The sequence below is a fragment of the Mixophyes fleayi genome, chromosome 1 (genome assembly GCF_038048845.1).
Source record: "Mixophyes fleayi isolate aMixFle1 chromosome 1, aMixFle1.hap1, whole genome shotgun sequence".
Taxonomy (NCBI): domain Eukaryota; kingdom Metazoa; phylum Chordata; class Amphibia; order Anura; family Limnodynastidae; genus Mixophyes; species Mixophyes fleayi.
Window position 1 is genome coordinate 188,716,710 of NC_134402.1, and position 144,179 is coordinate 188,860,888.

Consider the following 144,179-nt stretch of genomic DNA (forward strand, 5'->3'; position numbering starts at 1 on the left):
CTTAATTAATAAGCTAATTGTATAAATGTTAGTGATATCTATTCTATTGTAAGAATATTAACTGTTTGTATGCTAGTCAGGTGTGCTGCTATTTTAATTAGGCCTTTTGGCTTCAATTTGTATTAAACTATTTTTACAGTTGAGTCAGCGCTATCCTCTATCCTTTTTTATATATGACTTATAACCAGTTAGTATCAGATATCTAACTAGAGACAGCAGCGACCAACTGTAACTAATACGTATTTATATAGATTACCTAGCGCCCATCTATTTGATTTTATTGTGGTTTACAACAATTGGCTGTTAAACAATCCTTTGCAAGAGGAAGCAAGTACGGCAGCTGTCACCCAGTCGCACAGTGGATCATAGGTGCCATATCGACTATACTAGTATTAGATCTGCTTCCAAAATCCACCATTAATGCAGCAGGAATAAGACAGCTAAATAAGATCCTGTGTCCGCGTTACCAAATTCCATCTGAACACCATTTTACTAGACAATCAATTACTCACCTGTACCAGGTACAAAATAGAAAATTATTGGGCTACAAAATTCCATTCTACCCACTGTACACTTGACCACAGATATGTGGACAAGCAGAACTGGAAAAACTAAAGATTATATGACTGTGACAGCCCACTGGGTTGGTAAATCGCCTTCAGCAGCAGGAACAGCAGCAGCATCTAACAACAATGAAAGATATTTCAGAGGCAGGCTACTCGATGTATCATCTGCTTCACTAAGAGACATACCGCTGACAACCTGTTTGAAAAACTAAGGGATGTCATTGCAACATGGCTTATCCTTCTTGGACTCTCCTGAGGATATGTGATTTCTGATAACGCCACCAATATTGTTAGAGCATTACAGTGGCGAGAATTCCATCACATTCCCTGTTTTGCTCACACAATCAACTTGGTGGTACGGAACGTTTTAAAAAATGACAGTGACATACAAGAGATGCTGTCTGTGTCCCGAAATATATTGGATCACTTTCGGCATTCTGCAACAGCATGTAGGAGAATGCAGCAGCTGCAAGAAGAATCGAATTTGAGGGGGAATGTACTTTAGTCCAGCGCAGTGGAGAATACTTTCCGTGTTGTGCAAGGTGCTGAAACCACTCTGTCACGGGCACTAGGAGTCTTTACCCAGGTATCACCAGATGATGGACTTACCAGAGCAGTATAGTTGGTAATATGGTACTCTGGTAGCGGGGTGACCACGGAACAGGAGACAGCAGATGGTAAGAGAATGCTCGAGAAAAGTCTATGACTAGCAGCACTGGTAATAAGTAGATAACTGTACACGAGGAACTAGATGGACAAGGAAACGTGAGGGTAGTCAGTGGTCTGCGGATAGCAAGTTGTACCACTGCTATAGTGAGGAATGTCCAGGAGTAACGAGGAGGTGGTGAGAGTCAGCGGTCTGCGTATAGCAAGTTGTACCACTGCTAAGTGAGGATACTTGAAACTGGTGTCACAGGGAACAGGAGACAGTGGTCTGCATCTAGCAAGTTGTACCACTGCAATATATATGTGAGGAGGAGCACGAGGAGATGAATGCAATGCAGAGTATACACGGGCACACCGAACTTGATCCCACGATGATATGCACAATATAATAATAACTGAGCAGCACTGCACAAATATACAGAGTCACAATAACTAGCCAGGCAAATAGGAAACACAGTCAAATGATAGCAACAGTCTCAGTGGATAGGAACTCCGGAGGAGAACAAACTCAGTCCAGCTAAATATGCAATACACAAACACAGTCAATGAGAAGTATGCATACCGCGGTTCAGGAGAGCAGGCTGTCAGAGAGACGTGCAGAGATACCTGAGCGGCTGAAGGCCGGCAGGAGGAGAGACCACTGGAAGATGGAAGCGGTAACCAAGTTGGTGCAGCGCACGGTAGGTAGACCAGCAAGAACAAGGCAATACTCAGGAAGCAGTAGTATATGGAACTGGACACCTGGAGAACACGGGAGAGTTGAGGCGGTCTGGTAACCAGTAGCTGAGATGAAAGCAGCGGAGCGCTGACCCGATGAAGACAGGCGAGTTGAAATGAGCAGGAACACTGTAGAAGCACGGAGACAGCGGATAGGAATCAGCTGGCTGCAGACACGATGAACACTGGAGAGTTGAAGTGAGCAGGATACGGTAGAAGCACGGAGGCAGCGGATAGGAATCAGCTGGTGCAGTCACGATGAACACAGGAGAGTTGAAGAGAGCAGGATACTGTAGAAGCACGGAGGCAGCGGATAGGAATCAGCTGGTGCAGTCACGATGAACACAGTAGAGTTGAAGTGAGCAGGATACTGTAGAAGCACGGAGGCAGCGGATAGGAATCAGCTGGTGCAGTCACGATGAACACAGGAGAGTTGAAGTGAGCAGGATACTGTAGAAGCACGGAGGCAGCGGATAGGAATCAGCTGGTGCAGTCACGATGAACACAGGAGAGTTGAAGTGAGCAGGATACTGTAGAAGCACGGAGGCAGCGGATAGGAATCAGCTGGTGCAGTCACGATGAACACAGGAGAGTTGAAGTGAGCAGGATACTGTAGAAGCACGGAGGCAGCGGATAGGAATCAGCTGGTGCAGTCACAATGAACACAGGAGAGTTGAAGTGGTCTGGAAACCACAAACGAACAACAGTAATCAGGCAGGAGCTGAATACACGAGGAAACACAGGAACACCTTCAGAGGCTCATGGGGAATGAGACTCCAAGATCAAGCAACAAGGTATTGACCACAGGTGCTTTAAATAGGGAGTGTTGCCTGATCAGCCAATTAACTAAAAGCAACAGGTACTGAAGGTTTGAAAGGGCTGCACATGCGCAGACCCTAAGGATGGTGGACGGCCACGGTTCCTAAACACACGAGAAGCGGCACTCACAGTCCGGTGAGTGACACACTCTAAATAGTCACCTGTAAAGTGAGTTCAAACTCAGTTAGCTTGAGTCAAGTGATTACCCTAATTAGACTTTTTGTAAAGCTGCTAGAGAAATTGAAGGAGAAAATGAAACAAAGCAATTCCGCTAACTATGTTGAACTTGTAGAATAAGTACTTTATTCGCTTTGCCAGGATCCAAGAGTTATCAACATCTTGAAATCGGATCACTACATTTTGGCAACTGTGCTTGATCCTAGGTTTAAGAGCTATGTCTTCTCTTTCTTTCCAACTGACCCAGGTCTCAAGAGATGCAATGAGCTCCTGGTCAGCAAGATGACAGCTCAAGTGGTACATGACTCAACGTCGTCTTCAGTTTCTCTGGCAACTGCTGCTAGGAAAAAAGCTTTCCCAAGATACCCATACTCCACTTGGTGCAGGAGACGGACGCCTGTACCTTCTTGTCAGCCGCATCCCGTTGCCTAACAGTGGGATGCACCTTGTTCCTTGTACGCAATGCGTGCGCATGCTCTGTTCAGGCAGCGGGACGCTATCTCTGCTCACCTGTCAGCGGTCAGCGTGTCTGACCGCCAAATCTATATCACACAATCAGGATGCACCTTATGGTATATAGAACATCCTCTGACACATGTTGGGTGCCAGAGCATTGGTTCACTCCTGCTCCAGCGCTTCCTGAACTTCTGATCCAGTGTTCTTCGGTTCTGACTCGGCTTCCTGTTTCTATTCTCCTCTGTTTCATTTTGGTACCTCGCTGCCCGGCTGGTTTGACTCGGCTTCATCTGACTTCTCTCTGGAACCTCCCTGTGTACCGCACCGCTCGTTTGGCTTTGACCTGAACTGCCTGACTACATCTGTCTACTATTGTCACTACACCAGTGACTGTCTTGGAGAACCGCGACCTGCGTGCCCTCTGCTGCTAAGCCCAAAGCCCAAATTCCCTTGCAGGGGTCCCTGGTGAATAACGGGGTTACATTAGACTCTGCACCTCCCTGTTCAGTTGCGCTAATACCGGTTAGCGGCCATCTCTGAAATTATGTGACAATCCAGTGGTGATGCAGATGAGTCAGCACAACATTTTGACATTTGGTCTGGTTTAAAAGAATTACCCAAAAATCATGACAGCTCTGCCGCTAAATGAACTACAAATTCCATGAGGAAGGCCATTACCGGCAATTACATCAAAGTACACAGACTTCTGTGACAGTGGATTCCAGCGGGGATGAATTAGTATTGTGTGAGGATGTACACACTGATGAGAGTGAGGAGGATGACAGTGTAGATTGCAGGTGCTGGGATTTAGCTGAGAGAAGGGAGCTAGCTGATGCTGGTATGCTTGGTAATATTTTGGGTTGAATGGCATGTTGGCAATTTTATGTTTTTCTACAGTAAACTTTCACCTTATTTTAGAGAGGTGTTTTTTCTTTAAAAAGGTACAAGTTTTTATTTACATTTCTGTTTCCATGACTTAAAACCACTATGTACTTAAACATAGGCTTTAGCACATGAGGTAGAGGGATTAGTATTATGCCATGTCATGCAAATGTCTTGTTGTTTCACGCAAGTGTGGTGGTCGAGACTGAAGGGACTTCCTTTCCATTACCTTGTCCTCCAGACACGAGTCAGGTTCTTTTTTATTCGGACATCCGGTGGTCAGGAGATAAATACTTCAATGAGAGGGACAAGGATTGGTCAAATAACTTGGGTTTATTAATAATGCGGTAAAGATAATTTTGGTTATTTGGTTATTTGGCCACCGCGCCACTGACCCCTTCAACTCAATGGTAATGACAAAATATTAATTTGATCAACATAGAGCACAATAGCATTTAACATATAATAATAATAAATCAATTTTCAGGTAAATCACTTAACATTAATATTCCACTAAAACATTTGGTAACGTTACCATATTTACACTCAGTCCTGGGTTGAACTGTGCACAGGAATTTAGTAGAAGTGCTGCACGTGGTTGGGGCCCATAAATTACTTTTTCACGCCAAATAAGCTGATGATCTTTTGTATTACACAGTCTCTTTTGTGTGTATTCACAGACCTCTCTATTTTCTCTCCTCTCACACTGTTCTCAGTACATAGCTCAGTCTGTTTAGTGTGATGTCACAGATCTCTATACTGCTTATAGGTCACTTTGTCCGATTTTCATTCTGTCCCTATTTTTCTCTCTCAGTCTATGCAGACACAGGAATCTCTCTTCCTCAGAAGTCTAGAACTTTCCTCTCCCCACTGCCTTCTGGGAGTTCACAGTTATTACCAAAGTTAGTGGACTTGTTGCTATGCCACACACTCCTCCTTCCTGTCACTCCCGGCAACCACCAACCACTCCCAACTGTCACTTCTCCCTCAAGAAACATTTTTTTTTTTTAAATCTTTATAAACACTTTTAACAATTTACAAATTAAATTAACAAATTAAAAACATATAGATACACCCCAGGGTACTCAGATTTTGGGGCACCGCGTTAGCGCAAAGTTGTATTTCTTGATCTTATATTGTAACCCTTTCTTTAGTGTATCCAGCCAAATAGCTAGTTGAGTCAAGCCATTCCATTGTATAATCAAGGTATCAGTGACAGTATTGAGAAGATTGAGACATTTGACCCTAATCCCTGTGTATATAGCCAAGAATTTAAGGAAAGCAGAATGCCAAGAGAGCTGGTCTAGTTTGGAGGATCCTGGTGTACAAGACATCAGCAAAAAGGACTCTGGGCAGGCATTGTAGTGCCGCTGGAGGAAACCCTATCAGGACAGGGTTTGTGTGAGCCAGTATCCCAAGCTGGGCGACATAGTAAGTGTCTAGCTAAACATTAGTGGTAATATTGCGAGAGGATAAGACTCTGAAAGAGACTGAGAGTAATACTTTGGAGTGCTGATTGCAAGAGGCTGCTGGAGGATGCATGCTACCATTTACACTGTATCTTGTGAACGTCTTGTGGTGTTTGGCTGTCGTAATAAAACCGTATTTTAAATATACTCTGGTCTACCCGAATGAGTTGAATCCCACAGAGGTTAACTGTCATCCCAGCTAAGGGTGGAATCCTCACAGAGAGTGACAAGGACACTGTCCAGTGGCGGATCTAGGGGCTTGCTGCTGACGGCTGCACACAATCAGAGCAGCGGGACAGCACACTGCCAATGCTGAACGGACCTGCACATACTGTGCAGCCGTCAGCAGCCTTAGAAATTAGAAAGGTGGCGGGGCCTAAATTGCCCCCCCTAAAATCGCCCCGGGTAGAGCAGTTGCCTAGATCCGCCCCTGACACTGTCACACACTGTATGAGTTATGGCACAGTAGAATGTCACTGGAGACTTTTAAGAACACGGAAAGCCTATTATTACAATTTCTGTTTCAGCACTGAACCCTGCCACCTCTCCTATTTCTAAATGAGCTATGGCACAGTAAAATGTCAGGGTAGACTTTTAAAAACACTGCCAGCCCTATTATTTGAATTTCAGTTTCAGCACTGAACAATGCCACCTCTCCTATATCTGTGTGAGCTATAGCTCTTTAGAATGTCACTGGAGACTTTGAAGAACACTGCCAGCCCTATAATTTGTCTTTCAGCACTGAAAACTGCCATCTCTCCCGATTCTGTGTGAACTATAACTTTGTATAATGTCACTGGAGCCTTTGAAGAACACTGCCATCCCTATAATTTGTCTTTCAGCACTGAAAACTGCCACCTCTTCTGTTTCTGTGTTAATTATAATTCTGTAGAATGTCACTGGAGACTTTGAAGAACACAGCCACCCCTCCTCTTTCTGTTTAAGCTATGAGGATGCCCAACTACACTGGAGACTGACAACAACCCTGCTACCCCTTCTGTGTCTCTCTGTGAAACGGTGCAGGCTCTCCGTGGAGGGCAGTACTTATAGAATACAAAACTCGTGAGATCCAACGACACGATAATGACATTTTGCCTCGTTTTTAATTCTGAGGGCGTGCGAAAGTACCGAGCCGGCTTGGTTCTTGGATCGGCTAAGTTCGGGTGGGCTCGGTTTTCTGAACACTGAGCCTGAGCATTTCTACTGGATACGTACAATATACATGAAATATAAGTCCTAGAAGAACGTACAGAAAGAAAAATACAATTATTGTCACCTGTTAATAATATAGTTGTTAATGAAAAAAAGTGTATTTTCCATAAAAAGTATATTTATCAAGATGTTATTAATGTTTACTGTAGATACAGTTCCTATTGATTGCAAACACATGTTCTAGCATGTATACATGACCATCATCACTATCACCTGTAGCTGGTGCAAGTGATATGACTGAAAAACACATACCTGAAATATGCCTTATTGTACACTGACTATGTGCATACGCCCCTTCCCCTCCCTGCTCCACCCTTCAAATCTTATGCTGTCGTAAGTATCATTTGTGTTTGAAGATGAATTGCATGCCCTTGCTTTCTCTGGCGTATAGTATGGTTCTGGGCATCCACAGAGCAATTTTATGCAAAATATGGCATGAATCAGCATTTGCAAATTTATTTGTAGGTTCCTATATTTCCTGGCTATGTATCAATGTATAATGCATTGTCATATCTTATGTTATATCCTCTGCATAGGATATAGTGCAGTTTGTACAGTACTGTTTATGCTGTGTTTATTCTTTTCAGATGTTGTTAATAAACTGCTATTTAACGGGTTTGAGAAATAAAAATAAAAATGGAAAGAATAGTGAGTGAATATTATGGGGTCCTTGGGACTGAAAACAAGAAGATTTCTACAGCGATGAAAATTTCATGAAGTTAGGCGGACCCTACACTACCCCCCCAATTACACGGAAACCAGCAGTAGGCTAGCAGCACTAGTCTTTATAGAGGGGAGGCAACATTTATTTTTACTTGTACTATTTTTAACAGTATACAGCCGGTGGGTGGACCCACCCGCATTGCAGTCTAATTGTCGGCAGTGTGAATGTGGGTATTTTTACTGTCAGCAATCACACTGTCAGTATTTTATGTGTTACAGGATTTCTTGCATGTCTGTGTTTCCAACATTAGGTATTTCCAACTTGCCAGTATTTCAAGTGTTGAAATTTTAATGTCAGTATTCTATGTGTTGGTATTATTTGCATAGCAATTATATTGCAATTCACCTTGTCAGTTTAGGCTAAACCTAACGATAAAAAAGTAAGGAGGTCATTTGCTAGATGCCCAGGATTTGCACCGCAAATCGCTTTGGCCTTGCACTAGACCATCTGGACAGCAATGTAAGTTTCAAATTACACGCTTACTTCCAAATATTTGGAAGTGCTGTTAAGATATGTACTGTGCAAAAACGTCCTATCACCAGGGCCGTCTCTTCCATTGGGCACGATGGGCTGGTGCCCGGGGGCCCTGCAGGCAAGGGGGGCCCGTCCGAATCCTAATAAAAAAAATTATTATTATTATTTATTTATTTTTTTAGTGCTTACCTTGCGGTCACATCAGCGGTGATCCGGCTCCCTCCCTGGTCCCCTCTTCCGCGCTGTGCTCGCAGTGAATGCATTCACTGCAACCACAGCACGGAAGAGGGCTGAAGAGACTCAGCGGCGCGGAAAAAAAAAGAGGATCGGGCTTAAGGTAAGTTAAGGGGGCCCCTATATATATATATATATATGTAAAAAAAAAGTGATTATATATATATATATATATATATATAATCACGTTTTTTTTTTACATTCATATATATTTTTTTTACCCACACACACACACACACACTATTTACACATATATATATATATATATATATATATATATATATATATATATATATATATATTTTTTTTTAGGGGCCTGGTACACTGCATTGCCCGGGGGCCCATAAAGTAGTTAAGGTGGCCCTGCCTATCACACCTAGAATTGTATTTCTCCTGGACAGTGCAAAGTGTGAATCAATCTCTGGCAGCTCTGGGCAGGTAAAATACAGAGAAATGTCCCACAGAAAAACAGTAAAAGAGCTGATATTCTTATTGTACATAAAAATGCAGACTTCTCAGTTACACACCTAAAAATTGATTGAGCAACTTCCATTTCTGTATTGTTGTTTGAGAGGCATGTCTGGTATTAGTAGCTTATGGGGAGATGCTGGTCCTTTATTGCGATTTGGAGTCTCCTAGGGTACTTCTTGGTAAGTTAGTTCTCAATTTAAAACACATGAATGTATGACCTAATATAGGAACTCTCAGTGTTTAGAGATAGGACCACCCTCTTACCAGAAACGCCCTGAGGGGGTCAGTGGCTTATCATGCATTGGCAAATGTGTCTAAGAATTCTGCATTTTTATGTACAAGTAGAATAGCAGCACTTTCACTGGTTCACAGCAGTGTTGCTAGGGGTTTTTTCTCTTTAATTTCCTTTCTGGATAACCCCACACTTTCATGCACCTGCTGTGAACCTATAAATTCATTAAGCAACTTCCATTTCTGTATAGCTCTGAGCAGGTGCACAATTCAAGTGTATTTGTATTGTGGACACGGTTATGCTCCCTTCTGCAAAGTAAGGAATGTCCCCCTTATCTCATGATAACTATCTTGCTCCACAAACTGAAATGTTATATTTGCATGGGTCCACAAACACCTATACCCCTGGTCTGTACTTAGCAAGTAGCACTCTGCCCAACTCCGCCCATTGATTGATCTAAATTTTTGCACCACTGCAGATGCTGACATCTAGTAAGATGTTAGAGTTAGGTCTAAAATGTATATAAACAATAAAGATAACTAAAACAGAAAATGTTTCAGTATTGTTTAATCAGCTATATTGCAAATGGAGTGCACGTGCAAGTCTATCCATGGATGTTTTTCTCTAACATGGTCCAGGAAGAATGAGTAGCTAGAACACTGTAAGCTCCTTTTTATAAAGCTTTAGACATGGGACATTTGTTGATGCCTGCTGATTGCCTTCTTTACATTCTAGGCACTGATTTTCATGCACCATTTCTCAAATGGACATTACTTAATACATATTGGTTGAATGTCAAAAGATGAGCTATGCTCTGCAGGGAAGCCACAGGTCTTGACTTGTGAGATAAGCTGAACCAACAAGGCAGTGAAGCGATGAGCTGCAGAGAGCAACACAGGTGTTATAACTCTGGAACAGGACTAATGATGAGCGATTCTCTGCAGTGGTAATGCTGGGAAGCGATGAGCTGCACAGGTAACGCTGGAAAGCGATGAGCTGCACAGGTAATGCTGAGACGCGATGAGCTGCACAGGGAACACTGGGAAGCAATGAGCTGCACAGGTAACGCTAAGAATCGGTGAGCTGCAGGTAACGCTGGGAAGCGATGAGCTGCACAGGTAATGCTGAGACGCGATGAGCTGCACAGGTAACACTGGGAAGCGATGAGCTGCACAGGTAACGCTGAGAAGCGATGAGCTGCACAGGTATTGCTGAGAAGCGATGAGCTGCACAGGTAACGCTGAGAAGCGATGAGCTGCACAGGTATTGCTGAGAAGCGATGAGCTGCACAGGTATTGCTGAGAAGCGATGAGCTGCACAGGTATTGCTGAGAAGCGATGAGCTGCACAGGTATTGCTGAGAAGCGATGAGCTCCACAGGTATTATTGCTGGGACGCGATGAGCTGCACAGGTAATGCTAAGAAGCAGTGAGCTGCACAGGTATTGCTGAGAAGCGATGAGCTGCACCGGTAAGCGCTGAGAAACGGTGAGCTGCACAGGTATTGCTGGGAAGCGATGAGCTGCACCATCCACGATGTCAGGAACCATGGGAGTAGCTGAACAGGAGTCAGAGAAGATGCTTCCTATCAGGTAGAGAGACCTGATGGTCCGACACCCATTAAACGGAGGAGGACCCTTATATTGCCAATTATCGCTATTGTCAGGTCTATCCAGTGAAGCTTCCCCATGGGGAAGCCTATTTAAAATGCAGTGCAAAGTTATAAAGAAATGTGGGGCATCAGATCATCTCATAATTAAAAGAGTACATCTTTATTTACACTTCTCTCCTACATATAAGCAGTTGTCGAAGAGGGCTGGTATATGGTGGTATGCCACCATACCGCCATTTCTTCTACTGCCTTCATTGTAAACTTATCACATTTAATGGTTGCAATCAATCACAGTAAACAAACGCCAAACCCTTCCAGTAGATATCTTAGTGGTGTTGGATTAATTTTCAGAAAAATCATATATTGTTCATATTTACTGTGGAAGTTGTAGTAAAAAAATGTTACATTTTCAGTTACAGCAGTTCTAAAGTTCACAGCATAGTTCGTATACAACCTGGTCCTTCATGATTCTTGGCAAAGAGAGGGGAAGATCTGGGTGCAGGCCAATTGATAACTTTTAACACAGATGGGTGTGTCTAAACAAAATGATGTAATCAAAGAGGTCCCATGAGAAGTTTACAGAGTAGTAGTGATTCATCATTGTTTCACGGAACTATTTTCTTGTGCAACAGATATTTGGGGTCAAACAGTTCCTAACCTTATCATAGAAGCTTATAAGCAATTCCTCCAGAAACCATATGTATATGAAATTACATATGAAAATAATATATAATAATATATAATATATAACACTATTCCAAATCGAGTTGCACACAATAAAAGCAGAGCAAGGTAAGGAGTACAGTGGCATGAGCTGAGGGCTAGTCAAAGTGGTACCGTACAGTGTGCAGATAGGACTGGGTACTCGGTAATGCATAGTACTAAGGAGGAAAGCCCAACAATATAGGAGTTGATGGGGCTGTGTCCCAAGAACAGAAAGCGGAGTACTTACTCAGTACAGCCCTACGGTTCAATGTCCCTCCGGGTTGATGCCAGGCCCTGTTCCCTGCAGCCGTTATAGGTGCTGGGCTGTCAGCTACGCAAGCTGGCAGATGCTATGTCCGACACACCCTGTGATGCTGAGGTCTGGCAGTCAGTCGCTCCTTATATCCCCTCTGGCAATGTGAGCAGGGGCAGACGAGGCGTCTAAGAGGGGAGCAGCCACTCCAAGATGGCGGGAGTGCGCCGTGCCCACCAGACAGCTAATTTATTTGTATCTGCAGTTAGTGATCCATAATCCAAAAGGAAAATAAAATCTAAATTTCTTCTTTCTCAATCCACTGTAGTTCAAATGAGAATCCCCCCCCCTTTCCCCTCACTGAAAATCCCCATTCAAATGTTGATTTGCCCTGTTATAATGGAAACTAGCTCTGGGGCTGATTGTGGGTATGCTCCCCATATTTTATTATTTATTTTTTATTGTTCACTGTGCATGACAATTGTTTTATCTCATTAAAATTATCCAGGGGCTCAGAGCTGGTGCAGAATATGAAATGGGAGTTGCCATGAATAGGAAGGAACACATTTCATATGGTGCCCCCTCCACTCCTCTACTTTTATCTTCAATAATATTGTACTACAAAATGAGACCTTATTTCTGAATTGCTCTGTAAAACGAGGAGCACCAGGGGCTTACTCCCTACTTTAGCACATCTTCACATCTTCACTCCACCAAATTCCTCCTTTGTGATTGTGCTAAGTTCTTCTCTTCTATTAATCCAGTCATTTTTCTCCACAAACCTATATGCCCCAGTGGAAACCTAGGTGCACTGGTGCAAATTTAGTAAGGTGGTTCTAAAGCAGCATATGTGGTTACCTCCTATGTTTACTTACAGTGCTTTTTTCTAGTTGAGAAGTTCCATAAGTGGCAGATGTAATTGCCATGTACAAGCAATTACTTGTATTTATAAATGACTTGGGTAATAGTAAAAGACATTGCTAATTGCTCACTATAACACAAGCATTTTGGTTAAATGGTGAGATAAAACATTAAAGCTAGATAACAATAGAATGCATTGGGTTTATTTTGATGTCGACATGACACAGAATCATTGAATCATATAGTGGGTGTGTTCCCTCTCCAAATGCATGATTGGACATATGTAGTTCTGCCTTCTTCCTCTCTAGATGTATAAACACAGACTGTGCTTACACTGGAATATTAAGCATCCGTTAACTACATAACCACTTGGAAAAATGCACAGCATGAAAGAATACTGTGTAACCGTTTTGAAACTTTTGAGAAAATGTATTTTGAGCATCCTAGAACCCACTTATTTCAATATGTACATCTATCTTAGACATGCACTACAAAACTTATCTCTCGTAGTCTTTGTGTTTTCTGCAAAGGCTCTAAAATATGGCACGTTGTGAATGCTTTACATCACAACATAACATTTTCAGGTACACTACATATTCTTAGATGATATTAGATATTGGCTGGCATCAGGGTTATGTCTTCTATGCTGGAAAGTAAAGTAACAGAGCAGCCAAAATGTGCTGCCTGAACAGGTATTTCTTAAACCGTTTCCTCTTAAGTAAATGTATAATTCATGCGGTAATCTCAGTGTACTAAAATTAAGGGCTGTTAGGTACACATCTCTAACAAGATCTCCATATACAGTATGAGTCTCGCCTTGTATCTGTAAATCTTAAGGTGGTTCTCCATTACCATAAATAAAGAACTTGTTCTGTCTACTTTTTAGGTCACCTATGCAAGAAGTGTGCCTAACATTTCAAAACAAACTACTTATATCATAGAATTGCGTAGCCCACTACTGCTAGAAGTGATAAAGGAGGGGGGGACTACCCCCCAAAAAATCTAGGTCCAGCCCTGCATCAAGCACTGGTCCAAACAAAAAGTGGGTCAGTCCCCTGGAAGCATGCCTAGGCCACACCTAACCCCACTCACCTAAAACAACTGCCACTTGCACCACTGGCAAGTGTGCACTGCACCCACTCACCATGGTGAACAAGGACATATCTCCCAACTAGCCAGCATACCAGACACGTAAATTATCGTCCCTCTTTGATGTTTTTTGAAGCAATACGAGATGAACATTTGTGCCTATTTTTTAAAAAGTAATTCAAGACAGTGCATCCCATAAGAGGCTGTCCCAGCAATGACTAATTGGTAATGAAATATTTGGGTTCTGACCCAAAGTCTGTACTGTGCATGCGTGATCTTAGGTCAGCGCATGCGCAAAGTCAGTTTAGAGACAGGAGGAACGTCCAGGCTGCCTGGGAGTAATCTGAAGATTGATGCTCTGCCCATAGAATAGAAGGACTAATGCCATTTTCAGATGGTGTTAGCAATCGGGCACAAGCTGGGGACTGCAGCGTGGACCTATTTACCAAGCTCCGAAAAGTGAATCTTTTCGGAGCTTGGTAAATAGGTCCACGCTGCAGTCCCCATTGAAAATGATGGAATGTGGTTTTCTGCTGTATTTTGCCTAATGCAGGAGATATTTCCGATATCTCTTGATAGGCTTTTGATAAATTGACAGGATACTAAATATGCCTAAATCATGAAGAATCAGCCATTTCCGCATGGTATAAGGCTTTATAAATAGGCCCTAGTGTGAGGTATGCTTAACCTCATGTATCAAACTTCTATTTTACTATACATTATAAGCTTGCAAGTAGGGCAATCTGACATCTTCGTCTATTTGTTAATATCCATTTTTTATTTATTATTGTCATATTTATATGCTGGCGTTATATAAATAGATATTACTATTAAAATAATAGTAAGTAATGTTATGAGACTCCAAATCCCTTTTGATGCACCTAATCTATTTATAATTCACAAATGTCAGTAAAAATGCTAGCTGCAGTAATTTGTCTTGTAAAGGTGTCAATAAAAACTTATTCTCTTCATAGACCGGCATATTAAATAAAGCCCTACAGATTTCATTGAGCTCTGCATAGTGTAAGAACAGTATAAAACAGCATGCAGTACACTACATCTAGATAAGGGGGTACAAAAAACATCACGCAGCTGTCAACATAACAGCTGACTCCAGCGTCACTAACAGCAGCACAACCAGTTTGATAAAATAGTGAAATGAAAAACCCGAGGCTAAAAGTTCAGTTCTCTGTGTTGGAACTTCATGCTCTAAAAAGTGATGTTTAAAATAAATAATACCTAAATTGTCAGCTTGCACTGGAGTAAGTATGTGTGACTTAAGTAACTGCATGGAAGAGTTGATATTGCACAAACTAATATGCAAAGTAGTTCACATACATTTGGCGGCAAGAGAGTTACCTCCCACCCACACTCCTCCACCCTTTGGCTTCCAGTCATACAAGTTCTCTTTTTCAATCCATATGGTGTGTGCTCCTCTGCACTGTAAGTATACAGCGTTATTTTTTTTGTGCAATGACATTATGTGCATGTGTGTGCTGCATATTTATTTATTTACACTGTGTCATGTGTGTTGTGCGTTTAAGAAGTGGACTTGATGTATTTTGTTAGGAATTTACATTCTGCTTGTCCTGATAATTATATAAATATAGCTCTTGATTTTACCATATCTATAACAAAATATTTTGACACTACTAACTTGCAGGATTGTCCCAGCTGTTATATATACACTTGTTCCTTCATCTGTATGTAAACATTTTTCATTTTTGTTACATGTAACCTGTGTATTTAGGGATAATCTCTGCACAAATGGGTTCTTCAAATAAGTTGAAAAGGTAAAAAGTAGTTTAGAAATTGTGTGGTTGAGATAGAGATATATATATATATATATATATATATATATATATATATATATATATATATATATATATATATATATATACACACTTTCCCCATTAGTAGGGCTTGATAATATGGCCATTTAAAATTGTCTGAGTCTGACTATAGATGTGACATCTAGAATAATGTTCAGTTTTTATGTTCTATTATCTACTGCTACCTACAGTATACACACAGAATGCTTACTGTTAGCATGCATACACTCATAACCTATTGGTCTGTCTTTCTAAATCCTGCAGTTTACCATGAACTTTTGAAAATGAAAGACTGTATAAAAATGATGATGCAATACTTTCAGAGCACTCCTTGTTTTTAGAATTGGATACTAAAAATATGAGTTCACCTGATTCACTCATTGTGATGTATTAATAAAAACCATGTCTTCCAGTGCCAGTCCGATTATAGGAGAAAATTATAAGTGAATTAATTAGATAAGCTAAAAGTACACAAATACCATTTATTAGGTTCCTGTTAACTTCAGTTAAGCTGAGGAGGGGGGTATCTTTGTTTTCTTTGTTCGCGCAAAGCAGTAAATTAAGATAATAAATACATTTGATACTGCCCTAAAAAAGTAGAGGTGCCTATCAGATTCGCCTCTAGCCACATTTGGCAAATGGACTATTGACATTGTGGCGAATAGGCTCTCCATGTCTCGTCTCATGCATCATTGTATACTGATCAGCTGGACTTTCTGGAAAATAAAACCATTAGCAGTGTTCTGCGGCGCTGTAGAAGCCCACTATGCTAGCAGCTGCCCTCCCTCTTACAAGACGCTATATACTGTCACTACCAGAATATCCTGTCCTGCCTGCTGACGGGAAAGAAGTGGCCTCACATAAATCGGCAGCTCCGCAGAGGAGGGGACCTCACTTGCATATTCAGGGCAACAGCGCCAGAGCATTGCCAAGTAAGCAATTGTAATAATATTATTTAGAAATAGATTTTTAATCTTTTTTTCATAATGTGAAAAATGTTTTTTTTTTTTAAATAAAAAAAGTTTGCAGCAAGTGTGGCATCGAATTTTGTTTGGACAACACCGTTCTACAAATCACACTACCCTGCAAAGAGAATCCAGTGTAAGGGATTATACAGTGTCTACACTGGGCTTCTATAGCTAATTCTATATATTTACTTTGTTGTTGCTAACTTTATACTTTCTTTGCTTACCTATGGGGTAGTACTTAAATAACATAGTGTCCAAACATTTGACCACAGGGAAATCACTTTGTTGCATATTCACTATAACAAATGGTGTGGGTTAATGCTGGCCACAAATGCTGCGTTATCACAGCCAGTATTAAGGATTTGGCCTGATGTCACAGCATGTGTGACCTTAAAATATCCATGATTTCCAATAAAATTCTGAATGACACTCTCCTTGATGGTTCAAATTTCAGCACATCATTGTATAGTGAGGAGATTATGAGACATGTAAATTACATACAGTGACATGAAACAGAAGGTAAGGATGGCCTTGTCCAATTCAGCATACAATCTTAAAAGGTGTTGGTAGCAAATATTACATAAAGTAGCAGAAAAACTTCTTTTATCTGGTGATGGTGAAGTTAGTGACTTAAATTTTTGTGCATCTAACAGTGGCATGGTACGTACATACATAGGCATGGCCAGTACATATATAGGCATGGCCAGTACATACATAGGCATGGCCAATGTGGGGCCTTCTGATCTGAGCGTTAAAGTACTTTGGATAATTAATTTATGTCAGGGTAATGTTGGCCAATCAATTTTCTTTGAATACTGTGATATTTTTTTCCCATCTACAAAAAAGAGACGTTCTGCAACCTGTGTAATAACAAGTATAGATAAATGGACACACAGTTTCCCTGTCGCACAAAGGGATTTATTTACTAAACTGCGGGTTTGAAAAAGTGGAGATGTTGCCTATGGCAACCAATTGGAGTCTAGCTGTCATTTTGTAGAATGCACTAAATAAATGATAGCTAGAATCTGATTGGTTGCTATAGGCAACATCTCCACTTTTTCAAACCCGCAGTTTAGTAAATCTAGCCCAAATTGGCTTAACCTAAAAGAAATGTTTGTTCTAAATCTACCACTGACAAATCATGGGAGTGGAACAAAATAAGAAAGAGGGCATAGATTATCCTAAATATTAGATTAAAAGCATAACAAAAATCTCAAATACAAATAAGCTGCACTGTTCATCTTCGTAGCGCAAAAGGGACAGTATGTTTCATTAGACATCACCTTTAGGCGCTCATACCTTCAACTGTTTGCTCTGAAAAAGGAAAGACTTACCTCTTGAATTGATAAAAATCCATTATCCAGATTATCTAGTAATGTTTTTTAGCACTAAAATTTCCACATTAGTGCTGTTAAATTAGAAAATAAGTTGTGGGAGTGATATTTTGTTGCATCAACATAATAGGTCATGTAGTTTGTTATGTTACTTTTCTACAAGTCAGTGTGGACTTGTAGAGTACCGATATATTGTTTTAAGTGACTGCCTCAGTCACATGCTAGCATAGCAGCAATCTTGTGGCCTATAAGAATGTCAATTTTGTAGTTTGCCTTTTATAACTGCATTTTTGCATGTATATTATGGTACGGGGGTCATTATAATGGCATTTAACCCAGTAAGTAAATTGGAGTTATTGGCAGTTTTCCCTGTATTACACACTTGTGTTTTACTTGCTAAGACTCTAGAATTTGAGCAGATTTAAGTAGTGTTTGGGTATGTAGTACAGTCTCTGGCATCTTTATGAGAACAGATGGAGACTTCTGCCAGAAGCAAAATGTGTTTTTTAGAGAGCCAAATGTTATTGTAGGCTTAAAGGGATACTATCATGAAATATCTGTATGTTTGGTATAGCAGTATCATATCACACAGTGCATTTTGAAATGAAATGGTTGGATTAGTGCTAATTATTTGGAATCCTTTTATGGTTAAAATCATTCTCCAATCAAGTAATATTTTGCCTCTCTTTCGTGAAAGCTTAAAGTGAGGTGCTGCTGATTGAGATTATTTTTTCAATTGTTGTAATAATTTACAGACTTCATGCAACACTAATATCCATCCAGTCTCGTTTGTTTACTATTTTTAAAAATGTTATTAGAAAAGTCCAGGAGCATTGAAGCTGAGACAAGCCTTATAAGCATATTGTAAGAACTTGAATATGCTACAAAAATAAAAAAAACATTTGTATGGAAATAGCCTAAGGCTTATTTGTGATTGATGTTGGTTTAAATTCCAAGTAAAATTACCACAATAAATATAAATACAATGAAAATTGGTGAGTGGTAAGGGATAAAATATATATGTGTGTGTGTATGTATATGTATATATAGGGCCTATGGATTTAACTTATGTTCAATATTATGGGGCTGTGCTCATAAGCAATAGCTTGTCACAGGCAATAAAACTGTTACAGTGTCTACCTGTGAATGATTAGTGCACTTTTCACTGGCTAACTATTGCCTGAAAGGACTTTAAGAACAGAATGAATGAATTCTCGTTCCCACCATTGCAGGCTAAAATCTTAGTGCCATATTAAACACGTGAAATCCACATGGAAAATGTGTTTTAAACACGTCACTAAAACGTGTCCAAAGCGGGCTGTGGAGTTGGAGGCAATTTTGGGTGGAGTCGGAGTCTTAAAAAATGTACCGACTCTGACTCTAGCTAAAAAATAAAAATGCAAAATGTCAGGAGTAGAAAGCCAAGCAGAAAAAAAAAAAGAAAAGTCAAGCACAGAAACAAAGAGGATCTGACTCAGGCAGTGCTTTTCCTGGGGACAAATTCTTCATATATTTATGAAAATTACTAAGCGGTATGTTTACTAAACTGCAGGTTTGAAAAAGTGGAGATGCTGCCTGTAGCAGTTTCTAGCTGTCATTTAGTACATTCTACAAAATGACAGCTAGAATATGGTTGCTATAGGCAACATCTCCACTTTTTCAAACCCGCAGTTTACTAAATATACCCCTAAGTGTGCACTGAGTAACAGTGTTTTCATCTTGCAGCATTTTTTTTGTTCAGGTTTTTTGCTCAAGTAAATATATTTTGTGGTCTATTCCCATATTGAAATGTTGATTCAAGAGAGATCCTATTTTCTGTAATTATTTAATTTTCTCTTTCCATACACTGCAAAGTAGTAAAGTATATGTATAGGAAAGCTTTTGGTAATACAATTATAAAACATTTGGAAGGAGAGGACAGCTTCTTATTATCCTGTTCTGTTAGTCTTACATTTTATACATTTATTAAATGCATAGTTTGTTGCGTATTTACTTTCCTAGGAATTTAGCACTGTTTTCTTGTTCAGAAATTTTAATAAAATATATTTAATTTTCAGTTAATCAAAGTAGCCTGAAGATTTACAGTGTGTGATGAAAATGCATTATGCAGCATTCTACTACAATAAACTTGTTATAACAAATTAATATATTTTTGCCATTTATGAAAGAGTCGGTCAGTGGTAAAATAGTCGAAGTTTTAGCGTACTGATTTCACAGCCCTGGTCCAAGTGGGCTTTATTTTTCATGCGGTTTTACTAATATTTCAGGCACATATGTGGGATGAACACTAGAGTTAGAGATAGTGCTTAGTTAATCATTACAGGAGATTTAGATAAGAAGTCGTTGCTATTGCTAACAAAGCTATTGAAATCCTCGCCTCCTAATTCCAGTAGTTGAATCCAATTCCAGTAGCTGAACAGCATATTGTGACTATGAAACAAAAGTGTATAGTCTGACAGTCATTGTGCATTAGAACAGAATTGTACAACTGTTGATGATAAATTTGCTTATATATGAATAAATGATTACATATTTTAAAGATATACATAATGGCCTTTTTTACCCTCTCACTTCTGCACCTTCTACATCAATTTCATATGTCCTTCTGTGTCTATATATGATTTTTTTTTTTTGAGTGAGATGTTGTACTGACTGTCTGGAGCATAGAAACAAACATTGATTACATGTGTGTACGTAATTTGATTGGAGTGATATAAACATACGTAATTTGATTGGAGTGATGTAAACACACTGCCATGGGACTCTGCTGCAGTGGAAATGCGTTCCTGGAGTGACAAATCACTCTTCATCATCTGGCTGTCTGATGGATGAATCTGGGCAGCATGGTGGCTTAGTGGTTAGCACTTCTGCCTCACAGCGCTGGGGTCATGAGTTCAATTCCCGACCATGGCCTTATCTGTGTGGAGTTTGTATGTTCTCCTTGTGTTTGCATGGGTTTCCACTGGGTGCTCCGGTTTCCTCCCACACTCCAAAAACATACTAGTAGGTTAATTGGCTATCAAAATTGACCCTAGTATCTCTCTCTGTCTGTGTGTATGTTAGGGAATTTAGACTGTAAGCTCCAATGGGGCAGGGACTGATGTGAATGAGTTCTCTGTACAGCGCTGCGGAATCTGTGGCGCTATATAAATAAATGATGATGATGATGATGGGTTTGGCGAATGCCAGAAGAACACTTTCTTCCCGAATGTGTACTGTCACCTGTAAAGTTTGGTGGAGGAGGAATAACGATCTGGGGCTGTTTTTTCATGGCTTCAACTGGGCCCCAGGTTCTATTGAAGGGAAATCTTAATATTACAGCACACATTGACATTCTAGAGAACTGTGTGCTTCTCCAAACTGTTGCCACAAAGTTAGAAGGACCTTTGCTGTTAAGAGAATGACAACCCCCCTACCCCAATGCACAATGCGAGGCCAATCAAAAAAATAATTTCTCGAGTATGGTGTGGAAGAACTTGACAGGCTTGTACAGAGCTCTGATCTTGGTTCCATTGGACGCCTTTCGTTTGAATTGGAAAGCCAACTGCGAGCCTGGCCTTATGGCCGAAATATCGTTGCTCAACCTCACTAATACTTGTGTGGCTGAATGGAAGCGAAGCCCCACAGCCATGTTCCAAAATCTAGTGAAAAGCCTTCACAGAAGAGTGGAGGCTGTCACATCAGCCAAGGGGGACCAACTCCATATTAATGCCCATGATTTAGGAATTAGATGTTCAACACACACCCCACAAACTTGATTTTAATTGCCTTTAAATGGTGTTTGATGGATATCGGTCAGTGTAGAAGTTGCGTAAAATGAGGTACCCTTGATGCTAGGATGCCGGCTTAAATGTTTTGATTAAAATATGAACCAATAACTCATGTTTTTTTTAGCTTGCTAGATAAGCACAGATGTGCAATGTTAAGGACAATCGTTGACCGCAACTGTATTTTTAGTTTTACATACCAATAGGGCTTTTATATTGTCATGCATCTGGTATTATGTGTAATATGGGATTAACTGAGCAAGGGCTTATTTCTTCTCTGGTATATTCTTTTAAGATACATTCAGAAAAAAAGAAAACACAATCACACATACTTCATTTTTTTTATTATTGTTTTTGTTGAATTAACTTTTCCATTAAGAACACTTTTTTTTTTTTTTTTTTTCTTGACCCTAAACCCAAACACCAGAACCATCTCTTGTGGAGCAAATAGTAAAAAAAACCTCCCAGCTCTACTTACAGTAAACGGGTAGCTCATCTTGTAACAAACACTATAATGTCCTCTGCATGCCTCACACTGAGCAGAATATGTTCGTACTCTCCCCGGTTCTGTGAGGTTTGCAGAGGAAATGGCGGCATTCCGTCATGTTGGCTGATAGCGTTTGTCATAGGATTGGTAGCATGCTTTACCAGTCTATGGTCAATGCAGAATTTGTTACATATAAACAGCACATTCAGTTGTCTCAATGTGCCAGTAATATAAATATTATTTACAGAAACACCAGTATGTATTATATATAATTCCACTACCCTCCATTCCCTGTTACTTTATTCTACTCTTATAATGCTTAATACCTTTCTCTTCCCTTATATCACCCACACACTTTATTCCTCCCCTCCACTCAGATTCTCTCTGTAACACCCCCTCCCACGTAAGCAGCCCTTGCTCTCCCTCCTTCACATCTCTGTATTTCTTCTTTTTCAGCTTCTGAAAGTCGCAGACCCTACTGATAACACAAGTGGAGATCAGCAGGAACAAGACCTTTGGAAAAGGTATTTAAATCTGTCGAAAGCTATTTTGTATAAAATATATAGTTAGTAGACATCAGAACAAAAATATCTCACCTAATTTTTTTAGAGACATCAGAGTGCATACCTGTCAATTTAAAATACATAGGCATTAGGACTTTGTGTCTCACATCCTCCTAATACATAGAAGTCAGGACATGTAGCGCTGTAGTTGCGTAACACATTGATATCACACACCTATCAGTTCCATTCCCTACTCTACACTAAAGGGAAGGGCACATAACTCCTTGTCTCACTACATAAACATCTCACCCGTGATTCTCACCTACTAATATGCACACACTTCTCACCTACTTACAAATTAGAATATATACTATACAAATATGTTGATGATGATACTGTGGTTATCACCTTCTCCTCTTGATAAAAACACAAAAGAATACATGTATGTAATACTCGAGCAGTAAAATAATATATTCATATTACAACATGTCTCTCACCCCTTACTAATGCACAGATATCGTAGGACATACTGTACTGCTCACATACTTCTAATTGACAGATGTTAAAACAAACCTTTTACTTCCTTGTAATATACAAACTCGAAGAACTCAGTACACCACTCAATAACGTCTCCTTTACTCAAACACCATTATGGATGTACCTACAGGCTGAACTTTCAGGTTTGTCTACTATATAGGCCTCAGGGTCACTCTCATAGGGGTAGGCAGTAAAACAGCTGCCTATATATTTCCTATATTTTCTTTCTATTTATTTGCTAGTTGGTATGTGTTAGCAGCCCAGTGTCAAGTCAAAATTGGGAAATGTTGGGCAGAGTGCATGTGCACAATTTCTAGTCTAGGGTGTTTTTATTCCATTACTCCCCTTGCTCCTGCCAACCTGGTCTTTTTCAGACAGGCAGCATATTGTCAACTGATAACACACTGCTAGCAGGAGTTGTAGCTGCAATCTGAGCAGTGGAGGGTATACACACAATATTCAGAGACCTGCTGAGCAGCCAGAATCTTGGTCACTGAGTGAATAATCTTTTGAAACGGGGTTTTAACATATTCCATGCAAAACTTAAAATTTAAGTTGAGATTATTGTTCAAGGGTTGCCTTGTGCACCAAGAAAGTTAAATATAAAATAAAAAGTATATCTTGCATTTTCCTAATACACAAATATGAGGATCTATGCATGTCACCTCTTTATTACTCCCTTTCTAAGACCGATTATATTGCTGTTTTATTTTACTTAATAATTCTTCAGTAACTCACTTTAATTCCAACTTTGACGGATGGCAATTAAATTGCTAATACAGTTTAATTAGGGCTTGTGACAAATGCTTGACACATTTATTCTGGTGAGAGAACAACATACGATTCTATTAACAATACCAGTGTGTATCAAGCGTTGAATACTTGTTTGGTAATAAGATTATGGCATTCCATTATTTGGGATTATTGTCTATATAACGGCAATGGAATAGTTGGTAAAGGACCTTTATTATATTAAGAGATTATATAGCAGAAGTCTTTAGAGCAATATAGCCAACTTTTTTCACTTGGAAACTAAAGTCTGGTCCACCTGTTTTTCATATTACTGATTAATATTGGACAGTGGGAAAGTATCCAGTGCTGACTGAAAGTGTCTGCCTACATGTTGTAAATCAGTCTCCTTGCTGTAACCCCTGAACATCACTGGGTTTTACAAAAAGGCTACTCTTGTACGAGTGTGTAAAATCGATGTCTGAGAGAGAGCGCTACAGGGCTTGATTCATTAAGGACCGCAAATGCTGATGTGTGCTGTATTTTGCATAAAATCGCCCTGCGCATGTACATAGTCAATGTACAGTAAGGGTGTGCCAAGACCGAGGGCATGTAGCTTCATCTGATTTAAGCTTTTGGCATCTCAAAGGTACGTGTTTTGCTATTGTATTGCTTGCACCAGCTACAGGTCGGGTGTACGTGCCGAGTGATAGAGATGATGGCTGTGTATGCATGATAGAACATGTGCTTGCAGTCAGGAGCAACTGTAAAAATGCATTTTATGTTCACTAGACTTTCATAACATCCTAATGTATTTTATGGAGAGATAAAAACATTTTTTATGTTTTGTCATTAATAACTATATTCTTAACAGCTGACAATAATTGAATATTTTTTCTGTGCGTTCTTTTGGGACTTCATATTCCACATATGTATTGGCCTTATTATCTGTTAGAGCGGAGCGCACCTAGACCTGCATTCAACAGCAGACATATCTTCAGATCCGCTCTTAGTTGATTATAGACGTGCATATGCCTGAATTACATGCGTTTAAAGAGCAAAACAAAACACAATTTACGTTTGTTTTGTGTACCTGAGAGAATGAAAACAAGTTGCTGATACACTTTTATAAAATTGTTTTGCGTACAGCTACTGTTATGCTTTCTACAATAAAGCCATTTTATAATGAGTCTTGCAAGTGGCACAAATAACAGAGCACTTGATTTGTCAAGGACATACATAAGACAGACTGCTTGAGTAAGTGCAAAATGCATATTTGAAACTTGCAATAATAGAAACAATGTATTTTTTGGAGTAGATGAAAACAAATTGTGAACAGAAAGGGGATCTACAAACCAGTTATTTATGGCTATTTGGTGAAATTACATGTGGAACTCTGTCTTGTAAGGATAGGATATTAGGAAGTTTTATAGGAATCTAATATAAGATTGTGGAACAAAGAGAGGACTCAAAATCCATCAAGAAAAACTGTATAGAAATGATAAAAGCAGGATATGTTATTGTACACCGCACAATATTTATATGTATATTTATTTGTGTGCAAACTATATGAAGGTATGCAATAAGCTAAATGATGACTTATTGAGAGAGTATATGAAGCAATGATAGCAGTTGTAAACATCAGTTATATAAAAGGATAAAAGACTTTCTTTTGGTTATCTGAATAGTACAAATCATTTTGTGTCTCTTTTAGGCATCACTGTCTTTTTCCATTTTATGGTTAAATAACTAATCCCCTTTCCCCATTTGATTTGATTTTGGTTTCTAGTTTTGTCCTGTGGGTAATTTTATTCTTATATTTCTACAACATCTGTACATCTCGTTAGTTAGAAACTAACATGAAATAACATTAATGCAAAAACATAATATGTAAAGGATTTAGGAGCACATGCCTCTTTACACCCTAGTCCAGGATCAGAAAGGGATCCCTTCCTGAACTACTTAAATACATTTTATGTTCTAAACTCCTTCTTTTCACACAGAAAGAAGTCATCTGTAGCACTCCATTCTCATACCATGCAGAAAATAAGACACAAGCATTAAAATTACATGAAAATGGCACACGGCTCATCTCTTCTTGAGAAAATATTAGATAGCACAGAATAACTAAATAAAAATCTGAGAAATAATTTCATGGTTGCTAGCTAAACAGTAAATTATCTCACTAAATCAATAAAAGTAAGAAAATGGGATTTTTGTACTTAATGTAAAATCTTTCACTAAGCCCAGTTGGGGGACACTGCTCACCTTGGGGTATAGAGGGTGCTGTGTGGAGTAAGGCACTAAAGATCTGTCTAGCCTTCTCTCCTCCCCTCTATGCCCTCTTCGGCAAATATCTTCAGTTTATTTACTAACAAAGCCACAAGAGAGGGCGAAAGACAACCAACAGAACTGTCAGAACAAAGGGTGGGAGCGTAGTGTTTCCCAAGTGGGCTTAGTGACAGATTTTACGTGAAGTAAAAAAATCCCATTTTCACTTGCATTACCAGGTGGGGGACACTGCTCACCTTGGGGATGTCCCAAAGCTGCCCCTATGGGTGGGAATGCTCATGATGAGCAGCACGTAAAACCTTATGGCCGAAACTGGCGTCTTTATACTCAAAAAACATTGAACCTGTAGAATTTGGTTAAAGTATGGACGGAAGATCAAGTAGCGGCCCTACAAAACTGTTCAAATGAAGTCCCATTTATCGCTGCCCAAGAAGTGCTAATCGATCTGGTAGAATGGGTCATGAGACCATCTGGAACGGGACATTCACTTGAAATATAAGTCTGGCAACTGTCTGTTTCGTGGCCGGCCAGCCACGCTCCCGAACATCATAAAGCACCAGAAGTGAGTCTGTCTTACGTACAGAAGCTATACGTTCTACATAAACCCGCAAGGCTCTGACCACATCTATAAGAGGGCTAGGATTCTGCTGGCCCGACGACCTGTCACAAGTGAAGGCAGGATATCAATATTGTGGTTAATGTGAAATTTAGCCACTACTTTAGGCTGAAATGACAGCAAGGTACGTAAAACTGCCCTATCTTCATGAAAAACCAGGAAGACAAGAAAGAGCTGCCAATTCCGAAACCCTTTGAGCCGTCAAATTAGCCAACAAAAAGGTTACCTTCCAGGTCAGAAATTTCAAAGAAACTGACTCTAAGGGTTCAAATGGATATTTCTGCAAAACCAAAAGTACTAAATTGAGAAGCCACGGACACCCCTTGTTGAGCTTGTTGGTGTTCAATCACCATAGCAGGGATAGCTGAGCAGAAGCTGAAAAACGGAACGACTGGGCTGCCAACCGGGTGTCTAACCTTTTCAAATGCTAGTTCTGTCTCGCTGGAAGAGGTCGAGAGTAAAATTGCTCCCACTGCACCGCCTCGTAATAAAATACTATGCGGCCCATTAGCTTCATACTCTGAAACACTGACACCTTCTTGAGAGCCAGCAGTTATTTCATTTGGGTCTGCAATGTTAGAATCTTCCCCGGAAGTAAAAGACCCTCTGACACCTGGTTCAAACAGATGCCCTAGGTTTTTTGATATTTAGAATCCAGCCATGGCACTGTAACGCTTCTGCTGTCAAGGTGGATCTCGAAGGAGATCCTCTGAGTCTGCCTTTACCAGCAGATAGTCTAGATAGGGAACCGGCTTTACTCCTTGTAGGTGAAGAATCGTCACCATTATTTTATGTAAAGACTCTGTGCCATGGCTCATCCAACGGAAAGAGCCTGGAACTGAAAGTGATCTTGGTCCACTGCAAACCTGAGGAACTTTTGGTGGCCTGATCAAATTGGGACATGTAGGTATGTGTCCTTGATGTCTAAGGACGCCAAAAACTTGTCCTTCTCCATAGTTTGACTGAACAGATGGACTCTATCCGAAAACTTGGCAACTTCAAGTGGGTGTTGAGATCTCTGAGATTGAGTATTGGACAGTATGACAAATGTGGCTTTTGTACCAAAAAAATGTATGAATAATATCCCAGACCACTTTCCTTTTCTGGAACAGGGATAACTACCCCTGAAGCCACCAGATTCCTGACAGCTCCAAGGAGGGCCAACCTCTGGACCTCTTCTCTGGGCAGGGGAGTTGACCTGAACCTTCTGGGCCCTGAACCTACCAGATCAAAAATGTACCCCCCTTGAGACCACCCCCTTCACCAAGGTGTCTGTGGTTGAGCAAAGCCACTGATCCCGAAAGTTCAGCGAGCAAGCTCCCACCAACATAGACACCCGAGGGGGGTAGCAAGTCATGCCGAGGGCTTCTCCGCAGGCTTGTTCGTGGGAGAGCGTTCCGACCAAGCCTGCCTACCTCCACACCGAGAGACGGAATGCTAAACTTGGCTCGTCCCACTTGTCGAAAGGACTGAAACCATCTCCTTTTAGGTTTGGAAGCGGCCACTGAAAGGAAAGAACACCCCCCGTGAAATCCCCCCAACCCCCTCCCCGTAGTCTGAGATAATACATTTCTCTAATGCTTGACCAAAAAGAGAGAGAACAGTTTCCAGAGCTAGGGTCCACGTCCCAAGCTCTCAGCCAAGGCGTACGTCTCGCCGCAATAGCTAAGGAAGATGTAAGTGACAATCCCTGACCAGCATCTATAACCGCAAAAATTCGGCAGTCTCCTTTTATTTGGTCTGCCAAAGGGAACAAATCATCTCATTGAAAACCACCTGAATTCCTTAATTGAAAGCGAAAGCCCATTTTACAGTTGCTTTAATGACTTAGGCTGTTGCCTACACACTGTTTTTCAGTGGAGACTTTTAAAGAAGCAGCACTGGGTATAGGGAGAATGGTGTTCATAATCAGGTGTGTGATGGAAGCATCCACACCGGGATGATTCTCCCAGGATCCAATTTCAGCCTCAGGAAAAGGAGAAATAAACTGGTACTGCCTGGGAATTAGGAATTTGTCATCTGGTTTCTTTCTGGTCTCTCCTCAAATTTTCAACAATTGAGGAGATGGGGAAAAAATACAGTTCTTTTCGTAGACCTCTTGAACATGGATATCTGGACCACCTCTTGGTCAGAATCAGTGATATGGAGTACCCGCCAAGAATTAACTCCTTGGACGAAGCCTAGTATCGGAGGGAGGACCCCTATATGGTACTTTGGTACATGTGGTAACCGGACTTACCTGGAATCCCTGTTCAGGGATCTGCAGATGGGGGCATTTATACTCCCCTTTCCTTTAAGGATATTGAGAATTCATCTTGGTACAGCTGTCTACAAAGAGTATCATTGTACTGAACAGGGAGTGACCTATTTGTTTTTATCCTGCTGGAATTTTTTATGTCTGCAGTTTTTTGTTTTTATACAGCACTGCAGTGATTATTTCCTATTTTTTGCACACACTTAGAGGATCTATTTTTTTCACTAATAGTGGCAATATATGTATATCTATCTTTATGAGGATATTTTAGTTCATCCCTATTGGATTTGTGGTTTATGTACCATAATCCCTGAGTGTATATGCTCTAGTCTTTTACTGGTCCGGACCATGTATGGACGATATGTTTGATTTTTTTTTTTTCCTTTTATTCTTTGAATCAATTAAACAATTTGTATCTACTCATATTGTTGGTACCCATATTCCCTATCTATATACTATTGTTTCTATTTTTGCGCTAGGTAATGCGATTTTTTTTTTCATGTGTGGGTGTATATGTATGTATGTGTATGTGTATGTGTGTGTGTGTGTGTATATATATATATATATATATATATATATATATATATATATATATATATATATATATAATATATAATATAAATGCTTAGTGGCGTCTGTGTGTGGAAAAACAAGTTGCAGCGCCACCTGCTGGGCAGAGTTATACACTGACCTACTAAATTCTTAGTGTGTGTGGGAAATAAAATTCAAAAAGGGCTGAAATTTGGTAGGGCTCAAACTCATTTTCGTGAGGTAATTTTACCTCATGAACACACATGTGTAGAGGCGTGTGTTAGTGTGTGTGTGTGTGTGTGTGTGGAAAAAACTATTTTCTCAGAAAGGGCTCATCCAATTGACCTGAAATTTGGTATACTGACATTATTTGACAAAAAAATTAGAATAGTCAAGTCAGTTAACTTCCATCATCATATCCCCTTCCCCCCGTGGGAGGGGTAGTAAAGGCTAAATTTACGAGTTGAGGGGTCAAACTCATTTTCGTGAGGTAATTTTACCTCATGAACACACATTAAAAAGGCCGCTTGCGTCGGGAACTAACGCTCTTCCCCTGAGGAGGCCTGGGCTAGGCCCAAATGCATGACAAGAACCTTTTTAAGACCTTAAGTAGCTTGATTTGACTAGAATGCATGAGTATCATGCACGGGTTAACTTGTATGTATGTATGTATGTATGTATGTATGTATATATAATTACACACACACACACACACCAGGAGACCAGGTGGAGCACCTGGTCTAAACAATTAAGGAGTCAGCCAGAGCAAGGCCTGACAGGAAGCTTTGAAAGCTGGGTTTGATCTGTGTGTGGGCGACTGGTGCCTGCAAGTGGCCAGTGACCAGTTAGGTCCCTAACTGTTATAGCCAGCGGTGAGGGCTATTGTACTATGTTTATTGCTGTGAAAGTTTAATTTTGTTTGCTAAAGACACTGCCGAGACTGTTTATCCATCCTGACATCTGTTTGCACACTGTTCACTATATATATATATATATATATATATATCTCTGTCTCAGCATTCAGTTAGACAAATCCCCATGGAGCTGTGTGTGTGTGTGTGTGTGTGTGTGTGACAGCAGGCTGTAATGGCGCCAGACGAAACAGGATCCCCAAGTATGGAGGAGTTCCCAACTGTCAGTTAATTCCCTGTAAAATGGCAGTTTTTAGTCTCAAAATGGCTGCCTTTGAATTGTTTATGCCTACCTACAGAGTGTTGGAAACGGGTGAAGACTGAGCTCTACATCACAGCCTCACTCCGTAACATGCCCCTGGTACCTGACCCCCATTGCAGATAATTTTTCTTGATTCCCAGTCAAATCGCTGGACTAACCGGGCACAGGCAGCGCTGACATCCCCTCTGCCTGGGAGACAGTTGCTGCAGCCGCGGTCCCCAGAGTTGCCTGCCACGCTGCCCTGGACAGCTAGTGGGTCTCCAGACACATTTTAGTGCCGACTGAACCTTTTCCTGAGGACCAGCACTTGTGAGGGGGGGCAGCACTAAAGCGCCTTAGGCGCTCTTCCTCACTGCTAATCGCGACATTCACCATTGAACGCTGCTGTTCTCATATAACAGCAAAATAACATAATTTAATCACATAACATAATCTAATCAAAATAGAAAATAAAAAAAAAATAGGCTAAACTAAAAATGAGCCCTACCCTGTAGGCCCCTTATAAAAACTGAAGATAGTGGCTGGAGGGGGCACAGAGGGGAGGTGAGCAGGCTGGACAGTTCTCTAGTGCCTTACTCCACACAGTCCCCTCTATACCCCAAGATGAGCAGTGTCCCCCAACTGGTAGTGCAAGTGAAAAAGCAAAATTAATTAAGTTCTATAATAGCCTGCACAACTTATATACATCTTAAATTAAGGAGTAAGTGAAAAAACAATATAAATATATCCATACCGAATAAGACTAAACCTACATTTCCACCTCTTCTCTCTCTATATAGGGGTCTATGTATTACAGTGCAACCAGCCATTAAAATGGAGAAAACCGTTTTCTCAGTAAAATAGTGGTAGCACAATTTATAAAGGGTTTATGGCAGGAGAAATCAAAGATTTGCAGCAATGCATAATGATTGTCACTACACTTTTTAATATATACACTCCATATTATGCTATGTGTGTTTAATAGTGATGCTTAAAGTGTATGTCATTGCTGTCCAGCCTTTTAGCTATTGGAGCCATATTACGTTATACATGCATAATTGGAGTTGCTGGACACCTGGATTTGGGGGACACCTACAAATACACCAATCGTTTGTATCACAAATCATTCGGGGGAAAAATCATACACAGAACACTTGAAAATACATATACAGAACATCAGTTACCATAAAATACCATGTTAATATTTTAACATTCCTCTATTACATCTTAATTTATGATTAATTATGTTACTTATGCTCATATTACTGACAGCATGTAATTTTCAAGATATATTTTCCAGTTTACTTACTTTACTATTCTTTACTTCTTTTCCTCAACTATGTATTTATGGCAATGCTACTTATATCCAGTCCTCACCCGACCCAGGAACCCCAACAGCTCATGTTTTGAGGATCGCGGTCTGTGTAAGCAGGTGGGATAATTATTGTCCCAGCCAAGTGAACATGTGAACATCACTTGTGGTTGATTAATGAAACCCTGAAAAAATGAGCTGTTGGGGTTTTGGCAGGAGTAGAGTTAAGAATTGCTGTTCCACAATTTATAGGTTAGTGGCTCTAAAAACAGGACACTTCCCTGGTTTTGTGTTCCAGCCAATCAAATGCAGTGGTTTTTGCCCAATATCAAGTTAAAACTAAGCAAAAATTCTGTTCTAGGTTAATTTTGTGAAGCTTTCTGGATTTTATAGAACTGAATAAGTAGCTTCATAGGTAAAACTAAATACTTGCAAATCTTGAACATTTCATAAGCAAGGTGCTGTCCGCAAATGATGGATCAGTGGGCTTACAGTTGGACAACTTTTACTGTTTAGAATACCCTGCAAGTCATTATCCATTAGACTGGCAGTGTTGGATTGGCAGAAATCTGCAATGCCACCTTAGACCACAAAGGGTTCTATTAACATTGATTTTGGCTACTCTATTTACTTGGAAGACCTCACCTATGATTTGATACTGTTCTGTACCTTCTCATATGCTTTCCCTATTCCTATATTCTAAGTATTATTTTTAGAAGCCACACTAATCCACAAATCATTCTAACATTTTCCATGGCTATTACATGGAAAGTTCAAAGCATCTCTTATGTAAGATAGTTTTGTTTCACCTTAAGATCAACACAAAACATTGTGTGAGTGTGCCTCTCATTTTTTCACTACCTCTAGAAATGCACATCTATTAAGTAAATATGTCTAATTTCATATTATATGGACAATTGGTAAAGTATACTGCTACAATTTGAAATGCATGGAAAGAAAACAAGTACATTTGCCTCTTGTTTGAAAGAACCTACCCGTAATGTAATAACATATTAGTAGACAATAATATTCCATAAATATACAAACAGATGCAAATACAAATCATTTATTGCAGTGTTAACTTTTTTAAGTTTTCAACAATATGAAACTAAAATACCTGATTTGGTTTTAGCATTGAATATTTGATAAGTGATATCAGATGAAATATCCATATTTTTGAGGATGCCTGTTTTCCCCTATATTTTTTGATCATGCCAGCCCCCACATACATAGTACAGAATCAGAATTAACGTAGGACGCTCTGTGACAGATTAGACAAGGATTAGTGAGCAGGGTAGGAGATCTATAAACAAAATACACAGACTAAAGACAAGATAATTCTTGGACTGTTTATTTTCTAACAATAGAATGTGGGCCATCTGTAATAATTTCACATAAGCTATGACCCCCAGTGAGGACGAAGAAGTCTGTGCTGCAGATTACAGAAGATTAGAGATGCGGGATTGTCCAAATTGAATGGGTTAATTTAATATATATGTGTGTGTGTGTATCACACACACATACACACTCGCATTACAAATCCATTTTTTTTTTTACCCTGGTGCCATTACAAGTATAGACATACAGCAAAAAGCTTATATTGAAGTAAAGTGCTACATTCCCGTAATTTAAACAACCTCATATAGGAAAAATGTATAAACGCAAACCTGTCGTTACCTGGAACCTTTTAAACCAGGTAAGTACATGTATTTCCAGATATGTACTGGAACGTCTGCCATTCATTTGTCTATGAGTGAGTTTGTGAAGGGGGAAGGCAGGTTACTCTTCAAACTTTTAATACCATTAAGGTGTAAATCCGCTTCTTTCAGAGAACTTGTTTGGCTTATTTCATCATAGTAATATTACTCCTTATTTACAACATAAAAGACATGGGCTGACCATCAAACTTTAGCCCAGGGGGCAGGACTCTACTCAGCAGTTTATTAGGAACATTTCAAAGGAAAAAAAAGTGTAGCTAGCCAAGAGACCCAACTCAAGGTAGCCCACTGTGGGACCAGCCAGGAGGCATAAGACCCCCAGCCCAGCCAGCCCCTGTCAAAGTACCAGTACAGAAATGGCATCCTTTTGAGTTTGTTTGCTTAGTCAAAGTTTTAGGTCTGCATTTTATTGTTTTGCTTGTTTATTAATGCAACAAACAATATATTACAGCATGCTGAAACAGTGATAAAATGATGGTCTAATATCGCAAAATTAATAATTATGACATTTTACAGAACAAGTACAGAGCAATTCTCTGTGTGTTTGCAACCAGTAAGTTGGCAATAACAATTAACCAGTGTAGTAATTTCTCTGGTTCACCAAAGCAAAACAAATTGTTCTGCAGCTTTGTTGCAGATGCATAACACCTCTGGGCAAAAAAAATGAGTAACATTACAAGTAATGTTAATTCTAGTACACTATATCTAGATCAATTGTATGTAGTACTGCTGATGTAGTTATTACCCTTTGTGACAGGAAGGACCGCCTATGCCACCTTTTCTGTTGCTGGGAACTGGCTGGGCTTACTTTGCCAAGTCCTCTTTCGTTATTCCGAATATGCCCCTCCTGTCGCAGTAGGAGGAGCCTGTTGCCACCATTGGGCTCCTTTTTGGTGCCCAGAACCATGTTCCTTCTGGGTAACTGTCACCACTAGTGTACTCCCGTGCTGGTACACTAGGGCTGGTACCCCTGACCGCTTACTATGGATCAGGATGCTGTGAATGAATCCCCCCTGGCCTATCACACTGGCCAAAGCTGCTGAGTAGCGCAGAGCGGTGGTACTGGAGAGCTGGGTCCAACCTCAGAAACAGCTGGAGAATGGATTAGATTTAGGGTCTTATCTGCAGGTCACAGGATTACAACAATATTGAAGTAGTTGTCAAGCCGGGTCTTTAAGCAAAGAGTGATGTTTATTTCGCTCAGGTGCCCTGACAAGGACAGTCCCACTGATTTAAAGGTATCAGTGATCAGGTCAGAGGGAACATCAGAATGATACATTTCAGTGTACAAGACAGTGCTTTTTATACTGATTTGGACACAAGCTATTTTTAGAATCAGGATGCAGTATTTACACAAACATGGATTTACATGCATTGCAAAGCTAACAATATTTGCGCTTATCTGTTATATCTTAAAACCTTGCTGTGATATCCTGCATCTTACAGTGGACAGCAAGTCTAATTACATCTTCCTATGACCCTAGCACATAAAAGGTCTGATTAGCATGAGTCCTTTCTTCCAACAGTTGCAGAATGCATATTTCTTCAAAAGAAAACAATTCCCCAGGAAAAGTTGTAAATCCCAAACAAGACATTTCCTTACACCAAGATTAACAAAAGGTTTTTAAAACAAAGACTTATGATGTATCAGATACATACATCAGAAATAAGGCATTTCCTTTAGAAAGGTTAAAACAGAAAAAAAACAAATTTTCTCCCCCTGGTCTCAGAAATTAAAGATTTCCCTTACCAAAATATACACAATATCAAAAATAAGTGCGTGTGCAATTATATAAATAAGCCATTTCCTTTAAATAAATATATACCAGAAGTTATTTATAAGTGATCCAGTCACACCTTTGTACTGCTTTGCAAAATGAATTAACCATCATCTTCTCAAGTCCATTTATATATGCAAAATGTGAATTTGCAAATGAAGTGGAAAAATTACCATTCCACATGATTGTGAAACAAAAGTAGATCTGTAAGATTGTATCACTGGAGCTTCGCACTTCTGTGAAGCAGCCTCTTGTGCCATGAAATTCCGTTTGTGCCCATTTCTAATTATGACGAATTGTACAGTTCAGTTATCTTGTTCTGTATCTAGTATGCGGTTTTTAGTATGATCTTATTGTGTATGATGTAAAGTTATTACGGAATGTGAATAAATAATGTAGAGCTGTATTATAGTGATGCAGAGTAAATATTCTACATTCTTAAATGTACTGTTCCTGTGTTAAAAGTAACTTTTACAAAAATCGTATGGAAAAATCACGCCCTGTGGAGCCATGTCGATTCAGGAAAAAAAGTGAATGAATTCTACGTTATTTTCATGGGTATAATATCTGCTTGAAACTGTACAATTACAGGTGTCCTAATTATTCTTGGCTATTGTAGGAGTGTGACTGGATCACTTGTAAATAGCTTATTTGTGGCTGGATCATGTAGAAATAATTTATTGTAGAAATGTATTTCAATCAGAAATGCAGGCATCAATGTATAATTTGAAATGTACTTATTGTGTTACATTGGGATGTGTTTTATATGCAAGTGTCATTGTTTGGGTTTGTAACATTGCTTGAGGAAGTCTGTTTGCTGATAGCAGAAAATGTTAAGCAAGTCTTTGTCACTTAACATAAACACCTATTTAGCCTGTTTACCCAGCAGGGGGCGCTGTCTGACGTGACTGCATCTCAGATAATGCAAGCATCAGGTTTTAGGTTTTAGCACTTCACAGAGAAGTGTAAATATTGTTAGCTTTGCATTGCATATAAATCCATGTTTGGGTAAACAAATTGCATCCTGATTCTAAAAATAGCCTGTGAGGCTGTGTTCAAATCTGTATAAAAGCACTGTCTTCTATTGAAAATTATTCTGATTCCATCCTTAGCACTGATACCTTCAATCAGTGTGACTGCAAATAAACATAACCTGCTTTAGAACATCTTCCATGCTGAAAATCCTGTGACCTACAGATTAGACCCAAAATCGAATCCGTTCCTGGCTGTTTCTGAGATTTGGACCCAGCATCCAGTAACACCGCTCTGCCGCTACCCAGCAGCTCTGGCCAGTGCGATTGGCCATCGGGGATCCACCCACAGCAACCCTGACCCATAGGAAGAGGTCAGGGTTACCAACCCAGGAACACTAGCAACCGGATACACTTGCAGCATCAGTTACCCAGAAGAAACCCGGTACTGGATGCCGGTAAGGAGTCCAGTGGTGGCAGCATTTGTAAACCCCTTCTACTGTGGTTACAGGGCACATTTGGGAAAACGAAAGGGAACGGTGGCAAAGTAAGCCCAGCTGGTTCCCATCAAAAGACAGGGTGGCATAGGCGGTTCATCCTGTCACAGTGAGAATGTGTGTATGCACTGCTTCCACCAAGTAAATTTCGAAAAAAAAAGTCAGGCTTAAATGTCCGTAGCTGTGGAGCACTTAAAACTGTGTCTTTTTTTGGGGGGGGGGGGGTGGGGCGTGTAAAACCAGCATAGGTTAATCACCTGTGCACATGCTTGACAGACTTCTGGAATAGTTTTATAAACAAATGGCACTGATATAATGTTGTCCGGTTTAGTGCAACTCAGCAGCAGGATTTAAACATAATAAATTAAAAAAATAACTGGGACAATAAGAATTCAGTATGTGAAGTACTTTGAGCAAGTGCGGTACTGAAACAATGTCTGAAGTCACACAAAGCTTTCAAAGAGACAGAAAGGAATATAGTAATGTCACAAATATGTAACATATTTTCAGTTATAATTTTACAATCACTTCTAGCAACAGAAAGGCTCCCACATAGCAACTGATGGGGTTTCTATAGCAATGTCATGGCAACCAAGTGCCATCCTTATATGTTTACTATAGTGTCTTCACATTGTAGGTAAACAGATGGAGACTATATTTTTAGTAATAATGTTCGTTGCTGTCCAAAATATAATCTGTATAGGATAATTTCCATAAATTTGTTTTCCATTTAGGACATTTTACACCGACTAGCAATATTTAATTGCAAAATGAAGAGATTGGAGATAGATGTGTGTGCATATAATGTGTGTGTGTGTGTGTGTGTATATATATATATATATATCTCTATCTATCTAATATATAAATGCTTAGTGGCATCTGTGTGTGTGTGTAAAAATAAACAGCCAAGTTGCAGCGCCACCTGCTGGGCAGAGTTATACACTGACCTACTAAATTCTTAGTGTGTGTGGGGGAAAAAAAATTCAAAAAGGGCTGAAATTTGGTAGGGCTCAAACTCATTTTCGTGAGGTAATTTTACTTCATGAACACACATGTGTAGAGGTGTGCGTTAGTGTGTGTGTGTGTGTGTGTGTGTGTGTGTGTGTGTGTGTGTGTGTGTGTGTGTGTGTGTGTGTGGAAAAAACTATTTTCTCAGAAAGGGCTGATCCAATTGACCTGAAATTTGGTATACTGACATTATTTGACAAAAAAATTAGAATAGTCAAGTCAGTTAACTTCCATCATCCCCCCATCCCCCCGTGGGAGGGGTAGTAAAGGCTAAATTTACGAGTTGAGGGGTCAAACTCATTTTCGTGAGGTAACTTTACCTCATGAACACACATTAAAAAGGCCGCTTGCATCGGGAACTAACGCTCTTCCCCTGAGGTTAGGTCCAAATGCATGACAAGAACCTTTTTAAGACCTTAAGTAGCTTGATTTGACTAGAATGCATGAGTATCATGCACGGGTTAACTTGTGTGTATATATATATATATAGTGTGTGTGTGTGCTTTTACATTTAAAGGCTATCTGTTGTTGAGAAACAAGTATTGCTTACTATTACATGTCACAGAAAAGTTTATTTATGCAGAAAATAAATTAGTAATTTCACTTTGTTTTGTTACGATGTTTACTTTATGTTTATTTTTAGTGCTCATAACACGTTAGTCTTAATGTAAAACTCAGTCACGTTTAAAGCCTAGTAAACACACTGACACTGTGACTCAAATATTGTACGCAAACTGACTTGCACACCCATTTTTTGACAAATATTCACTTCGTCTTGTGTAGATTACATTATGGGTAATATGTTGAAAAAAATAAACAGAAAAATAATCCCTTTTTCAATGGTTCTTTACTTTTATGCAGTATAACTACTCCAATGCCTAAAAATAATGGCTAGTTCTTTTGAATATAGTGGTGCAATTTTTATTGGCAATAAAAAAAAATCTGTTATTGCCACAATTTAATAACGAAAAATAAAAACATTGGCATGACAGCTGAAACTGCTACCTCTGTTGTCTTTTGCATACTGTCCCTGAGCGGTAAGGAGGACCGCTTTGCCAGGCAAGTCTTTACAGATAAGTGCATGTGCAGTAGAATTGAAAGCCCAGTTTCGGCTTTCAGTTCCACCAATGCTTAAAAATATAGAAAGTTTACAAATAGGTTAAATAAAAAATGCAAAAGAAAATAAAAAAATAAACTTTTATTTATTACAAATGCTTTATTTAAAGATTAAAATATTATAAAGATTTGAATCTGTTATTATCATCTGGAGATGGAAATAACAGAGCAGATATTGCGGCAGTACTTGTTAAATAGGCTTCCCCAAGCAGAACCCCGAAGAAGCCTTTAGTGGTGTACAGTCAACAGGGTTATCACCAGCAATAGACCTGTTAACACTTACGGTAACCTGAAACTCGGTGATAACCATTTTTTCTTTGATAAATCCACCCCTAAGTGTGGAAGGAAACATGGATAAGGCCAGTGGCGGATCCAGGGGGGGGGGGGGGGGGGGCGATCGCCCCCCCCCCTAGCAGGGGCTTGCTGCTGACAGCTGCACACTGTGCAGGTCCGTTCAGCACCTGCACATACTGTGCAGCCGTCGGCAGCCTTAGAAATTAGAAAGGGGGTGGGGCCTAAATCGCCCCCCCCTTAAAATCGTCCCGGGTAGAGCAGTTGCCTAGATCCGCCCCTGGATAAGGCCACGGGTGGGAGGAGAAATATGGAGGGCTGGTAACTTTTGGAAAGTGCTGGAAATTATGTGAAACTCCTGTAGAATGTGTGTGTCACAAACAATGACTGATGTGCCTTTATCAACCTGTGAAAGGATCAGTGGAAAAAAAAAAAACCATCCAAAACATTTTAATTGTGTTTTTAAAAACATGTTCCCAATATAATTGTTGGGAACATGTTTTTATCACTAGTATATAGCTTGTGTGTAAAATACAGGACCTACGTGTGTGTGTGTGTGTGTGTGTGTGTGTATATATATGTATGTATATATATGTATGTGTATATATATATGTATGTGTATATATGTGTATATGTATATATGTGTATATGTATATATGTGTATATGTATATATGTGTATATGTATATATATATATATATATATATATATATATATATATATATATATATATTGTATGTTTATAATTTATTTATATTGTTCTTATTATAGATTGTTTTTTTCTTTAGGATTGCTCCGATATGAAGACACTGGGTTTCCTAGCATAAACGTGCTTTATCACGTCTGCATTTTGAACATATCCCTCAGAATGAGCACTAGAAGTAATGACTAAAGTAATCAGTTCCTGCCCATTCACTGAACCTTTTGGCATTACTGACAGCACTGGTCCATTATTAGTGATACAAGCAGGAGTACACAGCTACCCTTACTGCCCTCCGTGTATCTACATCAGCTTCTGTGTCCTGTGTAGACTATGCCAACTTAAACTAAGGACAATACATGAATAGAGTGCTGCTAAGTGCATTGTAAACCTGTAGTTTGCTATTCATGCACCAATCAAGTAGTAGCAGTAGGAGGAGCCTGCTGCCACCACTGGGTTTCTTTATGGTGCCCAGAACCATGTTCCTTCTGGGTAACTGTCACTGCTAGTGTACTCCCGTGCTGGTACCCCTGACTGCTTACTATGATTCAGGGTCCTGTGGTTGGATCCCCCTGGCCTATCGCACTGGCCAAAGCTGCTGGGTAGCAGCAGAGCAGTGGTACTGGAGAGCTGGGCCCAACCTCAGAAACATCTGGAGAACGGATTAGATTTAGGGTCTTATCTGCAGGTCACAGGATTGCAGCAATATTGAAGACGTTGTTAAACAGGGTCTTGAAGCAAAGAGTGATGTTTTATTTCGCTCAGGTGCCCTGACAAGGACCGTTCCACTGATTTAAAGGTATCAGTGGTCAGGTCAGATGGAACACCAGAATTATACATTTCAGTGTACAAGACAGTGCTTTTTATACTGATTTGGACACAGGCATTTTTTAGAATCAGGATGTCATGTGTTTACACAAACATGGGTTTACATGCATTGCAAAGCTAACAATATTTACGCTCATCTGTGATATCTTAAAACCTTGCTGTGATATCCTGCATCTTACAGTTGACAACAAGTCTAATTACATCTTCCTATGACCCTCACACAGCTAGCTATAAGTTGTTAGTGCCATTTCCACTTACCATTTTTTGTTCTCACTCATCAAAAGGTCTAATTAGCAGGAGTTTAGCATGAGTTCTTTCTTTCAACAGTTGCAGAATACACATTTCTTTCAAAGAAAAGAATTTCCCAGAAAAACAAGACATTTTCTTACACCAAGATATACAAAAGTCTTACAATAAGCCTTTGTTTTGAATCAGATAGCAAACAAAAGGAAGTATTTACAAGAGTGCGGCACGGCCATGGACACTAGGTTTGCCCCCAGTTATGCCAATCTTTTCATGAGCCACTAAGAAGATAGATATATTTGGTCAGGTCATAACTGGGGAGCAAACCTAGTGATATGGAAGAGCTATATTGACGACATTCTCTTCATCTGGGAGGGTACTGCAGAATCTCTGCAGGAGTTTCTTAACTATATGAACAGCAATAATGATGACCTTACATTCACCTCCAATTTTAGCCAAGCACGTCTAGAATTCCTAGATTTGGAGATCTTTATTACTAACCAAACCATAGCTACCAAAACTTTTAGGAAGAGCGTGGATGTAAACCGTTTCATTCTGGCTGATAGCCATCATCACCCGAACTGGATTAATAACATCCATTTAGGCCAGTTCACTAGAGTGAGACGCTACTGCTCCTCTATAGATGACTACATGGAGCAAGGTAACATCATGAAGCAACAATTCCTTGATAAACACTACGATCCACTGATAGTGGAAAGAGACTTCAAAAAGATTGAAGAAGTGAATAGAGAGGACCTCTTGACATACAAATCCAAACTACCTGTGAATGACAAAAAAACATACTTTATTACTGAATATTCAGAACAATCCACTGCATTACGCAAAATTATTATGAAACACTGACATCTATTAAAGAAAGTTGATGTACTTAGAGATCATTTGCCTGATGACCCTGAAGGCACCAGATTTCAAAAAGAAACTAATCTCCAATCACACCAAAAGTAAACAAAGGCCTGGTGACTGGCTGACTCTTCAGAGCCAGAAACCAGGATTCTATTATTGTGGGAGTTGCAATAATTGCAAGATTTTACACTGCTCCAGTACCCAATCTATCACAGAATACAATTCTACACACACGGGTATTACATACAAGATCAAATATTTTCTGACGTGCAACACAGAAAATGTGGTGTATCTTACTGAATGCCCATGCCGAAAACAGTATGTTGGACGTACCATTCAGAAACTAAAGACCCGTTTTGGTGAACACCTGAGGAATATATAGAGAGGGTTCGAGCAACACAATTTATCTAAACATTTCAGAGAGGTACACCAATGCAAAATTGATAATTAAAATTTCATTGCCATAAAAAAGGTCTCCAAGAATTGGAGAGGAGGCGACCATATTAGACAGATAAATAAAGAAGAGACTAGGGGCTAGATTTACTAAGCTGCGGGTTTGAAAAAGTGGGGATGTTGCCTATAGCAACCAATCAGATTGTAGCTTTCATTTATTTAGTACCTTCTACAAAATGACAGCTAGAATCTGATTGGTTGCTATAGGCAACATCCCCACTTTTTCAAACCCGCAGCTTAGTAAATCTAGCCCTAGATCTATTTTTACACTCCATACACTAGACCCGTGTGGATTGAATATAGATTTCGAGTTGCAATCTTTGACATAATTTTCTTTTCTGATGACAAGGTGTCCTTTATGGTTAAGTTTCTCATCCGGGAGGATGCTGTGGCCTTTGTAGGGGGATGACACTCTCACACACCAGCAGGCTTGGTTGGCTTCCATTCGGACGATCAATACCTACTATCATATCATCCACCTTCACGCCCAATACCGTCAGATCTTGGAAGCTAAATGGGGTGAGCCAGACCAGTACCAGGATGGGAGACCACCTGAGAACCTCTGGTATAGTAGGATATTTCCTCCTTTGAGTGCACCCCGTCCCTGGCCCTGCGTAGTGGAGAACCCCTACCCGTTTTTTCTGGCTTCTTTTCTTTTTATGGGCATCCTACCGGGTAAGTATACTTCCATATATCATACTTTTATACATCTTACTGTTTAATTTTAATTTTTATATTTATTTTTTATTTTTATTTTATTTTTCACTTTCCATCTTCAGAGACAATAGTCATTGCTCATTCACGATATTGTATATTATGCCCTAATATCCTTCTTAGACTATCATGCTTATCTTCGACACGACGATAGTTCCTGTTAGTTATTTATCACGATTTACATGTAAGTTCTTATATGGCCTTGTTTCCACTCTATGCTAGCCATTACATTTTTGAATTATGTCTATTTTATAATGACATGAGTATCTAACATATGCAGAACAATTTCTCAAATTATTCATCTAGTTTCCACTATGTATTCTTTATATTCCATAATGATAAGGATATATTATTCTGATGATTCTCACTTTATAAGGATCCGTACAAGCTGTTTATCAACATCTATCCTAAAAAAAATTATACCACGGTATTTCTAGTTCATATGCTTCCATTTTCATCTGGATGTGATTATTAAGATCACTATACACTTGATATGGTCTGCAAACAACTTATTTATCTCTTTCCATTTGTTTCTGTCTTGTGTATGATATTTATGTACTGTGTAAATATGACGCCTATTCTGCTTTATGATATCTATTTATTACAAATGTTTGATGTTTAATCATGTTTACAGGGGTATATTTATACCTTGATGTTAGCTTTCTGGGGCAAATTATATATAGTTTGTTAAATACCCTTGATGATCTGTTGTTCAAGGTGGTTTGATTTATTAGTATATCCATCTATTTCATGTATTTACTTAATTCTTTTTTTGTTATTATTTATTTATTTAATTGGTTTGGTTGTTCATTTATTAATTGTTTTTTCTATCACTCCCTTTATACGATTGATCAAATGCTATGTATATACAATTGGTGGTGTGTCAGTGCATTTTTCTTTCATGATCAGCACTCCATTACTGTTATCCAATGATTCTCAAGAGCCTGTCTATATAAGATCACACCATTGTTCATCCACTTACCCTTGAAGAAGTCTCCGATGAGATGAAACGCGTTAAAAAAGCGCAGTTGGGACTTTTGTTTGCTATTTATTTATACAAGGAGGGATTCCTTGGTTCCACTGCTGCTGTAGATGTTTCACGTAGTCAGTTATTGAGCGCATCTGTCTACTTGTTTATCAGTTATTGTATCAGATATATACATCAGAAACAAGGCATTTCCTCTAGAAAGGTTAAAACAGAAAAAAACGAATTTTCTCCCCCTGGTCTCAGAAATTAAAGATTTCCCTTAACAAAATATACACAATATCAAAAATAAAGTGCGTGTGCAATTATATATATATATATATATATATATATATATATATATATAAGCGCCCTGCTCTATTTCCTTTAAATAAATAGTGCAGGATCAGGACTGCCAAGAGAAATTTTGGTCCCCGTTACAGCAAATTTGTGACACACACACATCGCACAGCACACATTGCTGGCAGTTATGGTAGAAATCTCCCCATAGAGGTGCAAGAAAAAATGGGAGAAGATTTCTGTCAAATCTCCGCCACAAAGTGTCCCGCTGACGTTCCGGAGACACTTCGTGGCTAATTGTATTCCACCATTATGTATTAAAATTGTGTTACTCTCACCTACTTGTGATTGCAGCTATCACAACCTAGTAGTGGATTCTTGCATGGATCCTGGAATGTTAGGACCTGTTGGAAAATGTAAATATGGAAAAGCAAGCAATAAATGAACACTGTACATAACACAGATCATGCAGTATATAATACATAAATTATAATAAAATATTACATTTATCACACCCTCCCCAGCCACATCACGCCACCACTCAAATACATAATTCATCACGCCACCCCCTGCCACATCACCCATCACATCACCCAAAACACATCACGCCACCTCCCCAGACACACCACTTCACCCCCCACATCACGCCATCAGTTACAATCCCTATCACGCCACTGTCCAGACACATCACGCCACTCATCAGCTACATCACCCATCACGCCACCTCTCTGCTACTAATAGACTAATAGAAGCTGATTTTAACAAAAAGAAACAAAAAAAATGTTGCAAACAGCCAGGAGATTTACATTATTATCAACTCAGAAACAGCCACTTAAACTGTCATAGTGAAAATTAGAATAATGCAGCCTATTAGTTGCTGCTAAGAGCAGATATGATTATTTTTTTCACTTAGTTTTTTTATTGCCTTATTAAATAAGCCTGATGGTTGATTTGTTATCCTTCTAGCAGTAAAATCGGGGGTTGTGTCTGCTTGCCCGCTCTATCATATTTTCAGTACTTTTGCCTATGTTCAGAATGCAGAATGACAACATACCTCACCATCAAAGATGTGACACGTATACCTCTTATTAATATTTACAATACGCATACAAAATATTTAGGGCTAGCGTCCCTTTAAGGTAGTGGGGAGGGTTCAGCACACATTCATGCATTTCCCAAGCTAAAGATAAACTTTGGATTCCAGGTTCCTGCCACATATACATTTATTACACTATAAAAAGGCACATGAAGTTACTTTCCAATTATAACAGGTTGCACCATTTTGTTTTTGTTCACTAGTTCTGATTTGTATAAGCATTCTTCAATGACTTTAAAGAAAAAAAAAATTCAACCAAGGAGACTGAGAACATGAGTATCCATATGTTTGCGTGCCAAAGCTGCTTGAGTAAGCAAGAGACCAACTCTATTTCTGTATGAATGCTGTCTACGAGGAAAGGACTTTTTCTGATATTCAATTTTGTAACAATGTCAGAATTCCTGCAAAATGGAGTCCTAGGGGTAAATGTATCATACCCCGATTTGTACAAGTCGCCGGAAATCGGCGCGTTGACAGCTAAAATTTAAAGCGGCGCTGCCGTGTAAAGGGAAATTTCCCTTTACAAGGCATCGCCGCTTTAAATTTTAACTGTCAACGCGCCGATTTCCGGCAACTTGTACAAATTGGGGTATGATACATTTACCCCATGCTGTGCTAAACTGGTATTTGAGCACAAAATAACTGTTTTTCATAGTTTTTGAAATGATACACATTTATTTTCTTAAAGTAACTTTTTATCCATTTTTACAATCTCATTAAAGAAGTCTCATCATATATTTTTTTTTTTTTTTACGACCATAGATTTCATAAATCAAACCTCACAATTTCATGATGAGTGAGAAAGATGGTAATGCTGACAGCCTGTTCTTAAAGGAGGACTCTGCAAAAGGAGGAAAACCAGAAGGATGTGTGCACAGCTGGCAACAAGCCATGCGGAAGAGAGCAACACGAGCTGGGAAGCAAATGGGCAAGGTGACATTAGGCAGTGTCCGTGGATTCCTGTGCCGGAATGCTTTTGTGATACTCACAATCGCAGCTGTAGTCCTGGGTATGTTACTTTGTGCTATTTTGTCACTACTGTAAGCAACATTATGCCTACTAGTGCAGTTTATAAATATAGGGAGTATACTGCACCATCAGTTATTGCAGGACATTTCTCATATGAAGTGTTATATATGTCACCCAATGTGTCTGTTTAAACATAAATTCATTGTTCAGTGATATCCCCAGTCTGTTACAATACCACCCATTAGTTAAATTTGGTCCAATATAAGTTGGTCCATTATGAATCCCAATGCCTCCCTGCCATCAGATCAGTATATGAAATATCTTCAATTTGCTGAATTTTTTTTACATATATGACTGAGACTGTCACTAAAACTATTTTTAATAAGGAATCTTGACACTTATTTTATAAAATATTTTTTTATTGTTGCAAATAGCAAGCAATAAAGTATGAGTCATTAGCCTAAACATTCTTGTTAATGGAGATTTTGTTATTTTCCAGGTATTGTGCTGGCCTTCGCACTAAGGCCCTATAAGATGTCGTATCGTCAGATCAAATATTTTTCATTCCCTGGTGAGCTGCTTATGAGGATGCTACAGATGCTTGTTCTGCCCCTCATAGTGTCCAGTTTAGTGACAGGTAAGGCTTAACTTCTTGTTTACATTGACAAGCAATAATGGAAAATTATAAAATATGAGCAATGTCTGCCAGTGCTTTTACTTACTGAAGAGAAATAAGGATGCTGAACTTTCTGGATCTTCTGGCAAAGATCTGTATTTACAGTAATTTTCACTATAAATTATCTGGTAAGTTTTCCAGTGATGATCCTGTGTCATAAGTAGATCAATGTCCAAATTATTGTTACCTCTTGGATTTAAAAATTATTTAAGTTATTTTTTTTGCTACTTTAACACTGCTTTATTCTGTGTGTGACTATCAGCAACAAGAGTATAGTGAAGTTAGATCTTTTCAGTTTTAATCTCCTTTGTTATTTGTTTTGCAATTTTAAAATACAATGCCCATGCAAGTAGTGAAAATGGAATTTATGTTTTGGCCCATTAGCCAGAAAATTGGGGTTGTCACTGCTTTTGTATGTACTGGATATATTTGTGGGAGAATTACAGATTACTTCTAACTTTATGTACACATTAACATCCTTCCATATTTGTTTGATGGGCATTTATTTCTTTGATGTGTTGTGGTCATCTGTTACAGGTATGGCATCTCTGGACAGCAAAGCGTCGGGCAAAATGGGCCTGCGAGCGGTGGTATATTACACTGTAACAACCTTCATAGCTGTTTTCATTGGCATTGTCATGGTGATCATCATTCATCCAGGCAGAGGCACCAAGGAGAACATGACTTCCCAAGGAAAAATTGAGAGGGTGCAGGCTACAGATGCCATTTTGGATTTAATACGGTAAGATTTCTAAATTTATGATTTACTCTTACTGACTGATAGCTCTGTGGTATCCCTGGCACTGTGTAGGTTGGGTTGTAGGTTGTTCTGTGTTAACTGACTAAAGGTTATTTTTCATTACACCTTTTATTGTCTAAATAGCTAGAAAATACTTTGACAGATTTAACTTAATTTAAGAAGTGTTGTTTAATCGCATGCTGTTATCGTCTAATAATTCATTCAAGGTAACACTAAGGAATGATTTACCTGGTGTCTAGCTATTATCCTAATCCACTAAAGTCAAGCACAACACTTTCAGAAAAGGAACTGAATATGATACTCACGCCCCACTCCACGCAAAATAAGAATTATGGGTGGGGCTGCTGCCTCTGGTGCCCAGGGCACATGCCCTGGTCCTGGTGTCTGGGTATGTTTAGGAGACATAGAAAGTATTTCACACTTTATTTTTGATCCGCCTGAAAGTACTTGATTAGTTATTTTGTATTTGCTCTGTATGATGCTAAAAATTGGCATCTCGGGATCCTCGATGATCCATCCTGGAATCGAATAAAATTGGTTTGGTAGATGGAGATTACACAGCTGCTCATCAGTTTAAGTCCATCCATAGATGCTATTCTACCATCCCCATTGAGTTCATGCCTCCAAGACCACTAAACACGTTGTCCATATGTTATGGTGATTATTTTGGGACATAGCAGTGGATAACACTGAAAATAATAGTGACCGGAAATTACAATGAAGCACATTTGAGCGTGTGGCCAGCTAGAATCCAAAATGTTGCACTTTTTATCTGCAGCCACTACACATTCAACAAGAGACATAAACATTTTTACAATAACAGGATAGTGTACAGAAATTAAATGTAATTTGTTGGCATGGGCAAAAACAGCTGACTTTATTACCACCAGCTGAATGTTAAATGAATCAATAGGTTGACTTGACTTCCTGCTGCTCTGTTCCTGCAGAGAGACACCAAGCCAATGAGCACATTAATCTGTAGTCGTCCTTAACTATTACACTGCTGTAAATATGTGATTAATTTGGTTACATTGGAGATCTTTCTTTTACAGTAATACATTCAATGTATGTGTTGGCTTAGAAAAGAGGTCGGAAGCTTCTTTATTATTAGACTGTGTGCTTCACAATGAGCTTATTTATCATTTAACTTTCTTTTCTTAAAGGAATATGTTCCCTCCCAATTTGGTGGAAGCTTGCTTCAAACAGGTACGTGTTTTGAGATATGACCTGTATCCAGTCTGTCCTTGTAATTTCCTTGGTGTTTCTTCCTAAGAACCTGCTAAAATATGATTTCCTATTTATTAGTTACATAAAACTTTTCCTAGTAGGCTCCAGGTGATCCATGTGCATATACTTGTCTTCTCTATTTTTATGTGGCATTTACATAGACAAAACTACTAGCACAAACTCTAGTTTGTCATTTTTTTTTTCTTTCTGAATCCTTTTATTGCATTCAAAATAGTGGTTGGTTTACTTCAACTATATTTCCACAAGTGTAGGGAAATTATACTATACTTCTGTAGTAATTTGTCTATTATTTGGGGTTCTCTGCATCATCTCTATGTGCCCAGTTATAGCTGCTGCTGGCAGATGTGATATAATGCTTTTATTTTCTTTGTATTTGTGTTCTTTTGTAAGTGTATAATATTTGTTTGCCCTCTAAGGCCCTGCTCTTGTTTGACAAGAACCACAACCTACTTGTCACCCTGTTGTTTAATATATGAGTTTGCTGTGAATATGTGCTGTAGGCTCTGAATTGCCAAAAAAAGTGTTAATAGGGGGAGCATAGTGGCGAAGTGTGCTTTGATGCCTGAAGCAATTTTCTCATTGGAAATATATGAAGTAAAGATCACTGTGCAGATCTGGGCAAGTATAATTGATGTGGGAGGTTTTCTAAATGTTGATGTAATTTGAAATGCTTCCACACTAGTCCAACAGACTACTTCAAACCCCTTTTGTGAGGAAGAGAACTGCAGGGTAAAGAGACAGGGAGCAAAACCTTTCTCACAATACAGGTAAATGGCATCTCCAGGCTATTATTATTTTTCACTAATTAGTGTGTGGGGACAGCTTTATTAAAAAATGATAGCACTTACCCTCTCTGCTTCTACCTCCATCCTGCCACTTTGCAGCGGCAAGCTTATCTTGTCTGATGGATACCGTAGTTAAAATGCAGGAGTGTGTCTGCATAGTAACCCAAGAGAAAACTTACTGAAGCCGGTCTCTGCATTCATTAGCTATAGCAGCCTAGAGCTTCTGTAAATTGTATGCCAGGTCACGATGTAGACGAATGAGATTTCGATTGAGGAACAACTGTGTGGGCTCTCACTGCAGTGAAGATGTGGGTAGGTATTGCTTTTTTATTTATTATGTATATATGTATTTATTTATTTAAAAAATAGGTACAACCACACACAAGTTCCTAAACAATAAAGCTTAGGTGCAGAAGCCCTTTAAAGTATAGAATGTAGGGTTCCATGGATTCATTTTTGATGAGAAGTTAAACTCTCTCTCCATAAATAATTACCAGTAAAACCTGAATTTCAATGGACAGTTAAGTATTTTTTTTAGTATATTGGTGCTGAGTTGTAATCCTGCCAGACCCCCATGAGGATTATCCCTGGTCGTTTTCATACATTTCAATCCATACCAAGTTAACCAACCGGTGTAAGTACTCCCCATATGGCCGTTTCTTTTACTCCTTACAATTGGGAACAAACAGTAAAGAAACAATAATGGGTAATACATACATACAGAGAGGTAAGAGGGCCCTGCTCGCAAGCTTACAATTTATGGGATAGATATAGATTTGTGATCACACAAATGAAGAGGAAGTATCCACTCTCTTCTTATCTTCCTACTCTACCTCCTGTCCTCTTGTACCCTCACACATTGGTAGATCCCTGTCTCTTGTGGTCATTCCACCTCTAACTAAAATCTATAATCTCTTTCTCTCTACTGGTGTTTTTCCATCACTATTCAAGCATGCAGTGGTTACTCCTATTCTGAAAAAAACTAAATTCTGACCCAAACTCTCTCAAATTACCACCCCAGCTCCCATGCCCCTCCAAGATTCTCAAGAGAATTGCCTACTCTCACCTCACACACTTTCTTACTGCAAACAGCTTATTGGATTCTCTTCAGCCATGCTTTCGTTCTCAACACTCCACAGAGGCTGCGCTGACTTAGACTTCCCTATTAGCTCCCTCTGCACAATTAACACAAGACAACACTGTGACCAGCATTGCTGTGTGACTGATCATATAACCCATTAAGTACTTTTACCTTTGCATACTAGCTGGACCAATATGCAGTATGATGTAGCACTTACCATTGTGTATCAAACGTCCATTATCCCATAGTTTGTAAGTATATATATATATATATATATATATTGTGTATGTGTATGTGTGTATATATATATATATATATATATATATATATATATATATATATATGTGTATATATGTGTGTATATATATATATATATATATATATATATATATATATATATGTGTGTATATATATATATATATATATATATATATATATATATATATATATATATATATGTGTATATATGTGTGTATATATATATATGTATATATATATATATATGTATATATGTGTGTATATATATATATATATATATATATATATATATATATATATATATGTGTATATATATATATATATATATATATATATATATATATATATATATGTGTATATATATATATATATATATGTATATATGTGTGTGTATATATATATATATATATATATATATATTGAAAAGTGCTGTTATACAGTGGTATGCCATACGCCACTTCTTGTACTGTTTTGATTGACTATTTCCATTCACTTACACTATCCATACTGCCACTTCTAAATGTCCACTTCGACCACTGTGTATATATATTTACGTAACATTTAATTATTTCTTACTTTATCACATTAATATCATTATATTATCAATAATAATGGGACCAACAAATAAACATTCATGTTATGCCACACAATAGTGCCCCCAGTCATATTCTGCCGCATAGTTGTGCCCCCAGTCATATTCTGCCGCATAGTTGTGCCGCATACTTACCTTCGATAGCAATCCTCCATTCCACAGGAGCTGCTTCTCTTAAGCAGCCGAAAATAACTGAAACGGAGCTGCTGCGCATGTGCGGCAGCTCGGTTTCGTCCACTTTCAGCTTTAGTTTGACAGCAGCGGAGCTTGGCGTGCCAGATAGAAGTGGTTTGCGTGCCTGCTATGCAAGATATTATTTATTTATGCCAACCCAAAAAAAAATATTTTTATTCAGCAGTCTTTGTAAGACTCCTGCATTTTACTCCCCAAGAATCACACACATTGTGGGTTTCTCTAGAGGGATGGCCAACCAGTCAGAGACCAAGAGCCCAAAAATATCTATAGATATCGCAAACAGCCGACTTTATCTTTTATATACTGTATGTGTGCAAATATTACACAGTATAAGTACACACATGTATACCCCACACACATACATTGAAAATAAAAGAATTCACAATACCTTGCTAACGGAAAATGAAAATATCTAACATTACCTAAAATAATCATCAAATCCGCACAGCTCTTACCTCGCTGCTATGTCCAGTGGAGGAGGGTTCAAATGGCTACCACAGTCGCTGTGGAGGGAACTGTTGAAGTGGGGATAAAAAAAAGTTATAAATGGCCCTCAGACCTTTTACATGCCCATCAGATCTCCCCTTATGCCTTTTACATGCACATCATCAGACCTTTCCACATACCATCAAATCTACCAACATGCCCATCAGACATCCCCAAATGCCCCACAACATGCCAAGCAGCCCCACCATATGCACCACAACATGCCAAGCAGCCCCACCATATGTCCCACAACATGCCCTATATATCTAATCATACCTCTTCACATGCATTCAGATCACACATACCCCTTACTTACCTCTCACACCTCCCACACTTAGCGGCTGGATTCCGCACAGGGGAAGGAGGGATAGCGCACTACATGCTTTCCTCCTTTTTCCATGTTTGACACTCTGATCTCATTGCGTTGTGCAGAGGAGGTCACGTGATGTGGGTGTCAGTCGAACAGCTGAATGTTCTCTGATCTGCCGGCAGACGCACGGAGCCACATTTCAGAGATGGGGCTCCAGAACCACGGGTTGGCGACCCCTGCTCTAGAAAGAGAACTTTGTTTATCTCACCCAACAATACTCCTGTTACTGCTCCGAAATAAGATTTTTTTTCCCTCAATGAACTCCACCTTTACAATTTCCACTTTATACTATGGAACAAGTTTAAATCCTATTTACAAACTTATTCCCACCTTCAATGATTCTCCTATGAATGCTTCTCTGTTTCCACCGGACCTACCACCTTTTACACCATGTCATGAAAGCGCTAGATGATGTATTTACCATTTGTGGAAAGATAATAAACTGAAATCGTTTTGGATTTACAAGTGAAGATGGACTCTTGTGTTTTGGTGGCATTCTCAAATCAGTCATTACATTGCCTGAAACGTCCACAACCCTTAAAGGAATTTAATTTAGTTCCCCCTCTACTATTTTTAGCCACAATCTGTTTTAGCCACTGATTTTTACATCCCAATGGGAGGAGAAACAAAATTGTTCTTCATCCGTTAACCATAAGAACAAATATCTTGGTCATCCTCTAGTCCATCTTTCATCCGCAGTGGGATTTAGGAAAACCTGGTGACAATTACATTAAATCACATAAATGGTTTCCTTCTGTGATGGATACCTGCTGGAGAGGATGCACACCCAATTATTTCTGCACCTGTCTTGGCAATACTTTATTATTGAATCACTTTGAACCAAAATTCTCTCAGTGCTCAACAGTCCTGTGGTCAAAGACCTTGTTTGTCCTAAAAAAAAGTACCCCTGCATTACTCACAATTTCCAGTACTTATACCCCATTCATACTGCACCAAAATCCCGGGTTTTTGCCGGGGCGAGCTCAAACAACCCGGGTCTTGGTGCAGTATGAATGGTACAAGTCAAAAATCCCGGGTCTAAAAACCCGGGTCTTCAACCCGGGATTTATCGAGGGGTAATTCCCGGGTCGGACCCGGGTTGCCTGCACTATGAATGGTGCAACCCAGGTTTTTCAACCCGGGTTGCACAGAAAACAAGCTGATTGGCTGTCTGACCTGTAATGCTCACAATATTTACATTAACTGCATGCATAAAACCAGGAAAAAAACACTCGAGAGGAAAACAACAGTATGGACTGAAACAACTACTTCTATCATCCACACTATAAGAAACAAACGAAAGAGAAAGGTCGCACATACTTTACATAGGTGACTAAAGTACGGAGCGGTGAGCAGTACAGAACGGAATTGGTGGAAACACTGAAGAAATGTCTGATTGTTTACAAATGATACAATGGAACAATAAAAATTAAAATATCTTATAAGATACTCGCACATCTTTATGGACAAAACAGCAGAAAAGCAGACTATTACAAAAAAAAAAAAATGTTTTCAGCCAATGAAAACTGCTCTGGTGATGACTCCCACAAATTGCCAGGGCACAGACTTGTGCAGTATGAATGGGGTCAACCCGGGAAATTCCCAGGTCCGAGGTGCAGTATAAATGGTGTTTCTGAGCTGGGACCCTCTGAGCCCCGGCAAAAACCCGGCTTGAAAAACCCGGGATATTGCAGGGGCGGCAGTATGAAAGCTGTATTAGTTACAAACGGTCATTGTTCCCATTATTAGTTAATGTAACTGAAGCTCTCATTCCCTGTTTTGTAAAAGGGAATGGTGAGCTGGTCATCAATGGTGGTACATATGTATTTTTTACACTTGTCTTTGCATAACTGTCTACATCTAGCGCCGGGGATTGTTGTTGTATGTAAATCAATGGTGGTACTGTCTGGTCTGGGTTTTATAATACAGGTGAGTGCTGACACTAAATTAACTTTACTACATGTCCTGTATTGTAGATAGGCTTCACACAATACTCCATTCTGGTCTAACACTTTATGCAAAGTAAAATATCTTTTAGATTTAAAACTACACTAACATACTAAAGAGTATAAACAGTTGTGGCCCTTGTGACATACTACCTGTGATTTCAGAGCAGGGCACAATATTGATCCACTAATAATGGACTGAAGTGATAGTCGTGCATATTATTCTTCAACAGAGTGAGCGAGATATGTCTTTTGTTACCTTTCTTAAAGGCACTGATTAAATATGGTAACTGAGCAATCCACAATCAGCCAGATAAAGCCACCTATAGTATTAAAGACTTCTGTCTCAAAACACTCCCAGCTGAATGTTGTTAAATCCAACAAGTAGCATTTGTGTACATTCCCTTTTAAGATAGAAAAAAAAAATAACTTTTAGCAACAGTGAAATATCTAGTTTGAATGCTTAACTGAAAATATTTTTTTAAAAATGTTGACACTTTTCTACTGCAGCTTTAACAGAAATATCTTTAGTTGTTTAAATATCTACACAGTACATCAATTGGTCCGTTCATTATTCTGTATATTTTTCTTCTTCTGCTTTTCAAACTTTTTTTTTTTTTTGTTTTATTTTATCCTTCCTAAAGATCTGCCCATCCATTAAGATATTTAAATATCTTGAATAATTCTCCCAGTTGAAGAGATTATGTTTTGTAAATTCCTCCTGCTTCCCATCTTTCCAGGACATGGTTCCAAAAACCATATGGTGATGCAAGGACATCTGTATCCCCTAGCCTTTCTCAGATGATGAGACATCATCTGAGAAAGGCTGGGGATACATCAGGGGCAGGGAGAAGGTTATAAGATGCAAAAAACAATATGCCTATGTATTGTGCCTTCTATGCAATGATTGATAATCGTGTCCTTGCTATTCACTTTTCACTTAGCGATTCCTCATTCTTCTTTGTAAGATTCCATATTATACATTTTCTACAAGAGAGAAATTGTGTTCAGGTATTTTTGAATTTCTCTTCTACTTGCAATAAAATAACTTCAATGTCTAAGAGTTGCAATATTTAAAACCTAAATTATAGTAAAATAAAATGTTGTGCTTGATTCTAATTGGGACATAGGTGTATTTAGAAGAGATGATGGGTATATGGGGATTGCTACCAGAACCACAGACCTCCCCTAAAACTCTTTTTTTTTTTTTTTTTTATTCACTGTAAAAAAATTGTGTGTGTGTATATGTATGTATGTATGTATGTATAATATATATATATATATATATATATATATATATATACACATATATATATATACATATATATATATATATATATATATATATATATATATATATATATATATATACACATATATATATATATATATATATATATATATATATATATATATACACATATATATATATATATACACATATATATATATACATATATATATATATATATATATATATATATATATATATACACATATATATATATATATATATATATATATATATATATATATATATATATATATATATATATATATATATATATATAGCAATTGGCAATGCATACACTGTCCGCCACAACATTAAAACCACCTGCCTAATATGATAGGTCCCCCTTGTACTATCAACCCACTGATCCATCGAGGCATGGACTCCACAAGACCTCTGAAGGTGTCCTGTGGTATCTGGCACCAAGACGTTAGCAGCAGACTCTTGAAGTGTACTTTGAGAGGTGAGGCCTCCATGGATAGCATTTTTCCAGCACATCTCACAGATGCTTGATCGGATTGATATCTGGGGAATTTAGGGGCCAAGTCAACACCTTGAAATCCGTCATGTTCCTTCAAAACATATCTGAACAATTTTTGCAGTAGCACAGGGCACATTAACATGCTGAATGTTTAGGTAGGTGGTATGTGTCAACGTAAAATCCACATGAATGTTGGGACCCAATGTTTCCCAGCTGAACATTGCCCAGAGACTTCTTCCCATAGTGCATCTTTGTGCCATTTCTTCCCAAGGTAAACGACACATACGCACCCGGGCCGTCCACATGACATAGAATAAAATATGATTCATCAGGCCAAGCCATCTTCCTCCATTTCTCCTTGGTCCAGTTCTGGTGCTCACGTGCCCATTGTTGGCACTTTCGATGGTGGACAAGGATCAGCATGGGACACCTTTCTATCATAGCCAGCATTAACTTTTTCAGCAATTTGTGCGACAGCTGTTCTGTTGGATTGGACTAGAAAGGCTAGCCTTCGTTCCCCACGTGCACCAATGAGCCATGGGCGTCCATGATCCTGTCGCCAGTTCACCTGTCCTTTCTTGGAACACCTTTAGTAGATACTAACCACTGCGTACAAGGAACAATCCACAAGACCTGCCATTTTGGAGATGCTCTGACAAGGGAAAATAGCCATCGCAATTTGTCCCTTGTCAAAGTCTCTCAGATCCTTACATTTGCCCATTTTTCTAACACAGCTTCAAGAACTGACTAGCAGCCTAACATCCCACCGCTGGGTAAGTGCCATTGTAACGAAATAATGTTATTCACTGCACTTGTCAGTGATTTTAATGTTGTGGCTAATCAGTGTGGGAGACCTAATTATGGGATTCTGCATGTCAGCTCCTGTGATAGGTCCCATACATTGTATACATTTTCTATGCATTGTACAGAAATCCTATGGTTGACCATGTAGGGTGTTATTTTTGTGTTGGTGTCGGTGAATGATACATTTAAACTGTGTAGAAGAGGCTATATGGGAACTATAATAAAACAAAACATGATGCCACATATTTCCATTTATAAAAGACAAATAAAGTAAAAACAAATACCTAATTAAAACTTTTTTGTTCTGTAATAAATCTAGTTGCTTCTTGTTGTCACAGTACAAGACACATTACAACACAAGAGTTTACCAACTGCCTGTCCCAACCAACCAGAACCTTACAGTAACCACTGAGCAGCCCAATGAAGCAGTTAACATTAGTAACATTTTTGAGAATGTGACCAGAGCAATGGGAAATCTACAGGACATGATGAATATGGAAGTGGTGGTGCCTGTGGCAGGCTCAGCAAATGGAGTGAACGCGTTAGGTCTGGTGGTCTTCTCCATGTGCTTCGGGCTGGTGATTGGAAGAATGAAAGAACAGGGAAGGGCTCTGAGGGAGTTCTTTGATTGCCTTAATGAGGCAATCATGAGGCTGGTGGCTATCATTATATGGTAAGGATAAAATTATTTAACAAGGAAATTGTTAGTAACAAAAAATAAAAATTTGTTAAGGATAGATGTTGAATCATTCAGAAATTGACTTGCAGTGAGTAGTTTTATACATGCACTCGTATCTCTCATTGAAGCAATTAATATATATGTATGTGCTTATAAATGATGTTATCACTTCGATGTTCAAAATTATATTAAATGTTCTCAGGAGGTTGTTAGGCCAGCCTTGGTTACTACCTTTTATACAGGATATGTTATGTCACAGAATGTTTTTCCATTAGCAGTTTAGAGTCGCTGGTTTATCTGTGTGGATCAGGAAACCATGATTTTTGTTAATAGGGTTCTCTTGACTTATGACCATGCTTCGTTCATTTTTCCTATTTTTCTTGGTGCAAGGAAATGTAGTTTCCAACACTTCCTTCAGTTGGCTAGGTTGCTCCTGTTTCTGCAGGAGAGATTAAAAAATTAATAAAAGCTTGATTCTTTAAAGGTACATGTCCCTGCTCATTTTTCTGAGGAAGATGGCACTTTTACTGGAAGTGCAGAACTTTCTTGCAGAAAGACTTAAGATGAGAGTCATGCACGACTCTTCCATACAGTTATCCCATTGTGTCTTCACAGCAATAAGGGTGTCCAAACTGGGGGCTCTTAAATCCTGATATTGTGATCAGTGGCTGAAGAAGATGGATCTCTTCACTTATTGGATGTTAAAATCTCTGTCTAAAGGACACTTGAGATTCAGAAGACAGATGATATTTTGGTCCTTTATAATGTCCAAAGCGAAGTTGGTCTGTGCCAATGCAATCAATTTGCTAGGTGGTTCTCTTCTGTCTTCCAATAGGTTTGCTCAGGGAGCCTTGTTGCTGGAAGGGTAAAGGTGCAATTCTGCCAGATTAGCTATTGCTACTTGGGCAGCAAGGCATTGACCCTTAGCAACTGTGTAGGGCAGACACTTGGCGTCTGTATATACTTTTACAGTTTTTATATGTTTGCATGGAAGGATGCTAGTTTTGGACAGTAGGGGCTGAGCACACAATTTCTGAGCTTATCCCCCTAGTTGCAGCTTTTGTCATGTCCCAATGATAGCAGTTGGATGATGGGATATTTGTACTTACAGTATGTTAAATCCTTTTCTCTAATAAAATACCAGTGAACCTGACGTATGACAAAAATGTGAAACCTGGTGGGGTCGTGGAGTCAGTTAATTTTTTTCTCATTCTCTAAACTTATTTTTCTTTGCTGATAAGCAAAAAACCTTGTTTTGTACACGAAACTACTATCTCATACTACACTATCCCTAGGCACACATCTACTATATCGTTACACTTTACATTGTAGCTTTGTAACCTGTGTCTGAGACTAATACATGTTATTTTTCTATTCATAGGTATGCTCCAATTGGAATCATGTTCCTGATCTCAGGAAAAATTCTGGAGATGGATGACCTACTGGTCATGGGGGGACAACTGGGCATGTACACCATAACTGTCATAATAGGACTTCTCATACATGCTTTGATTGTACTTCCATTGCTGTTTTTCATTGTTACCAGGAGGAACCCATGGCCATTCATTGGTGGGCTCCTTCAAGCTCTTGTCACTGCTTTGGGAACATCATCAAGGTAGGTAATGATGCCAAAGGAGCAATGACATGACAGCAGCTGATGTTCATGTAAGGAGTTCTATTTTCCTACAATTGGAGGCAGCCATTTTATGAGCTGAAATAATAGTCATGAGAATTCAGCTGGCTAATTTATATTCTGGTGCACAGGAGACAAGGGCTCTTTAAGGAATTGTTCATACAGCTTCCTCTAAGACTTGCTGGTCAACTTTTTTTTTTTTACATTAAAATGCTTATTAAGACATTCTCTTGTTTTGGGGAGTTGTTAATAAGATATCTGCCTTCAGGGGCAACTTTGGTTGTGGAATGGAGGACTAACTGTATTAGTGCGCGGGCCGCGTTACTCTCACGAGTAATGTGGTCAGTTGAATTCCCCCCTTTGAATAAATATACCCTACATTTGTGATTGTCTATTGTGTGTGCTCATGCTGCACTGACCAACTACTTATATGCCACTGATTGGACAAATTGGCAAATAGCATGGACTAAACAGCCAAAGATAGAAGATTAAGAACAAAATTTTACATGCATTTTTTTCATTGCTCTCTCTTGAACAGTTCTGCAATTGAGCTTGTGCACATGAGTTTTCTCAGGTGCTACTGCAATAAAACATTGGGCTGCGTTCCATTTGAAATGAAACAATAGAAACTCAGAGAGGAACTTGTCTAAAGCAATGTCCTTACTAAAGCCTGCATTCATATAGATAGAACCCTGAATATCTGATTGGATTTAGATCCAGATAAACAATTGTTTCAGACCGTGTTTATAGATTGCTTTATTCAAAAGATAAATTTATACATATAGAATTCTCATAATTTTTTCTTTCTCAGTTCCGCTACCCTTCCCATCACTTTCAAGTGCTTAGAAGAAAACAATGGAGTGGACAAGCGTATCACTCGTTTTGTGCTTCCTGTGGGAGCCACCATAAACATGGATGGAACAGCACTGTATGAGGCACTGGCTGCCATTTTTATTGCACAAGTTAATAATTATGAATTGAACTTTGGGCAGATCATCACTATAAGGTAAGTTGGCCGTATGGAGTGCTGAACCAACACCATCTTGGGCCCTGCCAGTACTCAAACTGGTTCTTTGTTTGCTTCCCTCTGACCCTTGTCATTCATGATATGCTTCATACATCACAAATATGCAGGCAGCAGCTAGTCTGGCAGTTTATTCTTTTCGATTATACTATGTTGGACAGGATGGGTGCACAAACACATTTTTAGTCACATGATACAGGTTGTGTTGGGCATCTGGTATGGATAAAGATCTCTGCATACTTGCACCACTGTGGATCAATAGAACGCCTGTGCAGCAGTCTTTATTATTTTCTGTAGTTGCAACTACAAAGACTAATGTCACATCTAAAAATGAAAGTGTCCAAAATGGGCTATAAAATGTGAATCAGACTTCCTCTTTAACAGTCCCAGTCTGTAACTCTGGTTAAAGAACGGTAAATTGTAGCTCGTGTTAATCATTTCTTTGCGCAATGCTGGTATTGAATGGGATATCCTCGTACACCTTTACCTTTTTCTGTTACTAGGACTGAGTAACAGGTTTATCACAATATGGCCCCCACCTTTTCTTTACAGATAACCAGACTTGTTTCTGTTTAATTGTATTATAAACATCTGTGTTTGGAGAACTAGTTGGGGTGTTCAGTTTAGGTGGCACCAATTTGATAGCAGCTGCATCCAGTACATTCTCCAGGAAGAAAATCAGCGATGACCCTCTGCTTCTACCTAAAAGGAACATGTGGAATTTTAGGTGTAAATATGAAATATACAAGTTTCCCTTGTAAGGTAAATTGCATCTCCTGTTCTGTATAACACCATTTGTAATGCCCCACAGTGCATTTTAGAGTTGGATAGTGCAGTAATTAAAGACTGTAGTCCTAGCAGTGATATAAATTCAGTCTAGGGATTAAGAAATAAAATATAAAGGATAAATCTGTCAATATGAAATTTTTGCATATTTTCACAAGATGTGTCATGGCTAGTTGTATGTTCTCCCCGTGTTTGCGTGGGTTTCCTCTGGGTGCTCCGGTTTCCTCCGACGCTCCAAAACATACTGGTAGGTTAATTGGCTGCTATCAAATTGACTTTAGTCTCTATCTAGTCTCTGTGTGTGTGTGTGCTAGGGAATTTAGACTTTAAGCTCCAATGGGGCAGGGACTAATGTGCGTTCTCTGTACAGCTATATAAATAGCTGATGATGATGAAAGATAGAAACACATTAAGTGGGTGGATAGGACATTGAGGAAGGTAAAAGATAGATGATTAACTAAAGATAGTGGGAGACAAAAAAGAGCAAGAGAGATTAGAAAATAAAATTAGAGCTAGAGGATATGGCCTTTTGACAATGTTGTTCACTCCTACCTGTTTCAAAACCTGTTGCTGTTTTCTTGTCTGGATCCTGGAATGTTGGGGCCTGTTTGGAAAATGTATAGGTACATGAAATATGGAAAACGGAGCGATAAGTGAACACAGTACATTAAACAGATTACACAGTATATAATACATACATCCAGCCTTCATAAGCACCGCACATTACCCTTCATTTTGAGAATTAAAAAACAGGCCAAGCTTTTGGCTTATTGCTACCCTTTTAATGTGAAAAACTGGTCATCTGTTAGTGTCTATTGCATCACGTCAACTATATTACTGTGATTCCGCCACTTTTCTTAGACCTGGGGGTAAATGTATCAAGCTGCGAGTTTGCAACTCCAGCGATTTTTCTCAGGAGAGTTGAAAGTAGCTGATGTATGAAGCTGAGTTTTCATACAAAATCGCCAGAGTTCTGCCAAAATCGCTACTTGCAAAATCGCCAGAGATCAAACTCACCACTGTTTGCCACTGCAGCTATACAAGTCTACAATGTATGAAGCTGCGAGTTAGGAGAGTTTGCTTCTAAACACGCCAGATACAACACGCTGCTTGATAGCAGCGTGTTGTATCAACACATCACTGTTACACTGCCCTGGCAGTGTTAAAAAGTTAAAGAACAGATAAAAGTTTTAAAAAAAAAAAAGCGTGAGGTCCCCCCGCTATTTATGCTTAACCCTAGTGCTGCCTGACTAGTGCTGGTCCCATGAAAATCGGGGAAAAATTTTGCGTGGGGTCCCCCCCGATTTTCACTTTACCAGCACTAGGCAAACCAGCCAGGGTTGGCGGCACTATAGCAGGTCAGTGTAACAGTGATGTGTTTACAACTCACTGTTACAACACAGGAGAGTTTGCTAAACACAGGAGAGTTAGCTAAACTCGGTGTTTACATCGCTCAAAATCGCCAGAGATGACCAGCGATTTTGAACATGAGTGTCAAAATCGCAGCTTGATACATTTCCAGTTTTTTTTAAAAAAATTGCGGGTTTACCCGCGATTTGCCGCGATTTAAACACGCTGGCAAACTCGCACTTTGATACATTTACCCCCTGGACAGGTTGTGGTTCTCTGTTGTACACACCACAGCCTCCTTTGCTTTCTGTAAAAGGGCATTATGGGTATGACTGATCCAGAGTATTTATACAATTGCCTTTTTTTTTTTCCTACTTTTTATTTATACGATTGCCGTATTTGTTTCGTGAAGGAATTTTTTAAAGCTAAATTGTCAGCTGTCATACGGGGGGGGGGGGTTTGTATATTTCTCAATCAAACACAATTCCAGTTTATAAAAGGTTGAATTTGACAAATTTTTGTACCATGCTAACTATGTAAATGTTATTTGAAGCCACAGAATAAAATTTAGGATGTATTCTATCAATTGATTTTATTGTGTGAAAGGAGCTTTAGGAAATCTAATGGAAATGTATATGTTTTAAAGGTTTATCTATGTTTAAGTAGCATAATAATATGAAAAATTATGTGGCAACACAAAATCGGCACACGCTTCTGGCAGTGAAAATGTTTGTCTGTGCAAAACTGTCCTGTAATAGCAGAAGTCCACACCAAAAAGCTATCGGTCTATGGCAAAATTTAATGCATGTAAACTTTATTGACACTAGAAATCATTTTTTCTACCCACAGGAATTTTTCAGACCACTACTTGTTCCATCTTTTGCATTTACACATGTAGACACATCAATAAGCCTATAGTGAGCTGTAAAAGCTACTAAAAATGCATATTAAACAATAGTGAGTATGAAGCCTTAATGCAAGTCAAAGTTTTATAGTAGAAACAAGACTATTTAGAATTATACAATGTAGCCAAGGAGGAGGGGGGGGGGGGGGGCTGAAGTTTAAATCAGATTGGAAAGTGCAAATCCTGATCTCCCATTAGACTATGCAGTATATTTCTTATTCTGTTTTCTTATTTCAAGAAAGTTATCTGAAATGTAATTTTTATTCCCCACATAGTATCACAGCAACTGCTGCCAGCATTGGAGCAGCGGGCATTCCTCAGGCTGGCCTGGTTACCATGGTTATTGTGTTGACATCGGTGGGGCTTCCAACAGAGGATATATCGCTCATTATCGCTGTGGATTGGTTCCTGTGAGTCTCAAAACAGTGGGGTGTCAGAATATGGGACAGTTAACTGACTTGATACCAGAAACCCTTAGCAGGCATGATACCCTCTATGAGGCTATTTTAGAAAGCATGACTGTTTACATTATTACCACAGTGTAGAAGAAAAATGACAAAATAACATACAGTAGTAAAATGTAGCCCATTCCATACCTGGAATTAAACTATTCATAATTGTCTATTTAAAAAACTAAAAGAAAATATTTTCAAAATAGCTATTTGTATTATGTCAGTTTTTGACAGTATTGTAAAATAATGTCCTGCTGTAATTTTGTATTATTAATTTCTTCTATGTCTTTCAGGGACCGTCTCCGCACAACCACCAATGTTCTTGGAGACTCCTTAGGAGCTGGCATAATTGAGCATCTTTCTAGACATGAGCTCAACAAACAAGATGCAGAGCTTGGGAACTCTGTTCTAGAAGAGGATGAAAAGCCATATCGGCTAATCTGTACTGAAAATGACATCCAGAAGCAGGCCAATAGTGAAACATCTATGTGAGGTGTCTACTTGTCTTTCACCCCATGTCCTCCCCCTATATGATTACATGTAATGTTTGGCTTTATTGGACATTTTTGGAGAATACTATGTCAATTTTTTGACATACAAAAGGACACTTCAAGACCGCATACGGGAGATGTCTGCATTAGTATGAAGAAGGGAGTTGAGGTGCATTTTGGACATATACAGTAGAGATGTTGCCTCCTCTATTTGCCATGTATGGCTGGCAAAACTGCAACTATAAAGTTGTTAGAAAATATTATGAATGGGAGAGGTGATGTTGGAAATCCCATGAAGCAGGTCATTTTCTCTTGCATATGAGGAAGGTATTTTTAATACTCTTATTTTATTGTACTTGAGGATGTTTTTGCTTCAAAATACATTAACTTAGGTTCATAAAGAAAATAACATTTAATTTGAAAAATAATGGCAGCTTCATTGTATCACCATATATGTTTATTTGTTTTTTTAAAGAACTCTGAACTAAAGGAAAACCATGTGTTTACATTTACAACTAGATTGTGAAACAGACCACATATAACAGCAGTTTTAGCCACAAAACTCCAATATTCAAATTCATTATATAGGAGGTAAATATTAATGAGGAAGAGACCCTCTTTAGTTAAATTGTATTTATACTTTTATTGTGATAAATGTATTGTATACTAGAACTAACTGATCCAAAAGTTAAGCATGTTGTTCAAGTAGGTAATGGAATGAGAGTTTAAATTGGCTGTTTCACTAGACCAAAACCAATATTCTTATGACTCCTTGCTACTGTAGTTTTTAATGATATTACTGGATATCAGGACGATGTTGAACAAGACTGAACAGAGGAGGCATTTGCAGGCAGGAGTTGTGTAATTCACAAACATTATAAAAACCGACATTCACATGTTAAATAGATGTGGAATAACTTTTTAAAAGAGGATAAACTGCTTGAAGCACTGTGTATATAATATGTTCCAGTATATGTTTTAACAACTTTTACTTGACAGAGAATGGGATATCCTCAAGGTCTATTGTTTAGTGTGCTGAGAAAAAGCAGATACAGAAATTATCGGTGTCCCTTGAATCTTTTAAGTCTACTGTTTCATGCCAAATAGAGGACATCAGTTCATTGTACTGAAATAGCAATAAAGTATTAAATCAATACAGTAAATTATAATTATTTCAGATGGTGATGGTGTACAGAACAAAGGGTAATATGATTTCTCATCCAACTGGGCAATTATAAATACTTAACAGAAATATTTGGACACGCTGCTTCATGAAATATAATAAGACCAAGCTATTGGGGTTGACCCAAGCTTTTAATTTTGCCCTTGGCATGACAGTGATTCCAGGGGGTAAATGTATCCAGCTGAGCGTTTTCCGGCGGATTTGAAAAATGGAGATGTTGCCTATGGGAACCAGTCAGATTCTAACTATCATTTTGTAGAATGTACTGAATAAATGATAGCTAGAATCTGATTGGTTTTTCAAACCCGCCGGAAACATCTCAGTTTGATACATTTAACCCCAGGTCTCCTTTTCAATTCCCGATTCCAGGCACTTGCTGCTAACTATGCATTCTGTAGTGAAATAATGAGCATTGAGATCTAGTATTTGCATATAATACACCTTTTTTCAACAGTAATGTGCAATTCACTGATTGCATATCAAGCCAAGCAGAAAATGAGTGCATTGACTGATCTAATAACACATTTAAAATTTATATTGACATAATGCTTACTTGGTATATTTGTGATACATATTTTCAACAGATACATGATCAACCTTTATATGGTCGACACCATAATATAGACAGGGTTGGAAAGTCGACAGTAATGACATCGACAGTATTATTAGGTCAACAATTCACATGGTCGACAGTATTGTTAGGTCAGCAATTTGAATGTACACAGTATTTTTAGATCAACAATAAAATGGAGACAGTATTATAAGGTTAACAATAATATCCTTAACTCTAACCATATAATGCTGTCTACTTTCGGATAGTCGACCTAATAATACTGTCTACATTCGAATAGTCTACCTAATGTCGCCTTTCTGAATGTCGGCCAAATGGATGTCTAGCCATTGACCACAGACCATATAGAAAAACTGTGGTTTCACATATCTCAATTTTCCTGATTTAGGCATAGATTCCTGATCTTTACGCTGTTGCTGTGTGGGAATAATACATAATTTCTTTCCTATGGATATACTCTGTGACACCATGATACAGGAAAACTCCTGATAGGGTCCTCTTTTTTTCAGGGTCACCCCCTGCCCGTGGATTTGTTAAGTGCTTGCCATGGCCGTCGTGGGCATATGCTGTCTTTGGTATGTCCTTAATACCTCAAAAGCCTGTGTAGTTGTTTGTTTTCTCATATTCACTTAATTCTGTATAATCTCTTGCTTGCCCCACCATAGAGTGCTTGATTCTATAAAAATACAATCCTGAATATTATGTCTTTGAAATGAATGATAACATAAGTTATGGTACATTACTGTCTGATTTTCTTGTGTAAATATCACAATTAAATGCATCAGAATTTGTAACATGGATTAGCTTGTAAATAATGATTGTGTTACCTATTATAAATGTATAATTATTCTGCTTTTAAGGTTAATTAATGGGCATGTTAATGCCGCTACCTGGGATCTGGATGTTTGTACATAAATATCTTGAGTTACTTTTACTGTGCTATGACCTTTATGTTTTTTTTTTTATATATTTTATTTTATGTTGGTGTTTTTTGATGTTGTTGTGTTTAATATTAGATGAGTATGTATTTCATAATTAGGTTGAACAAAAATATTACCCAGACTTTAAGGTACTTGATGGTAAATTGATATGCACTTTTATTTGTTTGTTAAATGTTACATTTTAAAGTATAAACTGGAGTTTCTGTGACTAACATGAGCAAAATGGGCTTTAAACATTTAAAATCTTTTTTATTAAATTAACAAGTAATAAGATTTAAACAAAACTGCTACTCCTAAATAATAAAGTGGTAAGCAGCATTAAAGTGGCACTAAATCATAAATACATTAAAAAATGAAGTAAAATACAGTATGAAAATGCATCTTGTAACAGGTGCACTCTTTATTTAAAAGTCCCAAAGATGAAGCAGAACTTTTGATGTTTGTCATCGTTTGCGCCTTTATTTTCTTGTGTGTGTGCCAGTGTGTACTCCAGGGTTTCATGTGGTGTCCATAGAAAGTGCTTCCCCCATGAGCACAGCTTTGTATCAAACACCATAATTTTATGTTAAGTTGCTATAAATTTGTTGAAGACCAAATTTGGGACGATATTGTTGTTTTTAGGGATTTTAATATGTTAGATAGTTTATAAAATTTAATTGTGCATTGGTGTAATGTAAAAGTGTATGAAGCTTTTTGATCAATCTTTTATAAAACATTAAGGAATGTAGATGAACATGTTTTTTGTCTGTCATTAACTCTTAAATTACGATAATATTGTCTACTATAACTGAGATGTTTAACAAGGGCTGCAAGCAACTGCTAGACCACACAGTGTTTCCAACAGTGACACTACCACCCCTAGTGTGAAGCAGTGGTGCCCCTTAAAAACACATAAGGTAATGACCACAATTATTATTTCTGTTAAAGTTTTCTCCAGCATGTAAATATGTACACATTGTGGACATTCCAGGAAAAGAAATACAGTTAAATAAAATGTTAACTTGGAAAAAAAAGTGGAATTTATCTGAATCCAAACAAACATACAATCTTATATATGGTGTGTACAAAATAGTAAATCATAAGTTAAAAAATAAACTATTGTACTGTATTGAATGTTTGCAATAATTTGCAACAAGAAAGAAAAACTGTTGTATAGCGCTGTGACAGTATACAAAACAACAACCTCCCAGGTGCTAGATAGAAAAAACAATAGTGTTCAAGCAATAATCTACAAAGTGCAGAAATATGGTGAGCAAGACAAGAGTATATTTAATCAACAAAACGAGCTTCTGGCCAGAAAAGTAAAAAAGAAACTCAAAAACATAAAAATAGAAACAGATAGCAGGTGGTATTTTTGAGTGGGTTAATGCCTTCAGACTTGCTAGAATCTGGGGGGATGCCTATGTGTGGTGCCACTGATGTGGTGGAACCAGCCTGGGGGAAAAGTCTTTGACTCAGTCTATAGCTGAGCACTCACAGCAGGCCACACTTCGCTGTGAGGTGAGCAAGGGTTAGATTTTTTTTCTGCTTCCTCTGCAAAACCTTCAGGGAACAATGCTGAGTACTCTAGGCCAGGGGCCCCGATAGGGACTACACATGATAAACCGGCTTGTGCCAGAAGCCTGGTTATGTTTGTGCAGGGGCTTATTGAGGTTTCCTCCTCTTGATAGAGGATTTTGGAGGCTGCCGCTCCAGCTAGGTCTCAGAAGTGCAAAAGTTCTGCATAGTTCTGGGACGTATCAGACTCCGAATACTTCCTCTCAGGAGGAAGGTCTGGTGACTTAGCACTCGTCTATTGAGGATTCCTCTAAGTTTGAGCAGTATTCCTCTAGGTGTAGATTTAGATTTTTGGGCTGTTTCCCAAGTATATGCATATTACAGGGCTGTTCTTAGGACTACACCTTCTTTTTAGCCCAAAGCAGTCTCCAAGTTCCACTTGAATCAGGATATTGTACTTACAATCTTGGATCGTGGTAGGACTCCGAATGACCTATGTCACTAGGACTATTGATATTTGCAAAATGTATGATGTTTTGGTCCTTTCTAAAGCTCACAAGAGAAGTTGGCCCTGCATCTAAGCAGTCTATTGCTAAATGGATTACTTCAGTAATTTGTCAGTCCATTATTCCAAGGAAACCTGTTCCTGAAAATATGGGGGTACATTCTATCTAATTGGATGGAGCCTTGGCTAAGCATGTGCCAGACAGATAGCCACCATGATATCTGTCCATGTGTTTTCAAAGTTTACAAGTTCAATGTGTTTGAAGATAGTAGTTTTGGATGGAAGGTTATATGCACCAATTCTGCCGAGCATAAATGCAGCTTTGGGACATCCCCAAGTTTCCAGTGTCTCCAAAGTTGAAGAAAGAGTAATGGGATTTTTATACTTATGTTAAATCCTATTCTCTGAGACCATTGGGAGAAACTGGGTGCCCAACCTTTTACACTCTAATTAGCCTTTTATGTTACTAAGTTTATAGTTGTAGGAGCATGGTTTTCCTCCCTGTTTGTTTGTTTCTCTCTATTCTGTCCTATGTTGCTTGGTTAGAAAACTAACTGGCTTCCTGGCAGGCGCGGGATATAGGCCAATAGACTTAGAGAAATTAATTTACCGTAAGTATAAAAAGTTTTGAAGATAATTTGTTTTTCATTTTGCAAAGCTTTTTTTGTACTAAAATTTACAGAACATATGTGGCATATAGGGCCAGCTAGCCTCTATTAAGAAGGATGGAAGACAAGCTATGGGAAAAAAAAAAGGCAGAGAAACTGGGTGAAATTAAAAAAGAAGTCTATTAAGGCATGCATGGGAAAATGTGACATTAATGGAAGAAGGATGAATGATTATTGTTTATAAAGTACTAACATATTATATAGCACTGTATATTGAGTGGATAATTATACAAATTACATACATTGACATGAAACAGAAGATAAAGGTGGCCCTGCCAAAATGGGCTTTCAACCTGACAGATATGGGTTACAATTTATACATAATGTAGCAGAGAAACAATTGTAACTGCTGATGAGTAAAGTGTGTGATCACTGTAAAGCATATTAACCATTAATTTCAATGTAGTCACTGTAGTATGGTTAGAATGAGGATAGACAATGGAGGGTGGAGACCTGAACAATGAACTAGCCTCTCTATTATGTTTCTGATTGCATACAACTCCAAATACAATCAGTAACTTGACCAATCCATCTAGAAATAGGCAGCACGGTGGCTAAGTGGTTAGCACTTCTACCTTACAGCACTGAGGTCATGATTTCAGTTCCCGACTATGGCCTTATCTGTGAGGAGTTTTTCATGTTCTCCCCGTGTTTACACACTGTTTCTTCCCACACTCCAAAAATATACTGGTAGGTTAATTGGCTGCTAACAAATTGACCCTAGTCTGTCTGTGTGCGTGTGTTGGGGAATTTAGACTGTAAGCCCCAATGGGGCAGGGACTGATGTGAGTGAGTTCTCTGTACAGTGCTGCGGAATTAGCGGTGCTATATAAATAAATAGTAATAATAATAAAAAATAGTCTGTGAGGTAGAAAGTAGGCTTTCTACCTCACATATGGAAGTATGGAAAATATTAACATTTAATTATAAATGCTTGCAGGTAAAACCCTAAGGGATTTTGTAAGTGCACATAATGGCTTTAAAAAGTGTTATGGAAAGTTATTCAACCATTAAGCTATACCTCATTTTGCAGTGGTAAAGAAGATCCTATAGGGAATGTGTGTATGGCTATTGTTTTATGTTTGTGTTGCTTGAATAGTTTAAGGGAGTTGAATGCCTTATGCCAGTCTGATTCAGAAAATTCTCTTAATTCTACAGCAGCTGGGATGGAAATAGCGGCAGAGTCAGTCTGTTTGAAATGTGTTGGCTGCCCTTACAGTCTTCAAACCCCCATTGTTTTACCTTGCTTATTCGTGCTGTAAGGGGTGAATGATTGCGTTGCTGGGATCGGTCCATTTGGGTTTGAGCATCATTGCTATTCCCTTGTTGCCTGTAATAATGTCAGGTGTCTGTGATCTGTAGTGTATTATTGCCTGCCTGTTATTAACTCTGCTCGTTTTTGACCATTGTCTACCACCTGGCTCGACCTCTACTTTGTTATCCTTTTGCCTGCAAAACAGACCTCAGTTTGTTTGTTTACCTTGTCTGCTGCCCTTACTGGCTTCACCCAGGCTGCCACCCGCTCTTGGTATTATATTAATTTAACTTTTGTGGGGTAAGTCTCTCATTCTTTCTTTGTATTCACCCATTCTTAAACTTATACACAAGATCTGGGGGCAACTGCGTACTGGTGAGCACATGGCGCTATGGGAAATAGGGGCTGCTATAGGTGGACCAGTCCCTTTATCCCATTGAATAGGTAGGAAGTAATCAGATTTGTGCAGAAATATCTGATGAGATAGTCAGGGTTGAAGGACCTGGATAACAAAACTGTAAATTGGTGACCAAGATTTATTGGTGTCTAGGTTAAAAGGATGTTTGAGGAATTGGACTGCTGAGTGGGGGCAACAACTACTGCAATAGCCACGCGGATTCCTTTAATGATAAATTGATGTAAGCAGATTTGGGAGGATGGATTGGAGCCTCATGGCCATTATTTTAACAAAGATTTTGAAATCCAAATTTAAAAGATTTATGAGTCTGAATCTTTGCTAGGTTTGCCAAACACATCGCTGTTACACTGCAGGGCAATGATAATATAACAGAAGGCACAATGGGAGTTGCAATAAAGTATGTTTTTTGTTTGAGGAGCAAAAATTATTATTATTTTTATTACGGGGGACAGTTTATTTTAAGAATAAATTAGTGGCCCAAATTTTAATTATAGATCATATGTAAGGATTCTTTTTATTTTATTTTATTTTATTACAGTGGCTTACTATTTAATCACCAATGGGCCAATAATTATATTTGTATGATGTGGCAACACTTATAAAAATATTTCCAGATGGGGTCACCATTTAAAGCAAATTTTTGTTGCACTACAAGACGCTGCATTTTATAGATGTGATTAGCAAACACATCAGCCATTGGGCTATGCAGGCTGAGGACTATAAAAAGGAACCCAAATGCCCCTTACTTTGAGGGTGGTTGAAAATGGTAGGAAAAGTCTTGTTGGGTGTTTTGAAGCAACATCTGATTTTTGGCGTCAGCACCAAAAGGGAGAGAGGAACATCCACAGCACCAGGGTCCTCTTCGGCTGCGCAGGCCACGTGTTTTTTTTTTTTTCTTTTTTGGTGTTTTGATGTGCGGTTGCACTCATCTACATGTATTTTTGTTTAATTGTAAGTGATTCTGGATATGGGTGTTGTTTCTAGTTTATGACACCTGTCATAGAGGGGTGATAGCACTTATATTTGGCCTGTAAAGGTCCACATTCATGTGCCTTTATACATCTGGCAGTGTGATTACCTAAGATTCAATGGTGGCTGCCTCCACAATGGCCTTCATTGCAGTTTTTGATGTTTCTTAGAAAATTGATTAAAAACATTAATAACCATTATCAGGACTAAAGCAGTTAGACGATTTTCATTAGACAAATGTTTCATAGCATTTGTTTCACCGCCATTACAACATAGGTGCGTTTACCTTCTAAGGAGTCATCCTCCATCTGGGTTTGCAACTGCCGGTGCTGATGGTGTCAGCTGTTGGGCAGAGGCTGTGTAGAGAAATGTTTGATGTTAATATATTTGTCAGATGCAAAACACATTCAGCACAAATTTTTTTTTCAAATGCTCAGACAATGTGCAGAAAAATCAAACATTTACATGCTGCAGGATTACTGTTTGAAGGATAAACATTTGCACCATTATACAGTACTCACCAGCTTTTGGGTAAGACAGTGGTCTGTTGGTGTTCCACACATTAATTCCCTCAAGGAACTCAATTGGGATGAGCTGCTTGAGATACTCCTCGTACGACATGTACATAGTCAGCAGAACGGGCCCATCATCAGTCCTTGCAGCTACTCGCCTTTCCTCTGCCATCTTCTCTTTCACTCTACATTTGCTGTCAGATTCTTTTTCTGCAGTTCTCTATTGTTCTCTTTATGGGGCCCACCGCATTCACAGTGTCACATAATTGTGACCACAGGTGCTTCTTACTTGCAAAAGTGGTCTTTGCAGCAAGGCTCCCCAAAATCATCTCATACACAGGGACTAGATTGTGTATGATGACACAATTCTCTGCAAAACTAAAGCACACAGATTGCGCCAGGATTCAGTTTTGCCCACAGAAGGGAATGCCTCGCCTCACCTCCTAGCTCATCTCTCTCCTCCCCCTTCCCCCACTCTCACTAGCCTCCTCACCTCTCCTGCCTCTCACCATCCTGACAAACACAAAACACACAGGACAAAGACAGACAAAAAACAAATGCACTCCCAAACCAAGGGTAGGGGAAATACAGTAAACAACAAAAATAAACACCAAAAAAAAAAACAACCCACATACAATAATACAAACAAGGGCAACTAAACAAAAGAAGACTGACCCCCCCCCTCCCCCACAAAGCTCACTTTCCACACACTAAACTCTCTCCTACTCTGTTACCTGCTCTCTCCATGCTCCCAAAATCCCTATAAACTAAAATAAGGGAGTAGCTTGCTTTTTATGTTGGTGAGGTCAAAATTGTGTGAGTTTTGCATGTAAAACTTGCAACCAATCAGAAATAGTATTGGATTGAAAATGGTGATTTTCAGCTAAACACGGGCGTGTTTAAATCGCTGCAAATCAGACTACAAATCACTACTTAATACATATGGCAACTTGGGGACTCAAATCGCTGGTTATCTCTCTTGAATTTTGCCCATTTTTAGATCGCTGTAAAAATCGCAGCTTGATACATTTACCCCCTGGTGTTCAATATTATCATGGATGTATTCCTTCCATTTACCATTTATGTATGCACGGAAGACAATTTAATTGCTTAAATGTGTAAGGAACTGTCAAGGATGGGAGGTTGGTGCAATCAATTGAAAACAAATCTATATGGATAAGTAAGTGTGATCTGAGGTGATTGTCACCTACATTGGTCATTTGAATTTGGGAGATTGTCTGCCAATAAACTGTAAACAGTTCTTGATAAGGAGCTGCACTACTGAACGAAAAGTACAAGATCTGTCTGAGTCTGTTAGAGTTTTTGAATAGAGATTTGCTCTTGCAGAGGGAATAGAATGATGATGATGTTGGAGATTTGTCTATAACTGGATTATCTACCTTGTTAATGTGCTCCTGCGCCAATTATGAGATGTGGGTTGTCTCTTTGGTCTATAAATTGTCAGAAATGACAAAAAAAAAAAAATATTGTAGCAAAGTATTAGGAGCTTAGATTTTAAGAAGATTGTACTAGATGAAACTGGCCCCAGGTCAAGGATTATGTTCTGAATGGTGCATTATAAATGTGTCCCAGGAGGAAAGCTATGCAGCAACCCACCATTGTTTGTTTTTTTAAGAGTAATGAAAGGAAAGGAGCATAAACTCTAACAAAAGGGGAGGAGGTGGGCAGATAATAGGGGAGCGAGGGAGGGAGTTGAGAAAGGTTTGCTTCAAAACTGATAAAAAGTGAGTGTGCAGGTAGAGGGTATATTAAGGTGGATTCTAAATTGACTGGTTATGGAAGGAAGCTCAAGGCGCATAAACTTTATGAAAGGTAATGGATGAGTTTTTTACAATGTTAATCATAAGCAATTGGTATGTTTGCCATACCTTGCCATTCTCAAGATGGGCCCTTTTTCATGATGCTGTTGTCTGCATTTAGCAGCACTAATAATGTATCTGATTAATTTATGTTTTTAGGGACATCTGAAATTGGTTAAGGAAGAAATACACTATATGGACAAAAGTGTTTAACCACACCTGTTAATTATTGAATTGAGGCGTTTCAATCAGACCAGAGGTGTATAAAATCAATCACCTAGCCATGCAGTCTCCATTTGCAAACATTTGTGATATAAAATGGGTCATTGTGAAGAGCTCAGTGACTTCAAGCATGGTACTGTGATAGGATGCCACCTTTACAGCAAGACGGTTTGTGAAATTTTATCCCTGCTGGATATTAGACGTCAACTGTAAGTGATATTATTAGAAAGTGGAAGCTTTTAGGACCAACAGCAACTTAGCCACTGAAAATCACAGAGCGGGGTCAACAACGGCTAAGCTACATGGTGCATAAAAGTTGCCAATGCTTTGCTGATTCCATAGCTGAAGAGTTCCAAACTTCCACTAGCATTAATGTAAGCACAAAAACTGTGGAGGAAGCTTAATGCAATGGGTTTCCATGGACGAGCAGCTGCATCCAAACATCATTCCACCAAGACCAATGCCAAGCATCTGATGGAGTGGTGTAAAGCACACCAACACTGGACTGTGGAGTGACGAATCGCATTTCTCCGGGTGGCAGTCAGATGGGTGAGTATGGGTTTGGCGGATGCCGGGAGAACCTGCCTGACTGCATTATGTCAATTGTGAAGTTTGGTGGAAGAGGGATAATGGTATGGGGCTTGTTTTTCAGTGTTTTGGCTAGGCCCATTATCTCCAGTGAAGGGGAATCTTAATGTTTCAGCATACCAAGTCATTTTGGACAATGCTATGCTTCCAACTTTGTGGCAACGGTTTAGGGAAGGCCCTTTTGTATTCCAACATGACTGTGCCCCAGTGCACAAAGCAAGACTACAAAGACATGGTTTTATAAGTTTGGTGTGGAAGAAATCGATTGGGCCGCACAGAGCCCTGTCTTCAACCCCATCAAACACACTTTAGATACACTGAAGCGGAGATTGCGAGCCAGGCCTTCTCGTCCAACATCAGTGCCTGACCTTATAAATGTTCTACAGAATGAATGGGCACTAATTCCTACAGAAATACTCCAACATCTTATGGAAAGCCTTCCAAGAAGAGTGGAAGCTGTAATTGCTGCAAAAGGAGGGACCAAATCCATATTAAAGTATATGTATTTGAATACAATGTCATTGCAGTCCCTGTTGGTGTAATGGTCAAGTGTCTGAATACTTTTGTCCATATAGTGTATGTATTTTGGAGTTTGTGTGATAGTTATGCCGATGGATATGAGATTGATATCAGTACAAAACAGCTGGAGTTTGGTTCTGCTCCATGAACTGTCCAGAAACGACACTGTTTGCCTGCAATTGCTCCAACATACATCAGGAATGTTTGGGGAAATGCAGTGAGCCTAGTTGAAAAATACTATCAATAGAAGAGTACCGTATTTCCCCATGCATAAGACGCACCTTTTTACCCCAAATTTTGGGTCTAAAAAAAAGGTGCGTCTTATACACTGCAAGCGCTACTTACCTGATTGAAGAAGTCGGCATCTGGTGTGAGGAGTCCCTGCTAATCAGCTCCAGCGTGTCCAGCATGTCCCCGTTACTTTGCAAAAGGACCTTCAGGTCCTGCAGGCGCCTCCCACAGTCTCGGCACTGTCAGTCACGTGACTGACCGTTCCGAGGACTACCGATTTTGGTTGTCTGACAAAAGCTGCACAGCGTTGATGACATTAGACAAGTCACGTAGACACGCTTGGGGCGTGTCTACGTGACTTGTCTCATCAACAAGACTGTGCAGTAGCGCTCATTTGGGTCTGAATGTGGGACTATTGTAAGCTGCTCTAGTGAATCTGGGACAACAAATTGCAGGCTCCTCTAGTATGCTCTGTGACAAATTGCAGGCTCCTCTAGTGTGCTCTGAGACAAATTGCAGGCTCCTCTAGTGTGATCTGTGACAAAAATTAAAAAGAGCCTTTTGATTCCTCCTGCTGCACATTGCATGCTGTAATAATAAAGCAGCAGTTTCAGCAGTGAAAAGGTTACAATACCATATCCCGTAATTACAGTACCGTATAAGATCAGTACCATTCCACGTTCTGCCCAGAAATGGTTCAGAAAAGATTTCCATACAGTGCTGATTTCAAATTAAAAGTGATCCAGTTTGCAAAACTGAATGGAAATCGTGCTGCTGAGCGTAAGTTTGGTCCGCCCCCAACTGAGAAAACAATCCACAGGTGCTTCTTACTTACGGGAAGAAGAAACCCTACTGAAAACGCCACGGCAGAAGAAGGCTATGAGAGGCAATACAGCAAAATGGCCTGATTTAGAGAGAGAATTGAAGATATGAATTGAAGAGCAAAGGGCAATTGGAATTCCTGTGTCCACAAAGATGGTTCAGCATGAGGCAAGAAGAATTGCTGATACAAATGAAGTTACTGACCTCAAAGGAGGACACAATTGGTGCTTCAGGTTCATGAAACGGAATGGACTAAGCATGCGTACACGCACCAGACTTGCCCAAAGGATGCCTGAAAGCTATGAGCAAAAGGTCCTTGAATTTCATCATTTTGTCACTCAATGGCGGAAGACACAGCAGTTTGAGTTGGGACAGATTGCAAATATGGACGAAGTCCCCCTTCAATTTGATGTCCCAAGTAAGAGAACTGTTGATAAGAAGGGGGTGAAAACTGTAATTGTGAAGACAAGTGGACATGAAAAGAGCCATTATACAGTTGTTCTAGCTTGTTGTGCTGACGGAACCAAGCTGCCTCCTATGCTGATTTTCAAACGCAAAACAATGCCAAAAGAAGTCATTCCTCGAGGAGTGATTGTCCACGTTCATGACAAGGGTTGGATGGATCAGAATGGGATGATCTGGTTTGAGAAAGTTTGGAGCAGGAGACCAGGAGCGCGCTTACGCAAACCTGCCCTATTGGTGCTTGATCAGTTCAGGGCACACAACACCAAAAACAAAGAAGATTGCTGCAGAGCAAAAAACAAAACTTGCCGTCATACCTGGAGGCTTGACATCCCAGCTCCAACCACTTGATGTCAGCATTAACAAACCCTTCAAAGCTACCATAAGAGGAATGGAACCAATGGATGAAGTCTTCTGGGGACAATTTGACACCAGCAGGAAGAGTGAAAAAGCCAACTATGTACCTGGGTGAAAAGATCCTGGGATAATATCAATATTGAGATCATTGTCAAGTCATTTAAGAAGTGTGGCATTTCAAATGCCTTAGATGGAACCGAGGACGAGGCAATATATGAAGACAGCGATTCGTCATCAAACACAGATGAGGACAAGATAATGGATGAAAGTTCTGACAGTGATGAGTAGTTTTATGATAAGTAAAACTTGAGTTCAATAACTATGTAATTCATCTTTTTTGTTTTTCATTTTGGGCCCCAAAATTAAGGTGCGTCTTATACATGGGGAAATACGGTAATTTATTTTATAGGAATTTTTTTTATGTAAATGTTTATTGCAGATTCATTACCATCATCACTATATAAGTTCAATTCCCGACCATGGCCTTATCTGTGAGGAGTTTGTATGTTCTCTCCGTGTTTGCATGGGTTTCTTCCAGGTGCTCCGGTTTCCTTCCACACTCCAAAAACATACTGGTAGGTTAATTGGCTGCTAACAAATTGACCCTAGTGTGTGTGTCTGCGGTTGTGTGTTAGGAAATTTAGACTGTAAGTCCCAATGGGGCAGGGACTGATGTGAGGTAGTTCTCTGTACAGTGCTGCGGAATTAGCGACGCTATATAAATAAATGGTGATGATATTTGTCACCGACATAGCTTATAGTCTAAGGTTACACAAACACAATTAGGTTAATATTGTCCGCAAACTCATGTCCCCAGTGCTGTGAGGCAGAAGTGCTCAGCACTGAGTGACTGATCCTAAATATTGTACCTCTTCACATTGCACATTGTAGTGTCAAAATAAGACTGACATAATTGAGAAGAATGAGACCAGGAGAGTTATGGTCTATAATTCTTAACTAATTGTAGATTTTGCACATAAAACAACTTCAGTGACGAAAACAAGCAATTTTACTTGATATAAATTTTCCTGAAGTACTCCATGGCAGCTGTAACTAATGAGTTAAACCTTAGTCAGCTGAGTAGGGAACATAGGTTCGCTGTAAAATATATATATATATATATATAAACAGATAACATGGGAGTGAATATTTGGACTGCCATGGAGTATTTAAGGAAATAAAATCAGTGAGTATAATTTGCTTATTTCCTCCTCAGAGTCCATGGCAGGTATAACAAATAGGATGTGCCCAAGCAATAACAGAGGGGTCCAAAAAAATTAAGCAAACACACTACGGCATGCAGAAGGTAATGTCTGAAGAGGATATGAAGCCAGCACCAGCGTGCTGCTCTGCATAGATCATTTGCTAAGGACTGTGCCCAATAGGTTGCTACCGTAAAATAACTTCTCAAATACATCTTGCAAGATGTATGGAGCCTTCCCTCGATGTGGACCTTCAAACACCAATCCTGTGTCCAGGCACATGCTAAGTGCCGAAAGCTGTACCTTCAATGTACTACTAAGGGCAAGGTCCTTCTGTAACTTTTCTTGAATGAAATTCAGCACCTGAGGTATGTTAACTAAAATTGGATTAATCAATCTTTATTTGCACCAAAGTGTGTTTTCCAAACTCTAATACACTATAGAAGAATTTTCCTTCTTGCTTGCAATAATACCTCAATCACCTTGTCAGAAATTACAGTGACCACTCCCTCTCCACACCATGAATTATAGAGTCTCCAGAGTCAGGTGAAAAATAGTACCCTTGATGTAGAAGATCCGGCCAGTGGTAGAGGCTAAGGTTGTGTTAGGACAGGAAAAAAAAAAAAAAAAAAAAAAAAAAAAAAGTGCTAAGTTATGTAGTATACAGAAAAAATAACCCAAGAATATAGGGGAGGGGTTTCCATGGAAGAGAATGGTGATATAACCCAAAAAGAGGACACAAACAATAGTTACGGAGATGGTTAACAATTAAAATAGGTAGTATATTAAAGACGATCCACCTATTGTGCCTATTCAGACTGTCCCTGGAATAATAGGTTTAGCTACACACTTTGTTGATTTGGTCAGGGTGTCCTTCTGCACAATCTAGCAACGCATACAGCCGACTGGGGAGAGTCTAGAGGCCAATGGGCTCAGGCAGTGAATGATCACCCTAGAGTTGGCAGACCTTTCAGGAATTAATTGTCCCAGGTATTTGAATCTACCATGCCTAATCAGACTCAATCAAGCCTTTGTCTTAAAATGCTATGTGAAAACAAACATCTTTACTACCCTACTTCCACCTCTGCTACTGCCTCTGCTCTTTTCCCACTATATTGTAAGCTGTCCCTCAAGCATATCCCCAGTTACCAATAAACCTAAATTATATAAGGCAGTGTTGGCTAACCTGTGGCACTCCAGGTGTTGTGAGATTACAAGCCCCAGCATGCTTTGCCAATATATAGTATCTTATTGCTGTAAGGGTATGCTGGGATTTGTAGTTTCACAAAACCTGGAGTGTCACAGGTTAGCCAACACTGATAAAAGGGATAATGGACACCTTAACTGTAAATTATGGTCACTTAGATTAAAAGTATGACCAAGCATGGGTAGAGAAATTGAAGACAACTCCTTTAAATCTGCACCATCAACTGGTTTAAAGCAGTAGTGCAGGACCTCTTCCCACCCTGGCCAAAGACTCGGTTGCTACCCGATGCAGCAGATTTTCCCAGGGTATTTGTTTACAGTCCCAACTAAGTGGGAGGACCAATTACCACCTGGAGCCAAGAGATCCATAGTATAGATTTCTTTTTCAGCTCACATACCCATTCTGTTGCAATTTATGTTGAACTCCAGCTGGGAGCAGCCCTGCACTACCACTATTTATTAAGTTGTATTGCAGCTTTATGCTCATTGCACGATACCATAAAACTAGGTCTGTAGTTGTGCTTTCATGCGCACTACTCACAATTGAGCAAATACATAGAGATAATTTTAAAATAAAAGGATCCTCCTCTTCAAAGACCAATATCTTCTTTGTAGATGCTGTGCACAGTAATTTACGTAAGTATGCCTAGAGTTTTGCCAAAGTTTAAAGTCTTGCAGAGCTAGATGGCAATGTTTGTGGAGGAGCAGAAGTCTGCAGTAGCCAATGGAAGGATATGGGTAGTGTGAGTGTGTTCCTTGCCAAGTATGTCAGATACCACGCTGTGCCTTGGTTTTTTTTTTTGGGGGGGGGGGGGGGGGGGGGGGAATACTACAAAAGAAAGTTTAATTTGCGGAGCAATATTATAAAAATGAGTTAGAGGTGAAAGTGCATTTTTAGGGGCTGGGTGGCAGGCATAGTGACAATTTTGCACCATCTGACAGAAATTGGGTTTAACTGTACTTTAAACATCCTGCACGATAATGGTGAAATACATTTCTAGGTGTACTGTAACATTGGGTAATAACAGGTTTCAAAACATAAAAAAAATAAAGACTGACCCTTTGTCACTTCCGTTATGAATTTAAATCATAAGTAATGGTTTTTGAACTTTTAACATGGCATTCACTTTTGTAAAAGTGGACCTTTCCACATTTAGGTGAACAGTAATGAGTTGTCTTGAAGGCAGAAAGTAGGTGTGCAACTGTAAGGTGGACATTGGTCTGATTTAAGATACATCATTAGAAAATTGTACATTTTATGGAAGCCAATTACTGTAAAGATATATATTCTGTACAGTTTTACACAAGTTGCATCTCATTTTCTTACTGCATCATACCTGTCTCTTGTGTGGCACTATGGCATGAGGGAAGATAGAATTGCACAGATTGGGCACTCAAAAAGCTTCAAAACAAGATGGGACTTTATTTCACTTCAGAGGTATATTAATATTGTAATTTGTATTACTCTACTAAAGTTAATATCCATGTATCACAGAACACACAAAAAAAAAAAACAAACGACAAGAGACATTAACACATTAAATCCAATATAATCGAATATTCACTTTACAAGGAAAATATAATGAAAGTCACAATTTTTTCTACCGTTGACAAAGACAAAAACAATAGGCATTCTTTCAAAATGGACATTAAGATTGCATGTGTATTGTATGTTTACAATCCTGCTTAATCAGATCAATATATAATGTAGTTCATTTAGATATGAAAATACAACTTAAATATTTATTTTAGAAAAAATAAAATAGGAGTTGTAAATTCCCAGAAAACACATACAGCTATATATGTATACAAGTAATCCCTTTGCAGCCCGGGAAATAACTGAAGTTCAATAAGGTTCTGTCCATATTTCATTCACTAGTTTATTAGGTAATTTCAGTTAATAAAATGGGTGGAAATATTTTCTAGTAAACAAAAAAAAATTTGAGATCATACCCAATAATGTAAGTGGAATCTTAAAGTGGCAATTTAAAATGTGGTTGAGTGATCAGTTTAAGAGATTATACTTTTGTATGGTATGACATACTAGAGATCCGATACAAACTTGATAAAATATGAACTATTATTTAATTAAATAATATACTTGTGGAACTACTTAATAACATTGTGCTCTGAGCACAATGTGCAGTAACCACATATTTGGTTTCTTTCTAAACTGTTGGAAAATGAAATAATCTGATAAGGTAGGTTACTGTATTGTTATTTAAAAAAAACAAAACAAAAAAAACAGAGGTTAAGAAAACCATGACCAATATCTAACCAAGAAATGAATCACTAAAACTCTACAGCTTTTAACAAATATCAGGACCTCTTAGAAACAAAGGGATTAGATACACTCAGCCAGCCATATGGCCAAATTTGGCACTTTACAAAGCATACACCAAGGACATAGATCATGGGACACCTGGCAAAGACTACCACCAAAATATAGTATTTAAGATTACGTTACAAGATAATATACATTTATTTATTTTTATAAAGAAAAGTATTTTTTTGATAGCAATGGTCTTATAATTGCTTCTGAAATTCCCAGACGTGAAAGGGTTAACCAGAAAGGCAACTACACAATCCCAAGGGAGGGTGTACAAGGCCACAGGTTCACATTCAGAGTACAGAAACAGTCCTGTTTTAGGAACGATGACATGGGTCATAGATCATGGTTTGTGTTTCCAACTACAAAAGGATAACAAGCCATTTTCAATATCAAAGCATATGCATTTCATTTAAAAAATACAGTTAAATGTTTTGTGCAAATAACCATACATTTCAAATACAGTAAGTGAAAAGAATATACTTCTACCAATTCCTGCTTGTATACTTTATCTACTATTGACAGTTTATTAATAATCTACTCCGTTGCACTCTAACTATCCAAACTATAGTACATTGTGCAGCTTTAGAAAAAATGGTGACCTCCACTTTGACAGACAGTATATCACCTGCTTCATTCAAACATTTACATTTAATAAAATGGGTATAGGAGGTTGGTTTAGAATGAAATGAGCCAACAGTGCTGTGGAAGCAAACTAGTCAAAACATACATATGAAAGCATTAACATAAAAGGAAAAGGGAATTGTGGAGAGGCAGGTTCAAATGTACTAAGGCACTGAATTGCTAAAAACTCGTTCTTTAATGCCATAGGGAGGTTGATGCTGGAGCCATAGTAGAGGCGCTGACACAGGCCAAGACAAAATTTATCGCGTTACAGATCCTCGGTCAAGGGGGTTTTGACAACAGTTTCTGTTGAAAAATTAAGAGGGAACACAAATAAAAATACAGAAATCCATGACTGGATTCTGAAGGCACCAGAGCCAAGACAAAAAGGGCCTACCCCACATTTAGAGCACTATTGTGTCTCACAGATAAAGGCAAACCCCCTTGTGCATTGCCTATAGGATGCTTTGGTATCTAATCTTAAGACAAAACAGTCATAAGTATACATATGACACTGTAAAATGACCCTATAATACACATTCATCGCCAACAGATAAACTGGCATCAAGCCAGAAAGTACATGATCATATTATGAAAGGTTTAACAAGCAAACATGAGATGAGAAAATAAGTCCTTCAGGATTTTGTTTTTTATGAAAAGGTATGAAGAAATGTGTAATTTTCTGAATATACTCTGCAAACTCTTACTAAAGAAATCGCCTGTTCTATAGAGTAACAGGAATTGCCATTTATATGTACAACACATCTGTAACCTTTTATACAACCACTAAAACCAGTTTCTCCACTTGTGGAACATACCTTGCATGTACTCGCACTCCATGTTGTTGTCTAATGCACAGTGTGATTTGGCAAATAAAAGCAGCCAAGTTCAGGGATATACACATATACACAGTGAGGTAATGGAGCCACAGTGTCTACCTAACAGCGTGCGTGCCAAGTTATACTGTGAGAAGGGAAGGCTTGAGCCACACTCAAAAATCTGAAAATTAACATTAAAAAAAAAAAAAAAAAAAAAAAACCACCCCAAAGGGGTTTCTTTCTTTAAATTCCCAACCCAAATATTTTATTTTAAAAAGTTTAGCACAATATAGAGAATGGGTCAGAATGTGGCACGTATGGCTGCAGTGAGATTGTCAGATGTGCATTAATTTCACATTTGCCCCATGCCATTCTCCTTTCTTCAAAATATTAACATTGAATGTCGGTGAAATAGTGGAAGTGTTCCAAAATAAGTGAACACTATACATAAAAGTTCTACAACGTGGCGTGTGGCGTGCAGGCACTAGTTTCATGGAGTTCTTGTTTGAAGGCAAACCGCCTCAAAAGTGAGGAGAGATCCCATTACAGGGAGCAGTAAGGCGTAGAGGACTCTTGTTTCCTACATTTCCTGCATAGAGCTGTTGAGATCCACACGCTCTCTTTTGACAAGAGGCTCACCAGAGACCCGAACATCTCCATCTGTGTCACTTCCCAGCTCGCTGATGTCATCTGTACAAGTGGGAACAACACAAAATGAATGTTTGTGTTTCCAGTTAACTGAATTAATGATTATAAACAAATACAGACTGTTCGTTTCACAAACTAGTCCAGCATATCAGTGTTATTAAGCAGGTAATATGCCTTACTTACAGTAGTTTAATGCTTCGCAAACTGTCAACAAATTATTGTGCAATTAGAAATGTGCCTCATAAGAAAGGATGCAAATACTTGTTAGTTTTGCAATGTCTAATTGCTTCTAACCAACGTATGTTTTATAATGGTGGCACACTTGTCATTACAAAAACTTATATGCTTTCTGGCTAATCTGTAAACGTATCTAAGGACAAAAAACAACCTATTAAAAGAAACATGGTACAACATAGCATTGGGCAGCTCTGTAAATTTACTCTGCAAGAATAAAAAAAAAAAAAAACAACACTCGACTAGATTTGTTTTTGTAGGTTACGAAATGCATTGAGAATACATACAATGAAGTGGACTACATTAGTACAGTGGTTGTTTACTTTATTGTGGCTGAAAATGATTTAGGATTACAATGATCAAAAATTTCCAAAAGTGCATTTGTGGCCCTTGTTGGTTGTTTTTCCTTTTTTTTTTTTTTTTTAAATTGGTTTCATAAAAACCAACAACTTTATTGCGTTGCAAGACTGAACATGACCAAACGTTACATCATTTTTTTTTAATTAGGGAACTCACCTTTATCCATTAGCACAGGTGACATTGAAGACAGGTCACTAAACTAGAGAGAGGAAAAAAAAAAAAATTATACACAATACATAAAATATGTAGGTGGGTTAAACTAAAGTGTTTGGAGAGCTATAACAATTTGCTCAAAAATGTCTCTTAAGAGAATGCATCTTATAAAGATCAAAACAGCATATTTTCTTGAACAGACTTCTCACTTGGGAGATTAAACTAAATGTGCATCTAGGTTTGCAGGGAAGCGGAAAAAGATAAAAGGGCCACTGTGTAGAAGTGTGAAGCTCATATGAAAAGTCCAACCTCCTACCACTTTAAGCCATATATTGAGCATTATGCAAAGCAAAAAAACAAACATTGAAATAATAGTGGTGGATCTAACTTAATCATGAGAGCATGGCGACGTCAAGTCTGTTCTGCGTTTGTTCTTTTAAAATTGAAATGCACTTCAACTGGACTCGCAACTGTAAGGAGCAAAACATACCCCATTAAAAGTATAGGACGAGACCCCATTCCTGCCAGTGCTGAGCAAATGCAACATTTAAGTTCTTCCGAAATGGAAAAGTCATTCTAGCATTGCACTTCTCAAAACTAGCTATACCAGTACCTACAATGAACACCTTTACTGTCTAACTCCTCCCCTTAGCTTGTGCAAAATAGCTGCTCCTCCCATGTGGTTTGGTGTAAAGATATCCAAGCACAAAATAAGGAGTTTTATAGCGGAGGACCAGTGTTTGTTAGCTTTTCTTACAGAACTGTTCAGTTACCTGATCACAAACTAACAAAATAAAAGATTGATAGAAAGTGGAGATTTAAAATCCGTAATCTAAGCATTTTATGTTTAATACATCAGTTTGCATCTGCAAACTGTACTTAGAGTGGGACAATGTTTTAGAGGTGCTTGTAAAGTAATACTCCAAGAATAACCTGTATAGAATAGAGAAAGCTCTGGATTGTACAAGTCATTAATCTTACCTCTCCCATCACTGCTATGGGCGTTTCTCCCGTTGCCTGAGCCACTCTGTGTTCTACCAAATAGAACATATACTCATCATAAAGCAATCGGATTAGGTGAAAGGATCCAAAACTGGCAGCACTGCGCAGGGTGAGATCCCGAATAACCATAGAGCTGTGGAAGAGAAAAAATAAATAAAGAGCGTGCATTAGATTTAATTTTAACACAGCTGATGCAGTCCTACAGCAGCAAATAGAAATGTAGGATTTGACAGTAGAAAAAAAAACACTACATTTCTATTATGCCCCTTTTTGGTGTGTGTTTTATATTTTGAAATGTACTTTTGTGTTTTTAGATATTAATAGGTATGTAAAATACAAAAGGATGCAAAGTTGAGAGAGTACCCTGATCTCACAACTTTTGCCAACAATAAAAATATTGATCCTAATTAAAACACAAGATACACACACTTATTATTTAAACACAAAGAAAGAGTCTAACACTTTAAAGCAGGATTGTCCAACCTGCGGACCTCCAGATGTTGTGAAACTACAAGTCCCAACATACCGTTCCAGCTATCAACAGGTTGTCTACTGGCAAAGCATGCTGGGGCTTGTAGTTTCACAACACCTGGAGGGCCGCAGGTTGGACAGGCCTGCTTTAAAGAGAGAATTCTTGAATTCAATTGAGAGTAAAGCAAATGCACTCATCTAACCTGTAGAATGACCACTTAAGCAGGAACTGCCTGGCAGCCTTTGGGAAGCTGGGACTCCCTTCATGTGGCTTTAGCACTTGGGTGACCACATTATCCAACCAATTTGCCCACTGGTCTAAAGAACTTTGTTGTTGAAGAGTCAACTTGAAGTCTTGCTCCAGTTTTTGGACCATGCCTTCCTCGCATTGACATACCCAGGATGCTTGCTCCTGTCGACCACAACAAAAACGAACAACCATTAGAAAACCAAAAAGTAATTTACAGCAGAAACCAAAGTGGATATTTCCCACTGTATTTCAGGATTTTAACATTTTGCTTATTTACCTGAACATTGGCAAAGTCCACACGATTGAGATCACTAAGCATCTGATTAATTTGGGATGTATTCTGCAAGACAGCCCGGGCTGCTTGTGCCAAATGGTTTAAGGATGTGTATCGGCGCAATGTCTGGGCAAATGCACTGACAACCCCAACCTACAAACAGAGCTAGAGTTAAGAGTCGAAAACAAATCAGCTGTATGTTCATTAAATCAGTTTTGAGGAGAGAGGACACTTCTTGCCAATACAGAGGTACACAGACATGGGGTATTGTCCTATACTTTTGAACTGCAAAATGTGTCCCATTAGAGTATCACATTTATAGGTGCACTTTGCCTAAAGAGGCAAAACAGACAAAATAAAAAAAAAACAAAAACCTGCAAACTGAACAAAAAATGTCCCCTCACTCAAGTCATAAGGAGTTTTGTACTTAAACTAAATCAATTTCTCTGATTCCGTCTGTGGGACACTTACCGTGGGTATAGAGCGGATTCCCAGCTCGTGAACCAGCTCAATACCCATGGTAGCTTTGTCCCCCAGATTGAATGAAAGAAATAAAGGTTTAAATCGGGAAGTATTTTCAAAGGTGAAAAACAAAAACAGAGTTACATTTTATGAAATGGATGAAAAGTTTTCCTGCCTGCCCACAAATCTAAGCACACCAGTACACAACTACAATGTTTGCAGTGTGCATCCAGCATGCTTTGGAAATGAAGTCCATTGTGAGCAGATGACTCAGGTTTTTGGGTTACCTTTGCTTGGACAATTTGCTGTGGAAAGTCAATCATTGCATTTGTCAGCCACCCCTCCAGACTCTTTGCAAAATTCCGGATAGCCTGTGTAAGAGTGCCTGATAGAGAGAACGTGGAAAGGTGAACTATACATTGCAGAACAATGGAGTAGAAGGCACTTTGAATAAGGTGTATCAATTTGCAACTACTTACTCCTATTCAAACAAATTGTAAATATAAACCGCAAAAAAACAAAAAAAAAAAAAACAATTAAGTAATCTAAATCACAGTAACACTGCTTACAAACTAGGAGACTGACAAGGTTGGAGGTTTATTGGTCACGTAAATGATTTTTTTTTTTTTCCCACAAAAACACCTAATTTTTTACATCTAATTACAGGCCATGTTTAAGGAATGCACAAGAACAACAACCATATACAAAGATAGCAAGATTATTATTACAATCTGACCTTGATCTGTGCAGCAAACAGAAAAACAAAATTGGGACACAACACTGCAACACAAGATCTTGTTATTAAATTCTCACATTTAAGCCATAGATAGCTTAGAGAGTAAACCAGTCAAGTTGATCAAAATGCAAATATACAAAAAAGTTGATCCATGCAAGTATTTGCCACCTTGTAACGGTCACAAATATCTATGCAAATGTTCAATCCCATGACAGAGCTTAAGATATTGAGCTGTGGCCTGTAGCGTTCTACAATAAACTAATAGACAGGAATTGTATGATGCACGTCCTAACTTCCATTAAATGGCTCCAGATTAATGTTTCAGTTAACTTCATTTCCTGGCAAACAAACTATGATAGATTATTATTATGAAAGGGCAAATGTTTGGTTGCTATGGGCTACTGCACAATCATTTGCTAAAGCCAACTGCTGATTAGAGTGCAGTCTAAAGATCCCCAGAAATCATACAAATTTGTTTAGTATGTACAATAGCACCACCTTGTGTTCAAATGATTATAGTTCTTCCTTTTGTGTCTAGTGATAAGCTCACAGAATTGGTGCCAAAATATAGATTTAGTAGTCTCTGAGGTAGATAAGTGTCAGTTTACAGTTTCATCCAGAGTTAGCAATCACAGTCAGAACTAAATTTGTTTAATAGGGAATAAACTGACAAATCTACAGTTATGAACCCATTGAAAGAAAAAAAGTGGTGGCATAATGCAGGGTTCACAAAAGAGACATAACATGCAAGTGCACTGACTGCAAGTGCAGATCAAGTTCCATACTAGCTATATGTACTTATGTACATGCTTTAGCATTTGCCTGTGTGTGACTGCCGAGTAACCTCCAATCAATCATATCCTCGCTTACGTGGCACTATTAAGAGTCATAAGTACAGCTCTACCATGGACATATATTTATTTTTGTGAGCACATGGAAGCTACAGAAATCATTCAACAGCATCCATGCAAATAGCCTCTGGGGCGCTCAATAATCTCTGCTGCAAGGAGCAACATGTCTGCAAGAAACGGAGATATCCGGAGCCACATTGTTATTTGCTTGTGAAGTACATGCCATAAGTAGTCCATTAGAAAATGGGTAAGGGTGTAAAGGTGGTTAATGGAACTCCAACTGGCAGCAAGTATATTATAATGTAACTTGAAAGGTGCTTCCCAAGCAAATATAAAAAGGTGTAATTTATATTCAATTTTAAAGATTACCCCTGTACCCAAATCTTTAAAATATTTGTTAGGATAATAATGGCAAACGCTGCCATGGTCCTGTGAGCTTGTCTTTGAAAAACTTAAAAGTAGTAAACAAGACCACATTATATAGACATTAGAAGTGCAGTTGTTGGTTTTACTCACTGGGGACAGGTCGCAGGACATCTGGGATGAGAATTTCCACTAGGGCTTGATACAAGATGTGGTCACAGCCCCTCATCCACCTCATAATGGGTTCATATTTACAAAGAACCATCAGTTTGTCCTTCGGGATGACCGCCTCTTGCTCCTCCTCACTGCGTTACAAGAGAAGGCATCAATCACTGCTCACACTGACCTATTACTGGAGCATGTTTTAGACCATTCCGGGCAGCAACTAAAGCATGTTCAAAACAAATATCATGCTAGATTAGCCTGCTCATTTAGGAAGAGGTCTGCCACTTATGCATCAAGTTACCCATCTGCTGTCGAAAAAGCCATCACTGGCTAAGCTTCCTGTGTTCTAAACAAAGTATCTTTTGTGCATCACTTGCAGTCTTAGTCATTCTAAGAAGGAGCCAATTCTATATCTCGCAGTGGTTGCTTGTGATCATGAGTTTGTGTAGTTTTCAACTAAGTGCTCCGGTTTATTCACAAAGCCCTAACACACACTGGTAGGTAAACTGGCTGCTGACAAATGCGTGTGTTAGTTAAGAATTTTAGACTGTAAGCTTCAATAGGGCAGGGACTAATGTGAAAGATTACATTTTCACTGAAAACCATGGTGTAATATGGCGGCATTATACAAAAAAAGATAACTGAAACGTGACCCTTTTCATGAAGATTCTTGGACAGCACTGTTCTGTATATAGGCAGATTATACTGGAAAGCACACATACAAGTCACATATAGACTACCTTTCCCAAAGGAAGCACGCTAAAAGCAGTCTTCCAGATTACATTCTCCAGTGCAGGGGAAATATAGGTTTCAAGGGTAGCCCAAATTATACCCATGATATTCTGTTAACACTCACAAATATGTAATAAAAATATGAATTTACTACACACCTGGTCAAAGAGGTAGAGCCATCAGGGGATGATGGTTTAGAATTCCAAAATGCCTGCCATAACTTCTCAATATACTGAAACTGAAGATTCATTACCACATCTAGTGTTGCCTGCAAAAAAAATAAAATATATAAATAACGTACTTCACCCCATAATAATGTCCCCAAGCTTGAAAAGTTGGCAAAACATTGACCCTCACCTCACAGTGCCGCCTGTACATAAGCTGTAAATTCTTTATGTCAGTCATGCTAATGCCATCTGGCAAGAGTATGGTGCCTAAATCTGGCATAGGAAAATCTGGGAACACGTGGGACATATCTATAAAATAAGAGAACAATTAAATACAAAGATAAAAGAATTAGTGTTTGTTTATTTTTTTGCTATGGTATTAGGTCAAGGCTTCAAGCACACATTCATATGCTGCCATTACCTATAAACTGCTGGTGATGCTGGCTCTGGGCAGCAACAGATTGCTCTGGAGAGGTGTGTTGGCTGCTGTTTGTAGAATTGTCTACCATGCCATCCATCTTTTGTGTTGGTCTATACCTAGTTATGAAACAAATTACCGTGAATAAAAGCACTCCCGTATACAAACATGGGGGGGGCTCATATACAAAGTGCAAGCTGCAGAGTCCGCATTTTAACACACAAGCTTAGATGGAGAAAATCCATTTCTAGAACATATTACCACCATCAGCAACCGAGACAGACTTTCTAATGAACTAGAGCCAAGAAGACAGAGCAACAGTGAGTTCAGGAAGAAAGAGACACAACCAGAAGAATGAGAAGAGAGCACAAACGAGAATAAAAGATCAGTTTCTAGCTAGTTATAAAAACAAACAGCCAGAGAGTGCATTCAATATGAAATGGGATGAAAACACACACAGTTGACTAACCTTTGTTTCTGGTGGATGGGTTGCTGTCTCATTGCCATGTACTGAGTATCCTCTTGTAGTCGGTTTAGAGGGGAATCAGGTTTCAACCGGATGCCATAATAGTGGTATTTAGAGTTACCCCTGTTATATGCAGAAAGAGAAAACTGGGCTATAGTCTGCCAGATTAAAGACACTATTACACAAGAGAAGTATTTATACTGTAGGAATTTTCTGATTATATTGTCAGACATCAATTGATAATAGAATCAGGATGTTCAGCAATATTTATTTAGCATAAGGAACATAGCCACTACTCTAGATAATAAACACAAACTGTATAGATTTCTGTGTCTATAAGGTCATGAAATTCATTGCTACAGTAACCTTTTAAAGAACAGTAGGGTAGTGCATTATCCAACAAGTATTGTGCCTTAGGATAGTGTCACATTGGGGCTTTTGAACAATGTTTTGCAGCCTGAAGAACGTGGTTTTCTGAAGCCTGTTGTGACAAATGACATTCAATGGGAGATTTAGTTTACCTCTTACACTACAGTGCTTCAGCTGGAAAATCTGCTTCATATATTCTCTGTAGAATGTCACATATCAAACAACCTTCTCAACAATTTTTGGCCGAAAAAAACAAACAAAAAATAAATAAAAAACAAAAAACAAAAAAAAGCACCCACTTTACATCCCTTCAGGAACCGTGTGTCTTTATAGGGGTTCACATTATTCAATGACGACACATTTAGATAGCAGGGGTCATGCACAATGCATTAGGAGCCTCTTTCCTAGAAGAATCTGCTTAAACAAATAATTTCTAGTACATTAAAGACTTCTTGAGGTTTTATTCTCAGAGGCAGCTTTATGAATATGTTTTCCATCACCACAATAAGCAGAACTCCCTCTATTCATTTGCCGTATGCTAACCTGGTGCCAAGGCGCCGCGTCCGCAGACCCATAAACACTGAGCGTATCAATTTGCCAAATGAAGCCGCGTTAACCGGATCCAGTTTGTGCTCCTGGCAATGTCGCAAATAATGGTTGTACAGGGAGCTTCTGGGAAGGCTCACGCCGTCTGCCGTCTCATAGTTATCCAACAGCCACTGAAGCTGGGGAAAGAATAGACAGATTAAATGAAGTTTGCCTCTGTGCATCACACAACAAATCCATCTTTTCCACAAAGAACAGAGTTCCCTGCTGATTACCGTTCCAGCAGTCAAGGAAATAAGCTCTGAAAAACTACTGTTTGTTTCATTTGCAAGAGAGCACAAAGCAACAGAGTGCAAGCATGTTGTAAAAACATGTGCTACAAAGTAATAGAATTATGGCTAAAATGGCATGGTGCAGTTTTCACAGAGATAAAACACAAAGCAGGGGTGAGCCATCAGCAATTTTAATAAGTATCAAAGGATTTGGAGCATGATGTGAACTTAAAAAGAGGGCTTCATCTCTTTGTGACAGATCTCCTTTGTTAAGTATAGGCTTAGAATAGCCTGTATCCATAAAATAAAAAATATTAGGAGCCAGTGAAGTGACAAGGGTATCAGTGGGTTGGGATGCGCTCATTTTCTACCTTTATGCTCAATTAAAATTTTATCTTGTACTTTCAAACACAGCTTACCATTTATTTTCCCACTGCCATCACAGAGGAAAAAATAAAATTAACTGTTTGATGCCTCAATACCTGGTACTCTCAGGCCTGTGTGACTCGGTGATCACTACCAGTCATTTTAAATGATTACACTAATATAGGTGCAGGTCAGAGCAGAAGCACAAACATGAGTGAATTATACTTGAAGATCTGGTGTTTATCTTTCCATTAAACCACATATTGGCAAAGGAAAGATAGGAAAGATGGTAAAAAAAATCTGATGAAAGCACAGTGATGACTGGCCGAACGTAATATGGGATTTCTGAACGTATATTTTTTAAATGATAATAAACAAAATCTATATCTATGCATACATACACACACAAAGAAACAAAAACAAACAGATTTTATAGGCAAGATAAATGTATTGTCACATCTGACAGATACAAAGTTCAAACATTAAAACATTATTTCTTATTATTGTCACGTAAGAGTCATATTTTACAATATTTTGGACACTGGAACCCAATTTACTGGCCTAGCCGACAAAGATATACCAGCACTAAAATATAAATACACTGACATAAGGTTCTCTGGGCAAAATATGTGTTGAACTATCAATTTACAGAAACTAAAGAATATAGTTTATGTGCCACTTCGTGAAAGTGTGATGTGTTAGGATTACAGTATTTTATACCCGTGATGTGTTTTAAGTGAGATAATTAAATGATTCTCCTTGTAAAATAATATATATTTTAGAGCTCTTTTTGCTGAATAAGAAGACAGTACATGAAACATGCTTTTCAAATCATGTTGCACGATAAGTCAGTAGTCTACCATTTCATGCAACTGGGGGCACGATTTCATCGGAGTCTAAGGATGAAGTTGTGTTCCCTCAAAGCAATCAAAATGGCTCCCACTCATGTCAATAATTGCAATTATGTAGAGAAACAATTTTAAAAAATAAAATACTGTAAATTTTGTGTTTATAGTCTATTAAAAAAAATAAAAAAAAAGTACATTTTAAATCAGATACTTATAATAGATGCTACAGTTATTCCTATGAAGGATAACATGTTCTGTAGGAAATAGCAATTCTACAACAGTCACTGCTAATGTATTGCACACTACTATAGCATCCAAGGAGTAAATTACTTTTTGTATCAATGCAAAATTGTGGTTATGGTAAATACTGTGCAAAAGGGTTATAACATGCAAGCTGATACAGATCCTAAGACAGGCAGAGGACTACTTTAGCGAGCAGACTGTGAAGTTAGACGTGAACTTACATGGCTGTTGAGCAAGCTGCTTTTGTGAGAGGTGATGCCTTCATTTTTTTGGAGATTTTCAATCGCCATTTCAAGCTACAGAGAAAGCATGCAAAAAACAGAGGAAATGTCAGACTTAAAGCTCTGATTATGTGGGTTTGGGAAAGTGAACTCGCGTTGAAAAAGCTTTGTTGAATCTGCAACATGCAATGTAGAGATTTAGAAGAACTTAATGATTATTACACTGAAAGTAGGAAAATGCATGATATATTCACACACATTGTTAGGGCGCATAGGCCATCAAACAGGTATTTAGCATTCTTTATTACAGAAAGTTTTAAAAAAAAAAAATAATTGTAAGTATAACTACACATAGCAATGCTTGACTATAGCCCTAGTGTTACATAAATGGGTATTGTTCTTTAACTTGCTCAAGTGACAAATTTTAATCTGAGTTGCTTTTATTGCAATTTCAAAATAGGACTGCCTACAATTGCATGCAAGACCTTTTTATGCAACGAATAAACCAAATTCATTTTAATGGATGTTGTAATGCCTAGTACATGACTTTCTTCGGCTTGCATACACTCTAAGATGCATTCAATTTCCTTACTCAAAGCATACCAAAGCAACCAAAATATTTGGGAAGCACATTAAACACTATGTTAGAGAGCTAACTGCCACATATAAAGGGCTCATGCAGATTACAAAAATGGTTCTTTAGTTTTATGTAACATGGTAGTTGTGCGTTTTGCATGCCCCCTCTCAGTACAGGAAACCCTCCCTTAGGTCCGAAGACTAAAGCATTTTGTCTCCAATTTGTTTTTCCACTTCCGTTTTGTTTTCTTCTCCCCACTATTTGCTATGGTATATATTTCCTCAAATTCAAAGAACAAAAATAAAAAAATAAAATAAAAAAAAAATATTCCCAATTCCCCAAATAGGACAGACTGGTTCTGCAAAAAGCAAAACAAAAACAAAACCCAAAACACATCAATGTGTATATGTCCTCAGTTAAGAAAATATGTTGAAATTAATCTTTTATGGATTCCCAAAAACAAAACAAAAACCAAAATCACCCAAAACTGCAGCATGCCACAGATGGGGGGGGGAGAAGCCCAAACAGCACTTGGTTTACAGAGGCAGAATCATTTCCAAGCATAGAGAGGAGGGACACACAAAAAATGAAAACCCCTTCCCTTCTCAGGTGAACGAGCATTTACATTTTATACTGATCAACTTTAAGTGTATAATGTCACATCATTGGCTAGTTTACTATAGAATGCTCCACAGAAACATGGAGCTCACATTAATAGGGTATATGGATTAAGTAGTTTAATATGGATTCCTTTTTATTGAGAGGAGCTTCACTTCTGTGCTCACCATGTTCAGTGACTAGTGGATTATTCCAGCAGTTAGCAGTTCATGCATGGTACGTTATGATGGAAATGCCGGTTTGACTATTGAATATTAAGCATTTTTTACTCCGAAGATTCTTTGGCATATACATTACAGTTCATTTCAAAAGACACTATAAAAACATGCAAAAGGGAGACAGAAGCACAAGAGACCAATCTGAAATACACACCGTGGCAGGAGAGGAACGGGAAGTGTGAGATAAAGTATGGCGGGAGTTGTCCAGCCCACCATGGATCAGGTATGCTCCAGAACTAGAGATGATTTGGCTCCCACTCACATCCATGGCGATGCCCACCATACTGTGGGAGGGAATGGCAGTGGGAGTGGAGACTACAGTGGTCACCTGTGCACCTCCACCCTGAGAGTCAAAATAGGAGGCACCACTACTGGGAGCATATATCTGGGCTTCAGCATTGTAGGAATAAGCTGCTCGGCTGTGGACAGGAGTTTGTAAAAAACAAAAAGAAAAACAAAATTGTGAATCAGAGAGCAAAACATAAGGCACAGCTGGATTGCTATAAAACGAACAATCCGCCCAATGTAGTAATCTTAGAATGTTTAATGAAGTTTCAAACGATGATAGCAGTGGAGGCTTATAGTGCTGTTAAGTGTTTCCAGCATTAAGAGCTCAAAACCGGCTGAAGTATGAGATCAGGTGACTGTTTTTTAAAATGTACTTTTCCTATTTATTGGACTAATGTCTTCGCATTTTTTATGTTTTTTTTTTTTATTGATGACTGCTCTGACCAGTTATATAAAAACAAACATATCCTTATACATTGTTACCACGTCTTATAAAAGAGGCACTGAAACACATTGCATTGGATTGGCCATCACAAGCTGCCACCCCTTTCATGTTCTCCCTGGAGGACACAGCTTCAGCCTTCCAGCAGTCGGCTTTGGCACATCATGTTGTACTGCCATCCTCACAACAGAGCTTCAACCGTTTGCACTGGTATTTCTTAACATTAAAAGCCTCCTTTATCGTCAGTTTTATGCTTTATTAGACACTACAAAAATTGCACTAGGCTGTTCTCTTCCCCCCCTCACTTGGATATTCCACTACCTGCACATATCAGGTGCTTGAAGTGTATAAAGTGTTCAAATATGTTTACATCTATCAGGGGAGCATCATAATTAGAAACCCTTGCTATAGTGAACTAGAAGTGCTCTCTGAAAGTTGAGATACTTCTCTTCCTGGTACTCCACTCTGGATTAGGGTGATGTTTTCATTTCACAGACATTCATTATGTATGTGTAGATCCATTTTTGATAAAATTACATACATTAATGATAAACAATAGACGATTTGAGATTTTATATTATTTATACTGTGACTTAGATTTAGCACTATTTTTTATCTTGATTATATAAACAGAATTACTGACAAAGTATATGTTGCAATTTTTTCCTTTTTAACCACATAAGATAACAGGTGTTTTTAAAAATAACCGTACACTATATCTATATTTATAGTCACTATTTAGAAGTAGAGACAGCACCTTGTTTTTCATTGACACTTTTGGCTATAAAATGTGAATCTGCTCTAACAGGTTGCACAGTTCAGCAGCAGATGAAATGTGCATTGCTATACAGGATTTGACTAATAAGTTCCTATAACCTTATTCTGGTTAGTATTCTGCCTATATGTTGTACAGAGGACCCTGTCATTGTCAATGCAGAAGCTACAGAAAGCAGAGCCAAAGCCATGCGATGTCGTCACTTCATATAATGCCAACTCAGGTGGTTTCCCATTTGCTCACATTATAGGAGAGCTTTGTCTGCAAGAAAAAGCCTTGAGATGCTAATAAACGTACAGGTGAATTGCTTTAGACAAGATTACTGAAAAGCAGCACACACTACTTAAAATATCAGAAGCCCCCCGATGACATGGCTGTAAACCTGTGACAGAGAGCCTAACTCAAATCAAGAGCCAAAAGACGCACCATTGATTTACAGTAAGCTTGTACTCTTTAAGCTGGATATATCTAGGTGATCAGGCTGATTGTAGCATTATTTCACATATACATAAAACTCACATAGCTCCATTGGTATATACCGTATCCCCTTCCACATACTGCACTTGGGCTGGGTAGACATGTTGAACAGTTTGTACCTGTAATGACAAATTTATTTTTACCACCAGTGGAAGTATATGGGAAACATAGGTTATTTGACTTGCCCAAGGCAATAATTCTTCAGGGAGGATATAATCACGCACACTCTGCTGGCATGATAATAAGCTGTTATTACTACTACTACTATTACAATGTTTAACATATTTATATTATAATACACATATATAGATTTACCAATACTTGCTGAGAATTGATCACAGCTGAAGTAGTACTATTTGTGGCAATACATACAAATCACACACTTACTTATTTGACACGCATGCAATAGGTCTGGAAGTCATGCAGTGATACAGTAAGTAGCTGTAATGTTAGAAGCAGCACTTGACTCCTTAGTGCACACAAAAGTGGAGCAGTGTACAGTAGCTTGTTAGTGGCAAACACCTTTAATAAAATGTAACACTGCAACCTCTATACTTCAATGTGAAACATGCAAGACCTATTTGGCATCAAGATAGTAACTGGTCACAATGCTAAAATCACTATTAAACAACATTCCTTTCTCAAACATGGCTGCCTATATGAAAGAACTCAAGTGACCCATGTCCAATCTGTGGGGACATATCTTATTAAGTAGGGGCTGTCTAAAAGTGGTCAAACCTTAAAAAAAAAAAAAAAACACAAAAAAAAAACCCCACAACAGGACAATGATAGGTGACCTGTCAAATATCCACTTAATTAAAAGCATAATTATGTCTCATGTTTTGAATTTTAGGTGTTTTAGTTGCAAGGCATGTGCTTGTTTCGGCTGTATTAGTACAGACTAACCCTAAACTATCATCTAACCCAGACATGTGAAACGCATATTTTTGGCGGGCCCGCATTACTAGGGGAAAACAAGTGACATGTGGCCTGAGTTATTTTATTCAATTGAATAACTTAAAAATTCACCAAATACGACAGAACAGTTTGCGCACGAGTTCAGTCAACCTTCCCTGTCAGTGTCATGTGACACACGTGCACACAGATTCCGCTCTTCTCCCTCCACCCACGCTGTATGTTGCCGCACGCAGTCAGAACAGTGCCCTTTCTTAATTCAAACAAATTGCTCGGTACTTGGTAATCTGTGACCGTTTGTGCTCAAAACATTATCTTTATTTATTTGGTAAGTTGGTTTCCAAGTACATTTATATGACAGTTTGTCAAATGTATTACAGGTTTGTGCCGACGATGAATATTTCTCTTTAGTTTTCTTGTGGCCCACACAATCTTAGACTGATCATTTGGCCCAATTGGGGTTTTGAGTTTGACATGCCTGATCTAACTAAAAAGAACTGTTAATAATATTAACATAAATAAAGCATCACGAGCTTATCAAGACAGATTTAAAATTTGTGATAAAGCTGTACTTATAAGAGAATATTTTTCCAAAGAACACTGGACTCCCTGCAGTGGCTTTCAACTGTGCCACAGACATGAGGGGCTAGATTTACTAAACTGCGGAAAAGTGGAGATGTTGCCTATAGCAACCAATCAGATTCTAGCTCTCATTTTGTAGAGTGCACTAAATAAATGACAGCTTGAATCTGATTGGTTGCTATAGGCAACATCTCCACTTTTTCAATCCCGCAGTTTAGTAAATCTAGTCCGAAGTGTCTTTTTCCGACATGATGAATGATAAAAAAAAGCTGCATGGCAAATTTAAACAAATTCCAGAATCTAAATTTGTCAAAACACAAGAACTCGAACATATAGTTTATGAGCTATTAGTAGCTCTTGTAGAGAGCAACTTGCACTTTAGGTTTAGTGTACCAATAGGAAATAGGTCCTACCCCTTTGTGTCACATGTGTATTCCACACTGGAATGCACAGCTTTCCATAAAAGTTAGAATACGCTTGGATACCTCACAAAGAACTGCAATATAAAAAAAAAAAAGGGAGGATTTTTGTACTTGCGTTAAATCCTTTTCTCTGATTTCATCTGGTTGACACTGCTACCATGGGGTTGTAGGAGGGCACATAGAGTTGGCACTTAAATAGTTAAACTGTTAATGTAACTGTTGACAGAAGCTCCTCCCTTCTGCAACCCCTGTAGCTCCTCAGTGTAATTGAAAAGCCCCAAGGAAGGGAAACAGAACATCATGCAACCAACAAAAGCAACAGAAGAGCGAAGGTCGGGAACGCAGTGTCACCCCCAGATGAATCAAAGAAAATGATTTAACGTAACTACAACAATTGTCTTTTCGCTTTCATCCGATCTAGCGGCACTGCTACTATGGGGACATTCTAAAGTAGCCCTTGCGGGAGGGAAAGCTGTCAATCCGACCTGCAAAACTTTGTGGCCAAAACTTGCGTCAGGAGACACAAAACCAGTAAAACTAGGTAAAGTGTGGACAGAGAACCCGGTTGGCGCCAGGCAGAGCTAATCTGCAAATGCACCATTGCGCGCAACAAAAGACGTCCTCCACAGAATTGATGGAATGTACGGCGACACAATCAAGTACAGGCCAATCAGAACTAATATAAGCCTGCCTGACGGGGAACACCTAGCAGCAGTTTGTTTTGTAGCCAGCCAGCCACTCTTGTGAGCATCATACAAGAAAAGTGAATCCGAAATCCGCATAGTGGAAGCTCAAATAAAAGAATTTGCTGCATCCTACAAGGTATTCTTACAGCATGGCCCACATCCAATGAAGTTAAGGATCCCTTATCTGAAGAAACAGTCACCTCCAGAAGACTGGGAACACAATCTCTTTATCAAGATAAAAACCAGACCACTTTTGGTTGGAAGGAAGGCATCTTGCAAAATACAGCCATGTCAGTATGGAATAGCAGATAAGCTGAACGACAAGAGAGCCCAAAGTTCTGAAACTCTCATCGCAGAAGCGATGGCTAGGAGAAAAGTCACCTTCAAAATAGGAACTTGAGTTCAGTCAACTCAAACGCTTCAAAAGGGGAATGATTTAAGATTCCCAAGTACCAAATTCAAGTCCCAAGGTGCCACATAAGGAAGCTGAATGTGTAGAACCCACTTGAGGAAAGTCTGCACCTCCGTTATAACCACTAGCCTTTCCTCAAAATTTATCTAAAGGGCTGATACCTGCACCTTCAGGGAACCAAGGCGAAAGTCCGTAACCACACCATCCTTGGAGAAAGCTAACAACCTGGAGAGTCGAAAGGCTGCCGTACGACAAGTCCTGCATTCGCACCAACTGTCGTAGGTCCACCACACTATGATAATTTAGGGCAGAGACCGGTTTATTTGCCTTGGCATCAACAACTTTGGGGATCAGGGTGCTGAAATTGCCCCTGAAGCAGTAGATTATCTCAATGTAGAAGTCGACACCGTTAACCCACCGTCATGCGCAGTACGTCCGCATAACATGCTCGACATGGAAAATTGGGTGCAATCAGGATCACTGGAATTCCAGAGTTTCTGATGTTATGTTAATGACATCCACCGTGCACGCCAAGGGGTCTCTGGTCCTGAAGCAGAACCTGGGCACTTAGCGGTTTTGGCGAGATGCCATAAGGGCCACATCCGAAGGTTTCGATTTCTGGTACAACCATTGAACCACCTCCGTGAGTAGAGGCCACTCCCCTAGCAACACAGTGTCTGCTTAGGTAGTCGGCCTTCCAATTTTCTACACCCAGGATAAATATATTGCAGAATTTGCTGGGACAAACATTTCCACCCAGAACACTATCTGGAGAATCTCCTTCATCCAGCTCTAACACTCCTGTGACTATTATCCAGGACCACGGGACAGAGGACCTGCCCACCGTCAAGTGATCCGCCTCCAACCAAGGGAAAGGCGCATTCTGGGAGACAACTTGAGCGTCTAAGAGGCCAGCCAAAAGGTGGGATCCTGGCTAGTTGAACAAGAAGTCCCACTGAACTATGCGAGAGTGGAACCGATTAAGTTTCATACATAGTAGGATGTAGACCTGAAGAAAATGCACCTTGTTGATTGGTAGAAACACCCTCTACAGTCTGGTGTCCAGTATAAGGCAAATGAAAAACATCCTCTGATAGGGGAACAATTGGAATATTTGTAAATTTTGGTTCCAACACTTGTTTGAACAACGAGAGATGGAGCCGGGGGTTTGATCAAAGTTAGCCTTTACTAGCAAATCATACAAATATGGGATGATGCAGACTCCCAGGGTACACAGCTGTGCTGCCATGACCACCATGATATTTGTAAAGACTTTTAGTGGTATATTTACTAAACTGCGGGTTTGAAAAAGTGGAGATGTTGCCTATAGCAACCAATCAGATTCTCGCTGACATTGTGTAGAATGCACTAAATAAATGAAAGCTAGAATCTGATTGGATGCTATAGGCAACATCTCCACTTTTCCAAACCCGCAGTTTAGTAAATCTAGCCCTTAGTCTCTACAAAGGCACTTAAGGAGCCTTGGAAAAGGCCTAATGGAATTGAAAGTGGGAGTCCCTCAGTGCAATCTGCGATGGGACAAAAGGAGCCATCTGGCTTGTGAACCAGGATGAGGTTTGATTAGAAACTTCTGCCTCTTTGTCCCTCTGGAGCTGGCAGATAACTCCTGCATTAAGAAGAGACGTCATCAACTATCTCATAGCCAATCTCTTTACGTTGTCTTGCAGAGTGGTGGAAAAGAAATGGTGAGGTGGCTGAATATAGAGGTCTATCATGTAGCCACGTTGCATGATTTCTGTAATCCACCGATTCTGAGTGGAAGCCGCCCACTGGTTCAGGAACAACAAGAGGCGTCCACCCACAACAGCCGCAAGGTAAAGAGGAATCCCGTCAGGTTGCAGGCATTTCAGAGTTTTTAGCCCCTTGACACCTGTTGGAATAGGACAGCCTGCCCTTCTGAGACTGGTCCCTGGATGTGATAGGCTTACAGAGGTAAGCCTGGCCACAGTTTAAAAAGCCTCCATGAGAGGGTAGACGAAAGAAATCAAAACAAGGTCTGCGTGGCTTCTGGACATTAATATGGAGAAAAACGTTTTCCTCCTGTGGCTTGACTCATGAGGTTGTATAGCTCTGCACCTAAAAGAACATAGCTGGCATAAGGAAGAGATTCCAAGGACTTTTTGGATTTGTTATCTATGTTCCATGAACACAACCCCAAAATTCCTCGATCTTTAACTACTGATGCGGAGATGGAAGACACTGAGGCTGCATTCCGATTGCCTCATATAGATAAACTGAGGCTTCTTTCAGATGTAATGCCAGAGGAAGCAAACCAGAATCCTGTAGACCATCAACAAGCTGATCTGCCCAGGTCTCTATCTCTCTAGCCCACTGTTTCCCAACTCCAGTCCTCAGGGACCCCTAACAGTGCATGTTTTCCAGATACCACCTGTGGACCTTTCAAAAATGTGCCAGTTAGTAATGAATACAGCTGTGCTCCAGCAAAGAGATATGGAAAACATGCACTGTTAGGGGTCCATGAGGACTGGAGTTGGGAATTACTGCTCTAGCCACTTGTGTGGAAGAAAGCATGGTCTTCAAAGAACTTTCTATTTTACGGTCAGTGCTATTTTTACAAGTAGCCGAGCCAGGGACAGAAAGAGTGGTAAGTCATGCCTAGCGCGTTACAGGTATATCCACCTTATGGTACCTGTTCCCATTGGGCCATCTCATCCAGCCGAAGTGAAAAGAGGCTAGGAAACCTACGCAGTACAATCAATTTTCTGTCTAGCTGTTTCAATAAGATTCGTGAGTTCTTCAGAAGGAAGGTTCTGTACCAATTAAGTAGACCAAGAAACTTTTCCCTGGATTTGACCCTGGGAATCAAGAGAAGTTGATAGGAAAGAAAAACCTTCCCCTGAAACATTTGAAGATGTCGTTAGGGCAGCAGTCTTAGAAGGCCGCACTGATACATATTGAACCAGAGAGATAATTGCATCCACTGCGGATATCTCTGCAGGATGGGTGCGCAACTGAAATATCGCCGCCATCTACTGTCCCAATGCAGTCGCCTACGCTGGATTCCGATCTGAGGGATGCCCTCGTGTACACCCGCCCTAGCCATCTGCATCACAGTCCACACAAACTGATCCCGGATGCAACCATCCACTGGGTAGCTTGGTTTTACATTTTGCAGAGGTAAGATAATCCACCTTGTCTGTTTTACCTTTGTCAGACATGTTTCGCAATATTTATGATGCAACAGAAATAGGTAACCTGTAACTCTATAACAATAGTTGCAGTCACACTACATTAATTTATTTTTAACATAATATTATTATTATTACTATATTTTGTGTGTTTATATAAACACACATACATATCTCCTAACTCTACAGGGATAAACCCAGAGTTGTACTCCCCAACACAATTTGTGTTAATATACAATAACAGAAAAATACTCAATAGAAAGAATCTAAACAGTAAGACCATCTATGTGAAGGCATTAGTAAAAGTATGTAAATATTCTACAGATATCTATTTGTAAAGATATGTGTAAGGAAAAAAACTGATGTATGGTCTCGTCCCTTTTTTGTTTGTTTGTTTTGTTTTTTTAAAGCAGTGTCTAAAGTAAAACTGCTCTGGAGTTTCTTCAACTGTCACTTCTCCTGCAGTGGCTCCAATGGAACATACCAATTTGCAAAGTGGGAGCAGTCCTATAAGAAAATGCCATACTCCTCCTCAATTTTTAACCACTATATATGTGTAATATTTAAAAGGAAAACTGACAGGCCATAAACAATCACACTACAGAGATAATAGATAGTATAACCACTTTTGTTTTACCCTGGCTAATGCCTCAAAACAGTATGGAAATTAATCTCTGGATAATAAAATTAATGTTTCAGAATATTTTAAATGACACTCAAGTAAAATACTGTCTCCATTAACTTTAGACCCTTCTATAATAAAACTCTAAACTGTAGTTAGATAGACCGTTTTCAGGGACAAACGCAGGACTTGTAGAGGGTGTTTCCACGCCACGCTGCTAGTGGGCGTGACCAGCATGTATGGGGTGTGGCTATAATTTTAGACAGTGCTTGGCTGCTCTCTAACTCTTCCAATCCCCATAACATACATGGGCAATGCTGCATGCACTACTGTTAGGTGCACGCAGCTCTCCCTTTTCAAGCAGAGCTGTGTGAAGCGGGAGCAGGGTCCATCCACCTCAATTATACAGTGCCCCAGGCTTGGAGGGGGGTTTCCAGGCACTCGAACCCCCCCCCCCCCCCTCGGTTTTGCCTATGCGTTTTCTCTCTCTTACAAGAAGAAACCTAATTAACTAGTTATTCCCTAGTGGGGTACCTAGCTGCTGAGGACCCAAGGCCTGTATGAGGATGAAGAGGGAAGGAGCTAGCCGCTGTAATTTAATAGCCGATGTCCCCATCTTCTGTGAAGGGAGCAGTAAACTGCGTCTGTCATTTAGGTGTTGTGGGGGGAGCCTTTCTACTCTCACTTCCCACACTGCTTGCTCTCTCACTTTTCTGGCCAGTGATATCCAAGTTCCCCCCTCCATCTCAGCAGGGGACTTGGCATTTCCCTGTAATAGCCACTCACCGATCAGGGCATATCGCTCTATGCCTGAGGCAGCTGTGACCTGTCAGGAGAAATCAGTGATCAGCGACAGCCTTGTCAATGCACGGCTGTCACTGCCTCTAACTGAAGAAATCCAGCGCAACTGAAATGAACGGAGCAGTGCTCTGCTTAGTCCTATGGGTGTAAAATGCTGCGTACAGCACTTACTCCGCCCGAAATAAAAATAAACAATATTAAGACTAAATAAAAGAAAATCTATTCTAACTAAACAGCAAGTACTGTAAAGCAGTACTGAAAACAGCCCAACTCTTTGGGCACTTAAATAACCCTGAGGAGCTACAGGGGTTGCAGAGGGGAGGAGCTTCTTCAACATCACATTACAGTTACATCAACAGTTTAACCATTTAAGTGCCAACTCCAAACGCCCTCCTACAACCCCATGGTAGCAGTGTCACCCAGTTTGGATGAAAGAGAAACTTCATTCTGCTATAAGGCCGCAGGGTCTGTTTAAAAGTGGAGAATAGTCAGAATCTTGCAGAGACCCACCACGTCAATGAAGAACAGTCTGGTGACAGCAGAGACCGGGGAAAGTAGAGCAGATTTTAATTTACGGCCATTCTCGTTCCGTCAGCGGCCTTAGCAAGAGGGCGGTTTGCACTGCACCACATGTCTCTTCGTATTGATCAATGATCTATTGAGAGGGTCTCCTGTCTATTTAACAAGTCACCCAGTTACATTACTCCCAAGTTTAATAGACCTTGAATAATTCAGACTTGCTATCATATTGTAAAGCTCTGATTCAGACTAAGGCCAGTTTGCAAAAAATGCTCCAATTGTTTTAAGGATTCCAGGGTTCTTTAAACCAAGACCTATACCTCTCTTATTAGGGGACAAATTGCATTCACCTGCTAAACCACAGCAAGGGAAGAGACAGCTTATATTAAGTTAAAGCAAGCAAAACAGGGAGGCAGTGGAGCAACTGATTGCCTACATAATAACCTGCAATACAAACAACCATTTTAATTAAATAAACAGATGTGCACATGTAAAGCAGCTGTGGGGAAAGCCTTGCTTTGTTGTAGACTCCAGAATTCCCTCATTAACATGTGTGTTGGCATTGGATTCAAAGGAATTTAAAGTGGTCATTTAACTTTTCATTCATAAAAAGTGTAGGTTGATAAACTTTGAACCATGCCACTGATAATTTCATGCAGGCTGTATCATGCATTTCACATTGGACAGGTAAAGTTATTTCAGCAACACTAATCCTGCATCAGTATCAAGTAACTATGATGCTTTCCAATTATAAAATGACAACAAAGCATAAAAAAATGTTATTTATAATCTGTGTGGAACAAGGAAAGTGTGTCAGCTGTATTTTAGGGACTTGAAGACAGACAGGTAGGCAAAGTGGCAAAGAAGGGCGATTAGTAGCAGCCAGACTTCGTGCTTAGCTCTTCTGGGCTCCTTTACCTGCTGCTGTATCTGGTGAGCTCTGGGCACAGAGACACCCTGACCATGTGCTCCTTTGGGAGCAGAGCCTGACGACTGAGACAAACTCCTCTGGAAGGAAAAGGTGATTAAGAGAGATGTAGAGACCCCTAAAGTCTAATTCATTTGGTCTTATTGTCTTAAACTAAATATTAATGTTGTTAAAATATTGATATTTGTGCCATCTGCTATCCCTACTTTTAATTTACACTTGGATCATAAATCTATCTTGGAATTATAGTGCATAATATTCCCAATAATATCAAGGCTATCTGAAAGTGGATGAAGTTTTACTGAAATGCTGTGTTACATTGCCCCTGTCCCTTATATACAGTTGAGCTCCTAAAGAACGGATATAGGCTGAGGGCTCATAAAAATTGGTTCAGCCAACTGCGTGTAAGTAGTACATTTTAATATACCCTGGGAAGCAAATATTATGGATTTTAATATGGAATTAAAACACCAAATCTATACCCAGAAAATGAAATGGTCTAATGGAATTTTGAACACCTCTATGTAATATCTCTACCATCTTCCAGATTTTGAGTCTGGTGACTTTCTTATAACATACATATGGTAACTGGATTGTGGCACCATTCCACTGTAAAAGGAGACTCCTTATTACACAATACCCCCAAAGAATGTATAATTATAGTTGCAATTAAACTTTGAAATGTCGCTTGTGATCACCGAAAAGGCATTACCTGCTGGGAAGCCGGTACAGGCTGAACTACTGGTGCTTGTGCGGATGCAGATGTCCGTAAAGCGACTGAGGTCGCAGAATCCGAACCACTATCTGAACTTTGCATGCTGCTATCTAAAAGGAAAGAAAGTGTGAACATTAAAAATTCTGCTGAAAACACAACAATCCTCTTATACAATAGACAATACATCCCTGTTGTATGGCATGTTTCATAAAGTACACGTTTCATCATTAAAACCTCTACCGCAAACTGAATAGCTTTGAATTATATATGTTGACATTATAGAAAATGAGATAATATGGTAAATGGCAATAACAGAATTTATTCCTCTTAAGGTCCAATAATAATAAAAAAAATATATAGATAATTACAAATCAGTGATTTGGGCCTCTTCCCTGAGAGATAGGCTATGTGGTTGGAGCACATTTTATAGGAGTACTATTAGCAAGAAATGAAAATGCATATATGATCACATTTAGCGGTGGTCATTAAGTTTGTCAGCACATTGGGCCTCTGCTAGGAAGGGGTTAATGGATCCTGCTGTTCCCCATTTCCTTAAATCTTTCAGAAAAACTGCAGAGAGCATGCTCAGAATAACAATGTGCCAGCTTACTGGGAGGAACTGTATGTTAGAAACTACAGGGAAAGAGGAGCCAAAGAATTAACAAACTTCTGAACCTTCAGGGTCATTTTTAAAATGGATTGTTAAAAGGGAGTCGTGTGCCTGAAATCTACCCATATAAAAGAGAATTTAAAAAGAAATATAAAAAATATTTTATTTTTTGGAAATAGTCTTTCATCAATCATAGCTGATCAGAGGAGAAAAAGGAAAATAAAATACAGAGAATTTGCTACACTTCCTCAGGAAATGAGGCACTGAGCGACAAAATAGACCGTCTCTTTTGTGTAGAGAAGCTATGGCAAGGTCTTTCTCCCAACGCTACTTTTAACAGTTATGGGGACAAGCATTGGCAAACTAATACAATCAAGCATGGCATTACCCAATAAAAACAAAATGTTTGCTGCATAAATACACAAGATTTAAACTTTTTTATGAACAAACATTTATTTTACCATTACACTTTTGCTATGGATTACTATTGTAAGCAAGTGAATACATTTAAGACATTTTCTTTCAAATTCCCAGAAAAACATAATTTAAAATAGTAATTAAAATTACAAGTACAATGGTAGAAATTCAGTTAAATATAAACTATTCTCACAAGAAAACACACAAACACAACTATCTATTTAAACACTAAACCATTCTGAACAATAGTTGCAAAACAGATTTTACATTTCAAGAAAATCCGGACAAAATTAAGCCTGTGCTCTTAAAACAGCTATGAAAAAAGTGAAATATAAATCATTCTATGTAAATAGAGAGCAATGCAGAGGTTTCAGCTCAGTGCTGGAGAGTGGAGGTCAGCCGATGTTTAATCAGCAGAAAAACAGATGCAGATGTTCCATGTGTAAAGCACAGGCTGCCATGCTTGGCTCTGTTTGCTCTTTTCGAGATTGTTACTCTGCAAACAACGGTTGCTAGGAGCAACTGCAGTTCACTCCCGTATCCACGAGTTGGTTGCTGGGCAACAGAGAGATTACATCCCAAACTAAACAATACAACACTCCACTCCCCCCTCCTCTACTGTATGCTGCTCTGCTCTCTACCATTAACCAGGCAATGTGTCATCTATTATACCAGAGTGAGTGAAATGGGAAGGGGGGGGCTGGGGTGCTGTTTATTTCGTCTCACTGCTAGGATGAACCACTACCACTTTTCTTAATTAAAAACATATAATGGGTTTCAGATTCTGCAACATATTACCAGATATAAAGCTATCTTAAGAAGGAATTACACATCTCCACATATATATATATATATATATATATATATACACATACACACACACACACACACACACACACACTATACACACACACACACAACAAAACTAACAACCCGCACTCAAGCTGTCCGGTGACTTGCGAGTGTTGATGGCAGACACTAGAGGTAATTTATAAAATTGCTACACAAAAAAAATTGTGCCAAAGCAGACTAGCTGAAAAAGAATGGCCAAATCAACATTTATGAATACTGCACCAACAGCTTTTAGAGATATCAACAAGTACATTGCACTTCTTCTATGTCCAGTTCTAACATTAGGCAAGACATGTGCCTTAATACTGCCCATTTTAATGTTTCAAGTATCACCAGTAAATGTTGTGCCAAACATATGAAGCTCGAGTTTATTGCAAGTTACATTATTTGCAACATGTTTTTCTAAATATCTCCATTACATATTGGCACTTTGTACTTTTAGCTGCAAGGCCTACTATTTGTAAATAGCTTTTAAAACTAATGAAATAGGTGACAGTCTGTCTTCCAAAATGGATTTCTAAAAAGCTGGTCATGTGTATTGTCCCCATTAGTTTACTTTTCAATTAAACGTACAGTCTTATTATGATGTGCAAAAACTAGTGTTGCAAAGACAGTTATTTAGGACTGGCAATATCACAAAATACATAGATTAGACTTCAGGTATTCTGAAAGGGGTATCCGAGACCAGTTACAGAGCCAGCCAGGCACTTGCGACATTTTCTAAATTAATGCAGACAAAATATACACTTAGTCCATCATTACTATGCAACATTTGTATTATTGAATGAATTAAAAAATGGGTAGTTTCTGAAGTTTTCAGAAATATCTCACAATAAAAAACAAAAAACAGAATTTTGACTACATATTAAAACCAGAGAGAGAAGAGGACAATCGAGATGAAACATGGTCTGATGTGGGTATTTCACGAGCAAAGGGCAAATTTTCAATAAAACAGCAACCAGTCAGCCTTTACTTCCACTAGAACAATCAAAGCCAACTGATTGCTTTGGATTACTGCATATTTGCACTTTAGTTAATAACATCCAGCTTTCAAAAATAAAAACAATAATTTAGACTGACATTGGTAAATCTGCAACCATTGTTCTTCAGTCACCCAAAGACACCCAATGTCCTGCACTGCGCCATTGCAAAATTTTTTATATAATATATATATATATATATATATATATATATATACCCCAATATGAGAACATTACCCATAAAATACCATGTGTCTTTAAGACAAATAAAAAATATGTTCTTATTAATTCTACAACACTAAGGTAAAACATTAAATAAATATATTATATAATAACATGTAGGTCACAATCAAGCCAGACCAATACATTTATTGTAATGCTAATGTGTGTCGTCCTCGCTAGGGGTTGTCGTTAAGACCCATAATCAGGCGCTGTGCAGCATTAAAGAATTCTAAGAATGTGTTCTCATAGGAGTGGAGAAAGAAAAATGGGGGAACAAGAAATCCCTTCCCTAGCATGGCAAGTTGAAACATGCTGGTAAGAGGTGAGGATTATTATTAACCCCTTAAACACCAGAGACAACTGGAAATCATTAGAAATAGCATGTAGGGTAAGAAGTTATGGCATTCCCTAAGCACTGCATAGGGAAGTCTGTTTGCACAAGTCTTGAGAACAATACATTTTTATTGCATTATAATCAGTGCTGTTATGTGTGTACCAATCCTGCGCCAAGGGAGGCCTACAGAATTTTTTGAGTAAAAAAATTAAAAACCCAACGCCACCACATAACTATGAAAGGAAGTGCAGAGCAGTTTTAAATAATGCACAAAGCAAGGTTCTGTTACAATGAATATTTAATGTATGGGTGGATGTCATAATGCTTGCGGCCTGAGGGAATACCAGGTAGTCACATCCCAGTTACAAGATCCTTGTAATGAATAAAAGAAGATTACTTAATTTAAGTATGGCGTGTACAGCTCTACAGAATAAGTCTGCAACTTCGTAACAGACCTGACATCTGATCAAACCATAAAGCAAATTGTAGCAGCAAACTTATTAGAGTTGCACTATACATAAAATGAAGAAACCCTTATATAAAGAAACTACCTTAAAAAAATGTAGAAAGCAATCAAGTCACATTTGAGCTGAAACTAGCTATAGTTTCTGACTTCATTCACTTCTACACTCACACCCTTTGCCAACAGGAAGGTAGAAAAAAAATGTGTCCATGTTCTTCTAAAAGAGCTAATTCTATTACAAATACTATGCCCCTATTTCTGCCTATAGATCAATTTTTTTTAACTAACTAACCCACTTGGGATATGAAGCAGACTTGCAAATGAATACAGCAGAATACAATAACAATAACATTGCCACTTAACATGCAGTGTCCGGTCTTTCATCTGTGTTTGTTGCAGTGTTACTTATCCTATGTAGTTTCACAGAAGATTTTATTTTCCCTTCATGTAAACCAAGTTTCCTTTGTAATGAGGAACAGGCCAGTGAGTCAGCTCTATGAGCTAAATCTATTGTTGTCCAGAGCATAGTGGGGTCACAAACATGCATGTCAGACCCACCCTTTTGATTATTAACATTGTAGAAAAGCACTGACAATTTTACACGGCACTGTGTTGCTGACTTGCACTTAAAAATAAATCTAGTTTTTGCAATGTATGAATGGGCATATACTGGTGAAGGTAAATAGAAGTGCAAGCACATTTATTTCTAGCTGAAACACATGGGGCAGGTAGAAGTCACAAACAAGTTAGGAACAGTTCCTTGTGTGTCATAAAGGCACACAAGAGGTTAAATCCACCCCCCAACTCAAAACACCATCTTGTTTATTTAATCCCAAGGAAAAGAAAAATACTACAAAATACTACTGACCTTCCCACAGTTCTGTCACCTTAATGTGAATTCACAACAGTTATAGATGGGGATGGCACCTTTGCCTTAAAGCAAGGATTGAAGCGGGACATGGATGAAGTATAGAAATTTACACACCACACCAGTAGCTTCTTTATATAAAGCAACTTGAATACTAGGTTCAGTGGTTAAGGCGCTTGATTCGTTACTGAACAAGGAAACAAAATGGTGTGTGTGTGGAGATTACTTTTGTTTCTTGCAGTCCCAATCTTGTCATCGTCATTCATTTTATATATTTATATTGTCCAGAAACAAAACACATTTCATCCATCTACCATCAGCAACACAGCACCTTCTAGCAAAAATGAAAAGGAAGGCCTTAGCATAAGTATTGTTCCTCAACAAACTCTGTTCAAAAAGCATGGTGGATGACATATTTTCAGAGCCAGGACCCTTGGTCCATGTGAAAAGAGCTATTCATTCCTTACACTTTGTAAACCTCATTTAAACTGAATAGATTAAAATATACTGTAGCCGATTTATACACCTATTTTGCAAATATTGTCAATATGGTTGGTGTATAGCAGAAATGCAGCATGCATTCAGAACCTATGCATGCAACCTAGCTCATCAGTAACAAGTCTATTAGGTACAGTATTCAGAACCCAAGATATAGATAAATATATATATATTTATTTATTTTTTGTGTCACAATGTACAATTTCATGTATAAACTTCCTTATTCAGTAAAAAAATGGCAGGGATGTCCCTTTAAACAGACAGTGGGGATGCAGATTTAAAAATATGCTCGCCTCTATGCCAGGAAAAAAATTCCACAGTCAGATTTAGAAGTTAAACGTGTTTAAGGGGGGGTGAAGTGATGCTTAATCCAACTGTGTTCCTCTAACCAGTAGGTGTCTCTGCTCAGTGAGGTACACGGGAAGTCCCCTTGTGTTTAGTGTGGGAACCAAGGAGACCAGAGTTAAATATGAAAACATAGTGATGCCGATGTATTTTAAATAGCGCCTGGAGGCATTAGGATACAGGTGGCGCGGAGGAGGTTTATAGCTAGTAACTTTGGGAAAAACAAATATCTGCCGCATGCGCCTTAACCCTTTTGCTTACTTAACAGTTGCAATAACAAAAGAATTTGGAAACTGCAGAAGTTTCAATGAGTTAAAATTCACAACTACAATTTATTGTTAGGAATAAATGCACTTAATAGTTAAGTTTTTTAATTAAATAGCAGGCACAAGACCATTGTTTGTTAAATCACATATACATATTTCACTGTTGGATAAAAAGCACTTATCGAGTTTAGAAGTCTGTTCTCTACTATTTAAGCAGTCATCACATGTCTAGCTTAAAGAATACATCGCAACCTATAACTGTAAGAAAGCCAGATCTATTGAAAAATGAGGTGTCAGATCATCCAAGCTAAACCTAGACTCCATTCCTAGTCATACAGAGTTGCTGGAGAACAGTTAACAACTTAAACCCAGCTCATTTGCAATGACTCTTACGTACACTTTATATATCTAAACATCTTACATAATCAAGTAACCTTTATCAGCGGTTGATTCTCTTTTAGCACTGTATTTCCAAAGCTGAACAAACCAAATCAATTTCATATTCATTAGTCTCCCCGAAATGTAATGATGGAACATATGGTTAAATATGTCCACAGCTGTTTCTGACAATAAGGCCTGCCAGTCCAACCAGTGATAGACCTGGGCGGCCTGCTGAAATGACACAACGCTCTTATTACAGAGCTGCAAATAGATATATGCTGTGCACAGTGCAGAAGGCATTCAGGAGTTCCAGCAAGCCTGTATGTACATGCAATCAACTAACAATGCAGTTATATCTAATCTACTGAACTGTGTAGATATGTAAAGTTTAACTGAATAATGTTTTACATGCCACACTAAAACACCTTAATGTCTAACAACAAGTTCAATTAAACTTAAGACACACAAAAAAAAAATTCTGTGAGCACTATTTACATCCTGGCAATGTGTTTTGAAAACAAATGTATTCACCACTTTAAAGTCACATGAAGTTTAACATGAAACATTTAACAAGTAACCATAAGCATCAGTAAAAATGATAAGGTGTGTAGATTGTGGGCTGAAATGGTGACTGGGGCGCCGACTTAACCGCGGAGGACTGTAGGTGTTTTTTATGCGCTATTGATGCACTCCGGATATTCTGAGCTGACTGCCATTCATTCAACTATTTAAATAACTTAAAGTGGGGACTTGTGGACATCACTAGCCAAAACAGTTACAATATACACTGACAACCTAGCGTTACTTGCCTGAAAAGCAAAAAAGTCTTTAAAAAGCATTCCTGCTGATTGAAAATAAGAATGTTTCTGCTTTGCATATTACAAAAACAAATTAAAAAATAAAAATAAATCTCTTAACACATAAGCTTATATAAAGGCACGCAACTTCATTTGTGTTTAGGCACACTACAATACTGCATGTTTTCCAGATATCGTCACAGTACTACAGGTGAGCTTCTAGAGTTAGTGAATTGGTATTAATTTTGTACCCAATTACAGGTATATATAACAAATGTTCTGCTCTAACTGAATTCCTCAATTGGGACAAAGGGGTGTGCTGGTAACAGAGTATGTGACTACTAGATTAAACCCACAAATCTCACGCAATAAAATAAATCCTGGCTGCAGTTACTATAGCAACAGTCTAGGAACAATGCCAACTGAGTTCCTTTTGCATCATTCATTGCCAAAAAGTATAAATGACCACTCTTAATAAGATGTGGCAAAATAGGGATAATTACTGTAGATGATCGCAATGATTTAAGTAGAACAAACTGCATAACATATAATTCACGGTGACATATGAGCTAGTAGTGGACGCCATAGGCTAAAGTCACTGTAGAAACAAGGTTCAGCAATAATCAACTAAAATGTCAACAGGATATTTGCTAAGGATTGCAGAACTATTTTATTAGAGGGACCAACATGTACAAACCACCCTACTCTAATACTCTGTAGACCCTCTACTTCCAGAGATAAGATAATTTTATAGGAAAACAACTAGACACAAACCAAAGATGCTAGGTAGAATATACTAGCATTGCCTTTCTCACGCTCAACACAGACAAAGCAAAAACCAGACAAGGATACAAAAGAGAAATGTAATAAAACAAAAGTCATTACTTATGAAGGGCTTTAATTTATTCATTTGCCAAATACATGCTTTTCTTTTTCTTGCTTTCTTACTTTTTTTTTCCCATCAAAGCCTTTATATTATCATATAGGCAAAGTGGTTTCATTGCCCTTGGATGTTGCACAAAATTGGCTTAGCTGTGTGGTATCCAAGGGTGATGAAAATAAACAAGCCTGTCTGGACGATATAAAGACCATGCCAGAAAACGCAGAGGGAAGCCATAAAGATAGTCACAGGACGGCATGTGAGAAACCGGTTAATGCTGAAACATATATATATATATATATATATATAAAATATATACACAATAGAGGAGGATTTTTGCCAGGAAAATGTGTCGCTACTGAAGAGCTCTTTATCAATGTGCGTTTCCAGGTGACTGGAACAGGTGTGGGTGGGTGTGTGTGTGTGTGTGTGTGTGTGTGTGTGTGTGTGAGAAAGAGATTGCATCTGCTCATTTAGATAACTGGGGGGGGGGGGGGGGGACTGATGCACCTTTAAATAATTAAAATATAATTTTAACTTAAACTACATCCATGCATTTCTTACATTAAGGCAACCACCTAAATCTGCAGGTAATACAAAGCAGTCAATAAACTCAATTTATTGCACTTTTTTCCAATTCAGAATAAGAAAAAACTGCATGAATCCTGAAAGAATACTTAAATATTGGCAAGAATCGTTCAATACTGGGGTCAGTTAAAAAAAAAAATATCTAGGATGTGTACTTGTATGTTTTTTCACACAGGATATTATATTGCATAGGTTTAGGAAAAGACATATGTATTTGCTCAAATGTATCAACGTAAAAAAAAATGATGATTACTCATCACCAGAAACATGCGTACTTGTTCCTATAGGAACCACTAAACTTTAGCACAAAAAAAAATATACATCTGAAAGTTCACGGTTTAAGTGCTGAAAACCAAAACTATAATCTAATCTATAATCTAAATAACATGCCACCAAAGTGGCAGGGCTAGGGAGGTTAATATATATATATATATATATATATATATATATATATATATAGTGCGTGTTACTAAATCCTCATCAAAAAATGGTTCTTATTTGGACTCCCCGAATTACAAGTACTTATTTCACCACTATTAACCCTATCTGCTCCCTTCACTCTAGCTCCTTGCTGTCCCGTCCCCTATGTAGGCCTGGTGGTACGGGTGAGCTGTTCACCTGGGTCCGTCTCCCCGTGCGATTAGATGCGTGATGATGTGAGGGTTGTGGCCCCGCGGTACCGGGCTGCTCCTCCGGCCACTGCTGATCGTGTGTCTCCGGTTGGCAAGTAACAGTCTCCACGGCTACAGTCACTATGGCGCCGGGGGTCTCAAGGCAACAGTTGCTATCCTCTCCCTCTGACGTCACCAGCGGCGGTTCCACTCCCAGCTCTCCGTCCTATTGTATTCTCATTGGCTAGGGTGGCTTGACGTCATAACATTTGTCGAATTGCCTAACTTAGTAGGCGTGTCTCTAGCGGCTGTTCCTGCCTTCTATATCAGTCTCCCTGACAAGGAACAGGGCGGGGCTTGGGCTTTGGCGCCGGCAATGGCGGGAGGAGGTGATTGGCTGGGGGTGGGGGAAGGGCAGCTACCAGGGCAACCACCAAACTCCGGGAAAGTTGAAGCGCGGAATTCTTTAAAGGGTCCGCGCCATTTTATGTAGCGACAAACGCGGCTTAATGGTTATAATCTCTTTATTGCTGGCGGCCACAGAGAAATAATTACACGTTGATATACTCCGCAGGACAAGTAGTCTGGCTCCAGGCATGTAGTTAGATCTGGTAACCAAAAGCTACGTGCCTACGCACGTATTTATATGGTGTTGTACAGCTCGTCTGGTAGAGTGACGGATATTACTGCGATTCTTACTGTGCACGGAGACTGTATTAGATATGTATTCCTAGTGCCGATATACAATGTGTCTGTTCAAAAAAAAAACCTCAGACGTAATATAAAGAACAAAATGATTAAAACTAGAGTGATGACAACACATGCAGTTTAATACGTAAGCACATTTCTATAGTATGAGCTAATGCAGGAAGCCTGTGTTATACAGGTTCAACTGTCCTTATTACTAGGGTCAGAACATTGTTTTGAAGGTTTGTTTGGACCCTGACAGTATGACTGTGGTACTTCAACAGGAAGTCACTGGATAGATAATGCATACTTGACAACTCTCCCTGAATGTCAGGGAGACTCTCTGAGATAGGAGTGATCTCCCTCACTCCCTGAAGAGTCTGACATTCTCCCTGATGCTGACCCAGTACAAGACATGGTTGGCTTCGCCATCTGTGACATGATGACACAGTTCAGAAATTGTGTCCTATGTCCATGTATTGTTGCCTATGGAGGTGGCCATTTTCATGGAGACCAAGATTTAATCAAATGTCTGACAGGTAAGACAACATGACTTTAGTAATGGAGACAGAAATGTTAAAGACACTTCAGTCTCTAGAGATTTATTAGCTGCTTTTCTTTAACGCATAGCTGCCTACTCTCCCAAGATTGTCCAGTAGACTCGCTCACTTCTGGGAGACCTCCCAGAAGAGCAGGGCAACCTCCCTATTCTCGCCCCTGCAACAGAAAAGTGGTGGTGGGAGGGGCTTAATTGCACAATTATTACATTGTCAAGCCCTGCCCCTGCACGCGGACCTCCCTTGGGATCTCTCTGAAGCCAAAGAGGAAAAGTTGGCAAGTATGAGATAATGTAGAAACCATTCCTTACCAGTGTTTTGTACCAAGATTAGAACAACATTGTGGCACTTTTATTTGACAGTCTAGGGGTAAATGTATCAAGCTGAGAGTTTTCAGACAGGTTTAAAAAGTGGAGATGTTGCCTGTAGCAACCAATCAGATTCTAGCTATCATTTTGTAGACTGTACTAAATAAATGATAGCTAGAATATGATTGGTTTTTCAAACCCTCCGGAAAACTCTCAGCTTGATACATTTACCCCCTAGTCTCCATTATCCCACTGCTCCTGTTTTTAGGAATATGCGATGGGGCATTTTTCACAAATTTTATTTATTTTTGCAAATATATTCTGAAAAACATCAAATACCTGTTATTGGAGGATATCACCCCAGCAGTTTGTTTTTTTCCACAAAATGATCTGTTGTGACTGATTTAGCTTGCCAAATAAAGGAACTGATTTAACAATGTGCTTCACCTATAAATTAAAGGGTGGTACCGCTGGCTACATTCCCACTGGAATTAAATATTCTCTGTCCCAATAATTTGCATGGTGAAGGCTACCTATCAAGTACCGCTGTGATACTGTCGGCGCCATATCAGGATTGGATTAACACATATGGGTATAATCAATTGGCCAAGGAGTGCCTCTGGAATGGGTGTGATGGCACTCCCCGTTACCGCAACATCGTGGATTTCCCTTCACCTCCCCATAAGGTTGAGAAGGGAAATCTGCGATGTTGCGGTACCATATTACCGTAAAAATTCAATTAGCCACGAAGTGTCTTGCGAGTGGTCGTGAGACACTTCACTATTAATTGAATTCCCCACCAAAGAGAACTGCAAAAAAAAATTATTGATAAAATAGATTATTGTCTTCAGTAGAGATCTGTTTAAAATGATCCAGGTGTTTTCTCGCATTTCAGAAAATAAATATAATTTTCTATGGGGGCAAGGATTCATATCTGTTTTATTTCCTCACTTTATTTTTATGTACATTTTTTTTAAAATAGCAGTGGAGATAGATGCATAAACTGGCTGCCAGTTCCATTCATGCTTTTTTACATCAGAGAAACATTCAATATATAAGAGAGAATTAAATTCCCCAGACATTACTGCGTTGTTCGGCTGTACTCATATCCAGATACTGTGGTACCCAAACATATGTTTTCCTATGCACCTCTATGGGGTGATGGTAAACGGATATTGTCCCACCAATTTTTAGAAATGTTTACCCTATATTTTTATTTCAGAAGTTGATGTCAAGCACAACGTTCTTTATATACCCAATAAGAGATGAATAGCTAGGATATTTTGTCAGGCCAATAGCTGTGGGTAGAGATTGTTAAATTTGAGTTGAATAGCTCCACGCAGCCCATAGAGTGGAGCACTAACCAGGCAGTGAGCAAGACATTGTGTATGAATGAAATAGAACAAGGGGAAAGTTGACAGTATTGTTTCTTTTAAATTGCCAAAATATTGATGTTACAATAGACATACATTGAAATGAAACAGGCTTTTATGTACTATATTGTTAACAAATATGTCCACTAAAATAAGAGAAAGAGCAAAATACACACTGCAAACCAGGAGTAGACATCTTGCAATTTAACCTATAAGTGTAAATAGAAGATCTGTGAAACCTATAGTGGAGTGCAAAATGACTATAGGACCCACTATCCATCTATTGAAAGGACTGGAAATTCTAACTAATCCTCCCAATCTCACTCATTAGCCTGAAAAACTTGATGTACAATTGTAGTAAAATATTAAGGTTGGTAACCACTTTTTAAGAATATCTACGATTGATGATCCAGAGGGCAAACAACACCTCACTAAATAAAATGAACTGAAATGATACAATATATATCAGTACATTCAGTGAAAAAAAAATTCAGATTTGATTTATCCACTTATACAAAAAGCACATTTTTTTTTCTCTGATTTTAATGAATAAATTAATTTTTAAATAAAAATTAAAGTTGATTTTTTTTTTTATAAATCTTTTTTTTATTAGTAAAAAAAACAGCTTTTAAAAACATACATGTCTTGTAGTAAACAATAGTTTGATTGTATTACCAAATGTCAACAGGCAACAAGCATGTAATATATTTGAAAATAAGACTTCAGAGGATGGGGGATAGAAGAAAGATGGGTAAGAGGGGGAGGGTATGTCTGGGGGGTTCAAATATTCCACTGAGTAGAAAGTGGTGAATCCATAAATTTTAGCCACTCAAACCACACAAAATAGTATTCTCTATATTATCCATTGATGAGTAGAGCAAATCGTCCATTATCCTATAGAACTCCAGACGTGCAAACCATTCTTTAATGGTAGGGGCGTTTGGCGATCTCCAGTGGACCGGAATTACGGCCTTTGCCGCATTACAGAGATTTTTAACTGTTGATTTTTTGTATTTGGAGATAGTCATTCTGTTGTCATTTAGTAACCAATATTTAGGACAATTAGGCAGTTCAACACCCACAGTAGCTTTAGCAAGAAGGAGCACTGCATCCCAGAAGAGCCTGAGCACTGGACACTCCCACCATATATGTAATGGAGTACCTGGCGCCGTCTGGCAATGCCAGCACAGATTAGACACTCCCGGGAACATCTTAGCAAGCAGACTGGGGCACCTGTACCATCTCGTCACCACCTTATACTGTGTTTCAATTACTCGTATGCTAACCAAGCTAGACTGAGTGCGTAAAACAATGTCATTCCACTCTTGCTCTTTTATTGAACAATCTAATTCCCGCTCCCATTCTCGTATAAAAGTGGGTTGTTTACTAAAGAAATGTTCAATAAGAATACCATAAATACGCGATAATATATGTCTAGGATATAATGAGGTGGTACTTAATGTTTCGAACTGAGTAAGCTGCCTCCCCGCAAACACCCTAATATCCAAGGAACCTAAGAAGTGGCGTAGCTGTATATGTCTTCAAATCTCCGCTTCCGGGAGTCCCCATTTGGACTGGAGATCGGCGAAACGCAAAGCCCCTGAGACGCCCACCAGCTGGTTGATCTAATGAAGTTCTGCCCCAATCCAATGCTTAAATATCCGTCTAGTAAGGCCTGGGGGGAAGTCTGGATTATCAAATATCGGGGTCAAGGGTGAATATCGTGAGGAGATGTGCGGAATAGAGCGTAGTTTGGACCATCTATTTAGAGTTGGGGTAATAGTCGATGGTCAATTTTAGGAAGCGATGACAACCAGGGCGTGAATTGAAGTGCCTTGCCCGAGACATAGCTCTCTATCTGTTATGTGCGTATTGTCACTAACCAATAACGATTGTCGAACCTCGATTTGTGTTTCCAAAGCACAAAGATTTATTCGCAATAAGTAGAATAATATGCTCAAGCGAAGTAATAGTAAATACAGCCGTTACTTATCGCAGGCGCTCTGGATCCAGTGCAGTCATTCAATCCTGAAGTCTGGGGACAAGATGTCTGCAATCTGGATCACAAGCTGCTGCTTATATACACAATCAAATACAGTAATACAATGAAGATGGTATAGCTTGCATCTATTGGTCCAGGTCTCAGGAATGTCCAAGGGGTTGTCAATCATTGGCTGGTTCATCCTAAGGAATCCAAAAGAGGGGGTCATCTCTGCAGGGGGTATGCTCTGCTCTTCCCGCCAAGGTTCTTAGTCTTAAGTAGATCATAATTCCCTATCATTCATAACTTGCATATGCACTCTGCGATTCCCTCGCAGAGTGAACCAAACAGTAGGATATGTAACGAGGTTTATTATGATACCACTTATGATGTTATTCCTTCAACCCGTTCAGTGTATTTTACTAATATGCATGTAACTCTGATATAACATATAAATACTAATATATTTAGACATAACTGACTATGTGTTGCAACTACCATTAATGTGTACTATTTTATAAGTATGCGTGTTTGTGCGAATGTATGGTAAAAGACCAATTACTGTTGCTGCCACGTGTAATGGATGCGTACGCCCTTTCACGCCGTAGCGTGCCCTTGTACGTAGGTGCGTACCATACGCATCTTTTCAGACAAAGACAACCAAGTTTGCTAGACTTTAATTGAAATGACTTTATCCAATTTGCTGACTTCGACAGCTCCACCCTTTGATAGTGTACTAAAATATCACCCAATCACCGTTTCAAGTTCAGGATTATACAATGCTTCTTCACAGACCATGATCTCGGTATCTGGTACCACCCTTTCAGTCTCTTTCTCAGTGTTACTCCTATGAGACCGTTTTCCACACTTCAACACAGTAGGAACACATTTGACAACTAAACCAATTGCTAAGATGACACCCAGTATAAGGAGAAGGAGCTTACCTACACTAGCAACCATTTCCTGTACCCACTCCCTAAGACCGGAGAACCATTTCACAGGGTTCAAACACTAGAACGAACCCGCCACCTTTTCCCCGACCTCATATAACGAAGAATTACGGCTCTTTCGAAATTCCCATTTCAGCTGCAAAATTTCATCCATCTTCCGGTCTATAACCTCTTTAGGGTCATCCGTATTATTAGTAATGTACGTGCAACATTTGACACCGAACTGGGTGGCCAGTGTCACACAGTACCCACAAGTAATAGAGGTGAGATAATTTAGTACCAGTCTATGTTGCACCAACTCCTTCTTGTACGCTTGTAGCTCCCTTCCAGTATACCTGAAAGTGTCATCATACATCTCGGTGATATTATCTATTAATTTAGCTAGGTCTTGGATATATTTAAAGTTTAATGTTCCCCGAGCGGTCCTGGTGAGATCTAGAGCAACCATAACTTGGAAACCAGCAGTTTCACTAATCAATTTTGTAGCTATGGGTTCCTCACCAGGAATCCTATTTCTCTTGCCACGGTGTTCATACTGTGTGTGTATGTATGGTGGTGATGTAGTCTTGTGAATACCAACCATTTCTTCATGAGTAATAGTCATGATTTCAGGAACCAGTTTAGCTAAGAAACACAAGCCTTTGGAACTCGGAGTCACCCAGGAATAAGCCTTCCTCCCACAAACAAAATACACATCATCAGGGAGAACATAAGGAGCAGTATGCCCATGAATTATATCACACAGAGTTTTGATAAAACTACCCATGCCTAGTGTCTCCATTTGTTCTAGACACGTGTCGGCATTAATGACATTTTTACATTTATCTGTAGAGACTTTTCCAATGGATACCTTCTTATGTTTGGTTATACGCCCTAATTTGTGACCTCCATTAACATTCCTGCCTAGTAGTGACCTTGTTAGTCTCCCTCTAAAATGAGTGTGGTGAGCCATTGTCTGATCTGATAGGTCAGCCCCCCAATTCTCCAGGCGCTTTGCATGAGATATGTTTAAGCACAGCAAAGATCTGCCTATGGAGTATTGTCGAAGCGTCAGACTAGGGGACCTAGTGTTATTGTACCTCCCTTCTATGGGCCCCTCACCCCTCAATTCGAGTACTTCAGATATATTTAGAGGGAATGGCACTAGTCCTATATTATGCTGCCCTTGAGGCACGTGAGAGCACACCCAACACTCAGTTTGGTTTAGCACCTTACCCACCAGGGAGTGATAATCCTCCAAAGGATGCCCGCCTATATTCAGAGTACTGGGGGACTGGCATCGTTGGATGCATCTCTCTTCAACGAGGGAGTCGCAGAACTTTAAGATACAATACTCATCAGACAATAGCCCCTCACACTGCCTCCGAGTTCCTGAGCTAGCAGACCTTTTCATAACCCCTGGACCAAGTTTGATAATGGGCTGCTCTGAGTATCCTATTAACTTTTCTTCGGCCTCCATTTCATCCGTATCACTCCCAGAACTCTCCTCCGTCCTCCATCCTCCTTCACAAAAATAGAATGTCCTAGAAAGAGTAACAACAAGGAAAATCCTGTAACAAAAGAAAAACAAAAACCGCCACTCCATCGCTGGAAAGATAGTTCTGAGGCAACGTCTCTGGTTCAGGTGTCTCGACTGCAGGCTTTAGGTCTCCCGGAACAGGCTCACAAGTGACAGCTCTATGTCGTCGGTCTTCGTTTTATCTTGCACTTTCTACGGATTATGGACTCTCCTGCAGTGGGTGGAATGGACCCAAGTGTCTCTCTCTGCAACCTTCAGTGATGTAGTACTGGTCAGCAGCACTTTGTACGGGCCTTCCCAACGGTCTGTTAAACAACCTGAACGTAAGAAATTGCGGATCATAACATAGTCTCCAGGTTCAACATCATGACAGTTCGTCTCTGGCATACCAGGTGACAGCATTTTTAGTTTTTGTTGTTGCTGTTTTAGCTGTCTACTCATTCTTATAAGATATTGTACAGTCACTTCATTATTACACTTCAAGTCGTCTTGTGGACTTACGATCAAATGAGGCTGTCGTCCGAACAGTATCTCAAAGGGGGACAGATTAAGAGGAGGTCTAGGAGTGGTTCGAATGCTATGGAGGACCAACGGCAAAGCCTCAGGCCATGCCAACCCAGTTTTAGCCATTATCTTACCCAGCTTGTTCATTATAGTACCGTTTACTCTCTCCACCTTACCACTGGCTTGTGGTCGGTAAGGGGTGTGAAGTCTGCTACTGATTCCCATGAGTTTACACATATTTTGGAAGATATCACCAGTAAAATGGGTACCCCTATCACTTTCAATGATTCTAGGGATACCGAACCTACACACAAAGTCTTGTACAATTTTCTTTGCAGTGAACACAGCAGTATTAGTGGCTGCCGCATATGCTTCTACCCAACCGGAAAACACATCAATACACTAACACATACTTTAAATTCCTGCACGGTGGTAATTGGATATAGTCAATTTGTATTACCTGAAAAGGTCGGTCTGTAGGAGGGATGTGGGATGGCTCAGTTGGAATAGTTTTCCCAACATTTTTCCTCAAACAAGTAAGACATGACATTGCTTTCTTACCAGCTTGAGAGGAAAATCCGGGAGCACACCAGTATGCTCTCACCAGTTTGCACATACCTTCTTTACCCAGGTGAGTCAGGCCGTGTGCTGCTTCAGCCAGGCTTGGATAGTATGATCGGGGAGCTACAGGCTTACCTTGTCCATCCCTCCAGAGTCCTGAGGACTCTTGACCACATCCCTTCACCTTCCAGACCGCCTTTTCCTGCAGGGAACACAAATCTTGCATTTCAATTAATTTCTGCGTGTCTAATGTCTGAAAAACCATCATAGTCTCGGTTGATACAGTCATAGGTTGCCCTGCTGCCCATTTAGCAGCTTCGTCTGCCCTGTTGTTGCCCAATGACACTGGGTCTTCTTCAAAGGTATGGGCTTTGCACTTTATGACGGCTACTGTTCTGGGTAACTGTATCGCTGTCAGAAGTCCTTTTATGTGTTGTGAGTGTGCCACTGGTGTACCTGCTGCTGTTGTAAAGTTTCTAAGACGCCAAAGGGCCCCAAAATCGTGCACTACCCCGAAGGCGTACCTAGAGTCAGTATATATATTGGCTGATTTACCCTCTGCCAATTCACACGCTCTCCTTAGTGCTACTAGTTCCGCCACCTGGGCTGAGTGAGTTGGGCCAAGGGGTTCAGCTTCTACCACATCCTGATCGTCTACAACAGCGTAACCAGTACATAGCTCTCCTGTCTCTGTCTGTCTATGGCAACTTCCGTCACGTATGTTGGGTCTTGCAGTAAAGGTCTGATTCAGGTGTTCCATACAATCATGCGTGTCAGTATTCTTGCCTAACTTATCATCAACCAGGGTCTCCTCACCTCCCACCCTTTGTGTCTCTAGAGACACATACGGAAGGTATGTAGCTGGATTTAAGGTGCTACATCGTTTGATGGTGATGTTTTAGGGTGCCATCAGAGCTAGTTCCCACTTTGTGAATCTAGCTGAAGAAACATGTCTGGTTTGTGCTGAATTTAATAGAGCTGATACAGCATAGGGTGTATAGATAGTTGAATTATGTCCTAATACTACGTCCTCGCTCTTACCAGAAGGGCCGTTGCTGCTACACTTCTGAGACATGTTGGAAGTGATCTTGCCACATTGTCTAATTGTGCACTGTAGTATGCTACCGGTCTGCTAGCGTCACCATGTTTCTGTGCGAGGACACCTGCTGCACAACCATCAGCTTCTGTACAGAATAGTTTGAAAGGCTTTTCATAATCAGGTATTCCCAATGCAGGTGCTCTCGTCAGACTATCTTTAAGATTAAAGAACGCTTGCTCTGACTCTTCTGTGTGTACAACACGTTCTGGTTTTGAGGAAGAGACTAGCTCCTGCAATGGTAATGCCAGAATAGAAAAACCTGGGATCCAGGATCTACAGTATCCACACATCCCTAAGAAAGTACGAATCTGCTTCTGGCTCTGCGGCAGAGTCATGTGTTGTATGGCCTCAGTCCTGTCGGTTGTCAGGTGTCTTAGCCCCTTAGTGAGGCAGTGTCCTAAGTATTTGACCTTAGTCTGACATGGCTGTAATTTATCCTTTGCCACCTTGTGCCCTGTTTGTGAAAGATGAAGCAACAACAATTTAGTATCATGTAAACATGACATAAAAGAATCAGAGCACAACAACAAATCGTCCACATATTGAATTAGAACAGACCCATTGTGGGGTTGAAAGGATTGCAAACAGTCATGTAAGGCTTGGGAGAAAATACTGGGGCTGTCAATGAACCCATGGGGTAGTCTGGTCCATGTGTATTGCACTCCCCTGTAGGAGAATGCAAAAAGGTATTGGCAGTCAGGGTGAAGGGGGACTGAGAAGAAAGCAGAACATAGATCAATGACAGTAAAATGACTGGCAAACGGTGGAATCTGCATGAGGATGACAGCTGGATTCGGCACTACGGGGAATTGGCTCTCAACAACTTTATTAATTCCCCTTAAATCCTGGACTAATCTATAGCCCCTCCCCCCCATTCTTCTTCACAGGGAAAATGGGACTATTTGCTGTACTGGCTGTACGAATTAAAATCCCTTGTTGTAACAGCCTCTCAATAACAGGATATACCCCTAGTTCCACCTCCGGTTTTAATGGATACTGTGGGATTTTTGGAGCTATCCTACCACTTTTTAGATTGACCATGACAGGGGCTACGTTTGCCATCAGTCCAGTGTCCTGTCCATCTCTGGTCCATAGGGAACCTGGTATTTCCAGCAACATCCCCTTTACTTGAGATGGACTGTGTTCTATAACAGTAGAGTGTAACATTAACCTTTGAGGGGTGTCCAATATATCCTGTACCTCATGTGCGACCTTCTCCGGTATATCTAAGAACACACCATCAGAAGTACAGTATATGACACATCCCATTTTACATAACAAGTCTCTCCCTAGCAAGTTAGTAGGAGCCGCTGCAGTTAAGAGAAACGAATGCTTAGTATGCAGAGGCCCGATAGTAACTTCAGCGGGTTTAGTTAGAGGATAATGTAACACTTTTCCCGTTACCCCCATAGCTGGAATAGTTTTACTGGTCACCTGTAGATTGAAAGGAGAGGTTATCACAGATCGGGCCACCCCTGTATCTACAAGAAAAGTTTGTTTCCTACCAGCTATGTCAACTATCATTTTTGGTTCTTCATTCTGACTCTCAGTTAACCTCACTGGCTGTAGACTACAGGTATGACCTGACCCCTAGCGCTGACTATTGATTTCCCGCACAGCATTTGCTGCTGTAATAAGCGCGGCTAAATGTGAGTCTTCTAGTCTATGTGAATCCCTCCTTGGAGGATGTCTATGTGACCCTTCATTAGGATTATACCTTCCCTTTGTACATTCTTTTCTCATATGTCCTTCTTCTTTGCAATTGTAACATCTGAACATTCTGCGTTTCCCGTTATGTGGGTTATATGCTGGTGGTCGTGTATACATTCCCCCTAATGCCTGTATACTCACCGTCATCAACTTGTCACTCTTTTCTTCCCTTTTCCTAAAGATATTTTTGTCATGTTCCACAGCAACTTCTCTAAGAGAATCTACCGTGCTGCCTCTCCAACCAGGGGTTGAGGTTTGTACTCTTGTTTTTAGATTTTCCTTTAAACCATCCATCAGTACTGTTACCGCTACTTCCTTATGATGTGGGTTCTCCCTTATATCTGATACCCCCGTAAACTGTGTCATTGATGCAAGAGCTCTACCAAAATAATCCGCTGCAGTTTCACTGTCTTTTTGTTTTATGGTGAAAATCTTACTCCAATTTACCACTACAGGAAAATATATAGCTAAGTGTTTGACAATTCTTTCTATATTCTTTTGGCTAATCTCATCAGTCAAGGTGTCATCTTCCTCCAACAAACAATCTTCAATGAATTTTTGTATATTAGTATTGGGAGGAAGACACGCCCTCAACACTACACGCCAATCCTTATTGGTTGGTTCGTGGGCATTTCCTAAGTCTTTAACAAATTTCTGACACTTAGCCAACTCTTTTCTAGGATCTGGGAATTCAGTCATAATGGAACGTAATTCTGATCTAGTCTAGGGACAATGCATTGTAACATTTCTTAAAGGAACTACACCATCCTTATCCGGTTTCCCATTGGGAACCGATATTGTGCGGACCGGGAACGCACCCTGTGGTACACTGACTTCAGGGGACACTACAGGATATGCTGGTTCTAGATTTAGAACGCTTTCACTCCTAGTGATCACGCTACTCTCACCTATCTCAGCCATTTTCTCATACTTGCGCTGAGCCTCTAGTACACTAACAGCATGGGCAATGGCCGAAATCACAGTGGGTTCATCTTCATTTTCAGATACACTTGATTTAAACTGGCTTAAGACAGGATACAACTTAGCAATTTTTCTATTTTCAGTTTTAACAACGGCTGTACTTACCCGTCCCGCCACATAAGGTGGCAGGGGCGTGCTTGCGCTGAGTTCGCCACGCTTCCCGACGGTTACTTCCGTTGTGCGCGCGCTTTTAGCCACGCCTACTTCCGCTTTGCATTCGCTGCTCTGCCACGTGTTGCCTTCCATTTGCCACAATTTTAAACAATCATTATGTTTATTCCTCACCTTCGTTGAGGTAATCAACCATACTTTATCTTTTACAGTATTTAGTACCTCTGCATTAAAACTCTCTATTGTTGGGAAAGGCCTATCACAACCTTTGGTCATCTTGACCCACGTGTCGCAATACGCAGTTGCATATGCACCATATTTCTTACACATGAGAAATCTCGCTGAACCAATAGGACCTTCCTTAGGCAGTACCTTGGCCTTCTCTAACATTTGCTTAGCACCCATATTGAACAATAGGGTCCCAGAAATATCACAATATCCTGCCACAAAATAGGGTTCCAGAAATAACACAATATTCAGCCACTAATTTTCAACACTACCGCTAGAGATATTTTACCGGCCTGTGGACGTATTTGCTACAAGCCGCGTTCACTCGCTTCCTCTTGTATTAAACAAGGACCCCTAATACAGAAATATCAATGCGGTCTAAAGGGTTATCAGCTTCCTGATCACCCCTGACTCTGCAACAAAATCTGTTGAGTTTATTACAACTTGTAGCATCCGGTAAAGTCAATTACCAGCCTTACCAACGTAATTCCTCCCCGTTACTCCCAAGTCACAATCACAGCTTTCCTTGCCGTGCGGTGCAATCGCAACGCTTAAAGCTAATCCGTAAGCGATGCGATTACCCTTGGGTGCACGTCGCGAAAACTTATTCAGTTTCCGCCCCCCGGTATACCTGCCTTGTATACCGTACACCAGTTGGGCACCTGCCTCGTCAAACAGAAACTGACACTCTATTTTGCAATAGATAAAACCTTAGTGTATTTAAAGTCAACAAATCACACGACATACACCTTTTCTGCGCAGAAAATAAAAGAATTCCCAACAATAGTAATAATGTCCCAGAGGTTTTCACAAGTAATTATATTATGCACATATAATAACTATCAAACCGATTGTTTAACCACGTGGCAAATCTACCGGAAGTTCGCATACGCACAGCAGGAAATACACGTACGCTAAGCAATGCAATACAGTTAAAACGCACAATGACAGAAAAAAGAAACAGTTTTCTCTTTTGTCCCTAGGTTCTAGTTAGCGTGCCCTAGATAATGCAAAACGGACATTCGGTTTCACAACACAGAGTAAAATTCAGGTTTTGAACACAGTATGTTCTTACCCGTATATGACGCGTCTCCACCCTTTGTTGTGGAACCGAAATCCTTTGGTCTTGCGTATCATCCGCAACGAAACCTCCAAAGCTCACGAGCCCCCAAATTGTTATGTGCGTATTGTCGCTAACCAATAACGATTGTCGAACCTCGATTTGTGTTTCCAAAGCACAAAGATTTATTCGCACTAAGTAGAATAATATGCTCAAGCGAAGTAATAGTAAATACAGCCGTTACTTATCGCAGGCGCTCTGGATCCAGTGCAGTCATTCAATCCTGAAGTCTGGGGACAAGATGTCTGCAATCTGGATCACAAGCTGCTGCTTATATACACAATCAAATACAGTAATACAATGAAGATGGTATAGCTTGCATCTATTGGTCCAGGTCTCAGGAATGTCCAAGGGGTTGTCAATCATTGGCTGGTTCATCCTAAGGAATCCAAAGGAGGGGGTCATCTCTGCAGGGGGTATGCTCTGCTCTTCCCGCCAAGATTCCTTAGTCTTAAGTAGATCATAATTCCCTATCATTCATAACTTGCGTATGCACTCTGCGATTCCCTCGCAGAGTGAACCAAACAGTAGGATATGTAACGAGGTTTATTATGATACCACTCATGATGTTATTCCTTCAACCCGTTCCGTGTATTTTACTAATATGCATGTAACTCTGATATAACATATAAATACTAATATATTTCGACATAACTGACTATGTGTTGCAACTACCATTAATGTGTACTATTTTATAAGTATGCGTGTTTGTGCGAATGTATGGTAAAAGACCAATTACTGTTGCTGCCACGTGTAATGGATGCGTACGCCCTTTCACGCCGTAGCGTGCCCTTGTACGTAGGTGCGTACCATACGCATCTTTTCAGACAAAGACAACCAAGTTTGCTAGACTTTAATTGAAATTACTTTATCCAATTTGCTGACTTCGACACTATCCACACCCATTGCTTGTCAGGGCCCTGTCTCGTCCAATCCAGCACTCTATTTAACATTACAGCGTCGTAGTACAAAGCGAAGTGGGGAAGTTGTAGGCCCCCCACATGTTTACGCATATATAGTATGTCGTGCTTAAATCGGGGACGTCTACCTTTCCAGACGAAGTCCCGAAAGTATAATTTAATTTAAAGGACCACATGTCCACTACAAGTAAATGTACTCTTTTCTGCTTCATTTCTTGCACCTCTTTACACCGAATATCTGTGATGTTAAATTGCTGTGGAGTGTCGTTTTGGCACTGCGTTGGGTGGAGCCATGAGAAATGTCTGGTGGTTGTCGGTATCGTCTTTGTGATGTTAGAAAATACACTACATTGGGTGGAGCCAGGAGAAATTTCTGGTGGTCGTCGGTATCGTCTTTGTGATGTTAGAAATACACTCCTCCAAAATGAAGGTGAGCCACTGCCATCCAAACAGGAGCTAGCTTTGTTTTGTACCAAAGTATCAGATCTCAGTGCTTTGAAACACTGCTCCGTAGCAGCTCCTCTGCCCTGCAAGCATTTACTCCAGTGGTCAGGGAACAGGGGTAAATTACCCCAAATGGGGTAAAAATGAAATTCCTGGGGGTAATGCTGCCGATACACATACTGTCAGTTGGTTTGTAGACCCTTTTAAATGTGAAATTGCTGTTGTACCAGAAGAGCCTCAAGGGTTGGCAGAGGCACTTCTTGAGCTTCAATGCAATAATGAAGCACGTATTGCATTTGAAAACAAAGCAGATCTGTCATATTTGTGGATGTCAACAGCTGCAAAGGCATTCAAAATTGCACATGAGGAGGTAGTCAAAAAGTTGCCTTTTGCAACAACCTACCTTTGCGAACAAGGGTTTTCCACTCTAACGAACATAAAAGCAAAGCAGAGAAATCGATTGGACGCTGAAGACTGTATCCAAATTGCTCTGACATCAAAATGCCCCAATATTGATGCTCTCGTATCAAAAATGAAACAACATCATTTCTCCAAAACCTGAAGTTCTGAAGTTGAAGCTTTCAAAGAAATTTTTAATAGATTCAATTAAATTTTGAATTCCAATAATTAATAATATATGATTTCCTTCCTTTCAAATCAAGGGAGTAACGTCGGCGTATTTAAATATATTTTGGGGTAAAAGGTAAAAAAAGTTCCCTGACCCCTGATTTACTTAATACAGTGGAGTATGGGAACACCTGCTTCATCCGAAGAAAATTTGCCATATGGGACTTAATTGGTTTTCCAGTTTATTCAGCCCTTCCCCGCTTCCTTAGCTTAGTAAGTGGTGGTTTCATCCTGGTTATTGCCACCTTTTGCATAAAACAACTGCTTAAACTGTACTGCTTCAGGTAGCTGCTTAGTGAAACCTCTGAAGAGCAGTGTTTTGGATAGCGCTGTATTTCTCCACACTACTAGAATTACAGCAAGCTATCGATTGCTTGGCCATGGTATTCCAGTATTCAGGAGGTGATTCTTTTGTTTTTTTCAGTATGTTGGTTCTTGTTGCTTCACCTGCACCCAAATGTGGTACAATTGTGATCAAGACACTTCTGAATTGTGGTAGCATCTGCAAAAAGTCACATTAAATGTATGAGACCACGAATGCTGTAGAATCAGGGAGGGAAAAATGAAATCCTTTAAAAATCATTGGCAAAAAAGTTGTACTGCTAATTGCAACAGAAGTGCCTTAAATATATGTAAAGCTTTTGATAACTGACCCCTTATACACAGAGTGGACATTGACTAATAGAGAAATTTATCAATTGCCTTTTACAGCCCGAATAAATTAGATAGTGGTAATTGTGGCAACAGACTGGTATGAGGCAGTTATGGTGTGCATAATGCTTTGTCTGGTGAGTATGTTGTAGTTATGGTGTGCACAGCGCCTTGCCTGACTGGTTTGAGGCAGTTAGGCAGTGCACAAGATGTCTGGTGGGCACAAGGTGTGAAATAATGTTTTTGGATAGCCTGTCAACCAGCAAGTCTTTTTTTTAAAACAAAGCGCTTGTGTCCCACCATAGTCTTGACTTTTTTAATCCAGTCATGAATATTTGGACCAACGGTTGCCACCCACAATCTGGCTATACAGACCTTTGCCAGTATATCTGAATTTGTTGACACTTTAGGGAGGTAGTGGAGCTGCGGGAACTAAGAAAAATTACCACACAATCCTCACCCAGAAGAGGACCAAAAATCCACCTACCATTTCACCCGTAATTGTGCTAGAGTGTTTGTGTCAAATTCACTTAATAAATAGAAGTATGTAAAGGCGGTTAGATTTGAATATCCTAGCAGTGGTTCCCAAACTTTTGCAGTTCGCGGCACCCTTAGAGTCTCCATAATTTTTTCAAGGCACCCCTCCAAAGTAATGACCGAGCAGTTCCGTTTTATAAGTAGTTGGGTCAAAAAAATATAATAAGTACTTGGGTCAGGAGAGAAATACTTATTTAGTTGTTTGCAAAAATAATACACACAAATCCAAGGGAAAAGAATATTTTTATATTTTTTTTTTACAATTATATTTTTGTCAAAGAATAATTTACAGCTAACTCACACTGTGCCCTCCTTCATCTCCACACACCTTGTGCCCTCCTTCATCTCCACACACTCTGTGCCCTCCGTCATCTCCACACACTCTGTGCCCTCCTTCATTGCCACACACTTTGTGCCCTCCTTCATCCACACACTCTGCCCCCCTCTGCATGCTCACTCTGCCCCCTCCTTCATTCTTTTGTCCCTCCTTTGCTGTTTCCTATCACCATTCCCCTCTGTTTCTTTACTTACCATACTTGACCTTCTTTCTTCTTTTTTTTTTTGGCTTTTCTTCTGTCTTACCAATTTGTCGGTACCTGGGACCCACATCCTCTCTCCTGCCCCCTGTCACTGAATGTCGGGCACCCCTGTGACAGCACTGGAAGCCGCGGTGCACACTTTGGGAACCGCCGTCCTAGAGGCTGGAGTAAGGTTTTCATAGGGGCTTCCTTAAAAGAAGGGGCTCCCTTCTTATATTTGGCCGTTAACGTGTGCCGGAATTGAAGGTAGCAATAAAACATATTCTTAGGGATCTCAAATTTCTCTCCAAATTATTCAAATTATTTAAAGACCCCACTGGTATACAGTTGTCCCATAGTAAAGATGCCATGTCTTGACCAAAGAGACCTTGCCGCCAGAGATCGTAGTTCAGTAATTCTAGTAAAACTCCAAATAGGATTACCAAGGTCTACCCCTTCCCCATGGAGCATGTTGTGTGCAGCATTCCAAATCCAAGCAGCTTGTACCAGCAGGGGGAACAAGCTCCTAGGCCAAACACCAGATAATAAAAAATGCAGGGGAGTGTGTCAACTGCTTGCTTGTCCTAGGAATTCCCAGTGGAGATCATGGTAATCAGGGTCTGATACCTGAAATATTAAGTTAGCTAACTGAGTGATGTAATAGTACAATTTAAGATTTGGCAAGGAAAAAACACTGGAGCCCCGAGACTTATATAGAGAACTTTTATTTTTGCTCTCCCTCCGCCCTACACCAAAATAAAATGCTAATAGACTAGTTGTAACTGGAGTCTTGGCGGGAAGAAAGGAGCACATCCCCTGGAGAGATGACCCCCACCTTTGGATTCTTTAGTTTGAACTAGCCTATGATCTACAACCCCCTAGACCTTCCTGAAGCCTGGACCAATAGAAGCAAGCCACACCATCTACATTGTTTTACTGTATTTCTGTTTGCATATAAGCAGAAGCTTTTCATCTAGTGTTCAGTCATCTTGACCACAGACTTCAGACCTGAATGACTGTTCACTGGATCCAGAGCGCCTGCGATAAGTAACGGCTGTACTTATTATTTCGCTTGAATTATTCTGCTACTTTTTGAGAATAAATATTTGTGCGTTGGAAACACAAATCGAGATTCGACAATCGTTATTGGATAGCGATGAAACGTGCATAACAACATATAGGAATTTAGGTTGGATTATGATTTTAATATTTTTCCCGACACTGAAAGAAGCAGTTCCTGCCAGGTTTGAACTTTATATTTAAAATAAATCTATTTGGGACTGAATGTTCAATGGTATGTAGTCACTCCATTGCAGGGGGAGCAGACTATGGAAGGAGTACGGGCAGGTACACTGAAGTGGGAAGATACTTTACTTATCCCAGTTAATTTTTAAACCGGAATATGTACCAGAGATATTGACTAGTCAGAAGATTGGCCATGGAATCGTGCATCAGATAGAAAGAACAACATATCATCCACATAGTGGGCCACCTTATCTTCCCAATGAGTGGTCCTAATGCCTCAAATTGCAGGTTGTTGTTAAGGATCAAACAACCAAGAAGTTTGATAGCCAATGCGAATAGGGTGGGAGAAAGTGCCTCTTTCCAATTTAAACGAACAGAACACATATCTATTAACATTCGTGCCACTGGGTTAGAAAAAAAGGAGTTTAGTCCAGTTAATATATACAGGGCCCATTCCAAATCACTTCATTATCCCACAGATATAGCCACTCAACTGAGTCAGCCTTAGCGGCATCTAAAAGAAACAACTACCGATTCTTGGAAATTCACGCCTGCCACTTGTATAAAACGCCTTAGGTTTAAACAGGTAGATTTTCTGGGCATGAAACCCATTTGATCCGGATTAATTAATTCCAAGATCACCTTATTAAGTCTTAGGGCTAGCATTTTCAGAAAAATGTTAATATCAGTGGAGAAATGAGAATTAGTGAGTCCAGGTACAAGGGGTCCTTACTCGGCTTTGCCAGGACCACAATCAGCACCTCAGCCATGGAATCAGAGACCCTGCCTGATTCGAACAGCTCGTTGAAGTGTCACAAAATATTCTATGCTGTTTATACAGTTCTATAAGGGGACTTCCAAAGTGAAGGAGGATTCTACTGTAAGCAGATAATCAAGGGAGAGAGATACCATTGTCGAATCTATATCAGATTGTTCACCTGTAAGTGTCAGATTGTCAGTTATGAGCTCATCAGCTGGAGAGAATTAAATACACTGCATGGTTTGAGTGTACAATAAACTCTGCTTTATTAGTTACAAGTCCCTATCTATATAGCATATAGATAGGTTATAAGCATAGCCTTGCAAATAATGAATTACTCCTACAAAACAGGTGCATCTAATTTGTATTTAAGCTATAACAGAACAAAATGGCTATAAGGCAACAAGATGGCGTCAGCTTAGCAAAATCACATTTCTCATTTCCCATCTTTTTATTCATTATTTGCCCTAACACTACCAATCAGAGATCACATTCTTGCTGTCGCTTTTAATGGGTACTTATACGCATACACCCTTCTAACAGAACATATGAATAGGATTGCCTAAAACTGGATACATAGAACAACCCATCCCCCATCAATAACAAGTCCATGATCCCTCTTCTAGCTGATAGATGGTCAATGAGTCGACAACCGTCTTGTAACCGCTACATGTCCTGATGTCAGATATTCACATATATCTGTTATGATCTGCCTTATAGTTTTGTGTGCATTTTACCCTGTGTTATTATTTGCCTTGTTTTCCTGTGTGCATATTACCCTGCAGTACCTGTGATCCCCCAGAGGTGCTGTTGTTTGGCCTTCCTATCAGGGGTTAACCAGCACTGCTTATTAATCATCCACACCTGTCTGTGGCCTATATGTGCCTGCATTTTCCTGTATCCTTTGCTGGTCATTGAAGTTCCTGGCCTGCTCATGTGGCTCTGTTCCTGAATTACCTGCATGTATCTCTGTTCCTGGTTTCAGTTAAGTTATTGGCTGCATTTCTTTATCATTTACTGTTGTCTGCCAAGATCTGGAAATCCATTGTTTCATTCAACTTGAACTATTTACTGTTTATTTGCCTTCCCTGGACTATACCTTTACTGCAATAAACAGTTTAAACATTTATATCATGTGTCTGGCTCCATGGCTGTAATCAAGGAATGGGTTTTGAACAGAACCATAACAATATCAGTGAACATGAGAGGCTCGGGGGCCTCTTGTGCTTCCTTTTTGTCTTTTACCTATGGATTTTTTTTTAGGGAAGGAAAAAAGGAAAGTGAGGGAGAAAATACTTGGTTCGCTCAGCAAGTGTTCTATGTCACTTATTTCACAATAGAAGGGATTGTCCATTGTGCTGTATATCTTCATAAGGATAAACTTTAGTAACGAGCATGTGGATTCCAAGGAAAAGGTTCTTGGTTTCTGCACTGATCACAGCTGGCAGTAGTACTGAGAGTTCCATAAGGTTCACACTCGTTGGATGGGGTGCACAGTACAGCGTTTAAGACAGATGTGGTAACTCTACTTTTTCTGGAAGAGAAACACTTAGCTTTAATACACTTGCTAATAAGCCACATCATCAGTTTTATTAGTATATATATATATATATATATATATATATATATATATATATATATATATATATATATATATATATATATATATATATATATATATTATAATAAGGATTAGTAACAGTCCTTGAAGTAAAACATGTATAAAACCTGATAACCATCCTCCTATACCCTTGAACTTATCGGCCAGGTACAACCATGAAAACTATCCTTCTAGATAAGCATCTCCAGTGTGCTCCTTTAAAAAGTTATATTTCATGTCTTAATTTTTTGTAAGTGTTCATCAAACATTTTCTCTGGATCATCTGCGTCACTAGTTAAAAAGGTGCAATCCTGGGCTTCAATTTACATATTTAGGATCAGGCAGTACCCTCCAGACTAAGCTGTCAGGTAGTCCAATATTAACCTATTGTCTTGTGTAAATGTAATAATGTGTTGGGCCACAATACTCACAAATACATTTCTGTATTGGGTGTAAACCCCTACAGTCATTGGTTGCTCTTTTCTTATTTGGTTGAGTTAAACTTTCAGATTAGAATTTTCTAATTATGTATAATGATCTCTACATTACTATTGGCATGAGTCTGGTTCTTCCAGACCTAGCTTTCCTTTCTAGACTAGTACACATCTACAAACTACAGCAAAGGAATATAATGTGCAATCAATATTCCTTCTGCTAATATCAATGAACACCACTCTCTGGTCTCTCTTGGACCTTTAAAAACTTGTAAAATACATTTTACTCAGACTCCCCTTGTTTGAAGATCTTGCAGTGGGATGTGTGTATTCAGGTGTCATTTCCCCATACTTCCACTACCATGGGAGTTGTCAAAAAGACCTGGAGAGGACTCTCGTATCTGGGTTCAAGACTCTTCCTGACGTGCTTTTTCACGTTCACCCAGTCCCCTGGTTGCAGTTTAGGGGTACCTGTATCAAAATTAGGGCCTGGAATGGAAGAAATCACTTGACCATGTATTTCAGTTAGTTGTTTCTAAAATAAAGCAACATAGTTCAACAAATCAGCATGTACATGCTGTAGTTGCAATGGAAAGTAACAGCCTGTTCAGTGTGCTGTGCCAAACCATATCTGATTTGGTGCTAAACCTGTGTCTTTCCTAGGAGTGTTTCTTACTGAGATCCATGGCAGGCCTGTTTCAGCCATTATTTTCTGCATTTTCAATTGCAGAGTACCATTAAGGCGCTCCACACATCCCGAACTTTGGGGTCTGTGAGGGGTGTGAAGGGCAGACATGATTCCCATGTCTTTTAACAGTTCCTTGAATCCTTGCCCCGTAAAGTGTGTCCCTCTGTCAGTTTCAATGACCTCTGGTACCCGATATCTGCAGATTACCTCACTCGTAAGTTTCTTGGCTACTGCTTTAGTATTTGCTTTTCTATACAGCCATGACTTAAGCCAGTGACTAAAGAAGTCGACACAGACTAGCACATTCTCAAAGCCCGAGCATTTAGGAAGTTGTATAAAGTCTATCTGTATCCTCTTATAGGGATATTATGTCTGGGGTGTGGTTTTCCATAGGACAGACTTACCCAGGTTATTCTGTGGACAGAGTTGGGGATCCTGCCACTAATGACTGTGCTGCTTGGGCGAACCCTGGTGCTATCCATAACCTGTTAGTGAGTGTAACCATTGCATCTTTTCCCAGATGCATTTTCCCATGCGCTATATTAGCTATAATGGGGAAAAGGGCTTTTGGCAGACACAAACGCTGACCTTTACACCACTCTCCTTGCACTTCTAGTGCTTCATAAGTTGGAGTGTGGTACCTTCAAATTTGGGGTCAGGGGGGTCACCATGTAAATAGACTCCCCTTGGGGTACTGGGGCTATGGGGGCTTCTCGTGCGGTCTGATCTACCAGTCTATTTCACTTAGCTTCGGGGGTAGTATCTCTGTGTGTGTCTTCACCTTCATCACTGTTTGGAGGACAGCTGGAATGCAGTGAACAGTGCTCTGGTATGTTCAGCATATTGACTGGTTTACCTGCTGAACCCATAAGGTCCCTACTTTTCCATATAGGGCCATAATCATGCGCAATTACAAACGCATAACTTGAATCAGTGTAAATATTTACTCTTTGTCCTTTTGCATATATGCATGCAAGTGTCAGGGCCTTTAGTTCAGCTTCTTGTGCTGACATGTGACTCGGTAGAGTCTGTTGAATTACTATTTCTGTGTGTGGTTACAGCACACCCTGTATAAGGGAAAGGGTCTATGTAATAGTGTGAACCATCTACAAAAAGAGTGATGTCTGCATCTGGTAATGGTTTATCTTTAATGTCAGATAACACCAAAGATCCTTGTCTCATTAGTTCTACACAATCATATTCAGAAAAATTTTGTTTGCATTTTTTCCTTCCTGTTCAAGCTGGGATGGGATTCCCCCAAATCCCTAGGGGAACCCCGATATATACAGGTACTGCTCCCATCTTTTGAAACTTGCTGCAATAAGGCAGCAGGATTCCACTTTGTGCACCACTTAAGTGTAATGTTACAGGGAGTTAGCAGTGCTACTTAGTCTGGCTGCTGAGAAGTGTTTCGTTTGTGCTTGATTTAAAATTTATATTTGCGCATGTGGCACCATTAGGGTTACTGGGTGCCCTAGCACAATATCTTTACTTTTTCCAAACACCATGGCCGCTGCAGCCATTGCTCATATGACTGGGTCTAATTGTGCAGAGTAGTATGCAAGTGACCTTAGCTTGCAACCATGTATCTGTGTCAGTACTCCTTGTGCATGTGCACTTACTTTATAACAAAATAATGTGAAAGGCTTGTCATAATCTGGCAAAGTCAGTGCTGGTGCTGAAGTTACTTCAACTTAAAATTGGTTAAACATTTGGCTCTGCTCAGAGGAGAGTATAAATGACTTGCTATCATCCAGAAGTGCTATTGCAGGAGCACAGATAATAGCTCTTAAAGTCTTAAGGCTTTTTCATTTATGTACAAACATTGAATTCCCATCAATGCATTACCATACCCATGATACAAAGAGGTATTTACAGTATATGATTTATAGCACAGTAAATAAGGGCAGTGAATGTCTTTACAACACTGATTGACTCAAAACAATTATGAGGATAAAAGAATAAAAACCTTTATCTACCATAATTTGACATTACATTGCATTACTTTCTTTCAAACCATCGGATATAAAATTTGGTTAAAAAACCCCAAAAATAAACCTAAACACTATTTCATATTCAACTGTTAGTCCATTTCTCCTTTTCTCTTTAAAAACATCTTCTCACCATCTACGACATACAGAAAAACCACCTAGTTCATGCATTTGCTATGCGAATAGCCCATAAACTCTAATATCTCTTTCCAAAACAAGGTAATCATTACTCAGCAGAGTCTTCGTTCTTTAAATCCTTCATTAGTTTATACTTATGTTTGTTGTGGCTGTAGACCAAAACATATTGCAAACTTCTATTCATTGGAAGTTGGATCAATGCAATCTGGATTGCCCAATGGGTCTTTGCAGTTGTAGACCTGTGAAGAAAAAAAACTTTTGCATAGAGATTAACATTTATTCACTAGGAATTACTGTAACTGTAACATGCGTTATCAGGTAACCAGTAAACATTTTTGTGCATTGAACAGCTGCTAATAAGACTGTATGCATTCCATGCCATGATTTCCTAAAAGGGGCAGTCCCTAATCTCACAAACAGGGAATGTCAAAGTGACGAGACCTGGGCAAGTGTTCAAAGCCACTCCTTTGTCATCATCTCTTAGTACAGCCCTCTTGAATGACACTAATATGTTTTCCGGGTTTACAATCAATCTGTAATCTTGGTTCCAGGCATTCAGCCATTTGAAAGCAACACTGCTTCTCTTATTGACTTAGATTACGCTCGTTAGACACCTCACATTGTATAAGTAAATCACTCAACATTTTCTCAACAAAATCTCCCGTGACCAAATATTCACACACATTTCCAGATTCTGTGATTATCAATACAATTATAATAAACAAATTGTTAGTAACTGTATAATTCTGAGACTTACAGATCTGCGTGCCTGATACCTTAGACGGACATGAGGTAGCTCTAAACAGAGGAGCCTGACGAGTAGAAAACTACTCACCTGGGTTATAGTCAGAGTCCTGTGTCCAGGGCGACCTCCAGTTCTGTCTGTCCTTTGCTCAGGTCAGCAGTCTCGGTGTGGACCTCCAATGCTGTCGAATCTATATCAGATTGTTCACCTGTAAGTGTCAGATTATCAGTTATGAGCTCATCAGCTGGAGAGAATTAAATACAATGCATGGTTTGAGTGTACAATAAACTCTGCTTTATTAGTTACAAGTCCCTATCTATATAGCAAAAATCATGTATTACAGAAAACTACGCCCCAAAAGGTTTTAACCACTCATGTTCCCTTCACACAGATTTTAGTATATTATCTCATTATCAACAGGAAAACTCCCCAGGGAGGGCTGGCTTATCTCCAAGGTTATAAGCATAGCCTTGCAAATAATGAATTACTCCTACAAAACAGGTGCATCTAATTTGTATTAAAGCTATAACAGAACAAAATGGCTATAAGGCAACAAGATGGCGTCAGCTTAGCAAAATCACATTTCTCACCATCTAAGTAGTGGCAGAGATGCAGTGTATCATACTGGGCTCTTGAGGTATATACCCCTTTATTGAAATCATAAAAGACCTCAGCTATGGCAGACATAAAAAAGTGTGTTACTCCCGTTGTGTTTATAATCACAGTGACGGCAGTATTGGCACATTCAACACGCGACAACTCCCAACGAAAAACGTTACAATCCATGCAGGTGACAGCAGTTTGTGGAGAATCAAAAAAAAGAGTGGTGTCATCCACCACCACCCGCAACCTGGCCAGAAAGAGTATGGCATAGGTTAATTGAAGAACCTGTAATCGTTTCTTGAATTGCACGAATTGAGCTCTTTTCATCTGGACATCAACAAAGAAATCCGGAAAGAAAGCCATCCTTTGGTTTTAGTACATCAGTCTATCCTTGCTCTGGGCAGGATGGAGAACAGCATCCCTGACCTTGAAATCAAGAATTTTTACAATAAAGATATGCGGGGAGCACCTGGCAGCAGTCTCTGATTACAAATTCAATCAGCTCTTTCAATAGCAAATTGTGTAGTGAAGCCATCTCTCCCAAGTAGGTGAATCACCCAGTCCTCCAAGAAAGTCTCTGGGCAATCTCCCTTCACACCTTCAGGGAGGCCCACAAATCTAATATTATTCCAGCACACACCATTTGCACCTGCAATTTGTTGCTTCATACGGGCAGCGTTATCCTCCAAGGTGGAAATGCAAGATTCACCCACTCTCTCCCTTTTTTTTTTTTTTTTTTGCATATCTAGATGCAGTAAGGATAAATCTATTTGTACTTCCCATATTTTGTCCATCACCTTCTTTTCAGAGAAGTTAATGGCAAAAATCACCTCTTGTAGGATAATTGCAGGAGTATCAGGAAACCCACAACAGGTTTCAGTCCCTGAGGAGCAGGATGCTGTGTCTCAGCAGGGGTAGAAACAGTAGATCACCTAGCAAATCAATCCAACTAGCCAAAAGCAATAGTATGGGAATTTTTGCCCATATTGCCTGCTGGTTGCATAAAGAGTCAGGAACAATAGGTGAAAATTAATCTGCTTTTAACTTTTAAAACCTTAGGGGAGGATAGGTAGAGCAGGTATGGAGACCTGGGGGTAAATGTATCAAAGTGCGATTTTGCAACTCCAGCGATTTTCTCGGGAGAGTTGAAACTCGCCGATGTATGAAGCTGAGATTTCATGCAAAATCGAGAGTTCTGCTTCTGTCAAAATCGCTACTTGCAAAATCGGCAGAGATCAAACT

General features: G+C 39.3%; 2 protein-coding genes and 1 pseudogene across 5 annotated transcripts; 2 read left to right on the top strand and 1 right to left on the bottom strand.

Moving 5' to 3' along the window:
- Positions 1-14,997: 14,997 nt before the first annotated feature.
- On the top strand, positions 14,998-68,154 carry LOC142146657 (excitatory amino acid transporter 1-like). 2 transcript variants are annotated; one of them, XM_075204660.1, is made up of 11 exons: positions 14,998-15,060; positions 22,462-22,529; positions 46,234-46,480; positions 46,940-47,077; positions 47,654-47,858; positions 49,040-49,082; positions 57,752-58,086; positions 59,474-59,707; positions 60,537-60,731; positions 64,065-64,199; positions 64,535-68,154. In XM_075204660.1, exons 3-11 carry the CDS (start codon positions 46,261-46,263, stop codon positions 64,731-64,733), a joined length of 1,704 nt encoding a protein of 567 aa, XP_075060761.1. In that variant the 5' UTR covers positions 14,998-15,060; positions 22,462-22,529; positions 46,234-46,260; the 3' UTR covers positions 64,734-68,154. The 2 variants fall into 2 exon arrangements, with proteins under 2 accessions (XP_075060761.1, XP_075060762.1); XM_075204661.1 differs by lacking the exon at positions 14,998-15,060 and adding an exon at positions 16,276-16,381.
- LOC142136760 (5S ribosomal RNA) lies at positions 42,856-42,974 on the top strand (annotated as a pseudogene).
- Positions 68,155-82,083: 13,929 nt separating the features above from the next.
- RFX2 (regulatory factor X2) lies at positions 82,084-117,553 on the bottom strand. 3 transcript variants are annotated; one of them, XM_075204662.1, is made up of 18 exons: positions 117,355-117,553; positions 108,233-108,345; positions 107,511-107,600; positions 98,506-98,582; positions 96,636-96,900; positions 95,069-95,143; positions 93,116-93,297; positions 92,207-92,326; positions 91,741-91,856; positions 91,510-91,628; positions 91,311-91,420; positions 90,409-90,560; positions 88,593-88,690; positions 87,847-87,996; positions 87,523-87,731; positions 86,828-86,981; positions 85,850-85,892; positions 82,084-85,141 (listed from the first exon to the last, which is right to left on the bottom strand). In XM_075204662.1, exons 2-18 carry the CDS (start codon positions 108,335-108,337, stop codon positions 85,032-85,034), a joined length of 2,175 nt encoding a protein of 724 aa, XP_075060763.1. In that variant the 5' UTR covers positions 108,338-108,345; positions 117,355-117,553; the 3' UTR covers positions 82,084-85,031. The 3 variants fall into 3 exon arrangements, with proteins under 3 accessions (XP_075060763.1, XP_075060765.1, XP_075060764.1); XM_075204664.1 differs by lacking the exon at positions 107,511-107,600; XM_075204663.1 differs by lacking the exon at positions 95,069-95,143.
- Between the last annotated feature and the right edge of the window lie 26,626 nt (positions 117,554-144,179).

What these genes read in the sequence shown, in the direction of transcription:
- LOC142146657 (XM_075204660.1), top strand. Translation starts at nt 46,261, where the DNA reads ATGATGAGTGAGAAAGATGGTAATGCTGACAGCCTGTTCTTAAAGGAG. An exon ending in AATCGCAGCTGTAGTCCTGG is followed by an intron (nt 46,481 to 46,939) that starts GTATGTTACTTT and finishes GTTATTTTCCAG; the next exon opens with GTATTGTGCTGGCCTTCGCA. An exon ending in AGTGTCCAGTTTAGTGACAG is followed by an intron (nt 47,078 to 47,653) that starts GTAAGGCTTAAC and finishes CATCTGTTACAG; the next exon opens with GTATGGCATCTCTGGACAGC.
- RFX2 (XM_075204662.1), bottom strand. Translation starts at nt 108,337, where the DNA reads ATGCAAAGTTCAGATAGTGGTTCGGATTCTGCGACCTCAGTCGCTTTA. An exon ending in ACGCGGCGCCTTGGCACCAG is followed by an intron (nt 92,327 to 93,115) that starts GTTAGCATACGG and finishes TGCATATAACAG; the next exon opens with GGGTAACTCTAAATACCACT. An exon ending in AGCAAATTGTCCAAGCAAAG is followed by an intron (nt 87,997 to 88,592) that starts GTAACCCAAAAA and finishes CTCTGTTTGTAG; the next exon opens with GTTGGGGTTGTCAGTGCATT.